This window comes from Mastacembelus armatus, chromosome 11 (assembly GCF_900324485.2).
Source record: "Mastacembelus armatus chromosome 11, fMasArm1.2, whole genome shotgun sequence".
In the NCBI taxonomy this organism is placed as follows: Eukaryota; Metazoa; Chordata; class Actinopteri; order Synbranchiformes; family Mastacembelidae; genus Mastacembelus; species Mastacembelus armatus.
The window spans coordinates 4,208,883-4,338,277 of NC_046643.1; the positions used below are offsets into that span (position 1 = coordinate 4,208,883).

General features: G+C 40.4%; 5 protein-coding genes across 6 annotated transcripts; 3 read left to right on the forward strand and 2 right to left on the reverse strand.

The window, feature by feature from the left end:
* Positions 1-19,100: 19,100 nt before the first annotated feature.
* On the reverse strand, positions 19,101-22,123 carry LOC113126343 (stathmin-like). 2 transcript variants are annotated; one of them, XM_026300308.1, is made up of 5 exons: positions 22,017-22,123; positions 20,553-20,597; positions 20,289-20,461; positions 19,953-20,144; positions 19,101-19,849 (listed from the first exon to the last, which is right to left on the reverse strand). In XM_026300308.1, exons 2-5 carry the CDS (start codon positions 20,566-20,568, stop codon positions 19,772-19,774), a joined length of 459 nt encoding a protein of 152 aa, XP_026156093.1. In that variant the 5' UTR covers positions 20,569-20,597; positions 22,017-22,123; the 3' UTR covers positions 19,101-19,771. The 2 variants fall into 2 exon arrangements, with proteins under 2 accessions (XP_026156093.1, XP_026156092.1); XM_026300307.1 differs by having other exon boundaries at positions 19,102-19,849; positions 21,971-22,090.
* Positions 22,124-38,239: 16,116 nt separating this feature from the next.
* On the reverse strand, positions 38,240-52,377 carry pkib (protein kinase (cAMP-dependent, catalytic) inhibitor beta). The gene is made up of 3 exons (XM_026300433.1): positions 52,183-52,377; positions 40,935-41,088; positions 38,240-40,017 (listed from the first exon to the last, which is right to left on the reverse strand). Exons 2-3 carry the CDS (start codon positions 41,074-41,076, stop codon positions 39,935-39,937), a joined length of 225 nt encoding a protein of 74 aa, XP_026156218.1. The 5' UTR covers positions 41,077-41,088; positions 52,183-52,377; the 3' UTR covers positions 38,240-39,934.
* Positions 52,378-55,926: 3,549 nt separating this feature from the next.
* On the forward strand, positions 55,927-62,556 carry serinc2 (serine incorporator 2). The gene is made up of 10 exons (XM_026300696.1): positions 55,927-56,061; positions 57,396-57,557; positions 57,943-58,130; positions 58,289-58,368; positions 58,816-58,953; positions 59,627-59,796; positions 60,082-60,172; positions 60,337-60,490; positions 61,430-61,648; positions 61,738-62,556. Exons 1-10 carry the CDS (start codon positions 56,023-56,025, stop codon positions 61,874-61,876), a joined length of 1,380 nt encoding a protein of 459 aa, XP_026156481.1. The 5' UTR covers positions 55,927-56,022; the 3' UTR covers positions 61,877-62,556.
* Positions 62,557-65,516: 2,960 nt separating this feature from the next.
* hivep3a (HIVEP zinc finger 3a) lies at positions 65,517-107,562 on the forward strand. The gene is given in 8 exon segments (XM_026300979.1): positions 65,517-66,074; positions 95,142-99,346; positions 99,899-100,077; positions 102,405-102,550; positions 102,636-102,710; positions 104,044-104,651; positions 106,941-107,441; positions 107,443-107,562. Coding segments are annotated over 7 exon segments (5,382 nt in total). The 5' UTR covers positions 65,517-66,074; positions 95,142-95,512; the 3' UTR covers positions 107,482-107,562.
* A 10,924-nt stretch (positions 107,563-118,486) lies between these two features.
* edn2 (endothelin 2) lies at positions 118,487-121,749 on the forward strand. Its single transcript, XM_026300461.1, has 5 exons — positions 118,487-118,617; positions 119,194-119,347; positions 119,497-119,610; positions 120,198-120,281; positions 120,392-121,749. Exons 1-5 carry the CDS (start codon positions 118,557-118,559, stop codon positions 120,462-120,464), a joined length of 486 nt encoding a protein of 161 aa, XP_026156246.1. The 5' UTR covers positions 118,487-118,556; the 3' UTR covers positions 120,465-121,749.
* Positions 121,750-129,395: the final 7,646 nt, after the last annotated feature.

The following is a 129,395-nucleotide window of genomic DNA, read 5'->3' on the forward strand; positions in this document are numbered from 1 at the left end:
GCCAGCAGCTGGCATTGCCTGCTGATGGATGGGGGGAAAGTATGCTAATGGCCTATTGTTTTAAGGTCTTCACCCACCGTAACTTACAGCATTGTGAAAGTCTTTTGCTGCAACCCCATCAATTTGTCACAACCCAAAAGTTCAATCAGAAAATAAAAAGTGAATAGGAAGAAGGGCTGCTGGGTGATTTAATGTCAAATGCACAGCTAGAAAGCCAACAGAGTGAAGTAGAAGATGCTGGAATGCCTGGCAAGCCATATGTTTCAGGCCATGTGTTAGTATAACATACAGCTTGCTCTTGTAGAATGGAAATTTTGTTGATAGTGTACAGAGGGCCTAGCTAATAAAACATCTGCGCAAACGATTGTGGATGATAACTCAGTGGATATAGCATTTGAAAAACTCAAAAACAAACCGCAACAGATTTTTTTCCACTAGAGAGCATGTAAAATCTTTCCACATATATAGTATGTCACATGACACATACATAGCAGCTTATGCATTATCCTCAGAGAAAGTCAGGTACAGTAAACTGTGTGGGAAGTAGATCTGAACCTGTCAAGATGACACCTCATTTCCAGACAAGGAAGTTCCTGGTAGGATATTTGAAGTGTAGATTTGCCTGAGGTCAATTACAGAAGTGGGAAACTTTGGATTTAGACAAAGAGATGGAGTGGAAACTGCAGCAGCTGATTAGCTGACAGGAAGAGACACCTGTCGACCAAGCAGTCATGCCTACAAAGAATCTATGTGAAACGCCACAAAAATCTTCCACGAGGGAGTAATGATTCAGTAATTTGGGAATCCATGTGGAAAACTGGAACTGTCGTATGGTTTGTTTTTGTTTTATTTAAGATGCTAAAAAGCTGGAGGGAACTGCAGAGTGGAGTGATAATTCTTTATGGGTTTGTGACTTTGGGCAAGTCTTCACATTACACATATATTTTAACCATTTTAAATTTATACACACCATCAGCATGTAAGTGAGTGTGATTGTGTGTTTGATTGGGTGAATGGACAAAAGGTTTAAAGGGCTTTGAATGCACTTCAGTGTAGACAAGCGTTATATAAGTATAAGACCATTTACCAATGTAAAAAGACCAAACTAGCAGAAACCTAAATCCTTTCATAGTTTTAGTTCATCACAAATGGCAAGAAACATGAGTAGTTAGTGAATCAGAACAGGTGTAAACAAGCTAAGCCAAAAATCATTCATAAAAGCCCAACAGAAGCTATAGATATATAGGCAATAATTACCACACCCCACTTATGTGTAAAAACACACCCTGCACATTTACCGTACAAATAATTACCTGCCAGAGAAAGATGTGTTGGCTTTAACAAGATCTAAGTTTAACAGCTTGTTCATGGCATCATCACAGGCATCATCACAGGCATTACCACTTGTGTTGTTTACATTATTGGCTGTCCATGTGGGCTGTTATGTGTCAGAAAAACATCTAGATTTTTGAACATCACAGCGAACATAATATTTGGGCTGGTATTGAGTATAATCCAATAGGAACTCATACATTGGCAGTAATATATTAAAACTGTTGGAGACAGTTTTTTTGGCTCTACAATTCTATTACAATATCACCTTGTGGTATATACATATGTAATGCTCGTATCATAATTGTGCATGGAGTTATCTTCCATCTACTTAAAGTTTGTGTTGGTTTTATATCAGTCTTTGCCTCATTGATTGAAATTGAATTTTTGGGGGGGGAATAATCCTTTGTTTTTTATTTCTTAATTGTTTCTTTTGTCCTGCACCTGTACCCAATTTGGGCTGGATGTTCACACTCCTCTTTTTCTCACTGTCTGAGCAAAATATCAGACTTGTTATACAATGCACAGTGTGTGCAGGCCCATTCAGCTGATCATGCTAACCAGGACAATATCCAGGAGAAGTGGAAATCACTTCAGCAGTAAAATTTGGAGCATTTCACAGCTTTCCATTTTGCAAGAGAACCTACTGCCTTATTTCTACTAAATTTATCTCCTCTTCAGTCTTCCACTTTCACACTCTTCCATTTTTTTATTAATCTATTTTCTTCTTAATCCTTCTCAGTTCACATATTCTCTGCAGACATCTAGATCCAGGCAGATAAATACTCCTCATTGTGTTCCTAACAGGGAACAATTTGCATAACAAGGAACATGATATGTGGCATCAAAGACATTAATTGACTGAAGTGCTTCCTGATGAAAAAACGCATACTCTCTCTCCTGGTACTGATTCTGTGTCTTTTATGGGATTTAAGCCCTTGAATCTCCAAAAGAATGAATGTAAACACAGATAATATTGTGGAAAATCCATTCTGTGGAGCAGCTGTAACCCTTGATTTTCTCCTGGACCCTGCAGTAATCTCTTCCCAGAGGACAGCTCTGACAAAATATGATGTGCAGCATTTCCTCCATGCACTTTATTTAAAATAACTGGAGATGTGATTTGGTTATGTAGGCATGGGTCTGTATAATTTGTGATTTCTGAACAGAGCCACAGATAAGCATTTCATAGCTGTTGGTCACATAACCTTGAGTATACCGTATATATTATTTCAGAGGACAAAGTCACATGGGAGTCTTTGGATATTTTTCTCCTCACTGGCAAAATTCTAAATTTTCCCTGGGTTTATCTGCACCTCTTCAGGTAATAGGTGCTGTTAGAATATTGGTGACATAGTGATGCTGTGCCGGTTGTTGAGCTGCTGTGGTCAGAGAATTTGACATCTGGGAACATGTTTGCACTAGTCACTCACAATAGATATCTGGGCTAGCTAGTATGATAACTGGCTTAATAAATAGGCTAGCACAGAACTGTGAATAGAACAGTACGTTCACCATTTATTTAAGACATGTAGCATATCATGGACTCCTGCCTGTTTTATGATGTGATGAGTGAGAATTGACAAAGATGACATAACTTCTTTCCTCCTGGTGTTGTCAGCTTTGCAAACCTAATGACTTGTTGGGCAGTGTTTAACTGTTCCCTGAGGAAGGTCACTGATATTTCTTGCTGAATTCACTCTCATGTGGTAGTGGCCCCTGGAACTGCTGTGTTGACTGCTGCAGGCATGCTGTTGACCAATCAGCAGCCAGAAAGAGCTGTAAATGTCCATAAACAACCAAACTGTAGTTTGTAAGGCTGAAGTGCTCCTGTGTTTCTGTTAAAATCAAATTTAGCTTGACTATTTAAATTTATCGAGTTCATCCCAATGTTGGGATCCTCTCTATTCATGATACTTTAGTTAGTACAGCAGTTAATACAAAAGCTTTTGAAATTAGAGGAATATTTAGATAAGTATTAATATAATGAAAGCATCTTAAAAAATAGTAATACTTAATTCAATGCAATTCAGCTTTATTTGTAAGCAAAGGCAAGGCAAATTTATTTGTATAGCACCATTCATACACTACACAATTCAAAGTGCTTTACAAGGCATATAATTACATTAAAAGTATGGAAAAGAGCATCTAAAAACAAAGACATTTAACATAAAATAAATTTAAATCAAATCAAGTAAATTAAAATAAGATGTAAAAGCACATTAAGAAAACAAGAATGAACAATTATTTGAAGGCAGCAGTAAACAACAGTGTTTTCAGTCCTGGTTTGAATGAGCTGACAGTTGGAGCAGACCTCAGGTGTTCAGGAAGTTCGTTCCACAAGTGAGGAGCATAGTAACTGAATGCTGCTTCACTTTGTTTGGTTCTGGTTCTGAGAACACACAGTAGATCTTTCCCAAATGGCCTGAGGGGTCTGGAAACCTCATAGGGAACTAATACATCTTGAATATATTTTGGTCCACAACCATTTAGTGCTTTATAAACTAGCAATAAGATTTTAAAATCTATCCTTTGACTAACGGGAAGCCAGTTAGTCTGGCAGCAGCATTCTGGATTAGCTGCAGCTGCCTGATTGACTTTTTGCTAAAATCTGTAAACAACCCATTACAATAATCTAACCTACTGAAGATAAATGCATGAACAAGTTTTTCTGCATTTGGTTTAGACAGAAAACCTTTTATTCTAGCAATGTTTTTCAAGTGGTAATAGGAAGATTTAGTGATGGATTTTATGTGGTTGTTAAAATTCAGGTCTGAGTCAACGATTACACCAAGGTTTCTGGCTTGATTTGTAGCTTTCAATGACATGGAGTCAAGGCGAGCAATGACCTTTGACCTTTCATTTTTGGGGCCAAAAACAATCACTTCTGTCTTGTCTGTATTGAGCTGGAGAAAATTCTGGCACATCCATTCTTTGACTTGATTAATACACTCACATAATGAAATTAGAGGAATATAATCATGAGATGATACTGATATATAAAGTTGGGTGTCATCTGCATAGGTATGGTAGTTAATGTTGTAGTATTTCATAATATGAGCAAGGGGCAGCATGTAGATATTGAATAAGAGAGGACCAAGAATAGACCCTTGAGGAACCCCACATTTAATTTTTGTTCGCTCAGACTCGTAATTACCAAGTGAGACAAAATAGTCTCTATCTTGTAAGTAAGATTTTAGCCAATTTAACACTGTGCCAGTATCTCCCACCCACGTTTCTAGTCTATCAAGCAGCACATCATGATCAACTGTGTCAAATGCAGCACTGAGATCCAGTAGTACTAAAACAGAGGTTTTGGATTCATCATTAAAATAAATCATTTAAAATTTTAATAAGTGTAGTCTCAGTGCTGTGATGTGCGCAAAACCCAGACTGAAGTGCATTAAAAAGATTGTTTTGCACCATAAAACTGTGAATTTGTTGAAAAACTACTTTTTCAATTATTTTTTCAATTATTTGATATTGGCCTATAGTTACTTACTGCTGAAGCATCTAGATTAGGCTTTTTAAGAAGAAGTTTTATAACAGCAGTTTTTAAGGCCTGGGGAAACTGCCCTGACTGAAGAGAACTATTGACAATCTGCAATACATCTGGAGCTAAGCTGTTAAAAACATTTTTTTTAAAATTTGTTGGTAAAATATCAAGGCAGCATGATGTACATTTTAATTGTATAAGCGTTTCTGCCAGAGCTCTGTGATAAAGGAGATCAAAATGTTCTAGATTCACTGGAGAACAAGGAGGCACAGGTGATATTGTCATGTTCCTTGGACTGCAGCTAGATATAGTTTGTCTTGTCTTTGATATTTTATCTGTGAAAAAAGCTGCAAAATCATTGCATGACTTTTTGGACAGCAGTTCAGAAGGAACAGAGGGTGCTGGGTTTGTGAGTCTGTCTACAACAGAAACAGTGCATTTTTAAATTTTTGGTTATAGTTCAAGTCGAAATGAACCTGGAGTTTGGTTTTTCGCCACTTGCGTTCTGCCTGTCTGCATATTCTTTTCTGAATTTTAACCACTGTGGCATTTCTCCAAGGTGACTTTTTTCTTGCTCACAATACCTTGGTCTTAATTGGGGCAATGGAATCAATAACAGTCATAACTTTGGAGCTGAAACTGCTTACAAGATCATCAACAGGGGCTGATGGCATGGTTGGTGATGGAATGAATAATGCACAGCTCTTCTTATTAATATTCCGCTTTTTGACTACCTCTGTTTCACCTGTGTTCAAAACAGCAGGGGTGGTTGTTTTAAAAAAAAACGCAGCAATGATCAGAAAGAGCAACATCGGTCACCACCACCTCAGAAATATTAAGACCTTTAGAGATTATATAGATCCAGTGTGTGTCCCTTGATATGTGTTGGATCTGTTACATGCTGAGAAAGCCCAAAGTTGTCCAGGATGTTCAAGAGTTCTTTTGCACTTGCATCATTGAGATTATCACCATGAATGTTAAAGTCACCCACTAAAACAATGCAATCAAAATCAATGCATACAATAGATAGTAATTTAGCAAACTCGTCAAAAAAATGTGCATTGTACTTTGGGGGTCTATAAATAGTTACAAATGTTGCTCAACAGGAGGATTTGGTATGAAGAGCAACATATTCAAAGGAGTCAAACTTTCCATATGATATGTTTTTGCATTTGTATAGCGCCAAATCACAATTCAATAACCTCAAGGCACTTTACATAAAACAATAAAACCCAACAAATCCCTTATGAGCAGCACTTGGTGACAGTGGAGAGGAAAAACTCTCTTTAACGGAAAAAAAAACCTCCAGCAGAACCAGGCTCAGTTTGGGCGGCCATCTGCCTTGACCGGTTGGGGTGAGTGGATAGAGGAGATAAAGCTGTTAGTTTGACTTCATTCATTTCTTATTTTTAATATATAGGAATGCATTCTGACATTACAAATATGCAAATATCTACATCATGTAACAACTTTTTGAGCAGGCTTTAGCTACTTTCTGTTGAAAAGTACTGACAACACGGGGCAGTCATCCCCGTAATGGCTCGGTCTAAATGGGATTTAGGCAGTGTTTAAGTTTTTCAGTCACAGATGACATTATCTGGAAAAACTCTGCATTGTGTATTCATGTACATGTCAAGCACACATTCCTGATGGAGTATTTCATAATGACAAAGCCATATTTCTACCGTTTACTCTTATGAGAGTTTTTAAACTCTGTATTACAAACCACTGTGCTGTGGTTTCTTCTAGTAAACTTTCATCAATTAATCCATTCCTCACTTATATTATGTGTAGAACTAAGTTTTAAATGACCTTTTTCTTACAAAAGAGAAGACACACCTAAAGATCTTCATGTCCATTTTGCCAAAAATAAAACTTGCCTCAGCGAACAGTAGCCACAGAGCGACCAGAAAGTACATAGTATGTCATGAGTTTTCTGGGATCAATTTCACAGTTTTTTTTTTTGTCATAGATTGTTTACAGTTTCCATAACCACTTGTTTCTGCCAATAAAGAGAGGTCAGAGATGACCACTTAAAGATGTTACAGCAGCATACATGGGTACAAAAAGTACAAATAAAAGCAATACATGTATGAATAAATGAGGAATTAAGCAGGCCGAGATCATATGCTGTTTCCCTTTTCTGCCTATTGGCAACTGAACCAGCAAGCTGAAATAACTAAACATGCAGGCTGGGCCGTCACCTTTTGAAAAACCTTTCATTGCATGTACTTGGAGAGCTGCAACACCAAGATCAGCAATAGACACTTTTATAACAAGGGAATTAAATTTAGATGTAGCTGAGTCAGACTGAGTCTCTATCTCACTGCTCTGTTCACTTAGAGACTAAAATTGTTGACTAAAACTTAAAACTGTTGAGTGCAAGATGTGGTCCATCTGGAACCCCCAGACCTGAAAACAAATTAAACTGCACCTACTGTATCATAACATGCCACAAGAAAAGTGTCCAAAAAGTATAAACCACAGACACAGTGTGAGAATCTCACTTCCGCATGGTAATTGGAATCACATTTACTTTTCATATTTTTTCTGATAAATCTTTATCTAAAACTTGCAGATGTAGCCTCAGTGTATTTGGATAAACACATATCCAACCAAGCAAGCTGTGCTTGATGTAATTAGGCATTCTTCCAGTTTAATCAAGTAGCCCCAACACCAGACACACACACATATTCACTTTCCCAGTTCGAAAGCAACTCAGCTTTTAGGCAGAAAAATCAAGCCACATTTCTGCCTGTGAAGTTTCTCTTCCCATTCACACTTGTGTTTATCTGCTCTTCATTACAGACGCCCTCTATCATTCAGCTCAGAGTTGTTGCGACTTGACACCGCTTCCAGGAGCGCACTTCACTTCTTAGAAAAACAGCTCCAGATTTACCAGTCAGGATTTAGTTGACTTCCACAGTGGCTTTGCATAAATCAACTTTAGGAGTGATCCCTGAAGAAGGGGGAGCAGGGGGTGCACTGTATTGGCTAAACCATGATAACACCCAACAATCAGTTATTATTCTTCACAATAGCTGGAGCAAATAGCAGCAACAACACACTGTAGCTGAAAACTGGGCGAGATTTTAGATTCTTAACTGCAGGTCAGCTCCTATAAAGCACTGAGGCGTTTGGATTAGCTACTCCTACACTGTTATACTGTGGGAGTACTCTATGTGAAAAGGATGCATGACTTGGTGATAGAATACATGCACACACACACACACGCACACACCTACACACACACCATGCAGCATAGGTCTTAGAAAACACAGTGTTGTTGATCAATATGTGTGATACAGCTTCAAGTGAAGAGATACTTGGCTTGCTGACACCTACACAAAAACCAATGCTTAGAGAAACATAACACTAAAACATCCTCCTCCATGTGACATCACTTATTTTACAGTTATATCAACACTTTAGCAAGCAGCTTTGATGGACCATGTGTGAATAATCCATTAGGGTCCAAGGCCTGTACTGTACTGATATCATTGGGGCAAAAGTACAGATTACTAAATTCTAGTTGTGGTGAACCATAGCAACAATACTGAAGCCTTTCCCCTCATTACCAGTTCACTCATTGGTGAAAGTATCTAAACATAGGTTAAAGTGACTATAAGCATATTTTAGAGGATCACCTTAGAAAGACCACCAGTAGATAGTTTTGGTTTTATGTACAGAATTTTTGCAACCTGCCTCTAATAATTGTGGCCTGTCACCTGAAACCAGTGGGGCTGTAGCTGCCATTTCAGGCACAGAATTCATGTCTCTGGTTATTTCAGGGGTTCTGGATCGAGACTCATGCCCACATTATTTACAGTATAAAACATGGCTTTGGTATATGGCTCAAACCAGTAAAGTATGAAATTGATAAAAACCTAACAGCAATGTATCTTTCCAAAAGCATTTTTAGATTAGATTCAGCTTTACTGTCATAGTGCCAAGTACAAATACAGGGACAATAAAATACAGCAAAGGCCTTAAGGGTGTGACAAGCCTTGCCTTTATATACTGAGCCAAAACCCAGGGTAGCAGATAACAATGCCATGATTACTTACAACAATCCACAAATCTTATGGATTTTTTTTTTTTCATTTTTATTAGAGACTCTTTCTGTGTAAATAAGGCAAAGAGACTGCAGCCACACTAACGAGTCTCTAAAGGCTGTATTCAGCTAAATGCCAACATTATCAATGGCTATGACAACATGCTGATGTTAAGTAGGTTTACAATGAACAAAACCTCAGTTTAGCCTCTAAGCATGCTTATGTTTACTAATTAAGACATCAGAGGCTATTTGGATTTTGGCTTGCAGGTATTTCTGCATAATAGTAGAGGGAAAATTAAGTTTTAACCTGGTGTGAGATGAAAAATTAGGGACCACCAAAGTTATTAGACTATATTCTCAGGGGAACATGGATTCCTGTATCAAACTTAATGTCTGTTCAACTATTATATGTTAAGAGATACGTTTCTATCCTTAAAGCCACAATGTTAACCGGACTAAAAACCACGTTTTCTCATCTACCACAAGTGTTATCAAATTGTGCAGATGGTTTGGTTTTATAATCCACAAGCCACACAGTGTTATTTTATTAGGGACTGCCTCTCTGGCAAAAGCCATCCCATTTAATCAGTTGTTTTCAGTATGTCCCAAACACTTCAGTTTTTGCCAGCTAAATCGCTAACTATGGAACGTCTGGCAGTCATTCAGAGCTAGGGAGGAGCCACGATTTTATAATCATGAATTCAAGTCTGTGCCAACATAACTCACAAAATTAAGGTCTATAAAAAATGTTTGGATTTTTAATCTTTTATTGCAGCTTGATTACAGTTAAAAAATATTTATCATCAAGAAGGCATTTTTGCCAAAACTGGGACTCATAACTAACTGACTAAATGGTGAATTGCTCCTGTATTTCCTTTACAGGCAAGTTATATTAAAAATCAGTCAATTTAACACTAATCATGTAAATGGTTTATTGTGGTATGGAAACTCCCTTAAAGGGTCAAAATGTATTTTTAAGAAGAATGTTACCGTGAGACCAACACATTGAAGCATTTTTTGGATTCCTAAGTGTTTTGACTAGTTTTAATCTTTTACTTTTTCTTGGAATAAAACCAAGCTAAGCACTAAATCCAAAAGTCAAAGACAAGCCATCCAGTTGGCACGACTCAGCTTCTAGATAACTTCACCTGGATGACTAAGAATCTTCACAGACATAAATGACAAGATGATCCACTACCATCCATGAACAGAAATACAGGTCAGAGACTTTCATTTATTAAAATGGCTGAACAATGTTTGCCTGTCACATATTTATGTTTAAGCGTTGGCTGGGGTGTACTCTGTGAAGGTTTTTATTTGTTTGTGATGCACAGAAAAGAACAATCTGCAATAACTTAATGTGTTTGGCGTTTAAATTGAAATTTTATATAAGTAAGTGCATGGTGCACAATAGGAATGTGGCTAATGCAGAGTCTGAGGTGATGGCTGGAATGGATTGGGTTATACACACTGGACCCTGAAGCATAAGATTTTGTAATGCTGTACATTTTGAGTAATTCTTTTATTCGTTTAATTTATTCAAAAAGAGATACCACTAAACTACTACTGTAACAACTGCCTAATATGTGAAAACATCACATTATTTGAAAACAGCAACACATTTTTTCATACATTACAGATTTTTTTTTTTCAGTTTTGAACTCCATTTTTATTTACATTTACACTTGTTAAATTATGAGTTTCTACAGTTTACTAGCTACAGTGGATTTGCACAGAGCAATGATGCCATTTAATTAAAATTTAAAAATACTCATAGTAATAAAGCATTTGAGTATTGTCATCAGGGAGATAAAAAGTGGTATCACCATAAAGTACATGACTTGGCATGATGAAGACATTAAAGTAGGTGCTGTTCCGTTACCTAATCTCAATCTCAGTGTAGTTGGTAGCATTCCCTGCACAGCCAGTGAGAAGAATAAGTGGTTTCTTCCCCCAGCATGTTAATTCAGCCATGTCAACCAAACGTATGTTCCACATGTCAAAAATATTCTAAGAACATTAAAGTGCAGACATCTGTGAGATGTTAAATTGCAGCAGAAAACATGAGTTACTGGCAGCTATGAAGAATCCTCTCCATACTGGTATCGCCAGCATCGCTCAAGCCCCAGTTGATATCACAGAGCAGCCTAACATCCCCTCTCTTATCACTAAGCATGTCCAACCACCTGCTGCTTTTAATATTAACAGCACCTCTTTGCTACATTAAAAACTTAGTCAACCCTGTAATGGTGTTTTCACATACAACATCATTATTCCTCCTCTCCATGCTTTATGTCAGTCTTATTCATCTCTGCTGATCTGTGGTTCTCAGCTTTAATGTGCCTTCGACACCGCCTCCACTGACCCTGCCCAGCTCCGCTAGACTTATCCCTCCCCGCCTCAGCCTATCTCCACATTTTCTACACTCCCCATTGTCCTGGCCTTACCCTGGTCCTATTTGTTGTTCTCCCACTGACATTTTCATTAAGATGATGTCAGGATAGACTCAACTTATTCTGCATTATGTTTACTTGAGATACGGGCTAAAATGTCTTTCTTCTTTGTGGCCTTCTTTGTAGCCTTTCTAACAAGGCTCTTTAAATGAACAGAACTAATTCAAGAAATAAAACTCAAATGATAGGAGATACGATTTGCATGTGGCAGAGAAATGGATTGTTCAGCTTTGTACATTATAACAAGATGTTGTGTAAGGCACAATGTAAAACATTAGAAATGGACCAACTTACCTATTGAGTAACAATATATAACCTTGAAGCAGCAGTTCTTATCATAGGGTCAGCATAGGCATCAGAAGATGAATAATCAGGTAAGATAACAGAAGGGATGGTGAGCCTATTTACATTACCGTGCTGACACAAAGTTACACAAATTTTGTTAAATATTTTCTGCCTTTTTGCCATTTTTTTCTTTTTTGTGAAATATAAGATACTCACTAGTGGTCAGTCAAGATATAAAACAGTAGTCCCTACAATTTGCATATTGCATTCAAGGCAAGGCAAGTTTATTTATATAGCACAATTCATACACAGAGTAATTCAAAGTGCTTTACAGAAATAAGTTAAAAGTGCATATGCAAAAATCAAAATAAGAACCAGCAAATAGTAGAAAATGAAGTTGAAATAAAATTAAAGGAGAATGAGTGCAGATAAATCACTTTCAGTTGTCATATGCTGAGATAAAAAGAAAAGTTTTTAGCTTGGACTTAAACATTGCCAGAGATGAGGATTGTCAAACATCATCAGGAAGACTATTCCAGATTTTAGCTGCATAAAACTGAAATGCTGCTTCTCCATGTTTAGTCCTGACTCTGGGCACGAGCAGAAGGCCTGACCCTGATGTTGTCAGAGTCTGAGATGGTTATGGTTGTAATGTGGTACTGAGCCATGAAGAGACTTATACACAAGCAGTGCTGTTTTAAAGTCTATTCTCTGAGAGACAGGAAGCCAGTGCAGAGATCTGAGAACAGGAGTAATGTGGTTGCACTTCCTGGTTCTAGTCAGGACCCGAGCGTCTCCCTTACAAACTCCATACTCCCATCTTGCAATGCAGTCTGTAAAAATGTCTAGTATGTAATCCACTTGTGGAAAAACATCTTGCCACACCCAGATTTGAGTTGTACTGGCCCTTATGCCCAGACCATGTACTTTGCAGCTTTTGCATGTAGCTCCTGAATTCAACCACTGCTGTGAAGACCTTCACAAACAACCCTTTTCATGTTGGAGTAATGTTCGCTGGTGAGGGCACAATTGTGTCAAAGAATTAGTCTTGTTTGTTTGCACCATTAAAACAGCTAATTAATTGGTGTGCTCCAGTCTCTTAAATTCTCTTTATGTTCATTTTTGACTAACTCAGTCCAATATGTCCCATTCTGCTCCTCACTTTTGGGCATGGTTCTGTGGTGGTTAATTCATGACATCGATATAGACAGAAATATATTGACAACTAATGGTGGATGGATTGGCTGGACATATGGACATTTGTGGTTCTCATAGAATGAGTCTTACTCATTTTGGCAAATCCTTTAACCTTCTTCTCGCACCACCACCGGGCTGATATTTTTTACTTCATGTAAAACATCTTTGTAAATGTTGTAATGGGTTGTTATCAGATCACACTGCTGCTTCTGTGACTTTTAGTCTGCCACCATCATCTGGTTAAAATTCCAGCCCAATACTTTGGTTTATGACCAGATGCCGACACAAATAACATAAAGACTGTGCATACCTCAGGGAGGGAAGAAGAAACTAATCCAATATACAAGTCACAGCTTAAAGATCAACTGTTAGCATTTGAGATAGAGCCAGGGTGGCGTGTTGGACATGAAACACTGTAGGTGTTAATGTGCTACACAGATTATCACAGAATGAATGAGAAGTTGAACCTTGAGTGTAAAATTGTTTGGGTCTCCCTGTAAAATAGCTCATAATCCAAAACTGATGAAGCCATTGTGCAAAAAGCAAGATATAATAAAATGAGTTACTTCAGTGAGTTAATAGCTTTGTAGTTTCTTTTTAGGATAACCAGACCAGCAGGCTGTGCACAATAGTGAGCAATATGTCATGATGAGAGCACAGTCTATGGTGTCAACACTGTTCTTCTTCTTTTCCTTTGGGCTGCTCCCTTCAGGGGTCGCCACAGCGAATGATCTGCCTCCATTTAACTCTATCCTCTGTATCCTCCTCACCCACACCAACTATCCTCATGTCCTCCTTCACTACATCCAAGAACCTCCTCTTTGGTCTTCCTCTAGGCCTCCTTCCTGGCAGCTCTAATCTCAGCATCCATTTACCAATGTATTCACTGTCCCTCCTCTGAACATGTCCAAACCATCTCAATCTGGCTTCCCTGGCTTTTTCTCCAAAACATCTAACAAGAGCTGTCCCTCTGATGTCCTCATTCCTGATCCTATCCATCCTCGTCACTCCCAGAGAGAACCTCAACATCTTCAGCTCTGCTACCTCCAGCTCTGCCTCCTGTCTTTGTCTCAGTGCCACTGTCTCTAAACCAGACAACATTGCTGGTCTCACCACTGTCTTGTCCACCTTTCCTTTCATTCTTGCTGACACTCTTTTGTCACACATCACACCTGACACTTTCCTCCACCTGTTCCAACCTGCTTGCACACGTCTCTTCACTTCTTTTCCACACTCTCCGTTGCTCTGGACTGTTGACCCAGGTACTTAAAATCCTCCACCTTCTTCACCTCTACTCCCTGTAACCTCACCGCTCTACTTGAGTCCCTCTCATTTACACACATGTACTCTGTCTTTCCAGAGCAAACCTCCACCTCTCTAGATTTACCTCCACCTGCTCCCTGCTCTCACTACAGATGACAATGTCATCTGCAAACATCATGGTCCACGGAGATTCCTGTCTAACCTCATCTGTCAGCCTGTCCATCACCACAGCAAACAAGAAGGGGCTCAAAGCCGATCCTTGGTGCAGTCCCACCTCCACCTTGAACTCCTCTGTCACCCCTACAGCACACCTCACCACTGTCTTATAGCTCTCATACATGTCCTGCACCACTCAAACATACTTCTCTGCCACTCCAGACTTCCTCATACAAAACCACAGCTCCTCTCTCAGCACCCTGTCATACGCTTTTTCCAAATCTACAAAGACACAATGCAGGTCCTTCTGGCCTTCTCTGTACTTCTCCATCAGCATTCTCAAAGCAAATATTGCATCTGTGGTTCTCTTTCTTGGCATAAAACCATACTACTGCTCACAAATGCTCACTTCTGACCTCAGCCTAGCCTCTACTATTTCTTCCCATAACTTCATTGTTTGACTCATCAGCTTTATTCCTCTGTAGTTTCCACAACTCTGCACGTCTCCCTTGTTCTTAAAGATGGGCACCAGTACACTTCTCCTCCATTCCTCAGGCATCCTCTCACTCTCCAAGATCTTGTTAAGTAGCCCAGTCAAAAACTCTACTACCACCTCTCCTAAACACTTCCATACCTCCACAGGTATGTCATTAGGACCAACTGCCTTTCCACTCTTCATCCTCTTTAACGCCTTCCTCACTTCATCCTTACTGATCTTTGCTACTTCCTGCTCCACAATAGTCACCTCTTCTACTCTGTGCTGTCTAACATTTTCCTCATTCATCAACTTTTCAAAGTATTCCTTCCATCTTTCCATCACACTTGTGGCACCTGTCAACACATTTCCATCTCTGTCCTTGATCACCCTAACCTGCTGCACATCCTTCCCATCTCTGTCTCTCTGCCTCACCAACCTGTACAAATCCACCTCTCCCTCCTTAGTGTCCAACCTATCATACAAATCCTCATATGCCCTTTGTTTGGCCTTTGCCACCTCTACCTTCACCTTACGCTGCATTTCCCTGTACTCCTGTCTGTTCTCTTCTGTCCTCTCAGTGTCCCACTTCTTCTTAGCTAACCTTTTCCTCTTAACACACTCCTGAACTTCCTCATTCCACCACCAAGTCTCCTTATCTGCTTTCCTCTTTCCAGATGACACACCAAGTCCCCTCCTACCTGTCTCCATGATCACTTTAGCTGTAGCTGTCCAGTCATCTGAAAGAACCTCCTGACCTCCCAGAGCCTGTTTCAGCTAGTCCCTGAAAGCCACACAACACTCTTCCTTTTTCAACTTCCACCACTTGCTCCTCTGCTCTGCCCTTGTCCTCTTCATCTTCCTCACCACCAGAGTCATCCTACACACCACCATCCTATGCTGTCTGGCTACATTCTCTCCAACCACTACTTTGCAGTCACTGATCTCTTTCAGGTTGAAACGTCTGCACAAGATGTAATCTTGGCTCCTGCCTCCACTCTTATATGTCACCCTATGCTTCTCCCTTTTCTGGAAACTGTGTTCACTACACCCATTTCCATCCTTTTTGAGAAGTCTACCACCATCTGTCCTTCTGCATTCCTGTCCTGCATACCAAACTTACCCACACTCCTGCCCGTCCTCTTCTTTCTTTGCCCACGAACATGCCTTCCTCCTCTCCTTCTTCGACCAACAGTAGTCCAATTTCCCCTGGCACCCTGTAGGTCAACAGCACCAGTGGCGGTTGTTGTTAACCTGGGCCGTGACCGATCCGCTTTGGAAGTCATATTTGTGATTCACATGTTTGATTTGGCTTAAATTTTATGTTGGCTGCCCTTCCTGACACAACCCTCTGCATTTACCTGGACTTGGGACCGGCACATGAAGACACTAGATTGTGTCCCCCTGTGGTTGCATTGGTGTCAACACTGTTCAGCTGAATAAAATCATTCAAAGTGTGGCCCTGCATTGTTGTGTCAATTAAAGCTAGTTTCACATTCTATTTTGTGAGCTAACATTGTGTGTATTTAACAGTGAGAAGAGTCCTTTCATGCTGTGTGTACTGTATCAGTAATTGTCAGAGCTCTTGTGCATGCAGAGCTTTTATTGTGCTGTCATTAAGTGGGTTGTGTTGGGTCGCTCCTGCTGTGGTAGCAAAACTGTATTACGAAAGGTTATTACATGTCATTTATCTATAGAGAGGACTTTGTTTCTAAAGGTTTTAAAACTCCATGGTTAAAGGCATTGACTCACACGTTCCTCCTTTCTTCAGCAGTGTCATGTCTAAATAGATTTCGCTTAATTACTCTCTTCAGGAAATCAGGCAGTGAGAATGAGTTTTCCAATAAGTACTTTAACAGCCTTATTATTTCTTTTGTCACTCCTTTTTGTGAGGTTTGTGCAGCAGAATAGTTGTTGTTAATTGAAGACAACTCGCTGTGACACCTTGATCGTCACCTGCTCTACACACAGTGTGTGTTCTGCCAGATAATTTCAGTGAGGAGCCAAAGCGCGACTCTTATGTGAGCTTATATGGTTTGACAAGTCTACAGGGTTTAAATGGTATTTTACATTTAATATGTAAGCTCAGACAGCAGCCGCCAAGCAGGGTCTTCCAGGGGTGGTATTCTGAGGGTTTACAGACCTAATGTAGAATAGTTCATTCCTGTTTTGCACTGCCATATTATTATCTCCCCACACTGATGGAAATTAACTAATTTAGTCATATACTGTACTTAAATTCAATTTGAACATGCACAAATCCCTTTTAAGCTATTTCTTTTAACCACAGTTCATAATGGGAAGATAATGGGCAGAACTAACCTGTGACATTCATGGTTGCAGGACAAGTCCTACTGACTTTGGTGAACCCTGATTTATCTTCTCATGGCAGCAGCAGATTCACTGTTGTATGGATGATCATGAAATTTTAGTACATACATGTTTGGTGCCCACAGGGTGAACCCCAGAGACTTTGGTCATAATAATCTAATATTAAATATATTAAATATGTATATGCAAATGTAGGTGATTCAACAAAAAAGTACTGATTACAGTTTAGTGAGGAGTTTGGAAAAACTCCTAGTGTGACCTGCTAAAGTAGGTCTTTGGTGAAAAAAGAGATGCAGTTAATTAGAGATTTTAGAGATAGTCCCAATTTTAACTGGCATAATAGATACTTAAAGAGACAGAGGGGGCTGTAGAGAGGATCGAAAGAACAACATTGCCCTCTACTGGTAATTACTGACAAAGATTCATATTCCACTTCCTACAACAGACAAACCTTAAGGTGGATCATAATAATAATAATAATAAATAATACAGACTGTCAGGAACAGGTATACATGAAGTATAGCACATACATAAACCAAAATACACCATTTGGATCCTGTTGTAATGTCTGTGTCTGTGTCTGTGTCAGTGTCTGATGGAAAGCAATGAATTATATTTCAGTCCTGTACTTTGGTAAAAATTTAAGTTAATAAAATTTATACTTAGATTATGTACAATCTAAAAACACTGGATTAAAATTTGAGGAAATAAATTACAGTACCACCCCTGCCTTTCACCCGAGAGAGAGCTGGGATAGGCTCCAGCAGATCCCCGTGACCCTGGCTTTCAGGAAAAAGCGGGTATAGAAAATGGATGGATGGATGGATGGATTGGTTTTGATTAAACTACCCAGCAGTACGTAAAGCAGTTAGAATAAACACAGCAGCCATTCTGCTTTATGAGTACTTTTACTTTTTTTGTGCACTACTACTGTAGTTTTCATTTGAAAGACTGGATTTTGTCTGAATGGCAGGAAAATATCTGTGTATTTTTCTACCATTATATGGCTATGGATCAGAGCAGCAATACTCAGTTTTTTGATTTTCTTAAACAGGTTTGTCAGTTTGTCTTAATCCAAACGAAGAATGAAAATTTAAACATAGTAAGCACCACATGGTGAACAGATGGTCAGGCTCACTAAGACAAATCTGGGCTTCAGCTACATAAAAGTGACTTGGCTGTACAATGTTATTTGAAAGTGATTCACTGCATCTATGGTTCAGATACTTTTCAAGAACAAGCTTTGTAATGAGTTCTGAGTCCTGGTTTATGATCTGAAGACAATTTTCTTGTTTCAGTATTTTAATTTTGTATTTGTTTTCAGCCAACATTTGTATAGATGACATCAAGATACGGCTTCACGTTTCATTTAGTTCAGCCCTTTGGAATACCTGTTTCACACCCAGGACTCAAACCACCACTGGAGGGAGACAAAGACTGGATTTTAACTCAGCTGATTCACAGACAGGGTGTGATTATGGGTAGTTATGTCACCAAAATAGATCTATGGCATCACAAACTTAATGAAAGTCCTATTTGAAAATATAGGACTATTATATTGTTAAAGTCTGATGACATCACAACACATTAACTCACTGCATGTGTTCACACTACTATTTCAACTATCTACCAACAGCTGGAGAATATGAAGCCACTACCAGACATGTCTGGCCAGTTTTTTCACCTATTTCTCAGCAGGGAACAAGATATATTGAATATTTCCTTTGAGGAATGTAGCTGGATAGAAGGCAGTTATAATATTTTATGTGATAAGTTAATTTACAGAGGGATAAAATATATATATATATATATATACACCAGAAATGTAGGCATTCTTCTGGCTCAGTGTCACAATATGAAGCCCATTAAATGTAGGCCAAACCTGCCAAGAGCAGTCGTAGTGGAATTAAATCGTTTTGTTTGTAGAAGCTGAATTTGTTCATGATGTTTTACACTGCTGCATCTATCAACCAACAAGCAAAACACTGTTTACATTTTTTTTTATTTGTTTTAGTACAACAGTTCAAGCCAACAAGTCAACTAGCCAGTGTATCTATTGAGATGCCAAAGTGTATTGCTCTTTTGCATTCCACGTGTAGACCCCTGTTCAGTTATATTCCAGATGGCAACCATTTCCATGTCTGGCATGTTAATTCACAGATATACAGCAAGAAGTCATGTGCTTTGAAGACAATCCCATATTTTTACAAAAGCAAATAAGCAGCGGCACAAAACATGATCTGCAAGAGCAAATTAGCAGAATTTGGGTAGCAAAGCTGCACTAAACACCTGCATGTGTAACAGCCGACGCCTCAAACAAACCTTGTGCTACGTTTTTCCTGTTTTAAATATACAGTAAGTGCCGGGAACAGGTGTGGTTCACAGGGACATTCAAAACGCACTATGAAATAGGCAGGGATAAAAGGATCTATGCTTAGGAACATGCTTCCTCAAAAAGTAGTACACTGCTAGTTTTCAAAAGGGGCAGAAGCTGCACTGACAAGCTACATATCAAATGGATTAAGACTCAAGGGGGGAAAATGACCCACATGTAAAACCAGCGCAAGTACACTTATAGCAGGAGAGTTGAAAAATTCACAAAGTGGAACTTGTTTTTCTTATTTCAAAAAGGTAGGTAGTGAACACAACAAAAATACTGGCCAAACAAAAAATAAATCAATCTTTGGATATGTAAAAAACCCTATACAATCCCCCTTTTCTAACTTTCAGTCGTCTGAAGTCTGTTCGTCTGAGTTGGGGTCTTTGGTTTCCTTGTTCTTGCGCACTTCTTCCAACTTCTTGTCCTATTAAAGACCAGGGGAAAAAATAAAATCACAGATTAAGTTCCAACATCCTGGTGAAAAACAGATGCAAGCTCATTCATTAAGTCTCAAGTCAAACACTGACCTTCTCCTTGAATTTCTCATTCATGGCTGCCATAATTGCTGTGCGGTTTTCTTTGTTAGCCTCCATCTTCTGATTGAGCTTCTCCTCTGCCATCTTGCTGAAGTTGTTGTTCTCCTCCATAGCTTTCTGTAGCACTTCCTTTTCATGCTCACGCTTTTCAGCTAAGTGCTTCAGAACCTCAGCTTCATGGTTCTGAAAAGGAGGATTAAAAATGCCACGTTAGCTTAAGACCGTCACATTTAGTTCCCACACCCAGTATCCATGACAACCAACCATTCAATAAGCAGTTAAGGACAGTGTGGACTAAAAAGTTTGTCACATGCAATAAAATGTTACTTTGCGTCTCTCTTCTGCAGCATCCAGCTTCCTCTGAATCTCCTCCAGTGAGACATCCTTCTTCTTGGGAGGAGACAAAGGGAATTCGCCCTTGTTGTCTGGAGCCGGAGCACCCAGGATGACCTCAAAGGCCTGGCCAGAGGCCCGCTTGTCAAGCTCTTTGACCTGGATATCTAAACACAGATGAGGTAAACAATGCGTTTAGGCACAATGAACCATTATTCAACATTGATCTGCATGACCCTGTTTAGATACATCGTTTACCTTCAGAGGCTGCCATCTCGAGTGAGCTGCTGGATGTCAATGTATCTGAAGGGAAGAAAGACAAAGTGTGAGTTTTCAGACCGATGCGGATCAGCTGATAGCTCTACAATGAGTGACCTCTTACATATGTCTTATAGTATTTCCAATGAAACCGCCTCTATCACGAGCAAGCGGTCCGTTAGCGACACCTAGTGGTCATTAATAACACTGCAACCAACCACCGCCCATCACTAAACACAAAACGGCACTGGCATTCAGTACATGCATCTTACACACACGCACAGAAACACACACACACACACACACACACTTTATCTTCCAAATTGTAGCAGTAAGACACTCGGATCGATATGCAGGCAACCAAACCATCTTCATCTTCTCCACCAATCATCTTCATCTGACAGGTGGAGGGGCCTTTTTAAAACGCCCACCCCCCGCTGCGTTAATTGTTAATGCGCGAGACAGGAAACAAAAGACTGATCAGGGTGGGTACTGCAGACAGTACCAGGTGCACACAGGCCTGGACTCTGGCCTCTACACAGCCAATGAGCAGGTCTGGAGAAGACAGTCAAGCAGCACCTGTTCCTTTCAGCAAACTGAATCAACTGCATTGTGAGAAATATTTCAAAACTTACATCTGCTGAAATGTCTGCCCAGTGAAAGCAGCTGCCATGGGTTAGTGAGTAATAATCAGCTGGACTTACTCAGTGGGGGACACACAACACATGATACAAGCCAGTTAGTTAAGAGCTGTGTGCTTCACCACATCAGGCAGCCTGTGACTAAAGCAGAAAGGAGTGCAGAATGCCCACACCTTAGCATACCATGACACCCACGGGTGTCCTCTCAGTGCCAGCTGCTGACTGACGTCCTAAACACTGACAGCATATGAACCTGCTTCATCCGCTGGGGTCTTCAGCCCCAGCATGACAGGCAGCAGCAAACAAAGGAGCTTTGTGACGAGCAGCTGCAAACAAAGACGCGCTGAGAGCAGGTTACTGCACAGAAATGCTCCAGCGTTTTTCTCTGCCCTCACATCACCGAGCAGACACAATGCCACTGCTGCTCACAGATTTCACCGAGATGAAAGAAGTCCTCACGTCTGACTGTCTGTACCAACTGTGCCACTGTCTCCCACCCTCCGACAGGCCGCCACAAAGGGCAGCAACAACCGACGCTTCTGTCTAATTTCCCGCCGAGATAATCCCACATGGAGAAGCATGGCTCCGCAAAAGTCCACAGACACCCTGTCCGTCTTACAGGGGCTTAGCTGAAGAGCTACGCTGACACACACCATTCACAACAAAAAACGGTGAAGGAAACTGTGAACAATGTCGCTACAAACTCTGTTAAAATATGAGACCCGTCTCGTCCGCGGCTCTTTACAGCGTCATGGATCCAGCGGTGCTCGTACTTACGGAGGAAACAGTCCCCTGTTCCAGAGATGCTGTCTGTCACACCCACCTTCAACAAGCCGCGGATGCTACGCTCCTCTCTCACAGGTTGTACCGCGAACCCAGTGAGCGACTCTGCCAAACGCTCATATAAATGGACCAGTCTGTGCCGTCACGTCATTGGCTGCCAGTCATTGGTTGGCATCGAAACCCCCTGGCGATTATGGGATTTGTAGTTTTTTCTGACCTTACGTTTAGACAATGAGCTCCAATTATCGTACGGGTGAAAACGTGCTCACTCGGTGTATGTTCTTTTACTGGGGGTAGAAATCCACAGTAACCCACTGGAAGGCATTTTATAGGACAAACAGACATTACATGTGTTTTGGGGGTCATTCTTCACTGGTAGTTTGGTGGTTCTAATCATGGCTCCACCCACTCATTTGCATTTAGGACGTTTCATGATCACAAATGGTTTTATTTGAACACTGGTCTAGGTTTTATTTATCTTCAGAGTTCAAACACGTGTTTTGGTTGTTGATATCTGGGCTGCGCTGTGCAGAATGAAGTATGTAGAGATCCTGTTTTCATATTCACATGCTGAAATACTTTAAATGAGAGTTTCAGATGTGTATTATGATTTAGTCTAGAAGACAGTCGTGGACTCTCATGCAATGTTACACAGAGAAATTTATTTTTATGTATAATTTTATGTCAACAATCATTCACTAAAGTGTTTTGATGCAAGTGCTGGTCATGATCTGTGGTCTCATGGTCTTCTGATCCCTGTGGGGTCAGGGCAGAGGCAGAAAATCTAATATTACGTAAATGTATTCTTTCATTTAAATGCATGCAATTCATGCATTTTAACTGTGACATAAATCTAGATGACAAATGTAACACTAATACACCTTAAAAGTTTCATGGAAATGATGATATTGAGTAGTCACAGAGCTTCTATTCCTGGCAGAGTGCTGACTGAGACATAGAGGCTACAGAAAAGATGCATGTCCCAGTATACTCCTGGTATATTGGGACCAGTCACCTGCAACCATGTGTTTTCACAGTATTCTGCAACAGTGGCTTACACAGCCTTTTACTGTGTAAACTAAAGCTAAATTAGCAATAATAACTGATAGGAGCAGAGGGCAGTCTGGTTCATCTGGAGTACCAGTGTACCCAGTCTGTGAAACCGGTCGAGGCAGATGGCCGCCCAAACTGAGCCCGGTTCTGCTGGAGGTTTTTCCTCTCCACTGTCGCCAAGTGCTGCTCATAAGGGATTTGTTGGGTTTTTAGTTTTAGTTTTTGTAAAGTGCCTTGAGATGATTTGTATTGTGATTTGGCGCTACAAATAAAATTGAATTGAATTGAATTGAATAATAAAGGTGAAAATTTACTAGATGTAAGGGCTTTAAAGGACCACATACCAGTCAAAAAAGTGTATCCTGCTGGAAACAAGTATGTAATACCATGTTCAAATGAGTTGACAGCCATCTTTTAAATGACTTGCAGGATGTGGCAGCAAGGCTGGAATTAAAATTGGAAAATGTCTTCTAGTGTCATCATCAGGACCAAACAAATTCCTGCTAGAGTTTTTACTTTGGGATTCTAAATATTGTCATACATTTTGTAGGAGCGTTTCTTTTCTCATTGGTCTGTAGACACTTAAATAGGCCATGATTTACTTTTTTCCTTCCCTGTACTCACAAACAGTTGGTCCTAGTCTGGGCAGTGTGTTGCTGTGTTGTTTTCCAAAAAACTGATCTTGGTCCTCCTTAGTTAAACTGCTCTGTCCCCGTTAATTTAACAAATATTCAGAGCTGTTGTTAGTCTGTGTTTGGCAGACATTAGAGCACCTTGCGTTATGCTGCCTTCCTCTTAATTTATTTATGTTCATACTCAATCTAGCTTTAAACACTAGGTTTTAATGGTCTCTGAATCTTTTCTGACTCTTACTCTATTTTATGCATTTGTCCAATAAAACAGCCAGGTGTTATGTAAATTCAAACTGTTGGACTGACAGCTTCAATTGACCTAACCCACATTATTTGATTTCTATCTATTTTTAGCTTTTCCCTGACAGCAGGAGGAGCAGATCAGTGTTTGTTCAATCACAATGATGCTGTGCTGAAAATATTTGGAATCAGAGGGCCTACACGATCTACAGATCTATTTTTACTGTTGCTGTGTGGATGTCATTTCATCTTGTGATTTAGTCAGTGAATTTGTGTTGAAGGTACTTTAAGTAGGATATTTCAGTGCAGGGAGAGAGCTTCACACTGGACAGTAGAGCCATGTGGAGACTGTAGGTGAATGAATGAAGCTTTGGCCTGGCTGATCAGGTGGTTACAGAGAGCCTGATTGTCTCACACAAGCAGAGTCACCGAGAGGGCTGCATTGTCTCACAGTCTGAAGTGAAACATAAATACACACATCAGCACCCAGACATGAATCTTCATTCCTCAGAGGTCACTGGTACAAATCCCCTGGGATCTGGGGGGAAATTGAAATTCTGTCACATAGATAAGAGACATAGTGCCTTTGCCAACACTGTTGTTACTGCATTGGTTACTGCAGAATCTATACAGTGGTCAACAGTGCAAGAGTGTAGCTGTGTACTAGGTAGATCTGATAATGAACATCTTTAGTAACTTAATATGTAATTTAAATATTTAAACACAGACACACAAATTGTCTTACTTTGGCTTAGTTGTCCAGATCCATGACTGTGGACTGGGGGACATGACTAAAATCACAATAATTATATTATTAATAGAATACAATATCAGTACACACATATCATGGTAGTGGAAATTCATCCATGACACTAATGTTCCTGTGGTTTTCTCTTCCAGGGTTTGTGCTAAGCTAAGTTCACTGGCTGCTGGCTGTAGCATTATTCTTGTTATCTAACAGAAAGCAAATACTTGCCTTTTTCAAAATGCCAAGTTGTTTCTTTTATTAGTGAGCTGGTAGAGAGTTGTTTTTGTCTTTAGACAGAACTAACAGCAGACTAGCTGTTTCCTCCTCCTCTAAGCGAAGCTGAGCTTATTGTCGTCTGGCTCTAAGTTTGCAGTCTTCTCATCTCACTCTGCAAGAACAGGAATACTTTAATACTTTTCCCTAAAAACTCTAACTGTTCCCTTAATCAGGAATGACTTCATTTTTGTCCATCCACTATAGACAGAACATTCTCCCCATAAATTAGCTTTCTCAGCTCAGCCATATATGATATTGCTGTTGCTCTGTACTTTATTTGTAGTGTCCTGTGTGAGTGTGGCTGAGCTGAAGAGGAGCAGATGGTGTTCACAGCCTGCCAGCATCAGTCTCCCCCACTAACTGGATCTGTGGCGTTTCACAGGACAAAGACGGGCAAATGAGAGACAGAGAGAAAGGGAGGCACCGGGCGGCTGTCTGTCAGCATGGGCCAGTGGCAGCACCGGCCAAAATTTGCAGATGTGTGTCTGTGGAAGAGGATTTAGTGTTGTCTGGGGGAGCGAGGTTTTAGACTTTGTTTACGTGTGTGTTTGTATAGCTGATTATCTTTTCAGCCTTGTGGCTCAGATTTTAAAAAGTCAGTTTTGGTATTCAAGTCATTGCTTTGAATTAGGAAATTTGTTTACTCGCTTGCATTTTTCATCAACAAAAAACAAATGTTTTATTTTCCTCATTCTAACCCAAAACAGCTTGGCAGAAATGATTCATCGTCCAGTTTAATCATCAGGGAGGAAAATCTGCTTGCTCATAGGTTTCTTCAAAATTCATTTCAATTATTACTTTATGATTTTACAAGCACATCTAAACTTTTGCTTATTCATAACAGCTGAAGACTGATGCTGTTTGACAAAAAGGTGCACAGTGTTAACTGCATGGTAATTTCAAAGCTCTGTGATAAAACAGGACAAGTAGTTGCACAATGGGGAAACAGGGGGTGGGGGGTGGTATTAATCTATGCATCTCCCACTGGTCTGCCACTGTGTTTCACACACACACACACAGCAGCAGCTGATCCACAGGAAGCATTACTCTTGATGGCAGAGGAGTGGGACACTCCTTTAGGAACAACTCAGCCATGCTGGTGTGTGCTGGTCTGGCGCTGGAAACCTGACCCATTTATTTTTTAGTCCCCACAAACACAGAGCAGATCTCCTCCCTGTCTACACCCCCTCCTCCACCCCTCCCAACACGCACCCACACACACAAAAGAGGGAGGAGGATCCAGTACTGAGCAGATGAGGGAACAAGGGACTGGGTCCTCCATGTCTGTGGGGTCCTGATAGCAGGTGTGACATTTGTTTGATTCTGGGGTAGTATTCTGCAGAGAGGAGAGGGTGTGTACAGTAGATGTGTAGGTAACCAGGGAGGTTAAGCAATATAAGTGTTGAGCAAGAAGATCAGTGACATTTGCGGCGTGTGATGAACACTGATAAGGGACAGCTGAGACATCAAACCTCTGAGTAATCCAACACTGAGTCACAGGGACGATGAACCTCTTCTTGTAATTACAGTATTACAATACAGTATGTCCTCTGTCATCATGACTCTAAATCTATAGGGCAGCCATGTTAAAGTAGTAGTAGTGATAACTTTTATGTAACAGCAGCTTACATAATCACCAACTCAGCTGCTCTCCTTTCTGGGAGGCTGAGGGCTGTCTAGAAGTGGTTTCAGCATCCCTGCCCCCACTCCCTGTTTGCTTTGCATGTGTGCATGTGTATATGTGTGTATAGCTCAGTGATTTCTCCCCATATACAGAAGGTGCTGCAGAAATGTGTTGTTAATTCAAAACAAGCAGACATTTGTGAACTTGAGCTAAAAGTGGGCAACAAAAATCTATTATTGTTTTTTGTATTTATTTGTGACTTGTCAAATGATCTTGAACTGTTAATCATATTGTTTTCTCTATATTTATCAAAACAAAATTTGATTGGTTATTGGGAGTATTACAACATTAGACAAACCTAGAATCCCAGTAATTAGCAGTGTCACTGCACACACCTCTAGATTCGATTCCCATTTGACCCTGGGGCCTTCCTGTACTTTTGGCTTCCTCTCACTGTCCAAAGACATACAGGCTGGGGTTAGGTTAACTGGTAACTACAAATTGCTTCTTGGTGTGTAGACTTTTCCTCTTCCAAACTTCAGCAGTCTTCAGCACCAGCTAACACTGACTCACGTGGCATCACTTTAAATATTTTATCAGACTACATGCTACGTCTCTGGAGCCACAAAAGGCCTCATGCAGCTGTGTTCACATTTACAATAATACTATCCTAAACCTGTAAACTTTCATACATAAAATAAATATTCCCCTTTAATAGTAATAGTACTCTTGGAACTGCTCTCCAGCTAAACAAGGCCATCTGTTAAACAAGACCAGCTGCCTGAATGGGTAATCATACCTGGATATACCTCTCACAATTAACAGAGAAACTGTGGAGGACACTGCAAAATTGAGTAGCAATATTAGAGGCAGTGCACATAAAGAAGATAAGATGAAATAAGATAAGCTTTATTTATCCCCAATGGGAAATGCAGGTAGTGAAAGTAATAAATAGTGAGTAAGTAAGTAATAAAAGTAGTCATTAACAGTCCAGTCCATGTTGTGTGTACAGGAATAGAGCCAAAACAACCAAAGTCAGAGAACATAATCCTCCATAGCTTCCAGATCCTTCCAGATGAGACAGCACATGGTGAAACATGTAGAGGACAGCATCATCCACACCAGTGTGTTCTCTGTAAGCAAACTGCAGGGGATCTATTGCGCGTTTAACCTTGAGTTTCAGTAGGATCAACACTATGTTCTCCAAGAACACTGTTCTCCAAGACCTTCATAATATAATGTGGGACACTAAAGAAATTTTTAAAAAGCTCAAAAGTTATTTGCTTATTCATCTGAAAGCAAAATACATGTGCTTATATTACTCTTCAATATGCTCTGTTAAAAGCCATATCATGTTTTATTTATTTACATATACATGATACAAGCACTGTCCTGTATAGGCTATACAACTTACACTGCGGAGGCTTTTTTCAGGCCTCTAAGACCATAGTGCAAAGTATAGATGTAAAAAATAATAAGTTGATCTATGAATAAGCAGAGATTGTGTGGTCTTTTATGCATGTGTCCCTCTGCTTACCGACCCTTGAGGTTAAAGTGATTGATCCTGTCAAGATCCAAATCCCCATCCTCATATACACTCCTCCTCCAACAGCTTGTAGTAGTGTTGTACCATTAGCTAACTCTTTGACGTTACATGTCCTGACCCCACCCTCACCTAACACCCCTCCACCCTGGCCTCAGCCTCCCATAGCCCTGTTGCTTCAAAATGCACACAATAGTCCTGCTCTGGGTTTTGTGTCTAATGAGGCCCAACAGATGGGACTCTCACCCACAGGCAGAAACAGCAGGCAGGGGCAGGACTGAAAGTGATAACTATGAGAGACAAAACCTTTGAGAGGACTCAAACCACATTTTGACCAAAACTCAGTCTATAAGTCAAAATTTGAGATTGCAGAGGAATGGATATGTAAGAGCAGAATTTGATCTGAGTGCAAGAGAGGACAGAATTGTAAGTGTAGGATATGATTTGAGCATGCAACAGGAATTGTGTAACCCTGTTTGAACAAGCAACATTATTTTCCCCTGATGCAAACTCTGAGCAGAGCGCCACCTGTTCAGTTTGACCTGGACGTGAAGGGTCATCCTTCTACGTTCAGAATAAAAGCTGAGACATTTTTATTCCCTAAAGAGTTGTTTAGTTGATACTAAATGACTGATATCACATTCAATTTGTTGGTAAATGGCTTTAAGCCACTGTACCAGAGAATATTTGATAATCAAACTGATTTCAAAGCAGCTTCTGGATATGTCTTTCTCAAAGTTTTTGTTGCTGATATTCTGATAAACACTGATAAATGTATTTGTTCCAATGGCCCCAAGAAAAGACCAATGCATGTCAATGCAATAGTTTTCCTGATTTTATGAGAACTTTAGACAAAACTGTTGTTGATATTAGCAAGAAATGACTGGATTAATAATTCATGCTAGCAGCACAGAGGATAATGGCATCATGTTGGCTTTGCCTTATCAGCTGTTTTTGAAAGTAATCATTCTATTTTCAATGTACCAACTTGGCTTTAACACCGCTCCTGATTGTTATCATTTATAAGTAACCAAACCTAACCAATGTTTTTAATGAATTTTCAAATGTGAGCTACACTTAGTTTTCAGTAAAGGAAATGCAGTCTTGTACAACATTCCTGCAGGACAGTGGTTGTAATCAAACAGTTTTAGCATAGTGTTGAACTTTTTTAGAGGATGTAATTTATGTTGTTAAACTATACTTTATTATACTGAGAGTCATCTCTAATATTGAATTTACCCTGGTCTCTGTACAAACACAATAATAGTTCATCTTGGACTTCCCTTCAAGGATTAACAGTTTAGTTAATACCACACCACAAGACTGCAGGAAGTCACTTTGTGCACTGGCATTTTTGAATCTGGACAGATTAAGCTGTAATGAGATTTAAATACATCACCACCATGGCAGTAAGTGCATTTAGTGAGTTGGTGGTGTTATTAACCAGTGCCATCCCAACCTCATCTACAAATTAAAACTTATGTCATTAGATATCTGCTGCAGGACTTCCATTACCCACTTTTATAGTCTGAAGCTAGGCTAATCCTAGGCACAGCCTCGATGAAATAGGAGCTCTGCCCACTTGGGAGAGCTTGTTGTTCAGCACAGTAAAAGCAGTCTGAGCCCCAGAGCCTGCTTAAGGCCAAAGGGGTGGGGATGATGTTAAAGGGAGGAGGGTTAGGAGGATAAAAAGAAAGATGAGGAGAAGGATGCACCATAGATAAAAAGCAACCACTGAGTGAAAAGGGGAGCAGACATAGATGGGACTGCTTGGCTGCTGAATCAGAGCTTGTTACCATCACAGAGCTCCTCTGGGATCATCACGTCAGTCCTGGGACAGAGAAAGGAGTCGAAGCAAACAAAGAGATGAGAAGGACATAGGGGGGTGGAGGTAGTGATAGAAGTCACAGGGGGGTTAAAAGGAGACCTGCAGTGGTCTACAGAAGCTGCTTACTGTCAGTGGAGACGTGTTAGAGTGCTACAAATCAAATGTTTGCTCCCATGCTGAAATTAGCCTTACACCTAGTATGATATTTATTATTGATTTCTGTTAATTTGCTCATGTATTTACTTGGTTCTGATTGGTCCCCACTTGGTCTGCCAGCCTTTGAAACCAACATGTTTACTATTACATGAGTCAGAGGTATGATGGGAACTTGGTTTGTGTGTTGGTGAGTGATAATTGTAATCCCAATATAGCTGATTAGTGTTATCCTGACATTATCATACAAACACCCAGTCATACAACAGCCAGATGTGAGGCTCAGCTCGGTTCATTTCAGAGAATTATCTCAGACTGTCCAACAATGCAGCCTCAAGGGGGCACAATCTAGTGTCTTCATGGGTCAGTCCCAAGTCCAGGTAAATGCAGAGGGTTGTGTCAGGAAGGGCAGCCAACGTAAAATTTAAGCCAAATCAAACACGCGAATCACAAATATATACCATATACCATACAGGATCGGTCGCAGCCCAGGTTAACAATGACCGCCACTGGTGCTGTTGACCTACAGGGTGCCAGGGGAAATTGGACTACTGTTGGTCGAAGAAGGAGAGGAGGAAGCCATGTTTGTGGGCAAAGAAAGAAGAGGAAGGGCAGGAGTGTAGGACTTAGAGTAGGGACTTTGAATGTAGGGACTTTGTCAGGGAAAATTAGAGAGTTTGCTGATATGATGGAGAGAAGAAAGATGGATATCTTGTGTGTTCAGGAGACCAGGTGGAAAGGTAGCAAGGCCTATAGATTAGGAGCAGGGTTCAAGCTGTTTTATCACGGTGTGGATGGAAAGAGGAATGGAGTAGGAGTTATCCTGAAGGAGGATTTTGCTAGGAATGTTCTGGAGGTGAAGAGAGTGTCAGATAGGGTGATGAGTGAAGCTGGAAGTTGAAGGTGTGATGTTGATTGTTGTCAGTGGTTATGCCCCACAGGTAGGATGTGAGTTAGAAGAGAAGGAGAAATTCTGGAGGGAGATGGATAAGATGATCCAGGGTATCCATAGTGGTGAGAGAGTGGTGATTGGGTCAGACTTCAACGGACATGTTGGTGAGGGAAACAGAGGTGATGAGGAAGTGATGGGTAAGTTTGGTATGCAGGACAGGAATGCAGAAGGACAGATGGTGGTAGACTTTGCAAAAAGGATGGAAATGGTTGTAGTGAACACATTCTTCCAGAAAAGGGAGGAGCATAGGGTGACATATAAGAGTGGAGGCAGGAGAAACAAGTTGATTACATCTTGTACAGACGTTTCAACTTGAAAGAGATCAGTGACTGCAAAGTAGTGGTTGGGGAGAGTGTAGCCAGACAGCATAGGATGGTGGTGTGTAGGATGACTCTGGTGGTGAGGAAGATGAAGAGGACAAGGGCAGAGCAGAGGACCAAGTGGTGGAAGTTGAAAAAGGAAGAGTGTTGTGTGGCTTTCAGGGACTAGCTGAAACAGGCTCTGGGAGGTCAGGTTAGAGCTGCCAGGAAGGAGGCCTAGAGGAAGATTAAAGAGGAGGTTCTTTGATGTAGTGAAGGAGGACATGAGGATAGTTGGTGTGGGTGAGGAGGATACAGAGGATAGGGTTGAATGTAGAGGTGTATGATTTGCTGTGGTGACCCCTGAAGGGAGCAGCCGAAAGGAAAATAAGAAGAAGAAAGAAGATCTCAGACTGTCCAACCTGGTCCTTTGCTCTCAGTTTGTAGACATGAGACTAATCTCTTTAGTCATGGAGGTAAGAAAAATATAAGAAATGCAATAAATGTGAGAAGGGAATTATCATTTCAATATATTTCAATCTTTGACTGCTGCCTCTATGAATAAAGATGTCCAGTTGTCTCATTGGCATGCAGTAGACTCGAATATCCAGACAGTCTTGCACTTGGGTCCAATGAAATACCCCAGCAACTAGTATGATCTGAAATTTGTTAGAGACATCCAGGCCTTAATGTCCTTATTATACTACATAAGCTAAATGCATGCTGAAGTTAGTATTAACTCAAAGCATTGCTGTGCCTAATTACAGTCTCAAACAGCTGCCAACATCACTGTACATTCTAAAGGTGTTTTCACACTGCACCCCAAGCAATATGGATATATATTTACAAATTTCATACAACATATAATTTAAATTTCTAAGGCAGTGTTAGAGAAATGCTGGAGGTTTATTAAGCTCTGCAACAGTATCTATTGTAGTGCACAAAAACTTAAAATTCAAAGCTGAAATTCCAGTCAGCAAGAGCTCTGGGCCTGCTTTCCTGAAGTGAGGTGATCATAGTGTGGTATTCCATTTGTGAGTGTCTTATGGTAGCAGTGACTGCTAAAAGCCCAGCTTCACACAAATGTGTAGATAGAAAAGGCAGCAGTATGTTCAGTTGTGTTGTAAAGTGTTCAGGCTATGCTGCTTTAACCTTAATCCAGAATGATGGGATAGTGATGCAGATACAATCTTTAATGCTCATTGTGTTTTAGCTCTAATTGTTTGTCCTCTTGTTATGATTTGGTAACACCATTGCCTCTCAGTTCTGTAGTGTGAAGATTGTCTGTGGCACTCTTCAGGTGTACAGCTGAGTACAGCATCCAGGTGTACAGTATACATGCTTTTTTAAATAGGTCTAAACACTGTATTTATATTGCTGTTACAACAGAGCTTAGCATTGTGATGAGACAAGTTAACTGTATCCAGTCAAAAAGAGCTGTCAGCCACCACATGAGATCATAACATTATGGGAAATGTAGTTACTCATTTATCGAAGCAGATGTAGGTGAAGAGAAAACTGAATTCTAACACTTAATCCCAAAATATCTTTTGGAGTATATTCAGTCTGGAGGCCAGTGGTCTCCAACCCTGGTCCTTGAGAGCTACTGTCCTGCTTGTTTTGCAGCTATCCCTGTCCTACTCACTGCTGGATCAGGTGTGTTCAGCCAATCAGGAACTGCAAGGACAGGGATAGTTGGAAAACCTGCGGGACAGTAGCGCTGGAGGACCAGGGTTGGAGACCCCTGCTGTAGGCAGTGACTGACAGTGAACCCACAGATCTATACAGACCAGAGAGAATATTGATGAGATGAAATGAGGACAGGGACAGTCCTCCCTCCAGGCTGCTTTTGAAGCTAACTAATTAAGCTGAAAGACAAGGAGAAGTGGAAATTTGTGGGTGGAGAACATCTGTCCCTTTAATCAGAGTATGTTTTTATCATTAATACGTGGTGGGAGATAAGGTCAGATATGCCAGACTGTAGAGATAACAGCATATAATGTTTGTGCAAAGTGACTGTTTCTGTGAGAATAGGGTCATATTAAAGCTTGTCTCATCTTATTGGGAGAAAGCGATGCCAAGCTGAGCTGTCTAACACAGAGCTTATGGACAGAGAGAGGTAGTGCTATACTGCTGTGTATGTGTGTGTGATGCCAGCCTTACTCTGCCAGTCTCCACCCAATCACTGCCTGGGTGATGTCATATGTTTCTGTGTGTGAGCATGTGTGTGTTTGCAGCCTTGTGATCTATCTCTGGACAAAGAATAGAACCACTGCCAGTCTATGCAGTGTAAGGAAGGAAGTCAGGAGGGAGCAACATTACAGAAAAAAAATCTTTTAAATAAACAAGTTGACCTCATTTTAAGCACATGAGTTTATTCAGTTTCATCCCCCCTCCTTTGTTGACAGTATGGTCCATGCATTGAGGACAGAGCACTAGAATGATGTTTGGGTCACACTTAACCAGATTGCTGCTTTGCTAATGTGCAGAACCTGTTCATCAGTTACACAGTTAGAGGACTCTAACCACTGACTGCTTAGTTGTCAGCCACAAACATTTGTGTTCTTTGATTTCCTCATACTGGTTTGAAACCCATCAGGGGCCTTTCTGTGTGTAGTTTGCATGTTCTCCCTGTGCTTGTGTGGGTTTTCTCCAGGTACTCTGGTTTCCTCCCACAGTCCAAAAACATGTATGTCAGGTTGATTGGTGACTCTAAATTGCCCATAGGAGTGAGTGTGAGTGTGTGAGGTTGTTTGTCTCTATGTGGCCCTGTGATGGACTGGTGACCTGTCCAGGGTGGACCCCTGCCTTTCACCCAGAGAGAGCTGGGATAGGCTCCAGCAGATCCCTGTGAGCCTAAATAGGAATAAGTTGGTATAGATAATGGATGGATGTTTTCCTCATTTCCTCATTTTTATTAAAGACCAGCAATGATTTACATCATACATTAGCAGTCAAATGTTTGGACACACTCACCCAGTCATTTGAATGGAGAAGGTGGGAATAATGCATTTGTCAGGGACTACTTTCAGATGTGGATAATTACACCACATGAGTCTCTGTGGGAATAAACTCAGATGTTTGTGGTTGTAGTAATAAAGTAATGTGCCACCCATTGCAACAATATGGCTCATTTATGTTATGTCCACTGTTGTTTAAAACAACAGTGGAGCTCAATGGGAAGGTGAATAAACAGACAAGGCTTGTTAGCAGCACACATTTATTGTTTGTTTTGTACTTTTCATGGGATGTGAGAAAAGATTAACATTACAGGTCGTGTACTCACAGTAACAATACTAACATGCTGATGTTAAGCAGGTGTAATGTTTATGTATTCACCATCTTATTTCAGTGTAGTAACATTTGGTAATTAGCTCAAAAGAGGAAGAGCTGAAGCTTATGGGAAGGTCATTAGTTTTCAGGTTAAGTTTATTGGATTTCCATTCTGGCATCCATCATTTCCATGGTAACCCATCCAGCAGGTATAGAAGTATTTCACTCTGAAACAAAGCAGTGGCCACATACAGTATGTACACTTTCCCACTGCCAGAAATGCTGACTAGAATATAAACTGTGTATTAATCCACAGCTAAAAAGCCAATGAATACACTTTTTACTTTGAATTTGAGTAATGTCTGCTAAAATCTACAGTGTGGCTGTAAGAACTTACTGATCCTTTTTTAAACTGTAAATTTGTGACCCATTTTTAAACATTTATGCCCTAAGTTAGAGCCATTAGGTTTGTGTGCCAGACAGGGTAGAGAAATCAAAATGTAGTAAGAGACAGACTAATGCATTATTGGTTTTGTATTCACTGACAGTAAGAAAACACAATCCTTTTCCGTTAGTTTGAGATGAGCAGGTGTGGATATTTCGGTGGTGAATGATGGTCAATGAATGTAGGGATTAATGTAGTGCCATGCTAAAAAAACTTTCCTCCCACTGCACATTGTATTTCTATCCACCTGCTCTCTCTCTCCCTCTGTCTCTTTGTCGCATGTCTTGCATCCTTTCTTCTTGTCTCCTCATGAGGCTTCTTGTCTCCTCATGAGGCTCCTATGTGACGGAAATGGCACGTTGACTTCCACGTGAAAGCTGTTCTCCGGGCCGCCTGCCTGTCTGGCATACTTTCTGTGACCCATGTCTGCATGGCTTCAGTGCCAGTCCTGCCATCTTATCCCTCTCTCACTATATGTCCCCCTAACAGTCAGTGCCTCCTCCACGGCAGCTAGATCAATCTCTCTTTGGCCTGGTCATCTGGGGTGAGAGACATAGTGATTGATATGGAGATGGTAGTGAACTACCTGGAGGCACCTGCTACTGCTCATTCACTTAGCTTCGATTGATAACTCAATGTTTGACTCTAATCTGTTTGAGGAAGGAACCATAGTGCATTTCGGTGAGGTAATTACATCACAATTTCCTTGAGGAAAGGCAATAGCTAAATGCTTACACCATGTTATTAAATTATATAAGAAGACAGAGCTTTCCTCTCTGCTGTTCTTCTGTTCTGTTGAATTAGAAATATGTTATTTTAGGTTTTTAAGTGTTTTTGAATTCCGTCATGTTAGCTGTAAGAAATTAACTATGATATTTAGGGCCGGCAATTCACTACATCTAATACATCTTTCATAATAATAGTTGAAGAAACTACAAGGTCAAAGTTGCACCCACTTGAGGTTAACAGGGCTATACCCAGCTGACATCATGCATTTGCCTCTTGCCCTCAGCACAGCTGAAACCTTCAAATGGGCTTTTTACCCTCCATGAAGCACACTAAAAAACATGATTGCATACAATGCAATAAGGCCAAGCATCTCTCAAGGCTAGGTTACCCTAGCAACAAGTTACGTAGCAGCAGTCTGGATGAGGGAGCTACCTCAGAGGAGGAGGATGCCTGAGAATAGAGGCGGAGACTAATCAGGATATTTTAGCAAAAACGAGTCTCAAATGGATGACACATTTCTGCTTTGCTCGAATAAAGGATCGAGATTAATATGATACTGTTACATATGCAGAAGCCAGCCATTGCTATGGGTTTAAGAACTATTGTACCACAGGATCAGCTAATAAACATAATGCATTATACACAAGTGCTTTAGTGTGGTTGTCTGCAGAGACAAAGAGCCTTGGGTGTATGTATGTATTTCTGTCTGTATGTATGTATGGTCTAATCTCTTGTGGACATTGATGATAGGAGGCAGCTAGAAAAGCAGCCTGCATGGAAACAAATGTGGCTTCCACACACATTCAGTAAACACACAGCCTTCTCTACCCAGTCCTGCTGGTTAGGGGCAGCAATTGAGGTGATTCTAATTAAAAAAATGTCAAGTTTCATCAAATCCCATTTCTACTCATGTTTGAGCATCGACACAACACTGGGTGTGTCCACGTAAAACTCCTCACTGTGTTTAAATCTGAAAGATGTGTGTGGCAACGCATAACCAAAAGATTTTGATTATGTTTATCCCCATATTTATACAACTTAAGATATTCACATTAATATTATCGTATCAATTAGAATGCAACCTTTTTCTTTGTGCCAGACACAACAAAGAAATTCTGTCTTGCTGCATTGTGGAGAAGCATAACATGGAGTGAATGATAATTTAGTGAATGTCTCCATCTGCTGTGTATCAGAGGAAGTACTGCATTATGTAATAGGTGTGGGCAAACATGATAGCGCTGGAAGTAATACACATAGAGTTGTTATTTAACACTTTAGAAGATGTAATAAGCAATTAGTGCAGTTTCAAGTGCCTTTCATCAGAGAGGGTGCTGCTAATCAAATGGAAAATATCTATTTAGAGCTTAGCAGAAGAGGGAAAAGTCCAAACATAGATGGGCACATCAAGGAAAGTACAGTAATTTGATAAAAACTCTGGATTGTACAACCTGTGTGTGGTTATTCTGTATATTTGTAGCAGCAGTAGTAGCAGTGATGCTTACTAGGTCTTACACTTTAGACAGACATATTGGCTCATTAGCTCTGTGAAGGAACTAAAGAAAATCCTGCAGTGTTGATCACTTGTCCGTTCATTTTTGTTTCCTTGTGTTGGTTTTTCGATCTTCACCAGCTAGTATGTAGTTTACGAGTAGTAACGAGTTTACTATGGAACCATGGCATGGACCTGGGGATAAAGATTGACTTTTACCATGAAAGCACTGATGAATTTTACATGATGGAGGTTTGAGGACTGAAATTGTTGTTATAAAGCGAGTACAAGTGATGGACTGCGTATCTTTTTTTTTTTTTTTGTGGACCATTTAGTCTGGTTGTAGGGCTTTGACTTTATGTGCCAAAGGGAAAAGGTCAATTCACACATTGTTTCTTGTAAAAACCTGATGCATATATTACCCACACTGCAGCTCTTCCACTGCCAGCTTGGACACAGCTTTAGGTGTAACAGTGGTTGATGTAGCCTTACATCCCAAGCCTGAAAGACTTTATAAAATTGTTCTTCACATGTTCATACACCTCAAGCCTAGCAAACACTCTGATGCGTAAAATTGATGGCATGCCTCTTTAAGTTTGGCTTTTGCTGATTATTTAGTTTGCTTAGGATGCAAAACTCATTGTCTCATCAATAGAATGAATGTACAAAGGTGACAGCTGCTATAATGAATCAGGGGATACTCCAGCTACTGGTGCATGTCAAAAATATGTCAACAGCCCTGCATAAGTGCAATTGTCAGTATGATAACATGCTCTTATTGCAGATCACAGATCTATTTGTTACCATGGTAGTTTTTCCTATTTAGCACCAAAGTACAGCTGGGGACAGCAGTTACATTATTATCTATTCTAGAGTTATAGAATAATCATTCTCAAAATATAAAATTTATGCAGTAGGACTGAGGTACTTGCAGAAAAATGACACTATTCATCACACTGTTGTATATGTAAAGCTTGTGTGTTTAATATGGCAATTTTAACCACCAGGTAGAATCAAAATAAGGGATTCGATCCAGCTAAGTAAAATATATGCACCACTTAGAGATCAGGACACTATAAAATACATCTCAGATTCATCAACCCCCCGGAAAAGTGTTGATCATACAGCTTCAGACAGACCACAAACACTTTCTCATCAGCTGTAGTCTGTACAGCATCAAACCCAGAGGCTGGGCAGCAGAACACCCGGCTTTCCTTGTGACATTTGTAGAACACATCCATATAAAGACACAGCCACTGGCAACACATCTGCAAATAGAGACAGTTACAGAACATCGTTTCTCCGTGGGAACAAAATGTGTACAGTATGCAGTTAAAGTCTGGCAATCGAACAGGTAGCGTGTACTGTATGACACACATGGACTGTACTACAACACAGTATATACAGTATACAGTAACAGTGAGTAGATGTCTGACAAACTGGACTCTTGCTGTGCTTCTTGCTCTCAGTCGTGCTGCCTATTCACAGCTCTGCTTATGTGTTGATGAGTGTGAACAGACTCTTCTCCGTGTGGAGAGGCAGAAGGCGAGTGTGCTGTCATTTTCGGCCCTTGAAACACATTGTGGCTGTGGTGTTGCTTGATGCTTGCTCCCTAGTCCAGGCAGCGGGCATATGCTGTTGATGCTGTAAAACACACGTGCGAGAAGCCTCACACTGCAGATAAATCCCCTGCTGAAGTTTATGCAAAACTGGTTGGCAGAATGTTAAAAAGTGATTTTTTTTCTTTACAGTTTGAGCAGTAAAGATGTGACATCTCCTTTGAAAATTGAGGAGATATCTGTAGCCCAAAATAGTGGATAACAGACTTCACAGAGAAAGAACACAGCACACGTTCTTGGTTGTAAACTGCCATTAGGCACATTTGCAGAGGTTTAGAAAATGAAGAGACCTTTAAAAGCAGCCTTGAGTAAAAACAAAAGGAAACCTTAGACTTTTCTCAATAATATACTGAATCAGTGTTTACATTATTGGCAGTGTGCACTATTCTCTAAAAGGAATGTCTGAAGATATGAACGATTATTCCATGTTATCATCTTACACCATGTGGACACCTAAAAAAAAGGAAATAACTAGCTGGTTGTTGCTAAGATCAAAACAGTCTGGTGATGTGGGGTAAAAACTGTACATTTACAATGTAGATATTTTCAGCCTCAGATTTTAAACCATAGAGAACACATTTAGTGTAAAAGCATAAGTGAGAGTTCCCAGTTTTCTTAAATATACTGTTTCTTTTGTCACATGTACACATATAAGCTTCAAGCCAACAGGCTGCTGTCAGACCTCCTCCTGCAATTGTTAGTGGAAAAGAACACATCACTATAAATCAAAAATCAGCAGTATATGCAAGGAAATGGTACAGGACATTTTGACAGTTTGACTTACAAGTTCCTGTTTTTCTTTAGTTTTAAATGAATCATAGAAAAATAGTAGTGTACAATATACAATCTGTCATGGTCCCTTTAATTTTTAGTGAAGTGTCTGCAGGGAGTGTATAACTCACACACCCTCACTAAACGGCGTCCGGCTTTTTTCAGATATTGCTGACCCTCCTCCGATCATCACTCTTTGTTCCCAGGTCACCCTCTAGCTCGAGCCTCATCCCATCTCTCATGTTATCTCTGCCAGTCTCTGGGCGGGTTAAATAAACAAGTCTCTATGATCCCTCTTTTGCCTCTGAACTCTCTGGTGCTGCTGGAGGCGCCTCTGTTGTGGGTGACTGGGCCCCTCCTGGACCATCTGTGCACAAACCCAAAAAGACACATTAAGAAATATATTACATTTAGTTTCAAGGGCAAAAAAATGAAGAATTGTTATCAATACCAATGGCATCATGATCACTTCATCACTAAGTGTTAATATCTTTTTGCATCTGAGTCATTTTATGGCTGTTACATTATCAGAAACATCAGTGTGCTGGGACTAAGTTGGGGATATAAGGAAAACTGTATGGTGTCCAGGATCATAGCTAAAGAAGTAAGAGCACGCTTACTTAGGATAATCTGCATTTACAAACACACAATATAAAAAACATTATTATTTATATGGCAATAAGGCCATTCAGCAAGTATAAAACAGAAAAGGTAAACAGTCTCCAATCAAGATTTGGGAGTTCATAGAGATATGTAAGGACAGACTAAGACCAAACCTAGAACTGGACATAAATTTTGAACATGCATGAAATTGTGTTGTATTTGATTTAGTACATATTTGCTTTCTATCCATACAGCCGAAATAGTCAGCCCAGCAGTGTTCTTAATTTGGCACAGTCATGATGAATGACTTAAGTCATCCTCCATGTGAATAGACAGTTAGCCCTCTCCAAAGTGGCAGTCACAGCCCAAAACTGGCCCAGATGCTTCTAGCTGGTGCTGATTTTCAGATGAGAACAACCTTAGTCTTCATCCGAATCAGTCATATCTGGGAGCCATATATGCACCAGAGCCAGGCCAGGGGCCAAGTACAAACATGGGCATCAGGCTTGTGTTGGATTTCAACGATAACCCAATGTGATTTATTATTTTATTTCCTCTATCTGAAAGAGTAAGTGTGAAATAAATATGGACATGAGTTTTTGAACTGTGCTTGATGTTGCTACAAATTCTTGGCTTGTGCTCAATAATATAACAATAAAAAAGGTAGCTAGGGTATATTACCTTTGAGGGACAGCTCAGCCAGTTTAAGAGGCAGGTCACCAGGGTTAACACCCGCTGGAGAGCCCAGAATGTCAGGCAGGGCATTTCTCCTGCCTGAGCGCCCCGAGGAGGCAAAGTCCAACACTGGCTCGACTTCTGTCATCTCAGGGTGCCTCTAAGATAAAAAGAGGTAAAGGGTGAAATGTTGCATATTTGCCTGCCCACAAAAAAGTACTCTACACACATGGATGGATTGTGAAGCAATGGGCCCCTGGCCACAGACATGAAAAAGGCCCCCAACACCTCTAGGAGCAACAATTCGTCTTATGGTTTGTTTTGTGTCTGTTTTTAGCCATTTTGTGTTAAGTCATTACCTGTCACCCTTTAGTCATTTTCTGTCTTTTTAGTGTTTTGTTTATGTCTCTGTAGTTGTTTTCATCTACTTTTTCTTGTTTCATGTCCTTTTATACTCCTCGTGCAGTCAATTGATTTACTTTCCAAAATGGTTAACAACCACTACGCAGTTCTTCCAGGAGCCCAAGGAGTCAGGGGGCTCCAAGGACAGTGTCCGGTAGTCCTGTTCACTAATTTATCCATGTGTACACCATGAAAGAAGGACTACTCTTTGATTAGCTTAGCTTAATGACTGAGTGATGCCCCTGGTTTGTTACAATATTAAAGCTTGAATAACGGAGTTAAGGACATTGTGTTTTCTAACTAACATAGATTTCATGACCAGTTACAGTTTTACAGTTTGTTGAGATGTACCAAGACAGTTGCTAAAGAAACACAAGTGCTATACAACACACATTATGGTCCAGTGTCCCTGTAAACTTTGAAAGTTATCCATAACATTAGAGGACCTAATTTAGCAGTACTAGAGGTACTGCCCCTTTGTCACAGTTATGTTGGATTGTTTACCTTGTCCAGAATACTTACTGAGCTACTCAGCTAGCGCTAGGTAACAGCAAAAGAAGCAGTAAGGTTGTTAAACAGTGAATGTGCATTAGTACCCTTTATTTTTCTCTAAGCTGATGTTTACCTTGGTCAATTACTTTTGAAATGATTACATTTGAGTAATACGCAGCTACATTTCAACATATCTCAGAAAACAAAATGTGCCCAATCTGTTTAGTGATTTCAGTGTCAAGAGAGAAGATTTATCATTGAAGCGGAGGATGTGTCTGTCTGGTCTCATGGCAACCAGCAGCTGGGAAGTCAGCTCCGAGCTACATTGGTGACAGGCAGAATTACATCCCCTGTCTCTCTCTCTCTCTCCCTCTCCCTCTCCCTCTCCCTCTCCCTCTCCCTCTCTCTCTCTCTCTCTCTCTCTCTCTCTCTCTCTCTCTCTCTCTCTCTCTCTCTCTCTCTCTCTCTCTCTCTCTCTCTCACACAAATACAGTGAGTCGCTGTTGCTATGGCAACAGTACAGAAAAGCACCACTGGCAGGTAAACATATAACTAGAATCCATTTCGCATCCTATCTCCCTTTCTCTTCCCAAGCTCCAACTTTTGTTGTGTTAACCATGCGATTATGGGGAGCAAAATCCCATTTCCCATCGCCCTGTTTCAACAAAGGAATGACATGTGAGTTAATGCACATTTGCAGCTATATATTTACACACATACACACTTGAACACACACAAACACAGTCTAGATCATGAGAAAAAAGGCCACAGCTTGATCGTCTGTTAGCCTTAAGCATTATTGTCGCTCAGCAATTGAGTTCATGGAAGCCACAGTGGCGCACTGTGGCCTATTTCTTTAAATATGTCCATGAGCATTTTCACACAATCAACTAAGCTAGTGACTCTACACACACAGGGAGGGAGGACTGCTGTGGACAGTGCAATGTAAACACACTAAAATGGTAGCTTTTGTCTGACTGTTTGATTAAAGGTGACACATGTAGCATTTTAATAATCTTAGGTATCAAACTAAGGGTGCTATCTATGATTACCATAAATGATATGATATGGTAAATCTATAACCACCTCACCCAGAAAGCCACTGCCACTTTCATGTCCAGATTGTACTTCTTGTGGTAGCTACAACCGCTCCAATTTCAGGTCCTTGAACTGAAGTGTTCTGTCGTGGTCTGTCAGTAGGATTGTACTGTGGGCGTCGAGGGAATCCAGAACATTGTTTCCCCTCCCTCTCTGGCCCCCCATGTCAAAGCTGCTCTTTGTCCTGGATTTAAGGCCACATTTGAACTCTGACAACAGGACTGCAAGACAGGACACTCAGCACAGCTTGTCTCACTTTCTTGCTTCACTCATTGGACAGGCTTGTCAAGATGACTGTTAATCTGGATACTCACTTTTTGTAATATGAGGTATATATTGACCTTCTAATTAATATCAGATAGCCAATAACCCAATAATGATGTGATAACTTTCACTACAGCGCCCAGGTTTTAGTCTGTAAGACCTGCACTGGAAGTTGCCTCAGCTAAAAACGGTATAACACCTGTTACAGCATCTAGTGATGATGTAATTGTAGCTTAGAGGTTTTGCCATGTTTTGAGATACCTGCTAGTAAGGGCTAAACATATGTTTTCACTGGCATCAATTCAGAAGTATGAATGTCAATAACCGCTTTAGAAAACCACCACTAATCCAGTCTTAATCATAATGAATTGTTTGGTAACTTTCATTAAGACATGGGATTAGACAGGCAGTTGCCCCTCATCTTAAGTTTTATTTTAGCCTATAATCCAACAACAATTTAGATAGGATTACCTTGTCAAGAAAATTAACCTAGATACTATAATGTCCACACCAGCTCAGTCAGATACAGGAACAAGCCACAGGTATGTTACACAACAAGATTGAGCTATAAAAGCCTTTTGATGGAAACACTGAGGTCAAGGATTGTTCACAAACAGTCTGCAAAGATGCTGAGCAAAAAGAAGAAGTCGTTTTTCTTTAAAACTGTAAACATGTGACAGCTCTACAGTTAAATAAGAGCTCATTAATGCTGCAAATTGCTACCTGCTATTTGCTATTTCTGAACACAGTGACAACAAATTACACCATGTGTACTTGAAACATCCTATGTTCTGCGGGGCCACTGGGTAAATAATCATGCAGATAAAATTATCCCCTCATATCTGGTCAGTAGGACATGTGTAAAAGAAAAAAGGCCTTTCACCCATGCCATGTATTCAGCGTGGAAGGGTATTTTTTCCACCCTGTGCTGTTTTGCTCCTTTGAGCACAGGGTATTGTGTCTGATCAAACCTTGCTGTCCATGGCAGCAGCTTTATGCAGAAGAAGGCTTGGTGGCTTTTTGAAAGCACTAGCTATTCTAAATGGATATACAGGTCCAAGGTCGCTGGGCAAAAAAATGCTTGTTTTCATCGACTGCTGAATGAAGATTTTCAGCACCATGGACAGAGCAAGAGAAAGAAAACACGACAAATGCTGAGAGCTTGATAACTTGCTTTGCTCTATTCAAGAACCAGGCGAATTAAATATTCCACCATAACCGAAGGCCTTTCAGGAATTGTCAATCTCTAGTCTTCAGTTGAACAAATGCATCCATCCATCCATTACCTATACCAGCTTATTCCTATTTTGGGTGAAAGGCAGGGGTACACCCTGACAGGTCACCAGTCCATCTTAGGGTCTAGAACAAATTCACCAAGAAGGTATTATGTTTTTAAAGTTACAGCTCTTAGAACTGGTTTGGTGGTCATTCAAACAAACACGATGCAGAGCAGCAACACTGCACCTAAATTAACTAGTAAATATCAGTCATACTATGAATCAGTCTTCACGGATTTCGTTGCAAGTACAATTTTGCTACGTGTACTTGACTGTCCAGTTTCTGCCTCTTCACTACATTACAGAGACAGAAACTTTTCAGAATCAATACATTATAATCATAATGTATTGATCCCTGGTGGAAAATTCATAAGCTACATAATACTATGGCAAAAATAATTCAAATCTAAGCATATGACGTATTTAAGTAAGCTCCACCTTTACCAGCTGTAACATTAAAACTGATAATCATAAAAACATTTTTGCATATTCTATTTATTTATTTTCAGTTCTTAATTTCAAAGCTGAAGATTTTTCCTGTGTATACAAAGTAGTTTTACTGTGTATACAAAGTAATAGTGACACTGTTTCTAAATGCACTCAAACCTAGTTGGGACTTTACTATCATTTGTTGTTACTTATCCACTGATATATACACAAATAATGATACACAGTATGGGCAATAAGCTAAGCGCCTATCTCCACTGTGCACTGTTTAAGAGGTTACATTAGAAATTGTGCTATCCCTATAGTTTGCTTGAAATGACACCATTCATCCCATGGAATTTCTTGGAAAATGTCTCAAAGTACGGACATGTAAGTTTTTATAAGTTTAAGGCTTCTTGGCAAAAATTAAATAGCAAATGTACTTTTCAGACTGAAAATACAGAAGGTACAAAAATATCAGCACTGCTAAAGGCCTTTAAAAAGCCATATCCATCAAAGCTTTCTTCTTGCCAAACAAGGGACAGTGATAGATACCAGTTCTTTGAGCCAAGAAGCCTGGCAGTGCCCGCTGCCTGAGGCTGACCTCTACTCTGCTTCTCATCAGTCTAACACCCGCAGCATGTAGCCACTGTCACTGCACAGACCACAGCTCACTGTAACTGTAGATTAAACACATTTTCTGGCAAGAGCTGGTTTATTACAAATTGGCAAGATGTCACAATGTTTTTAATGCTCATTTCACTCTTCAAGACGCTGTCCTATTTGTTAAACTTTTTCTAATAATAAGTAAGAATAGTGATCGACTGCTTTCCCTCAGCAGAAAGCCTCACCCTAGCAAATCCAGTCAATAGTGTGATGCGTTTGTGCTGCAGCTGTACCCCACCTCTCCAATGCCCATCATATTAGTCGGTCAGTAAGATAGTGGGGGTTTAGGTCAGAAAACAGCCTGACTGATATGTTAACATAAGTGGCACAGACATAAGACATTTTAGATGAATAAATAATTCCTGGGATTAAGTCCCTTGCTATTTTTAGTGCCTCATACCCTGTGATTATTCCCTGTCCTTCTCCTCACTTGTTCACTGTTATCCTAAAGCTTAACATGCTCTAGCTGCCATGGAAACTGCACCATTGTTATAAAGGCAACTATATAGAGGAGGTAACTAAGGAAGACACAGACTATCTTGTGCAGCTCAGGAAGATGTGTTTTGTTACATTAACATCAGATTTCATAATAAAATTAAGTTGATAGAATGAATGAAAACAGGGAAAGACAAAAAATGGTTAGGAATGTGGTACATAGGACTGCAAAATAAACTGTTGAAACAGACTGAACTACAGTACTTCTTATGTGACAATATGAGATGGATATGCAGTGCAAACCTATTAAGTTATGAGCAATATATATATAGACACTGAATGAGAATGTGAAGAAAGGAAATAGGCTTCACTAATTCGCATTAAAGGGCGCACAGAAGGTCATGCATATGCACAAAACTGGGAGGTGAAGCACGACTCTGATATCAGCAGTTGAATTTCAAAAAAGCTGTGTTTTTTCATCTTCTTGGGCAGCAGTAGGGAGAGAGAGAGAGAAGCAGAGAGGTGAGACAGATCTAATGAGACAGCGTGATCACAGCCTTATTTCAGCTTCACACACATCCAGGCAGAGCTTCCCGTCTTTTCTGCTGATACGCGCAGCCCTTCTACTCACTATGGCTTCCTGCTTTTATGTTTCAGAAACCAGAACTTGCAGACAAAAACACATCAGTGCATGCTTTTACTCTGTAGATAATTTTTTTAGTGGTGGGGGGTGATCTCATCGCTTCAGAAGGACTATCGAGATCATGAGAGACAGGTCTCAGCACATATAAGAAAATTCTCAAAATCAAAGAATTTTCCTGTTCTTCTATTTAAAAAAAATCATCTGGTTAATGTTCTCTGATTCTGTAATTCTCACTGTTTACTGGTACACAAGTCCAGGGAGCACCTGCTGTTGAAGCGCTTCAAATAGCATCTAAAAGCAAACTGCCCACTCTGTAATTAAGTGCTTTTAATGTGCAATAACAACAAGCTATTATATGAAATTAGGCTGACAAAGTGGCCTTCATGTTGCCAAATATGAGGCAGATCAGCTTTTCATAAGGGTCGATCACAACAGCAGAGCACCCAGCTATTTACAGCAACAAGCACACTTGACAGAGAACTGTAAAGAATGGCTGTCAGCCAGCACTGGCAGAACACTCTGGGATGGTCTGAAGAACCAAACACGTCAAGAAAGAAAAGATGGTGGGCATTTTAAAATTATTAAGTTCATTTTGTGATTCAACACTGATAATTACCTAATCCTAACCATACAACCAAACCCCTAGTTTTCTTCATTACAAAGGTCAAACATGAGAAAATCATTTTCAATAATACTCTTACATGTATGTCCAATTTATTCCTGGTGGTGGCTGCATACATGACACCAGTGTTGTTGCTGACCTAGCGCTACTCTAATTAGACTGAGTGAACACAGACTGGTTGCCTCTGGCTCTGACTTTTATCTGTTTGGTTTGATTGCAGTGCTTTACAGGGTAACGCCACTGAAAACAGTTGTAAATCGCCTTCACAAGCCTAGTGCTATCATCAGGGTCATCTCAGCTTATAACAGAAAACCTGCATTACAAACTGGGTGTGTAGAGTTTGTTAAACATGGCTGTTTACACTTGTCTGTTTTGTTAATGTTTTATTGTGTTTTATGTGCATTTATTTCAGAACTGCTAGCATCAGCCGTCACAAGCCATGTACCAATTGCAGCTTAGTAACAGCATTAAATGAAATTAACATACAAATCACAGCTGTGACACGTGTGTGACACTGAGGACAGTCTGCAATGCCGTCACATCAATATTTAAGCACAGAGCCTGTTGTTTTGAAGCGTGTATCCAGGGTCGTCCTCCACCTTGGGCGCTCTCAGAACAAGACCATCATGTCAACAGCGGCTGCACGTGCTGCTCCTGCACGCTGGCTACCACCCATGGGCCTCTGGCGTTCTGTCAGCAACCCTGGAACATGGGGCATTGGCTGAAATACACACTCAGTGTAAAACATTCTGCAAAGCCAACACACACACTGCCACCCTGCATCAGCAGAGGTGTCTAGCTCCTGTGTTGTGTTTGTGATTAAAGCTGCACTCAGCAATGAGGGATAGAAGACGATTTCAGTAGAAATTACTTTCAAACATTGAGGGATGTCCACTCTTCTACCCATCCTCACATTTTCCAACACTTTTCTTAGTTGAAACTCAACAGAGAAGGACAAACATCCCTTTTCACTGATATTTTCTTTAGCTCTCCCTAGTGTTCCCAGACTAACAGGACATACAGTCCCAACACTATGTCCTGGGTCTGTGTTTACAGTCGGTAGTGCCACGAATACCTCTACCTTTAAGTGTCCAGGACCCTGATCAGATGCCAAATTCACCTCAGCTGGCTCCAATAAATGTTATGATGTTATGAATAGTCTCTTCTTCTTTCACAAGAAAAGATTAATCAAAATTAAGAGGTAAACTCCAAACTTTCAGAACAAATGAAACAGAGACAACTAAACCCACCAACATATTTTTTCACTCCATTAACACACATAGATCTGAGTTGGATGATGACTGAAGTCAAGGTTCATTTTCAAACATTTCCCTCTTCTACCATTTAAAGATGCAAATGTGTAAAGTTCCCAGGTACAGCCTATAGAGAGCCATCTTAAGGGGTACCAACTGAAATGTAATTCAGACAGCAACTGCACCTCCTTTTGCAGCCTCTCCATTCACAGAACCATCTCCTCACATGGTTGATATGTGACAGCATGTTTTGGGACAGCAGATGGAATTCCATGTCGTAACGATGGGGGCAAACAAAGCAGCTGAGACTACTGTGTGTCAGATACAGTGAAAAGGTCACTGCTCTGTGGACTGAATGGACGCCTCGGGAATTACAATGAACCCTTTGTCTTCACAGAGGAACCATTTCATCTCACCTACTGTTCCCTTCCCATCTGGTGAGTATGGTGGGCTGGCAGCAGGAGAGACATGACACTGACAAACGACAATCCTTTCCCATAGAGCCGGGCTGAGGCATGCTGGGAGAATTCTATTAAGTTATGCTGCCACCCCACTGCCTGTTGCCTCACTGGGCTGCTGAGAAAATGGGCACAAAGAGGTTGAGGTCAGAAACAGTCTGACACAGCTTCATAGAAGAAACAGCTCCCCTCTGTTCCTATTATCATCCTGTGTCCTCTACATCTCTGCACAACATGTCCGGCATCGTGTATGTCCTCCACACCCACGTGGGAAAGAACTGACTGACATGTTTTAATGGCAGAGAGATAAAAGTAGCCATAGGTCACAGTAAAGGTCAGTGGGCTTTACAGAAGCACCAGCTCAGACTAAATGCTTATAGGTCACTGGTCAATACAGAGGAATAATGAATGACTAGCATTTCACACAGCAAATTACTCTTCCCATCCTTAAAGTGGCGATGCCCCCAATCAATCGGTACTGTTTATCTCACTATAAAAAGACGTTTTCCAGAAATGCAGAACAATATTCTATCCTTCAACTCCAACTTCATGCCAGACGTCAGATGTAAAATGTTGAAAACGTGTTTCTTCACTTCTTATTTCAAACAGCCTGTTTTTCCATTCAGTGAAAGTAGCAAAAGTTCTCCAGTGCTTTCTGGACACAGTTTCATATCAACTATTCTGTTTGGGATTGGGTTTTTTTTTTATTTTCAGCAGTGTCTGACATATCCAACTGTCTACATCATTTTTATTTGACAGATTAGCTTTGGTAGAGGCTGCTGGGAGCTGTTAACTCTGATCAAAGTAATATGCAGATTTAAGAGTGGTTATTTCTGTTAAGTGGACGTACAACAACCTACACAGCAGTGCCATGCTCATACAGGCTAGTCACAGTTTGCATGGCAGTTTTTCTGTTTCTCTGATTCAGTTGTATGGTCCTGTACTTGAATTTTCTATTTTTTATTCATTTATTGATCCAGCACATTTGGCTGTCAGTGAGCACAGCACCAGACCTATTTGAATAGCTGGGACAAACTGAACATTTGGACAGCTATTCAAAAGCATAGAACCATGGGTAGAAAATGTATAATTTATGATTTGGTCACATTCTGTTTATCTGTCTGCCCTGGCTCTTTAATGAAGGAAAGTGTTACAGGGGATGAAGATAAGCTGCTCACTGGCAGCTCAGATGTTATTTATATTACAGTGGCAGCCTTTGTTACCTGTAGAAGCTAAAGCTAAGGTTAACTGGGGCCATAGGGGGTTAGTGACAACAGACTGAGCAGCACGCCACGTCTGGCACCTCTGGGACTCCAGACTCAGTATGAGTAGGTGGAGGGCACACGGTGTCATAGTGTCATCATCTCACTGCCATCATCTGTGTTAACACATAGTGACATCAAGCCAAATTTCCAAGAAACAGTAGAATGCAGAAGGCAAACAGATGATAAAGTGCGTGATGATGCACCCCATGGTGAAAAGGGAACAGTGCAGACTGACTCCAACAACTGTGTGAGTAAAGTATCTTCACTTCCTACTGACAAAATATTAACTAAGGGTTAAACATGACTTTAACTTCCCAGGACTATGACGTTGCCACTGCTCTCCCACTGCACCATTTTAAAATGTTAAACAGGCACATTTAAAAGATTTATCTTGTGTTGCTAATCTCAGAGCATTTTGGGTCACTCCATCTAAATTTCTTACATAACACATTGATATTATGAGGTTAAGTTAGAGCAGCACTAAACGTTCAACACAAGATTTGCATAATGTTTAACCTGACACTTGAAGTTACAAAATTACACAGTTGCCACCAAACTCCACAGTTCCTATGAGCTCCCATAAGCTTTTTAGCCTTTTTTCTTAGCCAAATATACAATTTGTTTTGCAACCAGCTTTGTGGTTGTTTCTCTAAGTTATATAAGATGTAGACCTTATGCCAATTGTTTCTACATGTACTTCCGTAATAGTTTTTCTAGCAGGTGTTCCTTTGGAAAGCTCTCTGAATGTGACGTGTATGATGATCCCAGGTTTTTGGGGAATAAAAAAACAGAAGAGCTCATACATTAGCGTGAGCACTCAGTCAGTATGGCTGAACAGAAATGTTCCAAAACCAAGACACTCCAATTTCAGCAACACAAGAAATCAAAGGCAAATTAAGTCCTGATATTGCTCACACTGTCCGACTGGCAGGTGATCACTGCACCTCCGAAACACAACATCAGCCAGCCACTGATCCAAGACCGTGAAATGACACTGATTTTCAAATATGACCTCATGGTTACATAATTAAGGTAGGGCAAAATCATAAAAGAAAGTGCCTCACAGCTAAAATGAATAATAAAAACAGAGAGGAGCTGCTGGTAGCCCAGCAGGCCCAGACTTCATTTTCTCTACTTGGCACTGTGTATCACATCCACTGAAGAGCTCATTCAAGAAGACAAAGCCACAGAAAAGGAGAGTTTGACAGTATTTTAAATACTGTGCTTAGATTTTCAGATACACAGTAGAGTGTTTAAAGCTTTTAAAGCATTTAAAGCTCTGCAGAAGCAGCCTTTAGTTTTGGCCCTCACACACTGACACCAACTCTTTGAGCTACATTCCTATATTACTAAAAGTCATGGTGCGTTTTTTAAAGTAAAATGTGTGCTTCCCTGATGTATGGTAGCTGTAGCATTAAGGGCTGATGAATTCTGCCCATGGTTTCTTTACGCATATCAAGAAAACCAGCTGTGGGTCATGGTTTATGCATCGTTTAATAAACCACAGCAGATAATCCAGGTGCCACGGATCTGTCTGTTGGGAGCCTGTGGCATTTTCATATGAACAGCTGATACAATGCTCACATGGAGGTGACAGGTAGGCTGCTGCAGCTGGCTGTTTAAAACATTTGCTATAGGATCCTGCTCATTCTAAAAAGCCTACACCTGATGTCACATATGACTGGTGCTGACAGGTAACTTGATTACTTGAGGATTTGTTGTTTCACCTCCTGTTGCTGTTGTTGGGATTTTTAATCAGTTTCAGTGCAGATAATGGCTCCAGCACGCCTCATTGATTCTCCCCTGTGCGCCTATAATCTCCTCCAGCAGTCGTACCTCTGCCTGTGCTGGAGCTGTGTTGGTGTGTGAGGACACAGCAACACAAGTCGGCCTGATGTCCTACCTGTGGAGCGGAACAGGTGACAGGCTATGTGCGCAACGACGGACACTCACCGACGGATGTCAGTGCGCTTCGCCAAGGGAAAAAACAGAGTCCGAAGTTGGAACTAGCCGCCAGCCACCATCTTCTGCAGCGACGGAGAAGAGAAAGCGCCGGAGTCCGTCAGGTGCGACACATGACACGGCTTCATTACAGCTGGCACCACTGAACCCGCGGCATAGCCGACTACACCGCGTTAATACCACAGGGACTGTACGCTCACTCCCAGCAGCAACAGGGAGGAGTGGAAAGATTCACGCAGTTAGCGCGGAGTTACAGGAAGAGAGAGGAGTTGGCCTTCAAAATAAAAGCTGACCAAACGTCGACAAACGGGGATAACAACTTTGATTATATCTGTGGGGAAAGTGGGATATTGCACAGAATAACAGCATACAAATAAATCACAAGTTAGCCTGTATTAATATATGTTGATACATATTCAAATGCTGATCATATACAGCATTACATTAAAATATGGCAACGAATTTAAAGAATTTAAAGAATCGAGAAAAAAAATCAAATACATCTATGAATGAATGATGACAAAAATATTTTCAGCTTTACAAGATACAATTGGATCTCAAAATAATCGTTTGTTACACTATATGCAACAATATTTTATCCAGTGCTATTGGCCAAAAGCAAAAATAAAAAATTTCTGACATTTCTGAGTTGAAGTTGTCACCACTGTTAAAATCAACACTGACTAAACAGTTTTCTGCCTTTTTACCTGAATATACCTCACTCTTCATAAGATGTAGTAGGCCTACTTTACAAGTCCCAGAGTTGCCTGTTTTTTATAGACGCAACCAGTGACATCATTTATTGTAGACCAATTATTATGAAATTGTTGTTATTATAATAGTTACATCCATCCATCCATTTTCTATACTCGTTTATTCCTAACCAGGGTCCCAGGGATCTGCTGGAGCCTATCCCAGCTCTCTTTGGGTGAAAGGCAGGGGTCCACCCTGGACAGGTCACCAGTCCATCACAGGGCCACATAGAGACAAACAACCTCACACACTCACACTCACTCCTATGGGCAATTTAGAGTCACCAATCAACCTGACATACATGTTTTTGGACTGTGGGAGGAAACCAGAGTACCTGGAGAAACCCCACACAAGCACAGGGAGATGCAAACATCAGAAAGGTCCCTGCTGGGTTTCGAACCAGAAACTTTTTGCTGTGAGGCAACAGTGCTAACCACTTAACCACCATGCTGCCCATAGTTACGTCTGTAAATATTTTCTACATTTTTCAAGCATTGTGTTTTATTTTGAAGTCACAATAGTACGGTTTCCCGTATACTTTTTTCTTTGTTTTGTCTTGCCCGTGCTGCTTAAAGGTTTATACCATTGTCTTTTTTGTAAGGGGTGTTCAGATATTCACTAGTCATTTGATCGAATCCAATCACTCAACAATTTGTCCTCAGTCCTACAATATATAGATTATTGGTCCGATCTTTTCTATTGTCGTTTTTACTGGAGAAATCATCCAGCTAAGACACGTGTATTGCGGCTATTACCACCTTAAAATAGCCTGAAAGAACCAGTGGTCCAGTAACAGCTGTCCTTAATCCAAACGCTCAGACTGTTTCAGTCTACAGGCGTTTTAACATCCACAGTATTTTGAATTATCAATGACACATAACTATACAACTATGCTGATAGTATTTTACTGACTACTGAACAGCCTCATAAGCAGACTGGGATTATTTTAAAGACGAAGAAGTGAATGAAATCAGTACTAGTAGAATATCTGGTCTAATACTCTATGCTGCTGTTATCTTATCAAAGTCTTTAGTCTGCCCATTAACCCTGGTGTGCATTGATATTATCAGCACACTGCTCTTTAGGCTGAAGGGAAACTGGAAACCTCACTCACAGGTGAACACCTTCACCCTCTCTGAAGGTTAGACACAAAGTCCTGCTGGAGAATGACTCACCTGATGAATGAGACTCTGGCAGCACTGGGCAGCTCTGTCAGCGACAGACTGCTCCATCCCAAGTGTGACAGAGCTGCAGGTCCTTCCCCCCTCCTGCTGTCAGACTGTACAACCAGCTCTGCTCCTAGTAGACCCCCAGCTGACCTCATCACCTATAGACTGTAAAAACCTGTGAAAACTTGTAAATATACAATATACTGGAGTACATTATATTTCTCATTTTCACTTCTTGTTTTTTTTTTTTTTATCTTGTGCCTTACCTGCTACTGTGACAATGTAAATATACCCGCTGTGGGACAAATAAAGGTTCTTCTTATCTTGTCTTATCTTAAACAGTTGGAGTTTTGTGCCCTGTTGCTTTAAATGTATTGTCTGATAGTCTCACCTATGTGTGCTGCTGCAGCTGCTAGAGCTAAACAAATGATACGCTTATTTTTGCTCCTATGTGGCCATGCAAATGGGCTTTACAGTGATTTTACAGTTTACGATTTGTTGTTGCAATATTAACTGTGTAATTCTTGTGAGGCTTAAAGTTTTCTTTGATATTGGATGGATAGATAAAATAATAAATATATGATTCATTTTAACTGGTGACCTGTCCAGAGTGTACCCCTGCCTTCCACCCAAAGAGAGCTGGGATAGGCTCCAGCAGATCCCTGGGACCCTGGTTAAGGAATAAGCGGGTATAGATGATGGATGGTTGATATGCTTGCGTTGTTATAGAAGTAATCTGTGTTGCCTATGTATTTTACTTGTACAAAACAGTATCTATAAAGTGTCTATAAGAGGCACCTTGTCACATTTCAAATGTCAATGAGCAGCTAGAAGTTAATTCACTGGACTAACTAACTGTATAATAACTAAAACTAGCTTCAATTCAGGCTAATACAACAGTAACATGCTGCCATGTATAACAACTATTAGAGTTACAAGTAGCTGACTTTCAGGAGCAGGTGTTTAGGTAAGCATGGGGAATAATAGATAAAATACTGAGGCTCTGTACTGGACAGGGAGGGTAAGTTTGCATGTGTCTCACAGACACACACACATTTAACTGGAAAAACCAGTGCCACTGCTGTAGCATGCTGGCTGATTTGTAGACATACCATAAAACACAGGGTCTTTCACTCTTGGTTGGTTTCCTTTAGTAGCTGCAAGTTTAATAAAATATGTATCTGAAAATAAAAAGATTAAATTCTGAAGCATGTAAATAATATAATTTATTTAAATTACCTAGAATGTAACCTGAACGTGCAGCTGGTTGTTTTAGCTGGTAAACAATACGTCTATGGTGGTAAAATATATGATAAAGGAATGGTTTCTGGTTAATGTGGAGTGACGGTCACTGATCCGGTTAATGATAATACTACTAACAATAACAATAACTTTATTTATTAAGCCCTTTTCAAACAAAGTACTGTACAATAAAAGTAAAACATGAGAATAAAAACAAAACAATAAAAACAAAGTGCGCCACACAGTCACAATCTGGGTGTTGGATCTTCCTGTGTCAAGTCACAGATGGTGTCCGCATTGACCCAAACAAGGGCAGGAAATTGAGTGAAAAATAAAACTCGAAAACGCAAACGGTGTCGACAACAACACTTTAACATAATGATCAGAGGATTCTTTGTATTCTATATCGATATTTAGCCCCAAAATACACAAAGTTAGAAAAATGTCATCAATAGTATAGTGGTGTATAATAATAATAGTTTTTATTTTTATTGTTTTTAATACAATAGTATAAGTGGTATACAAGCTTTCGTGGCTTACACATTTTATTTTGAAGGCACTAGGCGACTTCCGGCTGCTCTTCTTTATTGACCTGGCATCGCCCTGAGGTTCTTCCTGAACTTTCAAAACTTTGACGAGTTTCATCGAAATTGTGAATTAAGGCAACATGGGTGCGTGTTTGGCCCTGAGTTCCCTGGCCAGCTGTGTGAGTATACATATACCGCTCATACTGGCACTTTGCGCACTACACTTAGTACTTACTACACTTAGCATTTACTAATTCAGCGTTAGCGTTAGCTAAGTCCACGCCTTGTTTAGCTAAGATTGTCACATTAACGCTCGGTAATGTTTTAATATCAAACTAAATTTTAAAAATAAGACGTGTAACGTGACGTAAGTGCGTGTCGGTAAATATATGGTAACACTAGCTAGTTGGCTGTCTGGAACGACATAGCGTTAAGATTTAATACAAAGACTTGACTTTTGGTCGCTTTTAAGTTCCGTATCGGCTTTAACTTTAGCAGTGTGTAGTTGTGTGACCGCGGGTTAGTTAGAGACGGATCTGTGGTCTTGATTTTATTCTCAGGCAGGGCAAATTTTCCAGGAAGGTTTGGGGTTTGCGACCCCCCCCTGACCACTGTTAGGTTAGCTGTTAGCTGTGTGTGTTTCTGTCATCCCCTTAGAGAAACGGGAGGTCGTCGCTATTTCCATTTCTGTGTCTTATTTAACTCCAGTGGACAGTTTGGGCCTTTTTAGTTCATTTCTTTTCTCTGAACCACAACGTGTATTTGTGTTTGAGCCCGGCGAAAGGTTTTGACAATATACATTTACAGATCTAATAAAATATAGATTATTGTTGTTATTATTATGTTCACATAGATAAATATGACACTCCTACATGGCAGTAAAGACGGACTGTATTTGAAGTTGCCCCATTTGATTGAAGTCAACCTGCTTCAAATTAGTGTGTGTCGTCACAGGATCCTCTTCAGTCATGGCCTGTCTTTGTGTAGCTTTCTTTGACACTGTTTTAGCATCAGAGTTATTAGTAAGAGTTGGATGTTGCTAAGGAGATTTAACACAGGTCATTCCGAGCCATGGAAACTGGATTATTCTCATCATGGCTGCAGATTTTACACCCAAGGCCTGGGTGCCTGGGTGCTCTGGTGCCTGCTCCTGTTTAGTGAAGGATGGCTGATCTCAGCTACAGTCCCTGCCTCAGTGCTTCACGCACCTCTCAGCAGTCTGCGTCTGAATCATGCAGGAGTCCTCTGTGATCCTGTGCAAAGCGTTGGATGAGAAAAGGAGAGATTTGTTATGATGGCAGAGCTGAATAGTGCCACTGTAAATCATCATTTATCTCTGCTTTTCCCTGACAGCAGGTCCAATGTTTGTTTTTTTTTTCTCCCAACCACAGTCATAGCAAGCTATGCATGCATTACCCTGATTATTCCACAACCCAAAGCCCTGTTCTTGTGTTTCATAAAATGCAAATTTGTATGAACGTCCTGCTAATTCCTTTCCTCTGTTCCTCTCCAGGCATCATGTTTGTGCGGCTCAGCCCCCTGCCTCCTGTCATCATGCTGCCCTTCAACATCCAACTCTACGATGAGCCGGCTGGCGTTCTCCTTCATACTGTTGCTTGGGACACTGGTCTCTGTCATCATGATTCTCCCGGGGATGGAAGAACATCTTAAAAAGGTACATTAGATAAGACTAGATGAGATCAGATTTAATGATCCAAAAAGGGGATGAGGGGCTGTAGCATCAATCATCTCATAACAATCAAGTGCCATTAAATTTTCTCAGCCCACATGTGATTTTCAGTTCAATTAAAAATAGGAAGGCAATTCAGATTGGTTTCATAAGGCTGTCACCCAGCAACAGGGATACTTTGAAGCAGCTGGCTGGGATGCTTGGTAAATAAGTTTATTTTTCACCCAGAAGTCCCAAAGGAATCAGTATTTTTATTTATTTTTTATTTTTTTTAAAGGTATTTCAATAGCACATAGTATTCCAGTTGACCCAGTTTAATCTGTGCCTGTCTTCCACCTATTATTCCATTTGTGTGTGCCCTTTTTCACAGATTCCAGGTTTCTGCATGGGTGGTGCAACCATACCTGGGCTAGAGAATAAGGTGAACTGTGACATCATTGTGGGCTACAAGTCGGTGTATCGCATGTGCTTCGCCATGGCCTGCTTCTTCTTCCTCTTCTCCATCATCATGATCCGAGTGCGCAGCAGCAAGGATCCAAGAGCTGCCATCCAAAATGGGTTTGTAATGCAGCTTCACAACCACAGCACTGCATGATGGGAGAATGCTGCACTCTGGTGGCCAAAATATGGGCACTACACTTCCATCGTGTGTGCACTGAAGGGAAAACATGCATGTTGTGGTCATACCTGGAATACCTTTACTTTTTTCTTCTCAGTTTCTGGTTCTTCAAGTTCCTGGTACTGGTTGGCATAACTGTAGGAGCTTTCTTCATTCCAGATGGCACCTTTAATACAGGTATGAAGTAAATTTGTTTTCGTACCTTGGCCAGTAGTGACAACTTCAATGCAGAATGTTCAATTTTTTTAAATTCGAACCCACCAGCAGCTCACTCACCTTCACACATATCAGCTGCTTGGTTCATGTTCATCTGTAGGCAAAGTGGTGGAGGTGCATTGGTGCAGTGTGTTTTGTGTGTCTTCCTTTCCATAAGGGAATTATGGTCTGCTTATCTTCAGTGTCATGTTACAGTTATGTAATAAGTAGGAATGTTGAAGAACTTGTAAGTGGTCAATTCTGATGTTTATTGTTTATAAATAAGCAAAACGTGAGTTTAAATAACAATATGGCCTAATAGATTTTGAACAGGAATGTTTTAAACCACTATATTAAACTTTAATGCTAGAAATGAATGTCTCTAGCACTGCACAGCCTCTAAACTTCTCAAGGTTTTTCCCTGGTCAGTGTGGTATTACTTCGGCATGGTGGGCTCTTTCATCTTCATCCTCATCCAGCTCATCCTGCTGGTGGACTTTGCCCATTCCTGGAACCAGTCCTGGCTGGAGAAGGCAGAGAACGGAAACCCCAAGTGCTGGTTTGCTGGTATGAGAAAGACAACATACTCTATTTTTATACAGCCAAACAATTAAGTGCTACTTCAACATGTAGGGTCATTTCAGTGGGACTTTGATAAGCAATACCCATATTCAAAGCTGCTAGTAGTAGAATTATTTCCCCTCATTTTCTGATGCAAAAATAGTATTTCCCTGGAATTTCTCATATCACAGGTACTCTTCAGCAGTCAAAAATGAATTTTACTCCTGCAAATAATTCATATTCTTGCATGTGGCTGCAACATGAATTTATAATTCATTCAATATAGACTATATTAAAAAATTTTTTTTAAATATATTATTATGTGTAATAGTCGATTAAAAAAAAAAAAACAAACAAAATACCAACAAATACACACTTGTTAAAAATACTAACAAGGTGCATATAGTAGTACAGTTCTGTGCTGCTAATCAGCATAGGCAGTATCAGGAGGAGGAGGTTTTTCTGAAATCCATGATCATATTGTTTCTTTTATTGCTTTTTTACTTTAGAAAGTGCTTGTCACACCACTTTACAAAGCCTTGCAAAACTGGACCATGATTTTTGTTTTGAGTATTAATGGAAAAAGATGAGTATAGTTAAAGGTAACCCTGGTTCAAACTAAGAAAATCTGCTTCATTAATCACCATTTCTCTGACCTTTGCTTGTGGTTTTCCTGCAGCTCTTTTGTCTTTCACCATTGTCCACTACGCCTTGGCTTTCACTGCCATCGTGCTCTTCTATGTGTTTTACACCCAACCTGATGACTGCACAGAGCACAAGGTCTTCATCAGCCTCAACTTAATATTCTGCATCAGTGTGTCCATTGTCTCCATTCTTCCCAAAGTTCAGGTAATGTCTTCTTTAAAAGGTGCATGTTAATGTAGGTATTCATGGGTCTACTAAATGTTGATGAACCCTAATCCTTGCATTTTATGTATAATACACTAACAGTGGAGTATGTATATTAGCATGAGAAAAGCATATCTGCTCTTTACTGCTCAAACGTAAAAACAAGCTAGTAGTAAATTAACATCTGTCCTAGCTGTGACCTTTTGTTGTCCCTGAGCAATAACACAACAGAGTGATGCAGAGAGAGGATTTACATTCTGACTCATCCTGTGCAATGTCTCACAGGAGGCTCAGCCCACCTCCGGCCTTCTGCAGGCCTCCCTCATCTCCCTCTACACCATGTACCTCACCTGGTCCGCCATGACCAACAACCCCAGTGAGTCTGACTCTCAGGCACTATTGTATTTATTCAGAACTGGAACCACAATATGTGCTTTTTGGAAGGAGTGCAAAGGAAATGTATGAGAAGTCTATGTGGCTTTAATAGTCACTTATTATAATATCAAACGTTTACACAGTTTTCTGTGTTTCTGATGTCAGACCGTCAGTGTAACCCCAGCCTGCTGAGTTTGGTCCAGCCCAGCAGTCCAACCCCTCCACCTGGACCTGCCCCAGGCACCGCAAATGTCCAGTGGTGGGATGCACAGAGCATTGTGGGATTGATCATTTTCTTGTTCTGTACTCTTTATGCCAGGTACTGTTATTGTTTTTTTTTTTGTTTTGTTTTTGTTTTTTTTTTAAATTTCATCTTATCACATCCTGCTTTTACAAGAACACTTGAACACTTACGTCATGGATACATCACTGAATCCAAGTTTTGTCCTGCAGTTGATTGAAAAAGAAAAGTGAATTATGCAACATGTTAAATGATATTGCAGGGGGTGCAACAACAACCCATTTAGGTACCTTTTAAAGGAAGTACACAGTTAAACATCCTGGAGTCTTAATAACATTCTTGGATTTAAAAGAGTTTTACAAGCTGCCAAACTGTTTTCAGTTCAGTAGAAGTCACAGCTGGTCCTTTAAGAGCACCACTTTTAGAAAGCACTTTAAGCTTATATTCAATCAGTTACAGTTTTTTAGTTTTCACTCAGTTCAGTTTTAGAAAAGCAACATGAAAAATCTAATGATTATTGTGCATTATGAAAATGCATGCAAATATGGTGTCCACTCATAATTCAAGACATGACTTTAGTCAAAATGCTAATATGGTTAATTTGCATCTGGAGACTGGATTGTGGCTGTAGTGTACAAAAACACAGGTTGTTTGTATAAATGTGCCAAAAAGACCCAGCATTAGGAAAGCTCAAGTGGACATTTAGGATGTACTTGAAGGTCATTTATTTGCATTGCACTTTTCATTTTCACAGGGGTTCCTGATATTCTGAACCTTGTATGTTTACACTAAGGAAAAGAAATAGACACACACCTGAATGAAATGCAGTCCAGTACAACACCCTTAGGTAACCCTTAGGTTTGTGGACAGGTCTCCTGGTTGTAACTATAGCTCAACCAGAAACATAAAATGTGAACTATGATCATTTATTAAAAAAAGCTTTTATTGGTGAGCCGTCTTAGATGTCATAAGGCCTCTTTACATAGGGATCATTTCTTGTGTTCTTGGCTGTCACAGTATCCGCTCCTCCAGCAACGCCCAAGTGAACAAGCTGATGCACACTGAGGAGGGCCAGGGTTTGACCTCCGCAGCAGATGAAGCATCCACAGGGGAGGACGGTGTCCGACGGGCCGTGGACAATGAAGAGGAAGCAGTCACCTATAGCTATTCCTTCTTCCACTTCTGCCTTTTGCTGGCTTCCCTCTACATCATGATGACCCTCACCAACTGGTACAAGTAAGTAGCTGTGATTTCTTGTTCTTGGCTGAGTCCTACTTGGGTCAACTCTCCTCCGACTTCCTCTGACTCTGCTCACTACCCACCAGGCCCGACACAGACTACCAGGTCATGCAGAGCACCATGCCAGCCGTGTGGGTGAAGATCAGCTCCAGCTGGATCGGTTTAGCCCTGTATCTGTGGACACTGGTGGCCCCGCTGGTGCTGCCTGATAGAGACTTCAACTGAAAATGGTGAAGTCTGTCAACATGTCATCACAAGCTTCCTGCTATTGCACTGTTTGAGAAAAAATTCCTTTAATAACGTATTATTCTACTGCTGGTGTTTTTACATGAAGTTCTACATGTAAAACAAGGAAATGGAAAAGTAATTTCTTTGGTTTTTGCCCGTCTCGTCACTGCGTGCTTTACTTAAGTGCTGATTTTTGTTTTTCTGGGTCCAGGACAGCATACAGTTTTAGAGAGATGTGAAAGTTGAGCTTTAATCATACATTCCAGTTTTTCACCTCAGACTACTTTTTTTTATGTTTTCCTCCACAGTTTAAAAATTCTGAAACTGAGAGCACTACATGCCTTTATGGGTCAAGAACAAATAAATCTTAAATATTCACTGTGAGATCAGTGTTTTGGCTTAGTTTCACTACATTAACATTATTCTCCATAAGTCACACTTTTTTAATCATTCTTTTGATTACACTGAAATATGTTTTCTGTGATATACTTTTTCTGGGCATGCTTATTTTCCACTTTGCACCAATCAGAGTGCCTTATAATATTTTACATGCAGTTATTCAGAGGGACCAAAGTTTTCTATAACATTCACTTTTCATTGTAAAAAGATAACATTGCTTTCTCTGTATATGTTAACTTGTCAGTATAATCAATAAAGTTGATATGCTGTTTAAAGTGTCTGAGTGTAGGAAATTTTTGCCCTGCAGGTGGGGCTGTTGTCCATCAAGTTACACTGGCGGTCAGTCCTTAGTAAGGACTCTAGACCTGTGTACAACATGTTCCTTTTATACATGGTAACTTCTGAATTGGTCTATGTTTTCTTCAGAAAGGACAAACACAATTTCATGAAGTATGATCAGCAGGGCTTTCCGAATGCTTCACTGCCCTCCTCCCATTTATCACATGGTCCTGCTAAAATGTGATTTATTGTGTTCCTTCTATGCAGGATTCCCCAGTGCAGCACACATATTCTGACACACACATTTTGGCAAGTAATGTAGAGGGAATGTGCCTTTTCCCTATCACAAGATCAGCATGAGTAGGGGGGCAGAACACAACACTTTATTATACTCCACAATACTCATTCAAGACTTGAGTTAGGCAGGAACGACAAATGATCGGCCTGTGAAGTTGTACTTAAGTATCTAGTGGCAAATCCAAAATGCTATAAATTCAGTGTTACTTTGTACATTTTGTTCCACAAAAGTAATGTAATGATGTAATGCTGTTTTACACATAGGGCGCCCTCTATAACTCCTTACAAGTTGAACCACTTTACCTGCATTATTTGCAGTTACTATACAAATGGACTGTGTCCCTACAGAAGCATTAAGCACAATTTAAGGGTTGGATATGTTTTGAAGTTACTTACGCCATGATTTGAGGAATGAAATCTCAATGGCGGCTCACTGCACGATTTACACTGGATCTAATTTATTCAGTGTCATCTTGTGTTTGGAAAGGGATTGTATTTTTGCCCCAACCAATCAGTAACAGTAATTGCTGAAGTACCTATATTACCCACAATGCAACTCAACCACCAACAGTTTTCTAATGTAGCTTTAAGCCAGTCACATGTGCAATAGTACTCCCCAAGATCTGTAAGATGTGTGAAATTGAGTCTCCCTTTAATCCTACTGAAAAAGCTCTGATTGACTCATTTGTTTTTTCAACCTGTTTCTGTAGCTGAACAAATTAAAAGCAATGATTCAGGAGGCTGGATCCAGGCTATGCAAGAGTTCCACTTTATGGAAAATTAAAAGTCTTAAAGGTCTTAAAAGCTAGTTAGTTCAGACTATGAGTAATGGGATCCAACTTAAAAGCTATTTTTATGCCACACCTTTTCAGAAGGATGAAGCTATCATGGGCCTCTGTGCACCAGTTATCATGTAACCTACTAACATTCAGAATCTGATGGTAGTTGTTTATCTGCTTAGTCACTGTACAATCAAATCTGATCAAACTACACCCACACACAGCTCCTGATGAAGCCCTTTAGTTTGAATGTTTGGGTGTAACTTTGTTAAAGGTTTGTTCCTGTGACTTCTGCTTATTGAATCATACACATGTGCTTTAAGAAAAAGCTTGCAGCACAAATACTTTTACTTTGTAAGAAATAGCTGGGTTGCATTGGAGTCCAATGTTACACGGAGAACATGAAGCAGGATGACGTAGCACAGTGACTCGCTATGTTGGTCTGACTTCTCCACAAAGTCAGCCTACTGTACCATGTGGTGGCTGATGACATTAGATACATGGTCACTGACACCTCTGCTGCACCTTAATTGGCTCTAGCTCTACACACTCAGGCATCAATAAACAGCATAGCCCTGCCTAAAGCTCTGATGTGCCCCGCACCATTATGGGCAACAGTGGCAGTCCCTGGCCCAGCTGTGAGCAGCAGGCTGACCTAATGCTGTTATATAACTCTGAGTGAGGATCTGATCAGATGCTTAAGCCAGTTACACGATCATGCTGTGACTGGGGGCTCACCACACTCCTTGTAAGTGGTTTGGTATTCTGCACCCTACCCTGGGGCATCTTCAACCATCATAATCAACAGCAACCGCACCCGCTTCTCCTTGGAGGCTTTGCATCACCTGGCAACCCAGGTGTAAAAACAAGCTAAACGGAGCCCTGGCACATGGAGGGTTTTAATGGGCAGCCCCAGTGGTCTTCATTAGACGACTGGGTGATGTTCATGTCACACCTGTTTTCACAGGTTTAAGTATGCTAGGACAAAATAATATCATCGTACATTCCTGGAATATGACGACAGTGTAATAAGGTAGTAAAAGGAAATGTTCTGCACTTCAGTTCTCATAATTCCAATCGATCAGTAAAGTAAACTGGAAAATTACATGTTTGTTGAATAATTTATGTCTGTGATTCTGACTACATTAAGAATGAGATCACGAACTGATAAAAACAAGTTGTTTTGTGATTCATCATTTACCTCTTACATATTGTTTGTTTTGCAACAACTCACTTCAGCTGTGTTTGAAAAAGAACCGATTAGTTCTAATATAAAGCCTGAGTAGCCAAATCCTCTGTTGTCTGCAGCCTTTAAATTAGCATAATAATCCTAAGGGTTTCCTTTTATTTTACAACTATTTAAAACCTTATTGCAGGGGGGCGGGGTCTCGCGGTAGTGCGCGTGAGGCAGCAGCGTGTTTGTCTCACGCGCGCCAGCTGTCTCTCGTCAAGCTCATTTGAATAAGACACATCCAAACCGGAAATAAGGCCATTTTACCTTCAGAGCAAACGCGGAGTCATTGGATAGGAGGTAAGCTTTGACCATTATTGTACTAACATTACGGCTTTATTTATTTGGTTTGTTTATGATTTGTCACATTATATAACATATTCTACACAATAATAATAATCAGATTAAGAGCATGACGTGACGTGTACTTTGTGTCCCATTCTGTATAGATGCCATCATATCCACGTTAATATATGTACTGTATATGCCAAATGACATTAAATAAGCGCAAATGCATCTTTTTGAAGGCTGTGTACGGTACGTTCATTGGCTTTTGTTTACAAAGCCTGGACCGGAAACACTAGATGTTTCCCGTGTCGGGTACTGACAGCGGTGATGATACCGCGGTGGCACATTGCAGCATCAACTTGGAGCAGGGTTCATCCCGTCCCGCTACCGCCACAGCATCTGGGCCGGACCGCTCACGTTGTTAGCCGGTAACAGCTATTTCTCTGTCACAGCCTGAGGAGGCAGAAAGCTTCAGCGATAACTTATACCTGACAGGTTATGGAGCCAGATCTTAGCAGCTGGAGGTGTTATGATAAATTAGCATAATTACTGTTAACAGAGGTGTTGCTGAAGATCCCAGCATCAAGTTAGCTTATATGAAATATGGCATTTCCGGTCATAGCTCGACGTATAGCTCGAAGTTTTGGTTCAGAACAGTTGAATGTGGTTGCATGTGAGATAGTAGTTGAAGCTACATGTTAGTTTACGAGAAGACTAAAGTCATGTATCGCATGTGCAGGCCATTTTAGTGTGTGAGCTCCAGTACACTTTTGTCCACACCCCAATGCTCGTAGCTTACCGCTTTTATTTTGAACGCCACACTTGAGCACTTCCTGTCTACTCGTGAAGAACCTCAGCTGACTTGACGCAGACCTTGACGCCGTGGCCGCACCGCAGAGAAGTGAAGTTGAGCATCCTGCAGGTAATGTAAGCTCTCAAACATGGTGCCAGCCTGGCGTAGTTGAACACGTTCTCGTGTATTGTGTAGCTTTGTTTTACTCACATATTTACTGAATATTCCTTGTTAACATTGTCAAAATAGAATATGCGTTAAATTGTTGCATTAACATGATTTTCCTCTCGACTCCTGATCTGAATATTATGATAAAATGCAGTTAACGTTGAGGTGAACGGCGACAGCAGAGCTGAGAGGGAATGCTGTCCCGTCTCTGTAGTGTTTTTGGAGCTACCTGAGCTGGTCCTGGGCTTGTCTATTCCCTAAACTGGCTTCATTCATTGTCTGAGAGAGGGAGGAGGTGGTGGTGAGCTGCGGCAAGTGAGCCAGAATTTTACTTAACGAGACAGGAAGTGGGACTTCAGGTTCAGAATAAACACTTTGAGTTTGTCTTGCGTAGTAAAACATCTTGATAACTGGCCGTATAGGATAGCTGGGATGGCGTTGAAATAATGTAGATAAAAACGGAGCTGAACTATGGCTGAAACACTGACGGGAGTAGAATCGCTTTTTTGTGATGCGGTTTTATTTTGAAAGACGCGGATGCTTTGCTGTGCCTGGGCTTGACTCTGATAGTAGTAGCAGAAGTGTATGGTTAGCGTCTGTGGAAAATTGTAGAAAACAGTTTTTTTCTGCATTGCCCGAGTGTGTTTTTTCGATACTGCTCCGTATTGTGAAGTGGTGTTTGTGTCTGAAATAAGAGCAGCTAACACGTGATTTACCCAGTAAACCAATGTTAAGATCCCCAGTGAGGCAGTTTTACACAGGTGTGCATCATCTCTGGTTCGTGGCTTGTGGCTGTTTCCGTCGGCAGCACTTCATGTAGCTCAGGGCTGCATCAGCGTTTGTAGCAAAACCAGCCTCCATTCAAAAAAATCGAGCGCTTTAATATTTATTAATTCGCCTGTAATTGCGCATGTCCGTTTACAAGACGACTCAAGAGGCTTTATTTATTTTTTTATTTTTGGCGAATAGGTTACATCATCCACTAAGTAGCACTTAATTTTCTCATATTTCACATTTCGTTTATTTCCCACTGTCCACTTGTATTTTGGTGGATTATGGTGATGAAAACAAGTGCTATAGGTCCTCAATGCCGAACGCACAGTCAGACCTTTATTTAGGAAAAAGCATTTGTTAGTGTTTTTTTTTTTTTCATATATTTGCATTTGGATGAAAAGGACATTTCCACTGAAACGTGTGCGTCATGAATTTGGCGTCGCCGTTTCCCACATGTAACAGAAAACGCGAGCAGCCGAGTCCAGCGCTGCCTGCATGAAGCTCCTGCTGCTCGGACATTTCTGCATAACATGCTTGCAAGGAATCCAACATGACATCATGCGTGAGGAACAGTCCCGTTCTGGGCGGATTGTTGTGGCCGCAGGATCAAATCGCCGATAATATTACATAATCACAACTGAGCTGAGATATTCTTGGTGGGTTGATTTGGATGTCAGTGTAGTGGCCTAGTGGATAAAGCTTTAACGTCCCATGTTACAGTGGATTTCGGCAACACTGGGTAGTGGTAGTTGTGTGTGTGTGTGTGGGGGGGGGTAGTTATTTCTGTCTTCGCTGAAATAAAAAAACATTATGTCTGAGGATGTGACTACAAAGGCCAAGAGAATGACCTACTGTACAGATCAACTCTGCAGCCATGAAAAACTCTTCATTGCAATAATGGATGGTGGATGAGAGGGCATCTGAGGACAGCTGATACAACAGTGCATGTTCTCAGTAGCCTTACTGTAAATGTGACTGGTTTATCATAAGATTTCAAATGAGCTAATTCTTCAAAGACAGAGTTTCTGGACTCAGTGAACACTGGGGAGGGAGGGCTGGAATAGTGATTATTTTCATTACAGATGAATGTGATTGTCTTTTTTTTTTTTGTATTAAGCCCATATATTGTAAAAGAAATCACAAGTTTCATGAGCCCAAAGAATCATCTTCCAGTTGCTTGTTTTCTCTGACCAAGTGTATTAAGTTTACAATGCAGCAACACACCGTTAAAGAATCTGGCACCAGCACATGCTTCACTTTTTTTCTCAGATAAGGGCAGGAAGTAGTTATGCATCTTAGATATCAAGGGGTGCACATTACTCAGGCCTGTGTGAAGTGATGTCTCTATCATTGGTGTTTACTGTTAAGTCTTAGGTAGTGCAGTGCTCTCATCCTGTCACCTGAACCTGAGGCTGCCTCTTTACTGTGTCATGCTGTCCTGCTGTCTCACTCCATAGTGGAGGCATCAGATTTTTGTCATTTTGGCAGACTTTGTCCTTGACAGGGAATTTTTTTCCTCAGAGGCCCCATGGAAAAGCCAGTGACTGTGACTCTGGTTGTTTGTTGTCATTTTTCTTTCTTGGAGTTGTCCTTCACCTTAGGAAGTATGTGCAGGGACATAACAAGCAATCAGGTGTGATGCTGTATGCCCGCATCAATCACAAAGCCACATGATGTACAGGAGGCAGTGCCTGTGTGCTGAAACACTGGCTTTAAGAAGCACAATGACGTATTTAAAGGGACACTCTGTTGATTAGCTGATGACAGTGCTGATGATGTCACACCTTAGCCTTGGACACTACAGTTTTATTGAAAGATTTGGGCAATTTGCAGGCAGCAAGGGTGGCCTGACAAATCATTCTGTCCGTTTGCATTATGGGAATTGTAGGATCCAGTGTACTAGGAACTAAAACTTAGGATATCTACAATTTCTGCTGTATCAATTAGAAAAATTCTTTCTTTAAGGTAACTTATAGTTATCCCCTAACTTTTTAAAAAGTGCAATGCTAAATTTGTGGAGTAACCCTTTAAAGTGGTAGTTAACTGTTTATTTTCATTTTTGTTTTTGTTGCTAAAAATGTATTGTTTTTAGACCCGAAACAATTAGGCGATTTGTTGCCTAATGTTGATGATGATGGAAATGAATCAATGGTGAAAAGAATTAAGCAGCAATGTATTTCTTGCATTTCTATAGATAACCTGTCAAGTCAAACTATCTGAGCGCTTCTTGCAGTTGATTTTGAGCTTCTGTTTCCTTTTATTTTAATGTTTCTCTCTCTATCTGAGCAGTTTCATCTGTTTGCTGCATACTAGTAAGTGTATGTCCTAGTGTTTTTTTTTTTTTTTTCACAAAAGACAAGGAACTAAGTGTTAGAAAAGCTTTTGTGGACTTAATATACTGTAGTTGAAGTTATTATTGATTGATATCACTAAGTGATGTGAAGTATCAAAATGAACATTTATTTTTCCAAAAAACTACGGTTGAAGACTGCACTAATGCATTTTACAAGCACTTTTATCCAGATGAACTTTCTAAGCTCTTGACGTGACTTGCAGTGTATCAAGCATAAACAAAACCATCATCATCACCATTATCCAGTTATGCATCCCTGTTGGCTTGATGTTTCGTGGAAGCTAAACTGAGAGCATAATGGCTTTACTGTGGCGCCGATAGGCCCAGAACCCAAATGGCAAGTGTGTGTTGCCGCTGGAGCCAGAATGGTGCGTGTGGTTTCTTGACACTGGACTTGAGTAGCAAAGCTCAAAAGGCAACTAATCCTGCTCAACTCATAACATATATAGTGGGGGTATTGTAAACATTGATGTGGTGTGCAGAGGCTCAGAGCGTGTCCATGAAATGCCACAGCATGCTGTTGCATTATGAACTGGCATACTCTTTCATTTTTTGCTATGGCCCTGTCAAAGGTCCCTCTGTTCAGCCGAGGGCAGTAGAGCTGGAGAGGACAACATAAATATTCATACAGCTCATTCTGACGGAGTTTCCAGCGGCCGCCTCATCCCTCATGTGTCCTTGGTGGCAGGTGAAATGTGAGGGTGTCCACACCGTTCCTCTACGCACTACAAAAGCCTGCCAGGTGAGGGAGTGGAAATATATTTACTTGAGAAAATGTGTTTGACCCTTTGAAGAGAAACTAAAATATTTGCATTACAGAAAATACAAATGCCATAATTTTTTACAATAATGATTTGTGTTAACATTTGGACCAAAAATATGCCAAAAATACATTGCTACCTTAAATAGGTCTATATTTTTCAAAAAGAATGCTAGTTTGTCCATATTATTTACTTTAACTATATATATATATATACCAGAGGCCTCCCAGGCCCGAGATTGAGGAAGACACACACACCACCCATAGGGGTGAGACGGGAATTTTTATATATATATATATATATATATATATATATATATATATATATGTATATATAGATATTGAATTTGGACGTTTGTCTATGAAGCCCTTTCACTCAGCAAAAACTAAAGTTCTCAAATGTTAAAAGTTGCTCTACACTAGCAGCTGTACAAAAATGCTTACGTGAGTTGGGTATTTACTGCATAAACCGACACATGTAATGGTCCTGTTTTGTCTGACCGGCCTTTCAAACCTTAAATATATTCAGTTTACTCTCATACAAGACTAAGAAAATCTGAAAATATTCACATTTGATGAGCTTGAAATGGGATTTTTGGGGGCTTAATTGATGGTCACATATGTGCCAATTCATTTCCTATTCATATTGGGTTTAAAAAGTTATTTCAGCTGTACTTCTCTGGTTAATATTAGTATTGAGGTTTGATAAGCAGTCTTAGTTAACATATAAACTCTGTAATCTTCTTTCTTCTTTTCCTTTCGGCTGCTCCCTTCATGGGTCTCCACAGCGAATCATCTGCCTCCATTCAACTCTATCCTCTGTATCCTCCTCACCCACACCAACTATCCTCATGGCCTCCTTCACTACATCCATGAACCTCCTCTTTGGTCTTCCTCTAGGCCTCCTTCCTGGCAGCTCTAACCTCAGCATCCTTTTACCAATGTATTCACTGTCCCTCCTCTGAACATGTCCAAACCATCTCAATCTGGCTTCCCTGGCTTTTTCTCCAAAACATCTAACATGAGCTGTCCCTCTGATGTCCTCATTCCTGATCCTATCCATCCTCGTCACTCCCAGAGAGAACCTCAACATCTTCAGCTCCATCAGCATTCTCAAAGCAAATATTGCATCTGTGGTACTCTTTCTTGGCATAAAACCATACTACTGCTCACAAATGCTCACTTCTGACCTCAGCCTAGCCTCTACTATTCCTTCCCATAACTTCATTGTGACTCATCAGCTTTATTCCTCTGTAGTTTCCACAACTCTGCACGTCTCCCTTGTTCTTAAAGATGGGTACCAGTACACTTCTCCTCCATTCCTCAGGCATCCTCTCACTCTCCAAGATCTTGTTAAGTAGCCCAGTCAAAAACTGTACTGCCACCTCTCCTAAACACTTCCATACCTCCACAGGTATGTCATCAGGACCAACTGCCTTTCCACTCTTCATCCTCTTTAACGCCTTCCTCACTTCATCCTTACTGATCTTTGCTACTTCCTGCTCCACAACAGTCACCTCTTCTACTCTGTGCTCTCTAACATTTTCCTCATTCATCAATTCTTCAAAGTATTCCTTCCATCTTTCCATCACACTTGTGGCACTTGTCAACACATTTCCATCTGTCCTTAATCACCCTAACCTGCTGCACATCCTTCCCATATCTGTTCATTTGAAATAGTATTAGTAAATTATCAATTTGAATATATCTTAAGTATCTTGCTGCCAGAAGCCAGTTCAGAATATCACAATATTATGTTTCACTCTCCACTACTCTTCCTACTTCCTGCTTAAATAGGAAGTAAGAAATGACATTCACCCTTCCTGCACTGGTTACAGTACAAAATGTTGAACATGCAATACTCTTACTTGAACAGATCTCTTCCCAGTGCAATATAATACCAAACTCCATGTCCTTTCCTCCAATGTGGAAAATGGTCTTTTTTTAACTTGGAGAGACTGATGGCAGCCGTCTGTCTCGTGGGACAATGGAACTTCAGTGAGCTAAAGGGTCTTTTGAGGTGCAGTGCCTGCTGTGGCTGTGCAGCCCAGTCTTGGATTTACAAGTTTGACCACAGTTTGTGCAGTCAGGGGCTCAGCTGAATCTTGAGTGGCTGTGGCTGGCCACTGTTTTCTTCGCACTCTCTTCTCCTCCTCATCTGTGAAGCTTTTCTCCTCACTCTTCTAAATCCCCATTTTTACATTAGATCTCCACCCTCCTTGGTCGAGTGCAACAGTCTTCCAAGCAGCAGGGTTGATACTGCAAGCCTTCATGTCACGCTTGCACACATCTTTGTAGCGCAGGGCTGGTCTGCCAATAGGCTGAGAGGAAAGTTCCCAGAATAGAATGTCCTTTGGAATTGGACCATCGTGCGAGAGTATGTCTCTTATTAGTACCTGTTGTACTTTGGACATGCCACACAAGCCTGCCAGGTTGAAGAGGCTTGGGTATGGAGATACATTCCATTGAGTGATCAAAAGCACAGGGCAGAAGAAGGAAGAAGATACCAAAAACCATTGGGGCAAGAACGCAGCACTCCTTTCCTAATTGGAAAATGGTTGGAGGAGGCACAATCATGTTGTACTGTGCCTTGTGTCCTTTCGTGGAAGGACATGATTATCCTCAGGATTTTAGGAGGACATTGTGTCTTTTAAAGCAGCTTGAAGAGACTCTTTCTATTGATCACATGATCACCAGCCATTGTCAGATCAATGATTAAAACTGACAATTGTCTCTTTTCATGGACTTGCTCTTGGACCTGTTTCAAAGAGAAGATCATGTCCAATAAACATGTCCATGGGATAAGCATGTTCAGAAAGCAGTTGCAGCCTGTTTAACACAAAGCGGGCAAATGCCTTGCCAACAGTATCTCCCTTGCGTCATCCAGTAAGGAAGTTGTCATGGTTGCTACGGCTTCCTATTTTCTTGTATATGTTTATATTGCTGGCGCCGCACATTCCCTGGGGCATAAAGCCTTCTCCCCAGCACTGCAAGAGAAGCTCAGGAAGGTAGGGCACCAGTGCAGTATTTTTTTGCTGCTTTGAGATTTCAGATGGGATACCATCTTTCCCCGGAGCATTTCCACAGGGAAGGCGGTCGATAGCCTCAATTAATTCCATGAATCGCATGCACATCCCTGGGATAGCAGTCCTGGAAGTGTTTTAGCAGGGTTGTTCCTTTTGTTTTGAACTATAGATCCATTTTGGCTGGAGTCACACTTTGCTTCCAGCTAGAGAATGATAAGTGTCACAGTCAGCACTGTGATAAGTATGAGTAATGAGTATGTGATTCAATAATGTTTTGTGTGTAATCACGAGGTCTAGCTGGTGCTAGTGGTGGGACCTCAGGTGACTCCAAGAAACACAATGATTTGGTTGGTGGAATAAAACATGTTCATGACACACAGACCGTGATATGAGCAAAGCTCTTGGAGCTTTAGGAACCATTCTCATTTAGCTTGCCAACACTAAAATGGCAGAGGCAGCTGGGCCAATAGTCATAGTTGGATCCAACTTGCATGTTTTCATCGTCCAGCAAGAACAGGTTTTCTGAGCCTGAGATGTTACTTATGGCAGTGCCTACTTCCTCATAGAACGCATCTTTAGTCTCATTTTGCAAGCACAGTGTGAGAGTAAAAATGCACAGAATGGTAAATGGACCCAAGGAGGTCAAAATACAAAGGAATAGAATGTGAGCTGAGCTGCCGTGCAGTGCTTAAATTGCAGACAGAAGGGAGCTCCTCATTGCAAATCCAACCCTGTGCTCCTGTCATTACTCAGTCGCCTTCCCTTGCCAGAAGAAAGTGTTATCCTGCTGTCTAATGCTTCCTTGTACTGCAACAATGTCTGTGCTGAGTCTGGCGAGTTCATGATTAACGATAGCAGTTCTACTGTTGTTGTCAACCTGCTGAAGGTAGTCAGAGATCTCAGAGCACAAGGTCCTGACATTCCAGCTTGCTAATAGGGCTGCAACGAATCCTCAAGAATTTTGATTACAAAAAATACTTGAAGCAAATTCTTTGCCTCTAAGATTCGTTTAATTACTATCACTTGCGTTATCGGACTTGTTCCGCCTGGGGATCAGTAATCACTGTTGCACAACACATTTCAGTATCAAAAGTTGGAGCTATGGCAGAGAGCAAAACTTGCCGTAAAAGGCAGAAAATGTCCAGTCGTGGATCATTTTAAACTTAAAGATGACAACATGGTGCAATGCATGTATTGTAAAGTAGAACTGGTGAACTGGTGCTTCAACATCTGAAGAGAAAGTTGTGAACCAGACCAGCTCACCCAGCAAAGCCGACACAAGGTAACATCATAAACTGCCGCTTCTGTCATGCATTACACAATAGTATTTTTGTTTAAAAATGCAAAAGTCTGTTTTATCCGATTATTCAAGTAATCACTGAAATATTCGGTAGAATACTCGACTCCAAAAATAATCAGTAGCTGCAGCCCTACTTGCTAGTCTTAAGGGTTGTCTTTTCTTTCTTTGTCTATTGCTTGGTGCAGGGATTGTAGTCTGCCTCAAGCTCCCAAAGAGGCAGGCAGACTATGCCGGGTCAGCACCTAAGCCCAGCTTATGGTGGGTAGTAGTTGACAGTAGTACCAGTGGAACGCAATGGTTCCTCCCACCATTGGAGAGCGCCTGTAACACCACGTTCTATGCCAAATGGACTGTACTTATAACTCGTAACTGCATGTTGGTTCTGACAAAGATACAGTGGCACTGAAGTGACCTCTCCAGTTCACAAGCCTGGGCAAAGTATATGGAGGTTTTGGGAAGCTCCTGAAGTCTTTTCAATACATGGAGTAGCCACAAGGCAACGGGGACTGGTTAGCAGCATTTCATGTGGGCAGTCACCCAGGCAGGAAGGCTCAGGTGCACCATTGCTTGCCCAAGGTGAACATCAGGGCTAGTAGAGGGAAGGAGGCACCTTAGTTCTCCATTCTAGACCGGCTCCAAGCAAGGTCTAGCCACCATCCAAGAGATGAAAGCAGCCATAAATCTGATTCCTTGTGCAAAACCCTCTGTTTATGATTTAAGATGTGTCACATAACCACAGGTGCAAGTTAGAAGGTGTAATGCACTCACACATACTGTACATATATGCATACTTCTTGCAGTAGGGGACCCTAGAGTGGCACTGGTCATCAATCAGGAGGACTTCCCCCAGCAGCAGAGGCACAAGTTTAAATGTCAGAACTGCCATAAATGAACAGATTTCCTCCTCCCTGCCAGCAGACGGCCTATGACGATGGGAGCGGAAATTGACTCTCGTCCTTGTTAATGAAAGGATACTCTCACTTGTGTGTGTGTGTGTATGTTTGCATCCTTCCCTGTGCATTTGCTTGCTATGTGCTTGTGTACAGGAAAATGTGTTGGCAGAAAAGCTTGCACTTGTGTTTTGTGAATGCCTTATGCTAGAGTGTTAAGTGTTGTGTTTACATATTTGTGTGTGTGTGTGTGTGTATATAGAGATGCACTGGAATCAGAGCATGTGTGTGTGTTCACTGTGAGTTGTTATGCCCTTGGCCCAAGCTGTAGCCCTCTGCTGGAAGGGGTTGGATGCCGTCAGTGACCCTGGAGGTGAGCGTATGGACCCAGCTTGGGTTGCTCTGCGAGGTGGAAGGGGCTCTGGTTTCTGTGACCCCTGCAGAGAGAGCAGCCTGTCAGGCAGAAGGCCTGTCAGCTGGGCTTCTCATTCACAAATCACCTAGTGCATACACACTTACAAAGAAACTACAACATGGACACACATTCATGTCCAGCATAGCCCAGGCTCCCTTTAAAATAATTCAAGCAGTGTTAATATTGTATCTGATGAGATAAATTAAACTTCAGACTTCCCAAGGGTAAATTCAGGTGGTTGCCATTATTGCACACCCTTTACAATCAGGTCAGCTTCAACACAAATTAGCATGAGTTTTACTGCTGCTTTTATGTAACTTGATGTTATGATATCATATTGATTGATCAGCGCTCAGTGCCCAATAAGCATTTTCCAGGTCAGACTTTTTGCCATGGCATTTTAGGAAACACTCAGGAGGAGCTAATAACAGCCCCATGGTTTTAGTACACTGGCTGGGTCACTGGGACACTTACTGGAGTGGAGCCATTAATGTTATTGGTGTTAGTAATTAGCAATGTTTTTCCTTTTTTACTAACTGAAAATGTCTGTCCAAAGTAGGCCTTTTTACTCATTTTTGCTTTTTTAGAGTTTGAAAATGGGAAAATATGTATGTGGTCTGTATAGGCAGCATTATTATATTGATTAGTCAATCAATCATTGTATTTATAGAATTTCAGATAAGACTTAACTCAAATAGGTTATTTTTTTCATTCACCCCAGAATGTCTGTGAGCGCTTCTTTTATTATATCAACAGCACCAAGGCAGCTTCAAATGGGTTACTGTAGTGTGAACAGATACACCATTGCATATGTAGACTTTCTGAGGAGAAAGTACAAGGAAACGGACCAGAAGGCACCACAGTGATGTCCACACCAAACCATGCTTCATCCCCTCCTCCCCTGTGCTTACCGCTGTTGATGTCATTGTTGATCAAGGTTGTGTTTTCTGTGAGTGGACAGAGGAGTATATGGTACTAGACTGCTGGTTTTTGTGTTATGTAACAGCAGTTTTGTTTTTCTGGATTTGTCAATCATCCTCTTGTGATAGAAACAGGTACTGGCACTGGTTTAACACAGAGCTGCCGCTGGACCTGGCTGGTACCTACAGGTATACCTTGGTATCAGTGGCATCCAGGTCCCAGTTACTGCTTTGCATTGTGTTTGTCGAAATATTACTGCTGTCTACAGTGACAATAGCTTCTCCTTGTCTCTCTGTGTGGATGGTATGCTGTAGGGTCCTGGACAGGCAGGCTGTTTGGCAGACTGCCTCATCTTTGTCTGTTGATTCACTGTTGTTGAAATAAGATAACATATGGCTGCGCTCTCCCTGCATTACGTCACCTAGAGATCCAAGCAGATTGGTTTGCATATAAAGTCCAGCTGAAGGGAAAAAGTACTTGGTTAGGTTTTATCTGAGCTGTGTTTTCCACAAAAATTGCATGCTGGCCTCAGAAATGAACTGTCTTATTGAAGTGGATCCACAAAAGGTCATCAACTTTTTTTTGTTTTTTTGTTTTTTTTTTTTTGCTTGGAAAAAAAGCAGACAGGCAAACAGGATGTACTTTGGTACTCTGTATGCTGCTTAACACAGCTCACAGCTCAGCCAGATACATCAGGCTCAACAGTTTTAGTATTGATCCATCTGAGTTATATCACATCATGCAGAGCTACCACCCGCTGCACACATTCAGGCTCCTGTAAAGACTTTGCATGGGGTTGTTATCAGCTATTCACTGGTTTCTTGATCTAGTGTTTCATACACTGATGCACTGTGCACCCTCACTGCTCTGTTATTTGTAGTGATTTTGTTTGAAACATCTTTGTGGCATTTCACCCTCAGCTACTGTCTCTTCTTATACCATGCCAAGACACTCACATTAGAATGTTTTTTTTTTTTTAATTTTGTGCACCTGAAGTGTCAGTAAGGCCAGGTATACAATACTTGTTTTGGCATGGACCAAAATACGTGCCAAAAACAGTTGAGTACCTAAAAGTACCTATCTCTTTTTTATTTACCATATTTCCTGGTCTTTAAGTAACAGTATAAAACTCTAGTCTAACAATAAAGTATAAAACTCTTCATAGAACACACCTCACTCAAAACTACTTGCACAAAATGGGACTAGTAGACACAGAAACTCACTACAGTGCACTGGGTAGCACAGATAAACCTGCATGCCACCTGGGAATGTCCACTTGTATACTCTTTTTGGTCGTCTGTCACTGATAAACTCTCTGCCATCTTGGGCTGCAGGATCCCATCACTGTGTCTTTCAGGAAATACCAAACACATAGACCTTCTAAACAAGAAAATTAAAGTCTGTGTTTGACCTAGTTTGAGAGTCTAAATCTCTGTGCCATGTTTGTATTTCATAAAGTAATCGATCTAGGGAAGTTAGAGATGTGAAAAGCATATGAGTACCAGTTTAAAAAAAAAAGCAGAATAGTTCCTAGCTGTAGGTAGGAATGTGCCAAATATCGATGAGTTGCCCATTTTTTATTCAATATGGACAGGTCTTCTAGCCAATCACACAGCAGAAATATAAGACTGAGCATTGAGGCACAAGTTTAGCACGTGTTTATGGTTATCACCCACTTGTGATATAACTTTGCTAACAACTCATTCCATCATTGTTTTGACAGAAAGCACGGACAGCCAATGATAATGAAAATAGTGCCATGCTGAACCAATCATGTGGATGGAAGCGAGTTAGAGCATCAGTTAGGTTGATGCACACAGCACAGAGCGTGGAAGAGCAGCCAGCAGCAGCTCACATGACGATGTTTGGGCTGCTGTCACTGTGAGAGCCAGTACGTCAGGAGTGGGGCCTGATTAAAGAGGATGAACAGAACAGAAAAGAAAATGTTGATGACAAGTCGAATGTCAGCGTTAACGATGAAAGCGATGAAAACTCTCAAACAGACATAACCTAGGGCTCAAAAGACAAGAGCATTGTTAAGCACAAGGGCCTGAGGACTTTAGTAGTGTGGAGATATTTCTGATATTTAAAGTTGGACAAGAAGCTGTGTCTTCTTTCTACATGGTACTGCATGCACTGCAGAACAGACTAATTCATTTATTTGGAAGAGGCCAATTTTGTTTCTGTTCCCCTGCAACCGTGAAAGCCTTTAATATTTTAGTTGTAGATTCAAGATCTACCAATCAAGATTTTGAAATACAGTTGTATAATGGACTGTGTTTGCCATGTTCAATTTTTAAAAGAAAATAAATATTGAAATCAAAATTAACATTTTATCTTTACATGTTTGACTTTAAGTTTGACTGATAAGGTGCTTTGGTTTATAACATGATATATATCGATATCCACCGATATGAAAAGAATGATTGCGATAAGATTTTTTTTCTTTTTCCATATTGGCCAGCCCTGGCTGTAGATATTCCATCTTTCACAATGTCACCCTTAAGGCTACTTTGTCTATAAATCAGATTCATTAGATTTTTATTGTAATTGTAATGGAATACAATACAAAATTCAAAATTGTATCACGTTGGTCATGTAGAATCCAAATAATTTATCTTTGACAGAGCCAGAAACTGGAGAAGCAAAACTCCTTAGATGTCATCAGGTATAAACTTCTGAGTGTAACAAAACTTTTGAAAGAGCATTGGTGGGTTTTCCTGCTAAAGAACTTGCAACATTGCTCTTGAATGGATCATATGTAGGAACACACATCTCAAACATGAATTCTGGTGACTGATTTTCTTTATGTTGTGTAATATGATTTATTTTTCTTGTTTGCTTTCTGTTTCCAAGAATTAATTGATGGAGTCCACAGATTGATTCATAGTCTATAAACATGTAGGCTATTCGTTTTACTACAGGTTCAGTACAGGATGCCTTTGTCATTATACTGCTAATGGTGAGGGGTTCACATAACAGTCTCACAGTTTCAGTAAGCAGGCTTAACAAAACCCACACTTGCACCCAGAAACCACAAACACTTGCAGAAACAGCCTAACTTAGATGTGGCGACAAATATAGCAAGCAGTGGATCATTTTTACCTATATTTAGCATTTCCTCTCAACATTTTCAACTTGTTTTCTCTTTGCTTGCACAATGCCTCCCATTCTATCATTCTTTGTGCGTATTTCCTTGTTCCTGATTTAGTTTGTTGCTGCTTTAAATATGGACTTTTTCCCACCTTCTTTACACTAAGCTGCTGTCAGTGAGTCTCTGTAAATATGAATGGAGCACTGTTTTTTATTTATGCAGTGATTGCCCTTGATTTAATGATAGGGTGTGTATTGGGATTAGTGAAGTTAACCTAACTGATAAGGACTTTTCAGTGTTTCTTTTAATGCTGCCAAGCAGACGTGCTGTTTCTTTCACAGCAGTACTACAAAAATCTCAAGGATTGTTGTCTCTTTTTGGAAGTCACATGCAGCTATTTGAATCTTTCCCTTGTTTTTCCCTTGTTCCCTTGTTTTTTATCAAGGCCATCCTTTATCTCCCTGCAGTGCCAATCCAGGGACTGCAGCAACAGCACCCAGTGTCTCGCTCAGGTTCTGGTGGCCTATAAAAGTAGGGTTTTTCTGGCTCAGACCAGGGCTTTGGTGGTAGACCACATGAACATGATCAATACATGGAGCATGAGTTACTGAAACGGTTAGGGGACTGTTAAACACTTTGGTAGTCCAAGCAGCACATCTATCAATCCACATCAGCTTGCTGTAACTAAAGGACAGTCAAGCATTTATCTGTATTTGCTTATTATTCTAAGCCATAGGGTTGTAAATAAAATAGCTGCAGTACCATTAATATTAAAAGCAGCAATAAAAACAAAATACCTAACATATGACAGAATGTTGATTCAATAAATTGACAGTCTCATCAGACAACTGGTTAGATTAGTTGGCAGTTCTCAAAAACTGCACTGTCTACAAATGGAGGAAATTGCAGTGCTGATGCTGCCAATAATGCTGATTAAAAATAAAACTCAGATGATTACATAACTGCCACACAAAAATGACAAATACTAATTTGGTTGCTCCAGTAATTTTCTCTGACATTTGGCGCATGTGCTGAATCAATCAAAATAAACAAAATTCAATAAAATAATATAGTAAAGTATGTCTTATATGACATTTAGCTTACATTTGAGTATAGCAGATATCATCTAAATTCACCCTGTGGACCACTATATCTCAACTTTATCTGCTGAGCTAATGTTAGCTCAGGCCTCCATGAAAATCTCAGTTACAGTAGGGTGATTCAGATGTTGATGTGATCTTAAAAGTATAACTGTTGGTTGCTATCGGCAAATGTTAGGCAACCAATATACTTGCTTTTCACCAACGCAAACACGTACCCGATGGCTGCGACACTGGCATCCTTGTTCACATAGTTACTTGTGTGCTTTATTTATCTGGAGGGTTAAAAAATACATCCACTAGGGGCCAGATTAGGATCTGTTGCTGCTTTAAAATATATATTTAAAGCAGCAACAAGCTAAATCAGGAACAAGGAAATAGGCACAAAAAATGATAGAATGGGAGGCATTGTGCAAGTGAAGAGAAAACAAGGTAATGGAATATCATCCTTTTTACTTCCAGTTTTGTCTAATTTAAATAAAATCCATAACACTTATGATATTGTTTATTTTTCTGGTGTTATATTTGTGCCATATTCCATATGGTGCAACAGGACACTGAACACAGGAAAACATTTTCTTAACACAAACAAATTATATTTTAAAGAGACATTATTATCAGAGTATTATTTAGTTTGAGCCAACAAAATATATTCTGTGCTCAGCAAATATATTTGCATGTTTGCTGTTATCCATAAATATGCACATTAATAAATTCTGTGGCTTAACTTATTTTCCCTCTCACAAATTTCTGCTCTTTGTGCTCACCACCTCTCAACATCTCTCTGTGCATGCTCAAATTTGCCTGTATGCTTGCTCAACTATTTCACAGTGTTACACATGCCAAAAATCCTCTTTGGTCCTCACAAGTATATTTGTACACGTAGAATTTGTAGGGTATTGAATGAATAATTTTTTCTAGCTCAGATGGCTGTTTCTTTGCATGAACTCTAAATTGTGGCAGTATAGCCTAGTGTATGTTGCTCATACTGCAGTTTTCTGTGGTCTTCGGGGTAGTGAGGTTGAGAGGGGCATTTGTTTCATTCTGGCCAGTGGTTGTGTGATTGGGGGGGTCTGGTCTCTGTGGCTGGGTGCCTGTAAGGAGGCAAGGGGAGCTGTGGTTATGGTTTTTTATTGGTTACGTTTAGACACATGCATACACAGGCAAAAAGGTACACACCAACCTTCTAGATCCAGACAGTTAGTTTTATAGCAGGGTACCCATACTGTGCAAGGCTTTCTTCTTTGCTCTTTATGATCCAAACGTATAGTATACACTCCCACAGATCTGTTTTACATCAAACACGTAGTCCCACATTTTAAATAAAGTGATAATGCATTTCAGAGGTCTTTAAGTACTGCAGGCCATCTGTGTAAAGACCATCCTGTACTATATCAGGCAGCAGCAGTGACAGATCCTCCTGTCGTTGTGGTGTGTAAGGGCCATATGTGAAGCCCTGGACTGCTGGGATGCTGAAGAGGACACTGTCTGTCTTTTCTCTCCTCTGACAAGTGGCAAAATGCCCAGGAACCCCCTCTGTGGCACTGCACGATGGAGCCAGCAGTATCCTAAACTTGGATGCTGCTGCTGACACTCCAACTCCAACCAACTAGGGTCAGGCTGTTGTGTGTGCCAATACTGGCCTTTTAGGTAAAATCAAATTATTGACTGCTTACGTCATCTTCCTCCAATTCAGTGTAGGTTCGTCATTCAGTCAGAAATTATTTTACTGTGGCGTTTTCAGGGTTTACTCAACTTAAAGCCTATGCCTTCCTTAACTGTTCTTTATGCTGCTCTTATTTGTGCTAATGAAACTATAGAGAATGATTACATAACTCTGCCTCATCTGTGAGAATTGTATATTGCCTTTCACTTTCACGCAATTTTACCATGACACAGTACCCAGCTTTTCAGTAATACACTAATACAATACAGTAATACAAGCGTCAGTGAAAATAGAACAATAAGAAGAATCAACATTCATTTGGTGGATGGAAACTCCAAATTAATGCTAACATTGTCCTGTGTTTGCTGGACGTGTAAATAAGCAAGTGTTTGTAACATCTAAATATGTAATATTGATATATATGATAATTTGTTAGTATTTCGTATACAGTGTGCAGCACTGCCCCTGGTCAGTGTTAGAGAACTGATTTAATATCAAACATTTTATGTTACAGAAATGTACCCAAACATATTACAGTATAAATGTGTGGGAAATAGATTTGTATGTTTTGGGTATATTTTTGTAGCATCAGCCAACAATCCAAAAACAAACAAAACTATCAAAGATTGACCTGCACAGTAAAATGGATGATGTCAATCACAAGGTGATATACAAAAAAAAAAATCAGCAACATCAATTACTTTCCAGTAAGTTAAAGCACCTGAAAGTGGCTGTACCTCTTAAATCAGCATCTCTAAATAGATAACATGCAATATTTATGTCTAGTTCATTTATGACAACTGTAGCTTAAGTACGACATGAGGATTGTGTGGGTGTGGCTTGATCAGCCTTATTTGCGTTCCTAAACTCTTAATTGCTGTATGGAAATACTTGATGCCATGTTTTTTCATGTATGGTAAATACACATATTTATCGATCTCTACCTCTCCTTTTTGTAACATAGGTTTTCTGTATGTGTGCTCTGTAGGCTGAAATACACACACAAAAGAGAAGAGGTGCACATCATCAAGTGATAGCTTGGATACCCTTTTGAGCATTCATCCCAGTAGTAATAGTGGCTCTTTACTGGTAAAGTAGCGTGTCTTTAGTGTTTCTTCATCAAGCCAGAGGCCTTAACAGCATGATTTGCCGCCAGGCTTTATGTGAATCCTGTGCTTTGTTAGAGGTTAGCTGACTAAGAAGATGCTCAAAATGAAAATACAAATACAAGGCTTTACTGTAAAGCTGTGCTGGGAGAGGTGAAGCACTTGAACTGTTTTAATTGTGAATTGTGACCTTCCATCAGTCTTTTTTTTTTTACATCCCTACATTCTTTTGTCATGCTGCGGTTTTATAGTACAGTTCATGAAATAAATCATCATGCCATGGTGAATAACAAAGAAAAGGTAAGGAGGGTCTCCTCTTGGTGAATATCACAAATTAAGTCAAAATACAAAAATACAAGCACAATCCCTTTCAATTTCAGAAAAGCATTAGTGTGAGCTTTGTCATTTGAAAGACCCTTTCTTCACCACAGGTTTATGTTAGCTTTAGGTGGAGGGAAATTGATTTTCTTCAGATCACATGGTGACAAAAGATTTAGCCTCTACATCTGTATCTTTAAAAATAGCCCATCATTTTAATTCAGCCACAGCTAAATGTTAATGTATTGTGTAGCTCTAGGTACCATATGAATTCACAGTGTTTGATGTAGTGAAAAGAGGATAAAATTGTGAGACCTTATCTTTTTTTTGTTTTCATCCATTTCTTCTCCTACATTCCTAACTAAAAGAAATATTTCTGTTGATATGTGTTTGGTAGCATGGTGTTCACACTGTGACAAGGTCATTCAGACAAGCCCCAGCTGCACAGAGGCAAACCTCTGGACTTACTGAGTCAACATTAGTCTTCTTGTCATACTCAAGTAATGTGACAAATTGAAATATATTTAAGTAAATCCACCATGGTAATTTTGTTCAGCATGTTTCGGCCTCAATAATAATAAATAAGAAAACTAATGTCTCTTGCCTTATAAGTAACATTTTTGAAGCTTTGAGACAAAATGACAAAAATTGGCAACATATTTGCTACGGGCCACCATGTTGTAAATATTTGTTAATACTTTGATAATACTTTACTACATTTTTTTTATAGCTTTATATTTTTACTCTTGCATTGTATGCTGTGTGTCTATACCTTGCTGCTACATCAAAGGAATTTCCCAGTTGGCATCAATAGTACATCTATCTATTGTTACTGTATTGGTGGGACCACTTTGTCACATTTTAACTGTCCCACTTCAAAATAAACTTGAAATGTTTTTTGTGCCATTTCACCTTTTAATTTAATTGTCAGTGTTTCCACTCAGGAGTATTTATGCACAAATTTAAAATGCACAAAAATGGAGATACAGGTATTGATATCAATTAATGTTATATCCACAATGATTCCAAAGTGACTCATAAAGGAGCCACTTCAGGGTTAGGTTATTGTCTAAATGCTGTTTCAATTACTTTATTGATGATTCCATTCAATTTTCAATTCAGTTTATTTGTATAGCACTAAATCACAATACAATCATCTCAAGGTGACCATCTCTCTCTCAGGAGAAAGAAAATTACAACAACAATAAACAGTTGTACAGGTTGGTGGGGCCAGTAACTGCACATCAGCAATATACAGCTCCAGGACCAGGGACACCTGCAGAAGGTACAGAGAGAGAGGACAGAGAGAGAGAGAGAGAGGGAGCACAAAGTACGAGAGAGAGAAGGCATAATGTTAGTGATATTCAATGGTGGCATATACATGTGAGGGGAGAGGAGAGGAGAGTGGAGGGCAGGATAGGAGAGGAGAGGAAAAGAGGAGAGAAGGATAGAAAGAAGAACAGAGAGGGAGGGAAGAAAAGAGTGGAGCTCAGTGCACCAATGGGGAGTCCTCAGGCAGTCTAGGCCTATAGCAGCATAACTACGTGGTCACCTGACCCAACTCCAACTATAAGCTTTGTCAAAAGAAAAGTTCTTTAGAGGTGTAGAGGGTGTGTGCCTCCTGAACCCAGACTTGGGAGCTGGTTCCACAAGAGAGGAGCTTGATAGCTAAAGGCTCTGCCTCTCATTCTACTTTTGGAAACTCTCGGAACCACAAGTAGACCTACAATCTGAGAGCGAAGTACTCTATTGGGATGATGACATCTAAAGTAGCTATATTGTTAGATAAGCTATTTTGAGGTTTTTAGGCCCAAATACAATAACTTCTGTTTTCTGTTTTGGAAAGTTACTGCTCATCCAGGCCTTTATGTCCTTTAGACATGCTTGAAGTCTGGCTATCTGGTTTGTTTCATCAGGTATTATAAATCAATACAGCTAAGTGTCATCTGCATAGCAGTGGTTGGTAATTAATACAGTGCTTCCTAATAACATTGCCTAAGGAAAGCATGTAAAAGGTGAAGAGAATCGGTCCTAGCACAGAACCTTGTGGAGCTCCATAACTTTTGTGCGCGTGGAAGGTTCATTATGAACATGAACAAACTTGTCTGATAAATGAAACTGAAACCACTTCAGTGCTGTCCTTTAATCTCAATCACATGTTCATTCTCTAAAATAAGATGCTGTGATCCATGGTGTCAAAAACTTGTAATAGTGCTGTTTCTGTACTATGATGTACTCTAAACTCTAATTGAATCTTCAAATATTGAATTCCTGTGTAAGTGGTCACATAGCTGCTTAGCAACAGTTTTCCAGGCTTTTCGATGCCAGCTTTAAGGTGTGGATATGTGAACTGTACCGTGGAGCTAGTCTCTGCTTTCCACTACCTTCTTTTTTGGAAGGGCTACACTATCAAGTGTTTCACACAGAGAGGCTACAGCACTGTCAACAAGGTAATCAACTTGGTAGGGAGTAGGACTGAGGCAGTTGCCCTCCACTGTGTTGGCACATAGCATATAAGTAAATAAAGATGGAATAATTTACTTAAATTTATTAACAGTGTTGTCAGGCAAACATCTGCTGTGGTGGAATTTTCTCCCAAGTTCTGCATGATCCATTATTTTAAATTCAAATGATCTGGCTTGAGAGGCTTGATAAGAAAAACATGGGACATTGATGGCCTCATAATAGTGTACAATTACTTTATTTAACAAAGGTGAAAACCATAATATGCTGAGTGAGACTGTAGTATGAAAATGTTAAACCAATGTGAACTAGGCAGGATTAGAAGGAGCGTGTGCTTTCATTGGGAGAGAACGACTGAATATCAGGTCTTAAGCACTCCTGGGAGCTGCCCAGGTCACCCAGGTGTGTTGACAAACCCCGCCCACCAAAACCTGCAACAAATAGAAACAGGCACGCACATACATACAGACCCGGATAGAGTGGGAGGGCTGTCACACCCCTCTCCATAAGAACGAAGTCTTACCCTGGAACAGGAGCATCAATATAATTATCATGTGCTACCTTATATTTCGAATTCCTTTATAAGCATCTTGTTTTTTTTTTTTTGTTTTTTTTAACCGTATTACATTTAACCAATGGGTGCTCTAACAATGAACAAAGAATACTAACCTGATGTGGTCACCATCTTTACACTCTGCTCATCATATCCCACCCTCGGCAATGGTACCACAGAAGCACTTTACGAGGGAAAGAGAAGCAATAAGTGTTGTCTGTGGCTTAATGTATGTCCAGATGTCCAGCCAGTAGGACTGTAGCATCAATAACCACCATACCAGTCGTTGATTTGGGCACTGCAGAGAATTAAGAAAAGTCAACAGATACCAAGGGTTGATTCTGGGTTGATTCGATACAACCTCTGCTTAATGTCTGGTGCAAGTGCTCCAATGCATGTTGACTGTGTGCATGGTAAGCAGATGCCATATTGTGCTGGGATATGAAGTGGTTTCAGTGCCTAACAAAAAATCATTGAAGGAAAATTTGAACCTCGATCAGACTGGATTATTTTTGGGATACCAAAAATCGAAATAAACTATGAAGGTGCATGCACACATGGACCGAGCAGTTATGGAATGCAAAGGATATGTGGCTGGATAGCGGCTAGTCTGGCTCATTAGTCAACAGATATGTCGCACCAGACTTTGAGCGAAGCAAAGGGCCCACACAGTCAATTATCAGGTGCTGAAATGGCTTGCTAACTGCTGGAATAGGGAAAAACGGAGCAGGTGTTTGTTTTTTGATTGGGCCTGCCTGTCAGTTGTCATATATGAAAGATCTTAACATATGCAGCAATGTCCTTTTTTAATGACAGCCAAAAGAAATACCGCAAGACCCGATTATATGTCTTCCTAACACGCCAGTGTCCCTATTCATTGTGAGCCACTCTTAACACCGCTATTCTGCCAATTAATAATACAGCATCACATTAGGAACATTACAAAGGAACTTGCAAAACGTTCATGCCCATCCCCAACACCAGAACAAAGAGCACCCAGTGTCACTCTTTTCAGAAAATGGCAGTACCGAGGCCTGTAAAAATGAATCAAAAGCTGCTTTGTCACAAAGGATTCTAACTGGCCCTGCGATGGACTGGTGACCTGTCCAGGGTGTACCCCTGCCTTCCACCCGAGAGAGAGCAGGGATAGGCTCCAGCTGATCCCTGTGACCCTGGTTCAGGAAAAAGCGGGTATAGAAAATGGATGGATGGATGGATTCTAACTGGCACCTTTTTCTCACTACCAACTAAAGAAACAAACCCCTCTGACATAAAAGGTATAAAAGATTGTAACTGGTTAGGCTCACATTCCTCAGAATCATTGGTTATTTTAAAACCTTTGAGATTGACATTGAGGAGCGCGCACCTTTCAGCTGTGCTCCCACTCCATTTTGCTTTGACTTTGCCTTTAGAGCAAAACAGTCCACTTTATAATAATCCTCGTACTAATTTGGGCCCCCTAACATCCTATCTTAGACCACTGATCACCAACTTGGTTTCAAAATGCATGAAAATCTAAAATTTGATTATTAAATTAGTGCTGTGTTGAAATCAGGTTATTTTTCACTTACACCGCTTGGCAAAAATATGACCTCAAGTGTCCAAGCAGCACTTTGAGTTGGTAATTCATGCCTTTGTTACATCACGTCTTGATTACTGTAATGCGTTGTGTGTTGGTGTTAGCCAGGCTTCTCTTTCACGTCTCCAGCTCGTCCAAAATGCAGCGGCTCGTCTTCTAACTGGACGCGTAAGGACGAGCATATTACACCAATCCTGGCTGCACTCCACTGGCTGCCCGTGCCCTTTAGGATTCAGTTTAAAGTTTTATTATTTGTTTTTAAATCCTTAAACGGTTTTACCCCACCTTACCTCACTGAACTTCTTCACCCTTATAGTCCAGGCCGCTTGCTTTTATGTTTACTGTGTTAGATATGGTGTATGGCACTTTGTGTCTACTGCTGCTGTTTTTAAAGTGCCTTATAAATAAAGGTATTATTATTATTTTTATTAGCCAACAGCTTCAAATTGGATTTAGTGTCGCCCACTCTGGCCCCAGGAATGCATTTGACTATGGTTGCTGGAGTCTGTAAGTTGACGTTTCTGACTATGGAACTGCCAATTACCAGAGTCGGTTTCTCAGCACGTGCGTTGCTGAGTGGGGAAAATCTGTTAAAAACGTGAAAAGGCAGGTAATTATGGAACCCCATAGTGTTCAAAATTAAATCAATAAATAGGACATTATGAAATAACTAAATATAATTTCATTATGCTTTTTTTCACAAATAACAGTTTATTGCAAAACTTTTTATTTCAAAATGTTGTTTTTCCAATGTTGGCTTTTCACAATCCTGTTAAGTATGTCACCATATGATACGCACCTTGATACATTGTGATACAGTATGATACGATGTGATATGATTTGATTCGATACCAATATGTAATGCCATATATTGCAATACTCAACATCATTTTAAAAATAGTGCTGAAAATACAACTTGCTGTGTACCACTTAGGTAATGTAATAATAGGCAAGCACATCTCAGTATAATGGTAATTGAGCTAAACTAGTTTGATTAATTTTCATGTTACAATTTATTGAGGAGCACATAATTCTTGCACAGTATGAACATGAAAATGAAGAGCATAAGTCAGCACAAATTACAAGCACAAAAGTGTCTGTGGACTGGACAATAAGGAGAAATGTCCCACTTTACCTCAGCTCACCCAGCATCCTGATAGCACATCATAGCTGTAATGGTTCTATTTCCACCATTCAAACACGCTCAGGTCAAACAGTTTAACACAACAGTACAAATTAAGCACCAGTGATGAAGACATACAGTACATAGATACTAGGGCTGTCAAACTCATTTTAATGGCACTAATTTTATTAACTCATCACGCATTTCCTGTTTGACCTGTGGCCTAGCCCGTAGTAGGAGAAATCGAAAATGCAACCATAGACAGTAAAGAGTGCAGCAGCAAACAGAAATGGAGAAAGAAAAAGGTCTTCTGAACCGTAAATTCATTTACAAAACTATGTCTGCAGATACTTCACATCTCTACCTTGTGAAACATTGTTTTCACTGTCAGGGCATGTTGTTCAGAAAAAGCGAGCTGCCCTGTCATCTGAAAATGTAAACAGGCTCGTCTGTTTGAACAACTGGCTCAGTGTAAAGAAAGAGAAATAATGGGAACTTGTGTTTTTTCTATGTTCTTTTTTTCCATGTGTTTAATAGACATGAACAAGTTCTTTGAAAAACATATCTATGGTTTCACTAATAATAAACATACATTTGCATAAAGCATCCCTGTTTGTCCATGCCCATGTTGATTGGAGTATTAAAAATTTGAAAAGTATTAACTTAAGGTACATTTAGAACAGATAAAAATGTGTCATTAAGTTGCGATTAATCACGAGTTAACTCATGACAATCATGCGATTAATCGCGATTAAATATTTTTTTTTTGGCGAAGTGAACGGTGAGTTGAACAGGCATCGTCACCATAATTCGTTGTTGATGCTAACATTGTGAAGAGCAACTACTATGCATGATAGCATCTCTAAAATACCATCCAATTTCACCACCACTCAACTCACTCTGTCATCACTCGCGCATTGTTACCTAGTTAGGATGTAGCATTATAGCTGTGAGGGCCAAGAGGAGCAGCTAACAAGGAATATTGATCAAACAAGCAGTTAACATAGTTATTTCATAGTGTCCTATTTATTTATTTAATTTTGACCACTTTCGGGGTCCATAGGTCAATGAGCCATGGGCTTCTAGCAGTATGTTTCCGTCAGACAGTCAAATAAACATGTGACACTGAGCAGGAGGAAGAGGCCATGCTAGCAGCCAGCTGAGCTAACTGGTAGGCTAGTGAGTCAGAGGTAACAAGATCAGTCTGGAAATTTCAAGAGGTGCTGGACAAGAAAGAATGGTACATGACTAGTACAGGAACATGTAAATATTTAAGGGTTGTACAGAGAATGTAGTTTTTAGGTGTTAGACTAAAGCTAATCTGTAAGTAAGCTGTACAGAAACTCAAAGGTCAATACACTAGCAATGAAGTGAATTCACTTACCCAGGAAACATTTTACCGGTCAATGTCAATATCATAGCTGCCATTCACATACCTTTTTCCAATTTGGAGCCGTAGTCATAAGGGCTTTTTGTGTCCCGTTGCAGGATAGACACCCTGGGCTTGCTTCCATTCCCCTCTCAGCTTCCCCTTTTCACACCCAGCCAGAAGAGTGGCTGACAGCCCGCCTTCATCCCACTGGCTGGTATTCCCTCAATGCTCCACATGTCAGCAAGCTTTCAGCCTGCTCAGTTGGTAGAGTGGGGGACCCATAGCATAAAAGAGCAGTGATGTCAGAGTTGCCTGGATTTGTTTTAGATGGACCCCTGGCAGGAGCATAAACACTGCACTGTGGCATGTGGACATTCTCCAGTGCTGCTCTTAAAAAACGAATTCTTTTGCTCCTCTCTTTTTTTCCACGTCTTTCAAATTTCCATGGTTTTCTGAGAATACAGCAGAAAGAGCTCTCCACCTATGCTGGAAAATGAGACCTGAATAGGGAAATTGTGTTTTAAAAATATGCAGTAGACCCCCCAGCATGCCCCCACCCTCTGTCCTAGTCAAATTAAAACACCGACCACTCACCCTGCCCCTCTACCTCTCACTGCTTTGCCAGCTGTGCAGCCCGAGACCACTGCCAAAAGAAACACAAGCTTACGTCAACTTCCAAATAAGGATCTGCTTCTTCACTTTGACCTGAAAGAGAGACACTAAGGGGGAGATGAAAGGGGTGGAGATAGATAGGGAGAGTGTCCACTCCTCCTCATTCATACGCATAATATACTTAGCTACCTGTTTGTCAGCCCAGTGCACGTAGAGCTGAGACTCGATTACCCCTCTTACCACCGTCACTCTCATTCATCCTTTCTCTCTCCCTTCACCTCTCTCTGGTTCTCCTTGCTCTCCCCGATTCCAGTCATTCATAGTCGAGGACACCACCACCTGCAATCAGGTAAAAAAAGCCATTCATATCCTTTTCTCATCTGCTGTTATTTTGAAATGTGTGAGGTGACGTTAGTGACGTGATGAGAGGACTCCATTCAGGTCTTTGTTATTGCAAAAGGCGGTCACATAGATGAGACATTGAATGCTGAAGAAAAAAACATCGTTTGTGGAATCAAACTGAGAAACTGAGACATTTGAGATTAGCAGAATATGTTAGCTGTTCTGCAGTGAGGGATTTTGGGCTTGTGTGTGTGTGTGTCTTTGTGTGAATGAAGGTGAGGGAGAGTACACATAATCAGTGGTTCGTGGACTGTGTATGTATTAAAGCTCACACCTCAACTGGGAGTGAATGAGCTCCCTGTGCTGTGCACCCAGCCTCCTATGCCTGGCATGTTCTCCTGTGGACTGGGGAGCTCTCCCAAGGCACACGCACACATGCACATGCTCATTCACACAGGGGATAGCTATGTGTATACTGACTCCCAGAGGGCTCTCCTCTTCTGTCCCCAGACAGCACTGCTACCGGGCAGCTGATGAAGCTGTGCTTTCTGACTCAACAGCCTTGCTAATGCTCAGCTGACATTGTAGTTGAAATACAAAAACAGATGAGGTATGATGGTGAAATAAGTCCAAAATCAGCATCTTGTTTCAATTGTTTCAACATAAAAGTGTCAATGAAATTCCTACTTTTTTTCTGGATGCTTTGAATGTTATTATTTTCCTCATTTTGGAAAACACCTATTAAGAGGCTTGTATTGCATTGTAGTTTAAAATTGTATTTGTGGTTGAATAGTTTATAGCTTGGATTTTTAGAGAGACCGAGTTCTTTGTCATCTCAGTGCATGCATTTTCCGTTTTGGTTCTGTCTGAAAGAATGAAAGATTATCTGTGTAGTATGAATTCAAGACTCCCAAAGTATTGATTTTCTTTCTTTTTTTTCTAGACTGTACTATTCCCTCTCCAAAAGCTGTGGCTTCTAGGAGGGGAGGTACCTTTGCCTGCCTCACTTTCTCTCACTCTCTCTCTGTAGTCGGTGAGGATGCTGAAAGATAAATTTAGCCCTCCAGCTCTCCTTCCATCTGCTACCACATGGTTTAGGGCCGTTACCATAGGAACCACCGCTGGTTGCCCATTAGTGTGTGAAGAGGAAATTGTCAAGATTTTTAAAAAGCCATTTATACAATATTATTTTTTTCTGTGGTGGCAGTATGTGAATAGATGCAGCATTTTACAAGTTTATACAACAGACTTGGTTTTAACATAACTTGGGGGGTTACATTTCATTACCTGCTGATTTGGAACCATACTTGTCAGACTGTAATTGTAATCTAATTGTATTGCATACAGTTTATGTACAGTTTTATACTATTTCACTGTAGGTATAGTGTTGCAGCCCATTTACAGACTAAGCACAGTATATTTTTATACTGTATGCAGGCCATAGAGATCTGTTAAGCTCACTTTCCTCCACACCCCCAGATTTTATCTGTATTTGTATTCTTCGAACTCTCCCAAATCTGGCTGTTAGACTTCACACAGCTTCGCCCTGAGCTTTATACAACATTTTTTATATATCCCCTAACGTTCTTCAAAACCTCCAAATAAACTTTAATGTGCAAAATGAGTAGAGTTCCCCTTTGAGGAGTCATTAAATTTCTGATAGATTACTACTATAGAAGGACAATGATGTTCGGTTCTTAGTAAATATGTCACTGATGTAATTCATCTTAGCAAACAGCTGTCTACACTATGAGAACATTACACCTAGCTGTGTGTTTTCTAGCCTTGCAACTGTTCACTCAGAGAAAATTAGAGGGGTTGAGAGCCAAGGACAGGGGATCTCTGTGGAGAGAGGGGATGAAGAAAAAACACTGCCTGCTAGGTTCATTTGCACTATGAGTAGGTGCAAATTAACAGTCCTCAGTTAACTGTGTAACAAGCGCAACACATGCACATGTAAATGAGCAGATGCATTGCATGATATTAAAAATGTCAGGAGAGTTTAGGTGCCAATTTTATGCAGTTCTGCTCAATTTGAAACTTATTTCATGTCAGTCTTTGTCAATTCCATACCGACATGTGGGTGATCAGAGCATCTCACAGCCTGAGCTCTAAGGCGTTAATTTCAGTAAGACAAGTGAGTGTCTGACTCTCCTCCAAAAGCTCTTAGTCCAGTTACCCTACCTGTCTGACCTACATTTAGCACATACTAGTCTCACTGCAACAGATTTAGAGCTATGACATTTGAATGGTCTTATGCAAACTGCAGAAATCATATACCTATAATGTATTTTTTAAACAAAGAAAGACACAGTTTTATAACACTAGAATGAATACTGTTCCAACAAGTTGAACCAAAGATGGTTATCAACCTGTTATCACTAATTTGGTTAAAATCCAGCAGCATTGCCGTCTTCCACCAGAACGTGGGTGTAGAAACCAGCTGGTCAGTGCGTGGGATGACTTGTTTACTGTTTCAGTATGCTGGCACAAAAAGCACTGGAGTTTTCTTCAGTATCTCTACTGAGTCACCTTGTGTAACAACTACTCCTTGCCTTCATTTGTCCTGGCCTTTTTAAAGTTTCTAAAATTCTTCTTAATCAGTCAAAATTATCTATAACATATAAAGTAATGAAGCAGGTAGGGTAATGCCTGGGTAATCCAGGTAGCAGGTAGGGTAATCCTCTGATGATAATTTTCAGGTCTGGTCCTGAACAACACATGTCATTTCATGGCTTTAATTATGTATGTTGAACACCCTTTTCAGGTTCTTATGTCATAGTCCTTTATTTAATCATAATTAATTATGAGAATAAAACATCAACCAATGCAATTTATTTAGGTGCTTTAATGACAACAAACCAGGAGGATCTTTTTTCCCATGTGAATATGACAAACTCTTCAGTTGGAATCATTGTTTTGGCAAGTCCAACATCAAGAAGACGTGATTCATTTCATGTAATGTAGTAATATCAAACAGAAAGGCATTGTGGTCTGAGGTCTTTGCCAACGTTAGCAGAATCATGTTTACTTGTTGCATGTTGATATATTTTTACACATAAAATATTACATAAAGTGTTCTCATTTAAAAGTGTTCAGGGGCGAGGAGACAGTGAAAGCTGACTGTTACGACACACGCACTTCTTATGTAACGCATGAGACATAAATATCCATATTTGGAAAACGGAGGGTCAGAGGGTTGTCTGTGCAGAATTGTTTAATTTTACACTGTTCTTTATAATGGTTTGTGTTTCTTCACAGATCTTGATTTTGAAAAGAAAAGAAGAGTCATATATTCAAGTGAGCATCAGAGTCTGTGACAGTAGTGGCTGAGTACCTCATGATGGGATACTTCAGGTCAGCATTGCAGAGGACTTCTTCACAGCACATGACATATCACAGCTGCATTCGTTGATGCTGCCATTCTACATCTGATGGTATCATTCTGCTGTCAAGCAATAAAGTTTTATAACACAAGTGAAAGTTATGAAGCCTGACAGTCAACTTGAATCAATATAATTTGATAGATTGACATAAAAAAAAATTACCCAGTTAATGATTTGGCTTGAGCTCTGTAGCCTGGCACAGGCAGACGCATCTCACGTGTCTACCTGAGGCTGTTCTTCCATTTTATGGAGGCCTTGCATAGTCGCCTGAAAACTGGGGAGCAGTCCGGAGGTCAAGAACATTGTCAGTCAGAGTCTCCTCACCGAGGCCCACAGCCTAAGTCTTCCTCCCAGCCCCATCTGCAACAGCAAGCGTGCTCCCAAAAGACCCATGGCACTCCACAGCAGCCCAAACAGTCCAGGCGACAGAATCCTGAACGCAAGCGTCTCAGGAACCAGCGGCAGAGTGCTGACTCAGGCACAGTGTTGGAACACAAACATGACGCAGCATCAAAAGAAATCACAGTTTCTGTTTTGTCAGCAGGAATCCCACCTTCATCAGCAAATGATCCCATTCAGTCTAAACCAGAAATGCAGGAGGGCACCCCAAAACAGAAACGAGAGCGTAAGCCTCAGAGACCAGGGAAATATGTCTGCACTTACTGTGGCCGTGCATGTGCAAAACCTAGTGTCCTACAGAAACATATTCGCTCCCACACAGGTGAAAGACCCTATCCCTGTGCCCCATGTGGCTTCTCTTTTAAGACAAAAAGTAATCTGTACAAACACCGCAAATCACATACCCACAGGGTGAAGGCAGGTTTGGCACTAGGGGAGCCAAAATCTGTAGAGGAGCAAGTCACAGAATCAGAAGATGAAACCAGACATTTATCATCAGCATCTTCCCATACAGAAAGACAAGGCAGTGTAGCTGCAATCAAGAGTCATGAAACAGAGAGTGCCAAAGATTCCACTGCAGGGAAAGATGACTCCTACGCAGTGAAAAAGAGACTGGCCCTGCGTCTTAGTAGAGCAAAACATGGTCCTCAAGATTCTTCTGATGGACAAACCTCATCTCAAATTTTAGGCAGTAAGGGCAGTACAGAATCTGGGTATTTCTCTCGCTCCGAAAGTACTGAGCAGTCACAGGACAGTCCCCCCAATACAAGTGCCAAAAGCTATGCAGAGATTATCCTCGGCAAATACGGACGTCTTGGACACCTGCAGAGGATGTCTCGTCATCATAACCAGCAGTCCTCTGGTGAAGAGGACAAAAGCATCCCATTCACAGTGCCCAAAAAACAGGTCATTGACCATATCACTAAACTTATTACCATCAATGAAGCTGTGGTGGACACCAGTAAAATTGATAGTGTAAAACCGAGGAGATTCTCTCTTTCCAGAAAGAATAGTTCAGAGTCACAGAAGAGTTCATCTACGAAAGAAGCACTTATTCATACCCCTAAAACCGGGGATTTGGGCTATAAAAACAGTGGCTCTATCACCATGGGAGTTCCATGTGAAAAATTTCATCATTCATCCCGAAATGTAGAACAGCCGGCTGGCCAAACAACCAGCACCCCTTTGGTGAGAAGTCACTCAATGCCATCTGCAGCTAGTTCATTTGATGCTTCCAGTGGTGTCCCCAGTAAATTTCGCCTAAGTCAGTCCTTTGATGAACAACAGGCCTCCCGTCGTTATGGGATGCTAAAACGGCAGCCAGCTATTGAAATCCCACTTGGTGCTGAACCTACAAAAGAGGAACATGAGGGTTCTCATTCATTTTACACTGGCAGCGTAAATGCTGTGCCTGATGACAAGCAGAGTGAACATCAGCCATACAAGTGTGAGGCCTGTGGCACTGGATACAAAGATTGGGACGGTTATAAGAAACATAAGGAAAGCCTGTGCTTAGCACATCATCCCAGAAATGAGGTGGTAATTAGTCAAACAGAGTGCTTGCAACTAATCAGCCATGCAGGCAGACCAGGAACTTCAGCAATGCGCAAGAGGAGAAAAGAGGAGAGTTTTGAATCTGATGACCCCTCCTGTCCTTCATTACCGTTTCCTGCCCACTTGTCAGGACAGTGTAGAGATGAAAGCAATGTAGCTTATGAGAGCCATAGAAGACCTACCCTGCAAACCTGTTCAGTAATTCAACATACTAGTTCATTTGAAAAACAAGAATCTTTACACAAGGAAAATCAATGTGCAGAGACAACAAAAAGCTCTCCATGTCATGGAGAATATCAACTGGTGTCACAGAAACAACCCCAACAACAGTCAACAAAACTAGCAGCCCGAAAGCTGGTCCGTCAACAAAATGTGCAGGTACCAGAAATACTGGTGACAGAGGATTTAAACATGAGCACAGAGCCAACCCTCAAGCATTCAGACAAACCTGATGAATTTCAGTGGCCTCAAAGAAGTCCCTCACTGGCCCAGCTCCCTATTGAAAAACTTCCTCCAAAGAAGAAGCGCTTACGTTTAGCTGAGGCTGCCCAGTCCTCAGGAGAATCCAGTTTTGACTCTATATCCTTACCCCGCAGCCCTAGTCAGGAAAGTAGCACATCTTACACATCTAGCCATTCCACATCCTTGGAGGAGTCAAATAGACCAGACATGGAGATAGTAACATCAACATCACTGAGGAGATCAAGAGCACCTCACATGTTAACAGTGCCTGGGGTGCATCAACACAGAGAGATGAGGCGCTCAGCATCTGAACAGGCACCTCATGACCCACAACCTAGTCTTCTAATGGCTGAGACCCGCAGTAAGTCTTTTGACTACAGTTGTCTATCCCCTGAACGCTCTGCAGTTGGCTGGAGAGAAAGAAGGAAATGTCTCCTTATGAGACACACTGCTATCCAAGATCCAGATGAGGAGGAGGAGCAGTGTACCAGGCTGAACCGTACTCCTGAGCATGGTACACCTAGCACATCTTCTCAAGCAAGCCCGACTTCTCTGTACTGCGCTAGGCCCCCAACTTCTCCTTTATCAGATAACACAGTCTTACGTAATACAGTTCGATCAGAAAGCAAACAGATGTTCTCACAGTGGAAGCTCAGTGGAAATATTCAGTTAACTGGCACGACTGAACTCCTTCGCAGTCATGATCCATCCATAGATCCTGTAAGAACAGAGGCCTCACACATCCACACAGGCCAGCCTCTGCCAGACACACCACAACCCTATACTACACATGGACCATCAGGGGCTGCCAGAGCTCGATACCTCTCCTTGTCTACAGGACTGAAATTAGAGATTCCTTCACAACATGATGATTATTCAGATTTACATGTAAGTCACTCCCACATCCAAAACACTGTCCCTCACATCACCTCCAGTCTGGAATTACTAACGCCAGTCACATCTCATTCAGTAGCAGTGCGTCTGCAAACAGAGACCCTTACCCCAGCATGTGCTATATACACCACACTGTCTCAGTCCACCTCCCCCAGACCCCAGGAGGCAGTTGATGCTGTTTCTCACAGTGTAGGTATCCCAACTGCTGAATACAGAAATCATAGGAACAGAAGTCCTGACTTTCATTTGTGGTCTGATGATGGCCTTAGATTATCAGGCTCAGGGGGCAACAAGCGCATGCTTTCCCCCTCAAATAGTATAGAGCTCCCCTTTGAGTCACAGCAACAGCAGAAACGAGTAAAAGAAGAAGAAGAGAGGGAGGTGGGATGTGTTCACAAGGAATCAATGGGTGTGTGTGATCAGAAACTCAAACAGGAGGACCAGTCATGTCTACCAAGTGTTTGTTCTCCCATCACACATGCTGTACCTTCATTCCCTAGTCTTCTGTCCAGCACCTGTAATAGCTGGTGCTATTTAAACTACATTAAGCCAAACCCTTCTACTCTGGATGAACAGAGGCCCTCAGTGTATTCATCATGGTCCACTAGTGGCTATGACCCAAACCCACCTGGTCTCTCCAGCAAGACGGCTCTCTCTCTGCTACACTGTAAGCAGAGACTCAGTCCCTCCATCTACACTATATCCCCCATGTCAGTCAGGACAACAGAATCAATGGAGCTCGAGGACAACAAAAGACCATACTCCACTGAGGTAATTACAACACTAAGCACTGATTATAATTGCCCGTAATATGATATTATAATGTATTATTAGATCCATCAAAGGATCAAAAGGCATGGAAGAAGCAATTTCAGAAGCAATGTGATATACATTTGAAACCATATCACATTTAGATGGACGGTGAACACAGCGTTACTATGTTTGTTTTTAAAATCATCTTAAACTGAGTTAGAGGCTCATGCTTTATATGCCTTACATTATTGGTGGGTTAGTATAGCAAATGTGTTTGCTTTATCTTTAGGTGAATTGAGTAATTAAGGGTAAAGCAAAGGGTTAGTTGGCATTGTGAGTAAGGATTGTGTCTGTCATTTTTACAGTTGTCTCAATCCCTAAAGACAGATATTTGGATAATTTTGACAGAACTAAATTCATGATACTGACAAGACTATAAAGCTTGGAATGAGATATATGTGCTTTAATACATGCTATAAAACACCAACGTTCAATGAAAATTCCCAATCTGTCTCCCTGGGCATGCTGGAGCAGAGTTGGTGAATTTGCCCATGTCTCTTTCGAGTGTAGGTCTACATCAGCCAGCCATGCTGCGGTGACTCAGGGGGAACAAGGAAGGTACAGCAGTCGGAAGATGACAACAGGTCAAACAGAAAAGAGAAGAAGGAGAAAGAGAAGAACCAGGTGGAGGAAGACCAGTCATTTTGCAGAAATAAAAAGCCTCCTGAAATCTGGCTGTCGGAGAAGGGGTGAGTACAACCTCCTGACAGCTAATAACATTACTTTAACTGTTGACATATTGTCCTTATTTATATTGACATACCCCATTACTTATAGTGTTGAATGTATATATTACATGTGAGCATGTGGTATATTTTAGTTGTTGTCTGTCCATCATATCCTCCATATTGGAGAGGCCAAGGGATGCCTGTCTGTACCAACAGAGCCCGTCTGTTGAGGGGCTAAAGCCAGGAAACTACCTAAGTTTCCTCCTGCAGAGATTCATTTACACCAGCCATCACAGCCATTTGCATGGAACCACAGCTTGTTTCATTCTCTCACACTGACACTAAAAGAATGAGTCAAATGACTAAATATGTACATGCACATACATAGCATTGGTCTGCCATATGGAATGGAATTGGGCAGAAAAACAGACATTTGTAAGGAGAGATTGAAAATGTATTTGTCATTTGGCAGGTGTGTGCTGTCCTTTTTGCTCTAAATGGAGCATGGCCCAGGGACATTAATACAGTAATACAGAAATGCCATTTTCTTTTATTGATAATCAGAGGCATACATGGCTTGAAATCTCTGTACCTACAGCCCCATATCATAAAGCACAGCACTATCTATATATATATATATATATATATATGTATTATTATTTTTATTTTTTTTAATAACAAGGATTGCATTTCAAACTCTCAGGCAGTCTTGTATTTTGTTCCCAACAACAGTATTATATGTCATTGCCTTTTAGTTGCTCAAAAGAATGAATTTCTCACTTTCCTCTGGTTGCCTTCCCAATTATGTGAACCTGGAACCTATCTTATAGTGATCACAACTGGACTTAATTTTGTTGCATTCAGGTTGTCCTTTGGGACCTGTATTTTCAATGTACTCTTTCTCACCTGTTTATTTTTAATTATACAAAAGATCAAATATCTGACACTTAAAATAATAACACCCTTATTAGATGGTTAAAGTTTGAAGCATTTAACATTTTATACAAGTACTGCATAAAGGTGTAGTCAGTTTTGTTGTATATCTCATCAAATTTAGCAGCAGTCATTAAATCTGTTAAAAAGGCAACAGAAAGAGCATTAACTCTGTTGTACTGAAATTCTGTAACATGCATTATTCAATTTTATTTGTATAGCGCCAAATCACAATACATTATGCATATGTGTATGAACAACACAATACTATTATTTATTTGTCTTAACTGAAGCACACTCATATCTTCTCAAATTCATTTGCACAGGAGCAAATTAGACAAGCTCCTGTACTTTTGGTACCCATCAGAAATAAACACTGCAGCGAAGTGATGCAGGGGAGTGCAGAGAGGTGCCATCTGTGTGTCTCTTTTTGGTTTGGGAGTGTGTCTGTGAACAAATCCCTGTTGTGACTCATGTTGACGCTCATCACAGCCTTCCTAAAAGTGTGAGTCATCCTCTCGCCTGCTTGCTTTCTTCTCTGCCTGATCAGTCTGTCTGAGGCGGAAAAAGACTGAACCAAGGCAGAAAGGTAATTGAACATTTTTTATTCCTTTCATGGGTGGCATGGGTACCTACACTCAAGTCTTGGGTGTGGATGGTTCCTGTATAAAAACCCTGTGAATACAGTGGATTTATAGTGTAAGCATACAGTACAGTGCACAGGCATGATGGCAAAGTGGTTCTCATTCATTCGTTTGAAAGTTTTTCAAGACTGGAAAAGCCAGTGTTATGATGTCTGCAGAGTTTAGCCAGCCGCAAAGCCTGTAGTGAAAATAGAAGAAAAAACAGTCGATTATAATTAAAACGTTTGTCATAGGAATGTGTTTTCATTTTCTGTGTTTTTTCATGCTTATTTGAAGCAGCAGCTGGTCTGGACCAGGGTTTCCCTCCCTTGCTGAGATGTTTTTATTGGCTGGCTGCAGCAAACCCTGGACCTTGGGCCACATTGTAGGCTGCCCCTTGTTTGGACTCAGTGGTAGTGTGAGCTGTGATGGGGTTATAAGGCAGTTGGGGGGTAGTTCTGGTTTTCGCTTATGAAAGCTGCTCTGTTGAAGCTGAAGTGGGTGCCTTGCTGAGGGACTCTTAGTGTACATGTAGGGGTGGACCCTGGGCCCAGCTGCCAGAGTGTGAGCTCACTGTGGTTATTAAAGGTCAAACAGATAGCATACTTACTCTGGATTAACAGACACTAAAAAGCTGCTTACAGGTGCCATAGGGCCTATATCCTGTCTGTCAGCTCCAGTTACACACATATTGATTGTTACTATCATCCTGAGAGAAGCAGCATCAATTGACAACTGACAGGGAAATGCTGTGAGCACCAAACTAAAATCTCTCTCTCTTCACACCTGCAGATCAAATGAGAAGCATGGTGGAGGGAAGTGCCAATGTGAAGATTGTGGAATCCACCTTAAGAATACCAGTGTGCTGCAAAAGTGCACGCATCGCTCCACAGAATCCCCAAGCTGCAAATACTGCAATGTCACATTCAAACCCAAAGGTGAGGATGTAGTATAAAGGATAGCTTTGGTTTGTGATGTAGTGTTCACTGTGCAACCAGCTTAGCTTCTCCTCTGAATTTACAGGAAGCCTCACTGAATACCTGATCTCTAAACCACATGGAAAAGAAACCAGCTGCTACCCAGATGACACAGATGAAGGTGTGATACGTTGTGTTTGAAAAGTCAGTTTTGTACTGTACTCAAGTACACCAGTACTCATATTTTTGAATTGAATCTACCAACATGAAATCTTTTAATGTACAGCATGTACAGCAGGTTGTATGAACCTCTTATGGCCAAGACTTTGTACTTGTATTTGTTGTAGCCCAGTGACCAGAACAGTGACCAGACATTCAAAAACAAAACCAGAAATGACGAATAACAACGGGAGGCCACAAAACCTTTGCACTACTGCCAATAAAAATTGATCTAGTTAGCTTGTATATATCATTTACCTTACACATGAGCAAAAGACGTTTTTAGAAGTGTTTCCCCCCTGCTTTGCCCATGCGTTCCTGCTCAGCCCATAGACTTTGCTTTGTCATGATGTCACAAAAATAAAACTCACTGAAAGTTTTACAAATATAAAACCTACATGGATGAGAAAAATCATAATAGAAATGCTAATAAAGGGCCTTGTTAGAGCTGTAAGTGCTCTGTGGACAGTTTTACAGGCCATCTTTTATAATGATGCTCTATGGGGATAATGACTGGTGACCATAACCTAAGGCACATTAATGTTCTTGTTTGAAGACTTCAGCTGATTATTAGCCTTTAACAGTGAAGTCAGTCAACTTGCATAATTTGTCAGTTAGCTTCAGTATGTAAATGTTGGTTTCACTGAAATCTTGCATGTACAAGTTATAAGATGGAAGAAGGTTGGACACAGGAAACAGGGTGAAAGAACTTATATCTTACACCCAGTGAAAAAATGTACTCAGTGGCCACAAAGTCTGGTGTTCAGTTGGACTGGACCTGAGCTGCCTGCCACCATCCAAACAGCACCCTGTTGGAGCTCAGCTCTGTCTCCTTCAGCATCACAGCACTGGCAACTCTCACACATCTGACTTGAAACATTCGCTTTCAGACACTGTCTCATGGTGACTAAACAAACATAAAATATGAAGCTCCTGTTTTTTTTTACTTACATTGCTGTTGCTGTCAAACAGAATGGATTCATCTGTCTCCATGTTTAAAGAGGAGCTGTGTGAAATTTATGCATGTAGCACAGCTGTTGGGTAGGATCATGAAATTGTATTTAAAGTATTTAAAACTTGACAAAATACATAAAATATTTCACATTGGGATGCCTTTAGTACTGTCTCTATATACTTGTGGTACTTTGTGTGCTGTAGAAAACTGCTCATTCAAGCCTGATACATCAAATGTTGAATTTTTCAAACTAAGGAATGGAGATGGTTGGTAGTCTAAGAGAAATTGAAACGTTAAACTGTTAAAATGTGTTAAAATGACATTTTCTTACCCATCCTAGGAGTCTGTGAAGATCAATCAGTTCTCCTAGTTAAACAAAAAGATCATCAGTACTCTGATCAAGGGAAAGTTGGAGATGATGACGACAACCATGCGAAGGAAAAGGATGATAGCAATGAAAACAACATGTCCAAGATAGCTGAAAGCTCTCACGCTGTTTGCTCAGACAGTGAGAAGCTAGGATGCCAGGCAATGGAGCCTGAACCCAGCCAATCCCTGATGCTGACCCTCAAAGACTCTACCCAAAAGAGCTCGGCCAGCGCTAGAAGGGCCCTGTTCGCACGTAGACGCCTTGATGCTTCAGCAACAATGTCCTCCAGAGAATCAAACTCTACTAGTTCCGAGACTCCAAGAAGGGAGCTGTCTCCAACTCATAGCTTGTTGCCCAGGACTCTTGATTCCCCAGCCCCCCAGTACATTCTCTCCCCATCCAGTTGCCTGGTCTCCACCTCCCCACTGCGACCAGTCTCCCCTGGTAGACACCTTTCTCCTACAATAGTCCAGTCCCATGAGTCTGACTTCTCCAGGCCCCCAGGCTCCCTGGCAGCCACCTCTGTTCAGTGTCATACCTGTCTTCAACCAGTGGAGCATCCGTCTACAGCAAGACTGGTGAGTCACTGGTAACGTAATATCTCTCTTCTGCATTATGATTATTGTTTTGTTCTGTCTTTGTTGTTTGTATAATTTACCAAAAATGACTTTTGCTCAAACCACAGGCTTCACTCACCTTTGACTTGATCCTTCTCTATTAGTCTAGCCTACAGTTTTAAATAAATCAGCTTTTGGCTCACAAAGCTAATCTTGTGTAGTTAAATCCCAGTAAGTCAACATCTAGAACAAATATAGATAGGGTGGTACATATGAGGTTTTAGAGAGTCACACATTTATTGGAAAAGGAAGGAAAGGCACCTCTCTTGTTTTATATCAGTCAAACCAAACCTGCAGCTCCAAGCCTTAAAATAATGCAGGAGAGCTCCCAAATAGACACAGCATGTTTTCCCTGGGCAGCCACTGATAAAATGAGAAGCAGGCCGATCATTAAATGCCAAAGATTGGAACCACATGTCAACGATGAAAACAGCATGGGCAAAGATCTTAGTTCATCCCAATAAAATACAAAAACGTCTACTCCAAACCTGTGGTGATGTTATGGTCTAAACCTCAACCCTTCCTCCTCACACTAAGAGAGGTCTCAGGAGGAGACATTAATTTATATTCTCTACAGGGTTGTTTTTCACAACCGCAAACAGATATTTTTGTTCACCTGTCAGCTACATCTGTAAATTTGGTGTCTTGGTAAGGTCAGTCATTTTCATGTGTCTAAATATTTGATGAGTACATGTGTATTATGACCCTCAGTAAACCTGCTACTGTGAATACAATTTTTTAAAAATTTGGCATACTTGACTTTCGTCTTATTCTTTTGCACATGGATTTTCAAAACACATTCATTCTGACAGGTTCTAGTAATTTGCTTATATATTCTAGTCATTTCCTTATATTTTGCGCACTATAATATTTCAATTTAGCCTGACTAGAGCCTGACTGATAAATCAGACAGGAGAATAAGAGAGTATTATCGGTTTTTTAAAAAATATTGGCATTTGTGGCATTACAATCTGTTATCAATGAAGCTATTAATAAAGAATTTGTGCTAAATATTAAAGTAATGTTAGGATTTCTGTTTTCCTTAAAGTGAGACACTAACATTTGAAAGATGAGATCTTCTTTCTGATTATACAACTCTACTGGTAGTCATTTAAAGATGGTGTTTGAATCATAAATAAAATATTGATATGTTAAGGTTGACAGTAAATCCTTCCCAAGTTTCTCAATATCTTAATGCTGGTGATCCTCACAATCAGCTTTGCCTGTGTAACTGTGCAGATTAACAAATTCCAAAAAAATTAAAAACATGCAAAAAGAAATCTTCATACATTCGCATGGTAGTTTATAAACTGTATATATATAGCTGTCTGCACTCTGACTTCCTGGGAATTGAACCATTGCTTTATTGTATCTGCAAGTGCAGGGAAGTCCACACATTTGGATTCAACCACAGTGCCTTACCAGGAGACATGTTTGTTGTTACATATACTGTGAGGCAAGTTGCCATATAATGTGTTTAAGAGTAGCCTCTGATGAGTATAAGAGTAACAGATGTCTGAATTACTGTGTTTCACCTCCCACCTCAGTTGTTTTATTTTGGCTGTGCCTCAGGAGGTAGAGTAGGTGAGTCATGAACCAAGGGCTTGGTGTCTAGAGGTTGAGTCATGAAAACTGGACTTCTAGTTTTTAGGTCGAAATGTTTCACTACTCATCCAAGTATCTTCATCAGTCTAGACCAGTCCAGACTGTAGAAAAGCGCTCTGTAAGTGTAAGACCATTTACCATTTCTGACCACACCCATTAGTGATGTCAAAGGGTCTAGATGTCCACCTGTACTGTTCACTACATAAGTGCAAGCGAGATGTTGTTACACACAAGAGAACCACAGGAAATACAGAGAAATTCAATTATCCTGTACATACTACCTGTCGCCATACTGACTGCAGGTACAATTGGAATGAAGTAAAGAATAATTGAAGTGCTTGGACCTTAGATCAAAGTTTAACACAAATGGGTTTAAATTAAAAAACGTTCACCATTCACCATCACATTTCACCATTAGTTGCTAACTCATAGCACATCTTTCATGAGTTAATTTGTCAGCACCAGGACCAAGCAAACATAGTCACTGCTATTGATCAACATGAACAGTTATTGTCATTGCATGACACCATGCTTTCAAGCATTCTTATTTTTTGGCATTTTGCATTTTCTTTACTGTATCCTGTTAATGTCGTTGGTGTATTAACCTAGTCTCTTCAAGTCTCATTTCATCTTGTTTTGTTGTAGTCTGTAGATGACGTTGGTCTGACCCACGTCGCCCCACATCCCACGCGGCTTCGGGGAACCCACAACCTCCTGAGTCACCTCCCTCTGCACTCCCAACAGCTAGGTAGGGCCCCGAGCCAACTGATTCCTATTGGGGGGATTCACATGATTCAGCCCAGGTCTCCCCTACCTCTTTACAAGTTGGTGAGCAGCCCCGCAGCACCCACAGCTCGCACTGCAGGGCCAGGGACATCCTGGAGGCTAAGCAGTGCTCTAAAGGCAAGGTTTTCCCTGCTGCAGCATCAGGATAGTCTCAAAGAGACATTGCCCAGCAGCCAAGCAAGCCTGCTGGACCCTGAGACATTAGAGGGAACGTCTAGCAGCAGCCAATCAGACACTCTGTTACACAGAGAGAATGAAGCCTTCGGAGTCCAACAGACACAAAGTCCCGGAACAGAAACAAGCCATCCGGAGGTGAGCAGAGACGTTATAGAGAGGTGTGTTGACCCACAGACCACCCAAAGCAAAAAAAAAGGCTCCTTCCTCCCAGACACAACTCTGATAGGGGGCTCTGTCTTAAGTGACAATGCAAAAGATTGAAATCCAGAGTCTGATTTTAGACTCTGAGGATGATAGGCAAGAACACTTGAGCACCTCGTCTGAATGATGCTATTATGTAATTATATGAGTTATATATACATGTATATATATATATGCATATATATACATATATATATATATATATATATATATATATATATATATATACACACACACACACAAAGACTATGTTAGATATGCAGTATGTTTTGTAAATCTTTTTTTACCCTCTTGTTTGATGTCATCTGTGTTGATTTATGTGCTATTATGCAAATTCTGTACTATATGCAAAAGCAGCTGGAATGAAAATAGAAGCTCTAATCAGTTTCCCTATTAACCCTATTTGACAGCTCTAATATACGATTGCTGTGTTAATGTACTGTATTAACAAAATGGATATAGAAAGGTACTACAAATATTTATTTACCCCGACCAGTATTTTGAAGTGCAATTTTATGATTGTGGTTTGAAATGTCATTCTTAAAGGCTGTGATGAGATGATGATGATGATGATTACTATTATTATTATTATTATTAGTCACTTTTGTTGTTGTCTTTGAAGAAGCAGGGTTACGATCACCTCCTTTTCTGAAATCTTTAAGACGTTTCAGATCAAGACATTTGGAGTGCACTGACATGATTTGATATCTAGAGGTCACCTGTTTCATGTATATGGTAGCTACAGTTTTTTTTTTCTTGGACAGATACATGTATTTTTGTGTTGCTGCTTTTATAAATGATACAGTCACTCGTCATTTTCATGTTTACCATTAAACTTCTCATTTTTACAGATTTATATTAAAACTGGTGTGTATGTGATTTTTTTTTTTTAAATTATTCAGTGCTTTCAACATTTCAGGACATGAATGGAATTTTTTTGTTTGACGCACTGATAAACTAAATGTTCTACAGTATATCATTTAGGTTATGCTACTTGGGTTCATACCAGCCTCCATATGGTATTTTTGTTAAACAGATTTCAGATTTGGTTTTAACTGTTAATTTTACACATTGTATGATAAAACAAAGGAAAGTGGGACAGGAAAGTATACTACAGCCCTCCAAGATATTCTGCTTTTCAAAGTCCCTCTGTTGTTGTTCTAGCTTCTCCTACCTCAGCCCTACCCATAGCCAAGTTACTCAGCCATGGAGAAGCTCTGGGCATCTGAAGGTCTGAAATAGTTTCAAATCAAATACCCTGCATTGTTTTCAACAGAGATGTTAAAATTATCTGGCTAGTATTAGCTATTTTTACTGGTACTTTTTATACTTTTATACTTTTACTTTTTGTGGCAGTGGACTTACCTAGCTATGGACTTACCTTGTGTTTTCTTTGAAAATGTCCAGGCACATCTTGATATTGTATTTAATTCCAGGTACAGAAAAGAACAGGGCTTGTACTTATGCTTCCTAAGCCCTGCAAATACTGTGCTGATGAATGCGGCACCACCCTGTGGCTATGGTAAGGTTGTGCTTAATGTTGACACACTGTTTCCAATCCTGGAATAATTTTAGATCAAAACTATTTTTGCAATATTTTGATTTTAGTTCTAGTCCACTGTTTTTGTACCATTTGCACCATTATGTTATGTTATTATATTATGACTGACAATCTGTATTTGTATGTTATTATATTATGACTGACAATCTGTATTTGTATTGTACCTGTTGTGTCTGTCATCAAGGTGGTTTGTCTTTGTTCCCCAGTAATGAAGATGCCCCATGTAACCACTGGGTGGCAGAAGAAAGCAACTTAATAGCCATAGTGGTTCATGCTTTCAGAGTACTGAAAAGGATGACATCACTGAAGCTACTGGATCTCATATGGAAACCTGTAATACAGCAGGAAGTACAGGGACAAGGCAGTGGAAAGTCTAGTTTCACAGTTTTATTTTGAAAAGGTACAGGGCAGCAACAAACAGGTGAGCAAAAGATGAATGTCAATGAATGACGATGTTAATTTATTTATAAAGCACATATTAGAACAACTAGTGTTGACCAAACTGTTGTATAGCAAATAAGAGAGGAAATAAATAAATAAATACAGGCAATCATTAAGAAAAAGCAAAAAAAAAAAAAAAAAGCTCACAAAATAACCTATGTATGAAGGAAAGGCTAACATAACAAATAGGTTTCATTAGTTAACATGTTCCATCAAAAACCAAAGCATAAAAATAGGTCTTTAGCAGAGACTCAAAGACTGCTAGGGAAGGGGAAAGTCTGATGTGTAACATTAAAGGGGGTACAACAGCAAAAACTTAGGTAAATGTGATATTTCAGCTTTTCCTTATTACAGACCTTTCTAAAAAATCTTTCACTTTGACATTTGTGTAGTGTAGATTAATTCGGAAAAAAAAGAATTTAAACAATTGTATCAGGCTGCAACTTAACAACTGAAAAAAGTGAAGGGAGTCTGAATATTTTGCACTGTATGTTAAAAGATTTGCAGCAATCGAGACAGCTTGTAACAAAGTCTTTGTAGGCCAGCTCTGGGGAGAAAAGATTTAGCCATAGCCAGCAACCATAACTGGAAAACTAAACCTGACAGAGGTTGTCAAGTTTAGACTCACTGTCCATGTTAAACACAATTTTTAACATATAGCTTGACAAAAGACTTTTGTTTAAATTTAAACTATTTGCAGCCATCCATGTTTTAACATTGAGAGGCAGTCTTCCAAGGGTTGTTTGTTTTAGAGAGAGGTACAACAGAATATCATTATCAAAACAATTAAAAAACAATCCATGTTTCCTGATCATAGAACAAAGGGTGAATATATCGTAGAAATAAAATCAGGCCAAGTAAAGACCCTTGCGGGACCCCATAAGAGAGAGGGGCAGGAGAGGAAACAGAGACAAACAGGTATAACAGAGGGACATAAGAATTTGATGATCCACAGTGTCAAAAGCTTTGGAAAGGTCCAAGAGTTAAAGGGCAGCACAATTTCCTGTATCTGTATCAATTTCCTGTATCTGGAAAGCTTTAAGGCCAGACTGATGTACCTTAAGTTAGCCATAGCTGTCAAGACAGGATGGAAATTGCACAAAAACTCCAAGAGTTTAGATAAGGCTGGTATCTATGACAGCTATCTCTAAACATTTCAGATGAGACCTGTAGTTTGTTCTTTTTTCATATGGACCGGCCTGTTTGAGATTATGACTATAGGCTAACACAAGATCCACTGTATGGCCAAGCTCATGAGTAGGACCGATGACTGACTGCACCAGATCAAATGAGTGAATAAGGTTTAAAAAGTCCTTAACAAGAGGCTTTGAGGAGCAGCAGACAGATATTAAAATGATAGAAGTACAGTCAGCAGGTCAAAGAAATCCTTAATTGAAATCGTTGTTTAAGGAAGTTGGTAAATCACTGCACACAGCACTGGGTTGGCAGATACTAATTCAAAAACACTGAGATCAAAGCTTGAGAAATAACCTAAGCACAACTACTCACTACTAAAAAGAATTTTTTTTTTTTTAAAGTGGCAATGCCCAATGATGGAAATCTGCGAATAGGCAGCTGGGTAATAGAGATAGGCAGGCACCTGTTTAGACAGGTTAGTTGCTGCAATCGTAATCCTGCTCACTACAAGGAAAGGTGGGAGGGGAATTTCATGCCCAGCACCATGACAAAGATTTTTAGTTGTGACATCAGAGTCTGATGAGAGTAAGGCATATAGTTCATAGGTCAATAGTGAGGTAGTACAGTGGGTACGGAAAGTATTCAGACCCCTTTAAATTTTTCACTCTTTGTGTCATTGCAGCCATTTGCCAAAATCAAAAAAGTTCATTTTATTTCTCATTAATGTACACTCAGCACCCCATCTTGACAGAAAAAAACAGAAATGTAGACATTTTTGCAAATTTATTAAAAAAGAAAAACTGAAATATCACATGGTCATATGTATTCAGACCCTGTGCTCAGTATTGAGTAGAAGCACCCTTTTGAGCTAGTACAGCCATGAGTCTTCTTGGGAATGATGCAACAAGTTTTTCACACCTGGATTTGGGGATCCTCTGCCATTCTTCCTTGCAGATCCTCTCCAGTTCTGTCAGGTTGGATGGTGAACGTTGGTGGACAGCCATTTTCAGGTCTCTCCAGAGATGCTCAATTGGGTTTAGGTCAGGGCTCTGGCTGGGCCAGTCAAGAACGGTCACAGAGTTGTTCCGAAGCCACTCCTTTGTTATTTTAGCTGTGTGCTTAGGGTCATTGTCCTGTTGAAAGGTGAACCTTCGGCCCAGTCTGAGGTCCTGAGCACTCTGGAAGAGGTTTTCTTCCAGGATATCTCTGTACTTGGCCGCATTCATCTTTCCTTCAATTGCAACCAGTCGTCCTGTCCCTGCAGCTGAAAAACACCCCCACAACATGATGCTCCCACCACCATGTTTCACTGTAGGGATTGTATTGGGCAGGTGATGAGCAGTGCCTGGTTTTCTCCACACATACCGCTTAGAATTAACGCCAAAAAGTTCAATCTTGGTCTCATCAGACCAGAGAATCTTATTTCTCATAGTCTGGGAGTCCTTCATGTGTCTTTTGGCAAACTCTATGTGGGCTTTCATGTGTCTTGCACTGAGGAGAGGCTTCCGTCGGGCCACTCTGCCATAAAGCCCCAACTGGTGGAGGGCTGCAGTGATAGTTGACTTTGTGGAACTTTCTCCCATCTCCCTACTGCATCTCTGGAGCTCAGCCACAGTGATCTTTGGGTTTTTCTTTACCTCTCTCACCAAGGCTCTTCTCACACGACTGCCTGGACGGCCAGGTCTAGGAAGAGTTCTGGTCATCCCAAACCTTTTCCATTTGAGGATTATGGAGGCCACTGTGCTCTTAGGAACCTTGAGTGCTGCAGAAATTCTTTTGTAACCTTGGCCAGATCTGTGCCTTGCCACAATTCTGTCTCTGAGCTCCTTGGGCAGTTCCTTCGACCTCATGATTCTCATTTGCTCTGACATGCACTGTGAGCTGTAAGGTCTTATATAGACAGGTGTGTGCCTTTCCTAATCAAGTCCAATCAGTTTAATTAAACACAGCTGGACTCCAATGAAGGAGCAGAACCATCTCAAGGAGGATCAGAAGAAATGGACAGCATGTGAGTTAAATATGAGTGTCACTGCAAAGGGTCTGAATACTTATGACCATGTGATATTTCAGTTTTTCTTTTTTAATAAATTTGCAAAAATTTCTACATTTCAGTTTTTTTCTGTCAAGATGGGGTGCTGAGTGTACATTAATGAGAAATAAAATGAACTTTTTTGATTTTGGAAAATGGCTGCAATGACACAAAGAGTGAAAAATTTAAAGGGGTCTGAATACTTTCCGTACCCACTGTATGTGTAATCTTAATTGGTGGTTTCTCATTTTAGCAGCACTACACTGACAAATTTCCAGTGAAACCTGAGGAAGGTTGTTATACTTCCATGAAATGTCTTGTAGACAGTGATAGTATTATTAAAAGAAAAGATTAACAAGATGAATAATACCATTCCAAAGTAGGAGCGTTACGAGAGCAGGGTAAAGTAGAATTCTAAAAGTATTATGCTTTTGGTGAGATGTCTCCCTCTGTATGCAAAATGAAACTAACATCAGTGAATGGAGGATTCCTGACATGGAGACCAAACAAAATAGAATAACCATCACAGTCACCATCACACCTAGTAGCCAACAACAAATATACAACTAGTCCTGTTACTTTAAATTAATTCACAAAGTTTAGATGCTTTTCTTAAGATTCAAAGGTTGTTTTTTTATGCACGGTCGATCTGACACAACTAGGGTTTTGCTGTAACCAGATAGCCTGTGGATAGAACATGTATTTGATTTGAATAGGATATATTTTTGCTTATGTAGAGTTTCTTCAATGTGAGGCTTGTCCAGTGACTATTTTAATAATATGTGCCAGTTTGTGCTGTTGACTGAAATGCCTGTAATGCGTGTAACAGAACTGATGGTGTGTTTATTTGTATGATGATGGTGCGATGCTTTGGTGTTGTATTGTGCCCCTCTGCATAATTCATGTGTGTATTTGATGTCAGATAGTCTGATGTTGTCAGAGACTGTGGCAGTGTATCAGACAGAGTAGGTGTGAATGGGACAGTGCAGCTGTTGGTACAGAGTGTGTGTCTGCTAATGTGCATTAAAGCAGCTGTCTATAAGTTTATATGCCAGCATTGCTACTTTTACATGTATGCAGTGTATCCTCTATGTCTGTGCTTCCTCTTTGTGCATATAACATCAGTAACAATATACAGTGTCAAGGATCCAGGGCCACAGGCCCCAGAGAGTCCCATACTGGCACCGATCCAGTCTTACAGGGTAACCAGTCAGGAGAAGACAACAGGAAGCTCTAATGTAGCTGTGTTTTCTATGGTTTCTTCAGACATTCTAATACACTAAATAAAGTACTTGAAGTTTGTGAAGTTTAAGAATGAAGCAACAAAGGAAAATATGTATGCACTAAATGTTTTACTGTCCAATTTATTGTTTGTCATTGTGAAACTGGAGCTGTTGTGTTGTTCTAGTTGTGGACTCTTATATGAAAAGGGATTTCTGAGACCTTTTTATACACACACTACTGTAATAAAACTACTGAAATGTGTAAATAATTAACATATGGCATAACAAAACCATATAAATATGATTCATGTGTAAATTGTTTTATTTCTTTTATTTATGTTCTTTTTGGTCACACTAAAGGTGGCAAGCCTACGGATTTTACTGGGCAGCTTTGAAGTGTGTAACTGTGAATATGATCAAGGCTTTCCCTCAGCTATGTTCTTGTTTTTTATTGGACTAACTGATGACTGGTTATTGCAGACACCGTCATCATTTCTTTCCAGTACATACATCATAGCATATAGTTTCTGTTTGACATGCTTGAAGTGGTGATGCTATCAAACCTTTCATCTACTAACAGAAAGGTTTGTACCACTTTGTGTATGACTCACTGTTCTGTGCTCTTCCCTTACCTCAGACATCATCAACTGTTATGAAGTTTGCTTCCTGTCCTCTACGCATTTTTTTGCACCCGGAAGAATGAAATGTGACATGACTGTGTTTTTCAGCCTTGCAGTGTCACATTCCTAATGTGGTAATGATTCAAAATGAGAGCCGAGATGAGTGAGTCCTGTTGATTTCATAAAAAAAGCATGATGGAGTTATGTAAGTGACCGTTTACCAAACCATGTTGTCCTTATATTGATTTCACAAAATGATGGCAGAATGGAAAGAACAAGAACAAGTAATGTAACCAGTGGGCTGGCCCTCTAGGCCTCATTGTTTAAAGGAGCTAATTTAGCAATATGTTTTTGGAAGGATATAACAAGTGAAATCAAGTACTCTGAACTGAATTGCTGTATAGGTGTTAATATTGGATTCTGGCTTCCTCCAACAGTCTAGAGACCTGCTGGTTAGAGTAGTGTACTGATATTGGACATATTGGATGGAGGTGATGGTGGCTTTGCAGTCATTTGGCCAACAAGCCATTGTCACTAGTTCTGTTCATCTAAATGAGAGAGACTTGCTCTGACAAAATTTCTGATATCTCCAGCTTGGATATATAACGGAGAGACTGATGTGTTCTGTCATTGCACATACACAGTTTACAGTGATAAATCAGTAAAGGATGGGCACAAATCTAGCATAGAACAAGCTAAGGGTATATGGTCGCATCCAGGTCATCCAGGACAAGCCTCTACATAGCACATGTGTTAGTTTTTTAATGTACAACCCACAAAATGTAGTTAGATAATGATATTTTAATTGTCAGGTTCAGTTAGTGAAGAATGCAGCTGGACACAATATGCAGGTAACATGAGGAATTAGTTTTACTGTTTGTAATGTAGTGCTGTTTTTCTCCATGATGTCTATGTGTAATGTGTTTTTGTATAATGGGCCTTATGTTTAACCTCATCCTAAAGGAATTTCAAGGGATTCTGCAATCATGGCTCCACTATTTGTCATTGCTGGCTCACATTCCTCTGTCGCCCTCAGCAGCAGGCGGAAGTAGGAAATAGATAAGGGCACATTTTTTTACACTGCAACTGCCTTGTCTGGATAAAGCAGAAAGGGACAGAGGGAAGGGACAGTGGAAATTGGGGGGATGTGGGGGTTACCTTTTAGATTGAGCCCATTCTTGTGTACTGCACCATATAACAAATATTGCTCTAGATGAGTATTGTTTTCATCACTGTAACAAATAGTTGGACAAATGCCAGTATTTCTGCATTGTGACGTTCTTGTGACATTTCCTGTACAAACTATGACCACAAACAAAAATGCGTCAGCACTGTTTTTTTCCTGTTTTTGTATGTGTCTCCTTCTGTGTTAATGTTTCTGCTGCAGCACTTATATAAAATTCCTTGATATTTGCAAGATTTTCCATACAATGACTTACCCAGTTGTACTCCGTCCTGTTTTTAACTGTGGCATCTTGGTCTGGGTTCTGTTTCACTTGGACTTAAAACCATTTATAATAAAGACTATATGAAACCAATTCATTGTTTGTACATACCTACATGAGAGAGAGCAATGTATTAAAAAACTCTTTCCCTACATGTATAAGTTTGTTCTGTGCTCCATGATTTTCTTTCCTTTTCTCTAATGAATTAGAAGAGAAAAGAAATACTTTCATTTAAAATGTAATGCATTTAAAATGCCAGGTTCTGGCAAATATATTCTTTAGTCTCTGTTGTTAAAATATTTAGAAAAAACACATTTTATAAAAAGAAACTTTAAATAGAGATGTGTATAATGAGCTACATAAAAAGTTTGAATGCAAATGTTACTAAAATGAAAATTTAACAGAAAAAAATTTACATAAATTATTGTGTAATATAATAAGATGAAAATCTATGGGTACATTTCATAAAAAGGATGTATATGTATTGCAGAGTAATCACCTGATGATCCTGTATGCTAGTACATGACTGTGGAGTTGCATAATAAAATCCATTATAGCAGGTAAAATGCAGAAATACATATGGTGCTTTCCTGACGCAGTTTGGGACATCATTTGGTTTGTGTGGGCAACCAGACTGAGGTCAAATCCTCATGTGTGTTTTTGTCACTGGTAAGAGATAGTGTGTGTGCGTGTGTGTGTGTGTGTGTGGACTGTATGTATGGCGACGTGTGTGGGCAGCAGTGAGCTGATGTGGCAGGCAGCTGTGTATCTCTTTTTGAAGGTCAAAGCATGTTACACATGGGGTATTGTTTTTGTGACAGTGTAGGGGCCTGTGAAGCGGTCATGCTGTGACCTCACTGTCCTGCAGGGGGAAGGGGGTGGTTGGACGTGGGAGTGCTGACAGCTCTCCTGGACTTCATCATCTTCATATCAGCCATGTGGCCCATGCAAACCCCCTGTCTGTTTCTGCTGTCGGTGCTCATCTCTTCCTCTGCTGCGTCTGTCCTCATCCACATACCCAACACATCTGAAAAAACAAACAAACAAAAAAAAAAGCAGAGGCATGTCATGACCTCACATAACCCCCTGTCATCTGCTGCCACTCAATTCTGTGTAGTCAATAGAATTATTCTGAAATCTTGACAGGCAGACTACAGCCTACAGTATAGATAACGACACATGATATCACAGGGCAGCTTGGTACCTTGGATAGCACGTCATATCACAGCAAGATGGTTCCAGGTTTGAACCCTGTTCGACCGGCGCCTGCATGGAGTTTGCATGCTCTCCTTGTGTCTGCGTGGGTTTTCTGCAGGCACTCTGGCCTCCTCCCACACTTCAAACTCATGAAAGTTAGGTTGACTGGCGACTTTAAATTACCCATAGGCATGAATAGGTACGATCAGTCCAGGGGGCACTCTACTTCTTGACTCACCTGGATTTCACTTCATGAGTTGTGAACACATTTATAAAACCTTTTAAATGCACCTGGGATCTATGCCAGGCACTTTGACTTGAGCCAGTAGACCATTACAGTGAGTCAAAATGCATAATACCAGGATGCTGAGGCTATCTCACCTAAATGGCATGTTGTTTGTAACATTGTCATTTACACCTGTGCTTCTGCAATAGGCATTTAGGTTTAAACAAGGGCATTTGTTCTTGGCTGATAATGAATAATTATGTGATTACAGTTATTATTGACCAGTCCATTTATAACTCAATGTTTTGGTTATAACCATATTATAATTTGTTGTTAAGGCATTGTTAGGCATTTGTATACTGCTTATAAATGCTGAATATGGGGAGTATCTATGCGACAGTTAGGCTATTATTTTTTTCTTTGTTTTTGTTACCTCATTTGTTTTGTTATGGTTTGTTTTAACCTAGCTATGAATTGTCTCACATTCTTTTGTTTTTCTCTTTCATCCCTTGGATATGTCCACAAAGACAGATAGAAAACACACACTTGTGCAAACCAATTAAATTCCCCAAATGTCTTCTCATTAACTCTTACATACCCCTACATAACCATAGTTGTTAAACTTAACTATGTCTTGGATTTATATTTTTGGTTCAACTGATCTTGTATATCCAAGCTGCAACTCTCATGCCAAAGAAAGTACACCTTGGGAATAAGACCACCTTGGGGAAGGCATGTCAGTGTTTGTTGTCCTTTCTCATTAACTTGCTTTGAAACTTTTGTGCTTGGACATGGAGTAAAACACCTCCTACTTGTAATTTACTATCACGAAAAATCCACTTTAAAGATACTAAAAACAAGCATACAACACAGTGTGCTTGCTCTTCTGTCTGACACTAACCCTCAAAAATCTGTATTACTCAACCCTTCCTCTACAGGAGCTCACTGCCCTTCTTGGCCGGTGGGGGGCGCTGACAGATCTACTTGTAAAATCACTGCTGCCCTGTGGGGAGGACAGGTGGAGTGTGTGTATTTGGTGTAACAACACTGTTCTGCATACACAGACAGGTGGGAGGGGCCATAATGATTTCACCATGGGGGGGTATAAATAGACGTCCTGGCAGAGATGTGAACACAAAGCACCTGTTGCTGCTCTCAGCCTCAACACACACTGCTGCTGTTGTTAACACATCACGACTTCAGAAACAGAAGATCAGGATGGATTCCTTCATGTGCACGACTTTGACTTTTCTTATCATCTGCATGACTCTGCATGAAGGTAAGCATTTTTTAGCTTGTTTTTTTTAGGATTTTAGAGTGCTCTTTTGGCTACTCATGAAGAAAAATCTTGCTTCTTCCTTGACTTGATTTAAATAAAGGTTTCGAGGGAGGGTTAGGGTTTGTGATTTACCATAGTAAGCAATGTTACAAAATAATGGCAGTGATTTAATTAGTATAGTTATGTATAATTATGATACTGCCAGCTACATCATTTAATGCTGCAGCCTTTGACCCTATGCAAGTCTCTGCAAAAATCATAGTAACCTGTTTCTGTACAATACAATAGATGGGTTCAACTTTTTCCTATTATTGAAGAGTAATCACATTATTACCACAGTATTATTGATACAACTACTTGTGAACTTGCAGAAGTGTTTGATTTAGGATTAGGTTCCTTGACCTATAATATGATAAATAGGTTCAACAATAAATCAACATTTATTTAACCATGCTGGTGGGCGTTAGCACCAAGTGGATTTATTTGTATTCACATGTGGTAAATGCTTACTGCAGAGTCATACTACAAAGGATTAGCTGGTGCTTTTTAATCACAGGATTCTTTGTGTTTTTCTAGGTTGTGGACTCCCTTTATCAGACCGGGCAGAGCTGCCAACTAAGGCTCCACATCGACACCACATCAGGAGCAAACGCTGCTCCTGTAACAGCTGGGATGATAAAGAATGTATCTACTTCTGTCACCTAGATATTATCTGGGTCAACACACCAAGGTGAGCCTGCAAGGTATTTTAGACATACATCCAGGGATCGACATTTGGGATGAAGCAGGGAGATTGGGAAAATTTTCTTTAGCCATAATCCTCAACAGTATTTGCCTTCACCTGTGTCGTCCTAAAAAACGTTTCATTTTCTGTTACAGCAAACTCCTTCCATATGGCCTGGGCAGTCCCCTGTCTCGCCGCCGCCGTTCAGCCAACCGCTGTGAGTGCTTCAGCCCAGCCGATAAAACCTGCTCTGGTTTCTGCCATAAAAGGTGAGAGCTCTTCCGTCCCCACCTTTCCTTCTTCCACCTAGCTCTACAGCAAAGCCAAGCCCTTCCCATCACATAGCATCCTTCAGATGTTAGATATCAAAGCAACTTCTCTGTCGCCGTCCAGTGTCAGTCAAGTGTGACAAGCTTGAAGCCAGGGCCAAATAATTCAGTCTCTGATAATGGTACGAGGGTTACAGTCAACAGTAAGACTAGAGAATGCCTGCATTTCCTTGAAGGCTTTAAAAAAATTCTTCATGGTTTATTAGCAGTGCTGCTATTTTTGGAAAGTTAACATTTCTACTGTAGCTCAAAGGAGCATTTGTTGCGTCTTTGAGTTCATGCAGTCATGAAACCACCAGTATGAATTAGTCATCATGTACTGTAGATGTTATGATAGATGGTGTTTTCTAAGGCACACCCTGCATTCCTGCCCATATAGCATCTAAAACAGATTGGTTTAGAGTACGAAAGAAACAGCATGTAATAGTAGAGTCAAATGCAAGACAAACCCATTTGTAGAGGGTGAATTATGGTTATGTAGGATGGTTATCCCCTTGTTTTAATGCTGTTACTGCCTTTGTCCACAGCTCAGAGAATTCAAGGACTGATGCTGTGGGTCCACTGGGAAAATCTGAAAACATAAGCCACTATAAATTGCTTGCAGCTTTCAGGTAAATGAAGATTTTAAAAACCAGCCTTAAATCCATGTTCTTCTCTGAATGATGGCCATTTCTAAGACATCTGAAGGTCCTCTGACATGTTTTATTGTGCTTTTTCACAGATCTGTAGTCAACTCCAATGTGGCTATTGCAAAAGTTATTCTGTCATCAAAAACATCCAGAACAAGGAGGTAGAAGACTGAAGAAAAAGCAGAAGCATAGATTCAGCCTCATGGTGAAGAGACTTCTCAAGTGGCCTCCAATGCCAGCACCAGGGTTATGAAGAGTCATCAAGAGTGTGTAGAGTCAGAGATGGATAGATAGAAGGCAAAGGAGACAGTGGATCCAACATGTGAAGTTTAGAACAAATTTGGAGTCTGGAAACTCCCCAAGACAGAAGCCCTGTGGCAGGATCAATGTTGGGTGGAGACATTTAGAGGCATTTGTTGAACTCTCCCTGACCTTTTTGAACTTAACAACAGTCTTCTGGTCATAGAAGGATCCTTCAAAGCCAAGGGCAGGAGCTCAAACTTCAGCACTGGTTGGCAGCCACATCAAGAAAGTTTACAGTGACAAGTCTTTGCTTGGTTTTAGGTTTTTATGGACAAAGTTCTGTTTTCAAATGGTCTATGTGGATGGTTTTATCCCCACAACTCACCTACAGTGAGGATTACAGGATCATTACATTCAGTAGAGTCATATAAACTCTGTATTTAGTTGGGAATTTTTGTCCAGTTTACTCAAATAACCTTAAAATGATCCTGTCATTGCTAACCTTAATTCTTCTCTGTATCAGAGATGGAATCCACTGTCCTGCCTAATGTTTAAGGCAAATTATCACAGAGCTTTTAAATGATCATGATCTTAAGGCTTACATGAAAATGGAAACTCTTGGGACACACTGCCTCAGTGAGCGGAGGTCAGTTTAGATTTTTTGTAGCACATAACTGCTCTGGTGCACACACATATACAATAGGCTAAACCTTCTACTAGCAGCTAGAAAGGGCCTATTGTGTTGGCTCGAGAGTTTATAGCGTAGCTGCTGTTTAATATTTTGATAAATTTGAAGCCAGAAGGATTGAGTGGCAGCTTGCCAGAAATGTTTTTCAACCCTAACAAACAGTCCCATAATTTCTCTGTAATTAGCACCTGAGAACTGATGAGTCCTGGTTTGTGTTACGTGCTTCCAAAGCTATTTATCTGAGGCCTGAACATTTCTGTGCCATCAGTCCATTCACTCTGACTTCCCCATCTGAATGCATTCACCAGGACTTCATATAACACCGAAAACATCCATCCTCACATGCTGTATCTTAATGCTGTATAGGATGAATTGTTTGAAGTTTACTTTTGATGCTGAGTGATGTTAATGTAAATACAACTATAATTTATTTATTCTCTAACTTATTCAGAAATGTATTTATATTTGTATGAATGATGCACTGAACTGTGTATGAGAAAATAAAAAGCACAAGATATATTCTTTTTAATGGTGGTTCATTATTTCACCTATGGTATTTCCTGGCATGGTCCAGCAAACACTATATCAATAACCACTAAAACCCCAATGCCTGGCAGGTTAACATTAAAGAAACATGTGTAACTGATATATAGAGATATGATTAGAAATATGAGTCAATGAAGGTACATACGAGATTGGATTTTAAATTAAAGGCCATTGTAATGACCAAAGCAAACAATTCCAGTGTTTAAATGATTTCCAAACTTTCTCTTTCATATAGGTAAATAGTACAAGAGAAATTAGCACATCTTAACTATTATTTTGTCACTCATCTGTATAATAATAAACAAATCAATTCTAACAAATAATAATACCAAAGTAAAATGAAATTTGACTCTAATATTAGTCACACATGTTGGTGCTAACAAATTATAAATAAATAAATAAATACTAAAATAAATTTATTTATCTTGCTCCAAAGAGTTTCTGGCTTCACACTCTATGCATAACTAGATACATGGGTTGCAGTAATAACCCTATATATTCAAATAGATTAAAATCATTCCAGGATTAAATAGCCATGGTCACCAGCTGCATGTCTTGAACCCTTTTAAGTTTTTGCTTCAAACAACAGAACAAAACAAAACAAATGAAAGCCCGCATATGTCTTTGCAGTGTGCAGACTGTCCCCTGTCGCTCCATAAGCCAATGTTTACTTTAGATAGGCTGTTCTGTGACAGGGACGTGAGCACAGAAAATATTTATTAAAGAGGATGTTGGGGACTTTTTGGCTTCCAATTATCTACAGGATGTCCTGGGTTACAGGTCAAGCATTTAAGGAATTACAGATAATAGAGAAATTAACATGTTCTGAAATCAATCACATATTGATATTTGACATGTAGGTCACAGGTATGCATGTGATGAAACTGAATTGAGTCTGTGTTTGTGTAGATCACTGACTATCACTGTAGCAGGGAAGATAAATAAGGCCATGCTGTAGTACCGTGCACCTGTGTTTCCATTAGTTCAAATGGTGACTTCCCAGTTATTTACCATGATGTCAGTAAAAACTCTCAGACCCCCCAGCATGCACTACAGAGTGTGAATAGCTGACTTAAGAGTACAGAATGAAAACAGGATGCTTTTTCTGCATTCCTTCTAAATTCCTTTAGCACAGGAGAGAACCGGAGAGGAAAAGAAACAAAGGAAAAACAGGAGCATGTCTGCTGTTTGCTCAGGGAACTGATACAGGCTGGATGGTGGATTGAGATTGCAACCTTAATCACACTGTTGTCATAACACTAGTTGCCTTGTTTTGCTTGTTGGCTTTACTTCATATTCATCGTTGTTACAGCTTTTACAATGCTGGTTGGTGACATAGTTATATAATTGTAATAATTTATAAAACTTGACCTGGGCCCTGGCCCTATTGTTTTTTAACAGACTTATTTAGGACCGTGACAATGTGTATTTCATTGCTGGCTGTCTATTCACTAGTGAAAGAAATTGATTTAGGGAGTGTACAAAAATTACCAGGATGGGAGGGAGGAATAATGGAGGGCTTCTCCTTTATTTTTAATATTTTAGTGTGATCATATCCTAGGAAAACAATAGTAACCTCCTCCCCTTATTATCTTAAAAACAGTGATGGTTAATAAATAAATACCTGAAGAAAACTACTAGACTGCAGCCAATCAAGCAGCTATGAGACTGTACTTTGAGCTACATGCGAACATGGTCCCATGGTGGTTGTTTTTTTAGGTGTTTAGTGTTTACCTGTGCACTCTGTAAAACTTCTTGTCACAGCACTGTGTATGTTCTTTTCACTTGTAGTTTTACAGTTCCAGTCCACACTGGCTGCGATTACAGTAAAAGCCAGTGTCAGTACATTCCGCCTCTTCCAGGTTTTGTTTGCTGGGACTGGAGCAACTTGGGGCCAGACTGGGCTATCAGCACCACTGGTCCAAACACGCCGCTGATACCAAAACATGAAGTCTAGCCATAACCAAACAGCCGGGACTGGCCACTAAAGGAAGGAAGCAGGCTTAGTCAGGGACATAAGAAGTTGTTTCACTGCATAAATGGGTAACCTGAATCATGACTTCAAAGAAGTTGCTCACAGAGTTACATAGCTGTTTTGAATAGCAGGCATTCCTTGATGCTTCCTCACTAAGTACAAAGGTCAGCGTCATTAAGCAGCAGCGGTGTAACCTAAGTTTCAGTATAAAGCCTGTATATGGAACAGTACAACAGTATCATTCCACTCAGAAATGAACTGTGTTTTTTTCCGGTAATTGCCCCGGACCATCAGACATTCCTTCCCCTGCAGCAAACAGACATCCTTATTTTTTAATACAGCCTTACTGGCATGCCCGTACTAGAAGGGATTCTTCAACTCATAGTTTAGATTGTCATCTCATCTTCTCTGTCCAGGCACATGTACACCAGATAGAGTGATAGACGCTCACGGTTCAACTGTGCTGCACATCCCAACAGTATAAACAATCTGTGGAACTCTGTAAACAGCCACTGTCCTCTGTGTGGCACAGCCGATTGAAATCTTAATTTGCCATTCAGACACCTGACGATGTCCATCTGCCATCTTATCAGGTAAATACAGAGCAGGTGAATACGTGATGAACTGTGGCAGATCAGTGTGAACGAGGGCAGATGGACAGTGTTAATATGCACGTCCACTAGGCTGTCTCAATGCATTACTGTGTAAATGACTATTTACTGTATATTATCTTATGACTTCAGTTATACAACAGGTCTCTGTTGTCCCAGCTGTGTCCCAGCTGCAAACCGGGTGTAGTAAGGGCACCTCTGAGGCTGTTGTGCTCTGCAACAATGTTTTAGTGAGTGGGTCCCTGCGTGTTTATGTCTCATGCATGAGGACACACACAACACAAGTAGACAATAAAACATATGGCACTGATAACATTAATACTGTGGTATAAAACTATTTATTCATTCATCATCATTATAACTTATGCTGTTGAGGGTTGTTTAGCAGGGCCAATCCCAGGTGACACTGGGTGAGAGCTCATATAAACTCCAGCCTTTGATAAGTAGATCGAATTCCCCTTTGGTGTAAATTATTATAGTCCGATGGATTCATAGTGGAAAAATTAAAAAAATTTGATTATGCCAGCTGTACACAGCTTGTGAATATGGGGTTGATGGATACTGCCGTCCACTGTCCTTTGCTGTCAGAAGCAAACCTATAAAACAGCTAGTTTTGTTTCAGTGACCTCAGAAAACTCTGACATTCCAGCACCAATCTGCACAGTCATGGAAAGTCACATCTGTTTACTAGATAAGTAAACATTAAGCATTGTCTTCAATGAAACCAAATTTGGCTGTGGATGCAGGACAGGAACTGTGGAGGCTGCAAACCTGCAGGCCTAAATGAACATGCAGAATGTGGATTAATGTGTAATCCTCCACGCTGGGGGGAGACATTCATTCGTGGCCAAGCTTATGAAACAGTAGAACACGGCTTGGTTCATGCACTCGTAATGACATTCTTGATGTCGTGTACATGGTCATTCTCCAAAAAAGGAAGTGTTTTGCATTTCCACCTGCATATAGAGGGAAATGTGGAGGTCACATGTTAAGAATTTTCTCTTTCATTGTTCTCCTCATGGGGTATCTACTCAGTTGTTTATTAAGTGCTTTGTCACCTATTGTAATCATTAAACAACACAAATCATCTGCACCCTTCAACTGCAGGGAGAGAGAGAGAGGCTGTGACTGAGCAGCAGATCAGTGTAATACAGAATATCTGTCTCTTAATCATATGGAAATGGGAAACTGGCACACAGTGCTTGTTTGGTTTTCTGAAAAAATTCACCTCCCGCAGACCTAAACCTCCACAGATTGCACCTCACACCTCATCTAACAAAGCCATGCTTGTTTGCTCATTGGAGATTAACCGTCTTACCATTTCCTAGAAGTACATAAAGTCACCTGCTAAATGCTTCAAATAGAAGTGACTGTCAAAAATAGAAGTGATGGCCATAGATGGTTTGACTGGAATTCCTTTTACATGACAGTGTTTTGCATATTGATTCATATCATCCCTGCAGGTGTAACTGAGTTAGAATGGGATTTTCTGTTACTACCCCTATGTGTGACAAACACTGTTTGAGCGATAATGATCTTTAATGGCAGTGTTGCAAGTTCCATCGAAACAAAATGTATTAATAATAAGAATAAATTGGAAGATTTTGCTTATTATCTACTGTCTAGAGGATATTTTGTCATTGATTTGAATGTAGAAGAAAAGTATAAATGTTCAGAGCAAATTTTAAAATGTAACACTTGTAGTATTTTTTCTTTATTATCAAAACAAAACCAGCAATGCATTACTCCACCTCTCAATACTTTCTGACCATGATTGTAAAATTAGGCACTGGATGTACGCACAGGTCTTGTTAGTTGGAACAGTTCAATTAACTTCCTTGTTGGCTTGTGTCTTTTCACCGGATGTGTTTGATAATGAAAAAGAAATCAAGATTATCAACAGACTTAACATAGTGGTTACCATAATTTCAGTGATTTGTGAGTTCAGTGTTTCAGTGATGGGTGTGGTGACTAGGAGTAAATAGGCTATTTTCATGTTAAACAGGAATATATAGTCACATGTTTTGTCATAGTAGGAAAATCACAGGTATAACTGATAAGATTGATAATGACCATTACAATGTGCCAGCATGTGTCATAGCACCTTTGTTTTCCTGCTATGACATGTCAAAATGTCTGTCATGACACATGCTTATTAGAGTCAGTCTTATTTTTTTATTATTTTATTTTTTTTGCAAGACTTCAACCAAATTAATTTGAATAAATTAGCACAGTTTGCAACATATCAAATTCTAATTTTGTATTAATGTATCGCTGCTGAATAAGAATGACCATTAGATTAGGATTAGATTGGATTAGGATATTTATTTTTGCTTTACCTTTGTTTTTGTGAAGGTAAAGCAATTCAATTCATTTCAAATATTTAATCTGGGGCTTGTTTCTCCCTAATCCTCTAGTCACCCTGGTGCATGATGTCTGCGTAGTTCTGCAGCACACATGACCCACATCTAAACTGATGTAAGCAAAAACATAACATCAACCTCAGGCCCTCTGCTCATTTAGCAGCTAGCTTGCCACAGCCCAGCTCACAGGACAGGAGAGATTTGCATGTCAGTAACACCCTTCATTTGTGTCACCTATTCAAACTGCAGGAAACACAATTGAGCATCTAATTTTCAAACAGTGACACTGCCTTCATGAGGTATATGACTTTGATCCTCACCATAAGTGCAACTAATGTCTCACATATTATTATGTAACTTTTGGATTTTTCCAGTTTTAACATGTTGTTCAGCCAAAAAAAAACCACTGGAGGTAAAACCACTACAATGACCTTATTCACGCTGGAATGAAAATTACAAAGGGTGAATTCCATCTCAGTCCTAGACACTAGCATGTCAACATTGTACATTTGGGGGAAAAACTGATCTAATGTCCTGCTGAGAATGTTTATCCCTTTCTAAACATTACGGACTGGCCTGCACCTTGATGTTATCAATCTGCACGCTCACAAATTCCATAACTTCAGACACCTTTGTTTTATTTTCTAGCCTAAATATATCTGACACGCTGCAGATATTTAGGTAACTAATTATAGTCTCAGGAATCTCCCTTCAAAACAAAGATCCTTGCCTCCAACAACTTTTTTATCAAGTTTTCCATGATGCTCCATCTCCTCCGAACATGCTCCCATTCTTGGCTTTATCAATTAGGGATGCAGCAGGAAGGGAGGGTCCAGCTGTGGCAGTCCCTGTGGTGTATGTTCCACAGTTCAGGTCTGGCCACTCTAGAATGTGACACAGTAAAATTAATTGTGTGCTTTAGGAAAATGTTTAGGGCAGCAATGTTGGTACGTTAGCCAGGCTGTATCATTATTCAGTCCCACAGCTTCTCTCCATTGTCAGTCTACAGTTCTGTTTCTTCAACCGGCATTTAAACACTTTGGCCATGCCATAATCATTTAGGCAATGACCTGGTCTAGACTAAAAGCTTACATAAATCCAAGGATGGAGAAACTTTGATGCATGTCATCTGATGGCATTGGTTTCAGCCTGCATTTTGATACCCTGTGGCTGATTAGCTGATTGGTTTGCATAGATTTACCTGACAGTGGATTGTCTCCATTTCTTGCTGTGTTCACCATCAAAGTGTGAGTCAAGTTTAAGGAGTTCAATTCATTATTTAGTTTGTACCTATGGGCCTATACCCGGTCAGCTTTTAATGTTTTTCTGTTTCTATATATGTCTGGTCTTTAACAACAAACCTCTGGTAGTACAAGTGTGAAACACAGAGCCTCAGGGGTCACTCTTTGACTGCATAAATTTGCACGTAATTGTTCCCACCCATACTCATTAGCTTGGTCACTGACTAGATAAGAAGTTCACACAGTTTATTCAAAGTATATCTTCGTACCCTTGATCCCTGCCTTAGATCCTAGACCAAAAGTTCACACAGAAGTTCTCCACAAACCATCAAAGGACTGTTCATTTATGGAGAAGTTTATGCTCCAACAGAAGTGGCTAAATAAATATGAATGGTGCAACACAGCTAATAAACTATAATAATCCTTTTGGGGCTCTCTGGCACTCTGGCTCTCTGTCCCCTGAAGGGTCACCACTGTCGAGATTTACTTTGCGCCCTTCAACAAATCCACTAATCACTACCATCTTTAGTTGGGAATTGCCACAATTTGTGAAGTGGAAATGTTTCTATTTTAAATGCTGGAGTAACAAGTCCTTCAGACTGATGCTGTGTGCAGCCAAACGTGGCCTTTAAATTGAAAATGAGTTAGTGTAATCAGGTCTCCTATGCTGAACCAGACGATCAGTCACGGAAACGATGGATGGTAACAATACCAGGGCAGCTTACTGATTTTAAAATCCTCAGCCTTTTATCAGATTGAGTTTTATTTGTAGAGATTTTCTCAAAAGTTTCCTTATCACAGTGAAGTAATCAGGGTAGCTGGATGGAAAAGGAAGTTTTCTGTATTACAAAGACTGGTATAGGAAGCGTAGTGGGACTTGGTCTCTCCGCTACATACAGTAGGTTATGCATGTTACACAGTCTCTGCTGGACATATAAATATAAGTATATAGGCAGAATTTTCTAACTAAGTTTTCTGTATAAGCTTCAGTTCAGTGTTTACACTAAATGTTTTGTATGTGCTCCCTCTAAGTGCCCAAAAGGAATCAGTTATTAAGACAGAGAGAATTACACAGAAAGAACTGGGGAAAGATCATATTTGTTGTCTCGATGTGAATGTAAATTAGTTGACAACAGGGGCCAAATTGGGATTTGTGAGGGTGAGGTCAGGGATCCCCCTGATAGGTAGATAGATGTATTACTACTACACGTATACTACTACATGTATGAACTACATGTATTTATCTGTCATTGAAACTGGATTGAACTTGTCTTTAACCCTGTTTCTGTTTTTGGTATTTAAGTGATACATCTGACACTTTGGCTGAATCTCAGAATTAGTAAGAGACTGCCAAGCTAATGTGCTCTTCAGACCTGTCGAACTAAGTAAAATAATATTTGAGACTTTGTGTTCTGGTATGCTTGTGCAG

Bases quoted from the DNA above. Each gene is read 5' to 3' on its own strand.
- LOC113126343 (XM_026300308.1), bottom strand. The intron at 20,145-20,288 runs GTAACATTTTAT...CCTCCTTTTCAG, and splicing joins CTGCAGAAGAGAGACGCAAA to AACCATGAAGCTGAGGTTCT. The intron at 19,850-19,952 runs GTCAGTGTTTGA...GGTCTTTAATAG, and splicing joins ATGAGAAATTCAAGGAGAAG to GACAAGAAGTTGGAAGAAGT.
- pkib (XM_026300433.1), bottom strand. From the start codon at position 41,076: ATGACAGAAGTCGAGCCAGTGTTGGACTTTGCCTCCTCGGGGCGCTCA. The intron at 40,018-40,934 runs GTAATATACCCT...GTTTGTGCACAG, and splicing joins GGCTGAGCTGTCCCTCAAAG to ATGGTCCAGGAGGGGCCCAG.
- serinc2 (XM_026300696.1), top strand. From the start codon at position 56,023: ATGGGTGCGTGTTTGGCCCTGAGTTCCCTGGCCAGCTGT. The intron at 56,062-57,395 runs GTGAGTATACAT...GTTCCTCTCCAG, and splicing joins TGAGTTCCCTGGCCAGCTGT to GCATCATGTTTGTGCGGCTC. The intron at 58,131-58,288 runs GTTTGTAATGCA...TTTTCTTCTCAG, and splicing joins AGAGCTGCCATCCAAAATGG to TTTCTGGTTCTTCAAGTTCC.
- edn2 (XM_026300461.1), top strand. From the start codon at position 118,557: ATGGATTCCTTCATGTGCACGACTTTGACTTTTCTTATCATCTGCATG. The intron at 119,611-120,197 runs GTGAGAGCTCTT...CTTTGTCCACAG, and splicing joins TCTGGTTTCTGCCATAAAAG to CTCAGAGAATTCAAGGACTG. The intron at 120,282-120,391 runs GTAAATGAAGAT...GCTTTTTCACAG, and splicing joins AAATTGCTTGCAGCTTTCAG to ATCTGTAGTCAACTCCAATG.